The sequence below is a fragment of the Nicotiana tabacum genome, chromosome 1, assembly GCF_000715075.1.
Source record: "Nicotiana tabacum cultivar K326 chromosome 1, ASM71507v2, whole genome shotgun sequence".
In the NCBI taxonomy this organism is placed as follows: Eukaryota; Viridiplantae; Streptophyta; class Magnoliopsida; order Solanales; family Solanaceae; genus Nicotiana; species Nicotiana tabacum.
Genome location: NC_134080.1, coordinates 175,901,527 through 176,045,705, shown reverse-complemented (window position 1 = coordinate 176,045,705; position 144,179 = coordinate 175,901,527).

The window sequence follows — 144,179 nt, the reverse complement described above, 5'->3', positions numbered from 1 at the left end:
GTTCGACCACCAACGTATAGATACTCATCACCATGCCTATACGTCGGACACATCACATAACAAGTAGCAAATATACTCAACTCCTATTCCCTCAAGCTAGGGTAGACCAAACACTTACCTCGAACTTCCACGACCAACTCAAGCCTTTGCCTCGCGAATTCGTGCCCGAAATTCCCAAATCTAGTCATAAACAATTCGATTCAGTCAATAAAAATTATAAGAATTAATTACATATGAATTTCTACATTTTCCATTAAAATCCGAAATTTAACTCAAAATTGCCCGTGGGGCCCACGTCTCAGAATCCGACGAAAGTAGCAAAATATGAACACCCATTCAATCACGAGTCCAACCATACCAAAATTATCCAATTCCAATACCATTTGGTCCTTCAAATCATCATTTTACATTTTTGAAAGGTTCCCCAATTTTCTTCCCAAATTCCATCTCAAATCACGAATTAAATGATGAATTCAGTGATAGATTCATGTACTCTAACCAAATCTAAGTTAGAATCACTTACCCCGACCAATTTCTTAAAAAACCTTCGAACAATCGCCAAAATCCGAGCTCTCTATGTCGAAATATCAAATAAAAACCCAAAACCTCGTGTACCCCTCGGATTCCGACACCGCTGACCGCACAAAAATGACCGCGGTCCGCGCAAAATCAGCGGGGTCCGCGCAGAAACGTCCGCGGTCGCGTAGGCCTTGCTCTGCAGGGACAGGCTTTAGTATTTTGGCCATCACTTTCTCTACATATATCCAAATTGCGATATCTTTACCTTTCTGGAAATTAGACACGAAGGGCTACAACTTTCATTTTTGAATCACCTCAAAATTCCTTGCGGATCAAAAGATATGAGCTTCCGAAGTAGGACCAATGACCTGCAGATTCTTCCCCTGCGCGGCCGCGCGCCCAGCACGAGAAGGAGCGCGGTCCGCGCCGCCACTGCTGCCCTCTCCACTTTTCTAAGTTCCGGGGTGTCCGTACTCGCTCAAAACTCACCCGAAACACACCCGAGGCCCCCGGGACCTCAACCAAAAGCACTAACAAGTCTGAAAACACATCACGGACTTAGTCGAGGCCTCAAATCACATCACATATCATCAAAATCACCAATTATGCATGGATTCAAGCCTAAGAACTTATTTAATTTTCAAATTTCACAACCGATGCCGAAACACATGAAAACTAGTCCGAATGAACTCAAGTTTTGCAGACAAGTCCAAAATGACATAATGAAGCTGCAGAAACTCTCAGAATTCCATTTTGACCCTTGGATCAAAATCTCACCTATCAACCGGAATTCGCCAAAATACTAACTTCGCCAATTCAAGCCTAATTCTATACCGTACCTCCAAAACCACTTCCGATCACTCTCCTAAGTCACAAATCACCTCCCGAAGCTAACGGAACCATCATAACTCATATCCGAACCCTCTAACACATAAGTCAATGTCCGGTTGACTTTTTCCAACTTAAGCCTCAAAATATTCTTTATATTTAACTCTGAATCTTCCGAAAACCAAACTCGACCTCACATGCGAGTCATAATACATATTACGAAGCTGGTCGAGATCTTAAGTTGTTGAACGAGGCATTAATTCTTAAAACGACAAGTCGGGTCGTTACAATATTTCACCTTTGCATTTTTCTGGATGCCATTTGGTTTGTGTAATGCACCGGCTACCTTTCAACGGTGTATGATGGCTATATTTACTGACATGGTGAATGACTTCTTGGAAGTGTTCATGGATGATTTAAGTGTTGTGGGTGACTCTTTTGAAGAATGTTTGGGTAATCTTGACAAAGTGTTGGCCCGATGTGAAGAGACTAATCTAGTGCTTAATTGGGAAAAGTGGCACTTTATGGTCGAGGAAGGCATTGTCCTCGGCCATAAGATCTCAAATAACGGTATCAAAGTGGGTAAAGTGAAGATCGAAGTGATTTCAAAACTCCCTCCTCCCACTTCCGTCAAAGGAGTGAGGAGCGTTTTTGGGCATGCGGGTTCTACCTAAGGTTCATCAAGGACTTCTCCAAGGTGGTGAATCCCTTGTGCAAATTGTTGGAAAAGGATGCAAAGTTTGTGTTTAATGATGAATGCATGAAAGCTTTTGAGCTTCTCAAGTATAGATTGAGTACCATTCCCATCATCACCATATCCAATTGGAGCTTGCCTTTTGAGCTCATGTGTTATGCTAGTGACGTTATGGTAGAAGCGGTCTTGGGGCAAAGGGTGAACAAGATGTTTCATCTGGTGTACTATGCAAGCACAACTATGAATGATGCCAGGTTAATTATACGGTGATGGAGAAAGAGTTGCTAGCAATTGTGTTTGCAATGGAGAAGTTTAGGCCTTATCTCATGGGTGCCAAGGTGATTGTTCACACTAATCATGCGGCACTCCGTTACTTGATGACCAAAAAGGACTTTAAAGCTAGATTGATGTGATGGGTTTTGTTGCTTCAAGAATTTGACCTAGAGATTGTTGATCGGAAAGGAAGTGAAAATCAAGTGGTGGACCACTTGTCTCACTTGGAGGAGGATGGGAGATCCAAAGATGGTCTCGAAATTAATGATGTATTCCCGGACGAACAACTCCTCACAGTTTCTTTGAATAGTATGCCTTGGTTCGCTGATGTGGCCAATTTTCTTGTGACCGACATTGTTCTGAGTGAGCTCTCTTCTAACCAAAGGAAGAAGCTTAAACGGGACAACTTGGATTATTTCTAGGATGAAGCTTATCTTTCAAGATTTGTAATGATGGTGTGATCCGGAGATGTGTTCCGAAAGAGAAGCAAATGAGTATTCTTGATGCTTGCCGTTCCTTTCCCTACGGTGGTCATCATGGTGGGGCGAGAACTGCTTCAAAGGTTCTTAGCTGTGGTCTTTATTGGCATACTCTGTATAAAGATGCTGGTGAGCTTGTCAAGAGATGTGATGAGTGTTAGAGAGTTGGTGGAATTTCCAAGAAGGATGAAATGCCTCTCACCACTATCCTTGAGGTTGACATTTTTGATGTGTGGGGCATAGACTTCATCGGGCCTTTTGTGAGTTCATATGGCAACACTTATACCCTGGTAGCCATTGATTATTTTTCCAAGTAGGTTGAGGCAGTGGCTTTGCCCAACAACGAAGCCCGGAGTGTGGTGGCGTTTCTCAGAAAAGTATCTTTACTCGGTTTGGCACTCCTTAGGCAATCATCAGTGATGGGGGTTCTCATTTCTACAATAGAGCATTTGGCACTTTGCTTGCAAAGTATGATGTCAATTACAAGGTATCAACCCCTTATCATCCTCAGGCTAGTGGGCAAGTTGAGGTCTCCAACAGGGAGATAAAGAGCATATTGTCAAAAACTATCAATGCAAATAGGACTGACTGGTCAAGAAAATTGGATGATGCTTTGTGGGCTTATAAGACTCCAATTGGCATGTCTCCATACAGGTTGGTATTTGGTAAAGCGTGCCATCTTCCGGTTGAGTTAGAGTATAAGGCCATGTGGAGTCTGAAGAGTAGGATGTTGCAGCAAATCTCCGGGTAGAGCAACTCAATGAACTTGATGAGTTTAGGTTTCATGCCTATTCCAGATCGTCCTTGTATAAGGACAAGATGAAGTACTTATATGACAAATATGTCCGGAGCAAGGAATTTAAGGAGGGTGACTTGGTTCTCTTATTCAACTCTCGGTTACGATTGTTTTCGGGAAAGCTCAAGTTAAAATGGAGTGGCCCTTTTGAAGTGGTGCATGTGACTCCATTTGGTGCTCTTGATTTGAAGATTAAAAATGGTGAAGTTTTCAGAGTTAGTAGGCACCAAATCAAACACTACCTGGGAAAATTTGATGACAGCCACGTTGTGGCTTTGATCAATTTCAAATGATGATGGTAACATGAGTCGTGCTGTGACGTTAAATCAGGCGCTTCTTGGGAGGTAACCCATGTATTTTACATTTTCTTCTTAGTGTAGGATTTGTTTTAGACTAACTGGTTATAAGATTTGTGTAGGAATTTTTGATGCAGTGCAGGACTAATACTGGAAAATTTTGCTAAGTATGCATTTGGACCGCTGACCGCGCTCAAAATTCCGCGCGGTCAGCGGAAGCTTTTTGTGGGGGCGTAATTTGGTAGCGAACGCGGACTTGAAAAGTCCAAAATGTGACCTCTCTGATGTTTCAACCGCGTTAGCGGTGGCTTTTTCGCGGTCAGCGGACCTTGCTCCGTGGCCTTGTCAACTTTTCCGCTCTCAGCGGTAATGTTGAACATGCAGCTCTTCAGAACAGCCAAAAGTGCGGACCACGATGGAATTCCACGGCCATACCAGGTAGGTCGTTGTGGGCCCTTATGGTTTTATTATAAATAAGAGGTCCCCCTCCTTTTACCCTTTTCGCAGTTTGCACTCTCAAAAGAAAAAGGCTACTGTTCATCTTCTCTAACCTGATCCCAACTGCATAATACTAATTAGAAATCCATTTCCATCACTCATCAAACAACTGGTATGCTCAAATCATCACATTGTTTTTAAATTTGTGCTTTTCTTTTCTTTTGGTTTTAACTTCTTCCTTTATCTTTAGCTAGGGTTAAGTAGTTGTTAATTAGTTGAGAAAATTCATGATGATACTATTGTGCACGGTAGTAGTTGTAACGATTCGGCCAGTCATCTCATGAGTTACCGCTCCATTCCCCAATTTCTGCTTCTTTATGCTTTGTTTATCTGTGTTATGTGGTATCGGGTTGGTCGGATCGAATCTGGAATGATTTTGGAATGGTTTGAGACACTTAGTCTCTTTTGAGGAAGCCTAAGTTGGAAAAGTCAATCAGATGTTGACTTATATGTTAGAGGGCTCAGATGTGAGTTCCGATTGTTCGGATAGCTTCGATAGGTGATTTGGGACTTAGGAGCGTGATTGAAATGAGTTTTGGAAGTTCGGAGTAGATTTAAACTTGAATTGACGAAGTTGATATTTTGGCGATTTTCGGTTGGTAGGCGAGATTTTGATATAGGGGTCGGAATGGAATTGCGAGAGTTGCAGTAGTTCCGTTGTGTCATTTGGGATGTGTGTGCAAAATTTCAGGTCATTCGAACGTGGTTTGATTGGGTTTTTGATCAAAAGCGGAATTCAGAAGATTTTGGAAACTTAGGCTTGAATCTGATGTGGTTTGGTTGATTTGACGTTGTTTGAAGTGTTTTGAAGATTGATACAAGTTTGAATAAGGTTTTAGGATATGTTGGTGCCTTTGATTGAGGTCCCGGGGGACCCGGGTGAGTTTCGAGGGGTTGAACGGATCATTTTTAAGTTAAGAAAAACTGAAGATTTTGGTTTTAGCTGTTGTAGACATTTTGGTCTTCGCGTTCGCGAGTGGACCCTCGCATTCGCGAAGGGTCAGGAAGGGAGGAGTTAGGTTTGGCCTTCGCGTTCGCGAAGAGGTGTCCCGCGTTTGTGAAGGGCTGGAATGGTAAGCATCACGTTCACGAGAGGCCTGGTCGCGTTCGCATAGGTTGGTGAAGCTGATGCATCGCGTTCACGATGGTGAAGTCTCGTTCACGAAGAAGAGTTTTGGTCAATGGAATTTTTGTGCTAAATGAATACGAGGCGTTGACCGCGTTTGCAAAGAAGGAAATTAAGACCTAGGCAGAAGGTTTAAAAGGTCGTCTTGTCCGCGAATGTGGGGTTTATTCTTCCATTGTTGGCATTTTTGGAGCTTTTTGAAGGGGATTAAAGAGGGATTCAAGGGAAATCACTTGGAGGTAAGATTCTTGGATTTAAAACTCGATTCTAATGTGAATTCCACCTAAATAATCATGGAAATTAAGCTAAAAATTGAAGAAGTAGGGTTTGAAAATTTAGACCTTTGATTGAGGATTTTAAGGACCATTTGAGGTCGGATTTAAGAACTTTTGATATGTATGAACTCGTGGGGAGATAAAGAACCTATTGATGTAAAAATTATTGAATTCCGATACGTGGTCCAGGGGTCGAGTTTTGGTAATTTCGGGATTTGTGTCGTATTTTGATTATTTTTGCTTGGGCTTCGTTCCCTTAGCATATTTTGACGTCCTCGTTCTGATTTTGGATAGATTCGACGCGAGTGGAAGCCAATTCGAGGGGCAAAGGCATCACAAGCTAGAGATTTGACCAGTTCGAGGTGAGTAATGATTATAAATGATGTTCTGAGGGTTTGAAACCCCGGTTTCACACATCGTAGTGCTATATTGAGGCGACGCACACGCTTGATGGTGAGCTTGGGGTCGTGCACTGTTGGGAATTATGACTTAGTCCGTCCTGAATGACTATTTTACCGCGTATTTGACTGAAATCTATTTGCTATCATCATGATTTGGGTTGAATGCCATATTTGGGCCTTGTGCCAACTATTTGAACCCTTCGGGGATTTTTACTGGTATTTCCTCACTGTTTTGACTTTATACTTGAACTCAGTCATGTTATATTTCACTGTTTTGTACTCAGCCATGTTTACTCTATATTAACATTTACATGATCTTTTAAATGATACTTTTGGGCTGAGAATCATGTTTTACTATTGCCCGAGTGGCTTGTGAGGATTTTGACTGAGTACGGCTGAGGGCCTATGTTGTGAGGAAACATTTGATACTGATTATAATACTGAGGGCCTGAGGTATGTACGCCACGAGGTGGCTTGATTGATATGAGGCCGAGGGCCTAGTGATAATGCCACGTGGTGGCTTGATATTGCGCTTGGGCCGTAAGGAGCCCCTCCAGGAGTCTGTACACCCCCATGAGCGCGGGTACCCATTGTGATGTGAGATTGAGCCCGAGGGGCTGGTATTGTTCTGAGTTGTTACCCGAGGGGCTGGTACTGTTCTGAGATGTTGCTCGAGGGGCAGATTTGTTGATACTGTGCCCGAGAGGCGAACCTTTTTGTGTTTATTTTTCATAATTGACTGTCAATTACCTGCTTAATTGTTGAAAAAGGCTTTTCAGGAAATTAAATTTGAGAAAGGATTTTTACCTATCTTTCACTAGTTTACTGTTTTAATAGTGGTTTTTACTACTTCATTATAGCATGCTTTTGTGCCTTACGTGATTTCCTGCTTTCAGTCTTTATTTATGATTATTACTCACTGAGTTGGAGTACTCACTTTACTCCCTGCACCTTATGTGCAGATTCAGGCATATCTGGTCCCACTCCCGAGTGTTTATCATTTCCGGCTCAAGCAGATCCGAGGAGTCTCTAGGTAGCTATTGGCGTTCACAGCCCGGAGCTCTTTCCTATCTTAGTCCTTCATGTTCTTAGTTTTATGTATTAACTCTGTAGTTATATTTGGAGTATTCCGTTTTGCTAGATGCTCATGACTAGTGACACCTCGGTATGGGGTTGTGTTGGGTTATTTTCCGCGAATTATGCTATTATCTCTTAACTTTAGATTATCTTATCATGCTTTAGATTTATTTCTTATGGTTTAACTGTTAATAATTGGATATGGGAAGTGTCGGCTGGCCTTGTCTTCACGAGCGGCGCCATCACAACCGGGTTTAGGTTTATGGTCGTGACAAGTTGGTATCAGAGCCTAGGTTAAATAGGTCTCATGAGTCATGACCAGGTTTAGTAGAGTCTCGCGAATCTGTACAGAGACGTTTTTATTTATCCTCGAGAGGCTATAGAACCTTTAGGAAAAACTTCATGTTCTTGAAATTCTTGTCATGCGAATTTGTTGATCCGAGTACTAAATTTTTGTTATTCTATTCTGTCATAGATGTTGAGGACACATGCTACCGGTCAGGATGGACGACCACCAGTACCCCCAACTGTGGCCACCAGAGGTCGAGGACACAGTCGTGGTCGCGGTAGGGGCAGAGCAGCTAGGGCAGCACCTGCGGATCCACCAGTTGCCCCAGTTCAGGATCAGGTCCCAGTTATAGACGCTCCAATAGCACCAGCTTAGACACCAGCTGTGCCAATTGTGATTTCAGGTCTTCAGGAGGCCTTGACTCATATCTTATTAGTTTGCACTAGCCTAGCTCAGGCGGTTTCAGCCACTATAGCTGCAGCTACTTCTCAGGTTGGAGGAGGCAATCAGACTCCCGCCGCTCGCACACCTGAGCAGGTTGTGCAGGGACTTCAGACGCCGGGGGCACATCCAGCCCAGCCGGTTGTAGCTGCTCAGGATTTTGTCATTCCTGCTATGCTGGAGGACGAGCAACGTAGGTTGGAGAGGTTTGGTAGACTGTAGCCTCCGACCTTCAGTGGTACAGAGGGCGAAGATGCCTAGGGTTTCTTGGATAAGTGTTAGAGGATGCTTCGTACAATAGGTATTCTGGAGACTAAAGGGGTCTCTTTCACTACTTATCAGTTTTCTGGAGCTGCCTTCACTCGGTGGGAGGCTTTTGAGAGGCCTAGGCCTGTCGGTGCAGCACCCCTTTCCTGGCAGCAGTTCTCATTTCTCTTTCTAGAGAAGTATGTGCCACAGTCCCACAGAGAAGAGCTACATAGGGAGTTTGAGGGGTTGCATCAGGGAGAGATGACTGTGATGAAGTACGAGGTGAGGTTCTCTGAGTTAGCTCGTCATGCTATTTGGATGGCTTCGACAGATAGAGAGAGGATTAGGAGGTTTGTTGATGGCCTCACTTATTATCTCCGTATTCTCATGACCAGGGAGAGGGTGATTGGTGCTACCTTTGAGGAAGTTGTAGGCATTGCTAGGGAGATTGAGTTTGCTCATCGCTAAGAGCATGAGGAGAAGGAGGCCAAGAGGCCTCGAGGATCTGGTAGTTATAGTGGTACTCCTTCGAGAGGTCAGTTTTAGTATGGCAGAGGCCTTCCATTCAGGCATGCTCAACCAGCTCGCCCAGGTTATCGTGGGGCGTCATCGGGTCATGGTTCTCACAGTTCTCATCAGGGTCAGTCATCACTTAGTGCCCTTCCAGCTTAGAATTCGTCCCGTGCTCCATCAGTTCAGGGCTTTTCTAAGCCGAGTGCATCTGCTAGTCACTCTGGTGCGAGGGGTTCCCTTCAGTCCCCTTCTCCAACACATGGGAGTTGTGATGAGTGTGGTGAGATGGGTCATATGTGGAGGTAGTGCCCTCGTCATCTTGCGAGCTCATCTTAGTAGAGGGGTCAGTCATCGGCTTCAGCGCCAATTACTTCACCACCACCCGCCCAGCCAGCTAGGGGTGGAGGTCAGTTAGCTAGGGGTCTCCCTAGAGGGGGAGGTCGATCAGGTGGCGGTCAAGCCCGTTTCTATGCACTTCCAGGCAGACCCAATGCTATTGCTTCAGATGCTGTTATTACAGGTATTGTTTCAATCTGCCACAGAGATGCCTCTGTATTATTTGATATGGTTCTACCTTTTCTTATGTGTCATCATACTTTTCTCATTATTTGGGTACGCCCCATGAGTTTCTTGCTTCACCTGTTCATGTATCTACCCCAGTGGGTGATACTATTGTTGTAGACCATGTGTACCAGTCGTGTGTGGTGACTATTAGGGGTCTGGAAACCCCGTGTGGATATTTTATTATTGTCTATGGTGGATTTCGATGTCATTTTGGGCATGGATTGGCCATCTCCGTGTCGTGCTATTCTGGACTGTCATGCTAAGACCGTCACATTGGCTATACCGAGTGTGCCACGGATCGAGTGGCGAGGTGTGACTGATTATGTTCCCAATAAAGTGATCTCATTCTTGAAAGCCCAGCTATGGTTGAGAAGGGTTGTCTTACGTATCTAGCCTTTGTGAGGGATGTCGGTGCTGAGACACCCAATATTGATTCTATTCCAGTTGTGAGGGATTTTCCCAATGTGTTTCCTGCAGACCTGCCGGGCATGCCACCGGACATGGATATAGATTTTGGTATTGACCTGGTGCCGGCACTCAGCCCATTTATATTCCGCCGTATTGTATGGCACCAGCCGAGTTGAAGGAATTAAAGTAGCAGCTTTAGTTCCTTGATAAAGGGTTCATTCGGCCTAGTGTGTCACTTTAGGGTGCACCGGTTCTATTTGTGAAGAAGAATGATGGCGCTATGAGGATGTGCATTGATTATAGGCAATTGAACAAGGTAATGATTAAGAACAAGTATCTTTTGCCTCACATTGATGATTTATTCGATCATCTTCAGGGAGCGAGAGTGTTCTCCTAGATTGATCTCCGTTCAGCTTATCACCGGTTGAAGACCAAGGACTCGGATATTCTTAAGACAGCTTTCAGGACCCGATATGGTCATTATGAGTTCTTGGTGATGTCTTTTGGGCTGACCAATGCCCCAGCAACGTTGATGCATTTGATGAACAGTGTGTTCCGTCCTTATCTTGACTCATTTGTCATAGTCTTCATTGATGATATTCTGGTGTATTCGCGTAGTCAGGAGGAGCACGCGGAGCATTTGATAGTTGTGTTGCAGAGATTGAGGGAGGAGAAGCTTTATGCAAAATTCTCCAAGTGTGAGTTTTGGCTCAGTTTAATGGCTTTCTTGGGGCATATGGTGTCCAGTGAGGGTATTCAGGTTGATCCGAAGAAGATAGAGGTGGTTCAGAGTTGGCCTAGACCGTCCTCAGCCACAAAGATTCGCAGTTTTCTTGGTTTGGCGGGTTATTATCGCCGTTTTGTTCAAGGATTCTCATTTATCGCATCTCCCTTGATCAAGTTGACTCAGAAGGGTGCTTCATTTGTATGGTCGGACGAGTGTGAGGAGAGCTTTCAGAAGCTCAAGACAGCTTTGACCACAGCTTCAATGTTAGTTTTGCCATCAGCTTCAGGTTCATATACCATGTATTGTGATGCTTCGAGAGTTGGTATTGGTTGTGTATTGATGTAGGAGGGTAGAGTTATTGCTTATGCTTCTCGTCAGTTGAAGCCTCATGAGAAGAACTACCCCGTTCATGATTTAGAGTTGGCTGCCATAGTTCACGTGTTGAAGATTTGGAGACATTACTTGTATGGTGTGTCTTGTGAGGTGTTTACTGATCATCGTAGCCTCCATCACTTGTTAAAATAGAAGGATCTTAATTTGAGACAGCGGAGATGGTTGGAGTTGATTAAGGATTATGATATCACTATATTGTACCATCCAGGAAAGGCCAATGTGGTGGCCGATGGTTTGAGCCGAAAGGTAGTGAGTTTGGGGAGTTTGGCATATATTCCAGTTGGGGAGAGACCTCTTACAGTTGATGTTCAGGCCTTGGCCAATCGGTTCGTGAGGTTAGATATTTCGGAGCCCAGTCAGGTGTTGGCTTGTGTGGTTTCTCGGTCTTCCTTATATGATCACATCAGAGAGTGCCAGTATGATGATCCGCATTTCCTTGTCCTTATGGACAGAGTTCAGGATGATGATGCCAAAGATGTGACCATTGGTGATGATAGGGTGTTGAGGATGCAGGGACGGATTTGTGTGCCCAATGTGGATGGGCTTCGGGAGTTGATTCTGGAGGAGGCCCATAGCTCGCGGTATTCCATTCATTCGGGTGCCACAAAGATGTATCAAGATTTCAGGAAACACTATTGGTGGAGGAGAATGAAGAAAGACATTGTGGGATTTGTATCTCAGTGTCTCAATTGTCAGTAGGTGAAATATGAGCATCAGAGGCTGGGTGGCTTGCTTCAACGGATAGATATTCTAGAGTGGAAGTGGGAAAGGATCACTATGGACTTTGTAGTTGGACTTCCACGGACTTTGAGGAAGTTTGATGCTATTTGGGTGATTATGGATCGGCTGACCAAGTCCACACACTTCATTCATGTGTGTACTACCTATTCTTCAGAGCGGTTGGAAGAGATCTATATTCGGGAGATTGTTCGTTTGTATGGTGTCCCAGTCTCCATCATTTCAGATAGGGGCACTCAGTTTACTTCGCAGTTTTGGAGGTCTGTGCAGCGAGAGTTGGGTACTCAGGTTGAGTTGAACACAACTTTTCACCCTCAGACAGACGAGCAGTCCGAGCGAACTATTCAGATATTGGAGGACATGTTGCGTGCTTGTGTCATTGATTTTGGAGGGTCATGGGATCAGTTTCTACCGTTTGTAGAGTTTGCTTATATCAACAACTATCAGTCGAGTATTCAGATGGCTCCAGATGAGGCTTTGTATAGGAGGCGGTGTAGATCTCTCGTTGATTGGTTCGAGCCCCATAAGGCTAGGCTATTGGGGACATACTTCGTGCAGGATGCCTTAGAAAAGGTAAAGGTGATTCAGGAGAGGCTTCGTACAGCGCAGTCGATGCAAAAGAGTTATGCTAACAGGAAGGTTTGAGATGTGTCCTACATGGTTGGTGAAAAGGTTATGTTGAAGGTTTCACTCATGAAGGGTGTTATGAGATTTGGGAAGAAAGGGAGATTGAGTCCGCGGTTCATTGGGCCTTTTGAGGTGCTTCGGAGGATTGGGGAGGTGGCTTATGAGCTTGCTTTGCCACCCAGCTTGTCGAGTGTGCATCCAATATTTCATGTTTCTATGCTCCGGAAGTATATTAGAGATCCGTCTCATGTTTTGGATTTCAGCACGGTTCAGTTGGATGATGATTTGACTTATGATGTGGAGCCAGTAGCTATTTTGGATCGCCAGGTTCGAAAGTTGAGGTAAAAGGATATAGCTTCAGTGAAACTGCAGTAGAGAGGTCGTCCCGTGGAGGAGGCTACCTGGGAGACCGAACGGAAGATGCGGAGTAGATATCCTCACATGTTTGAGGCTTCAGGTATGTTTCTTGACTCGTTCGAGGACGAACATTTGTTTAAGTTGGGGAGGATGTGACGACCTGGCTAGTCGTCTCATGAGTTACCACTCTGTTTCCCCCATTTTTGCTTTGTATGCTTTGTTTATCTGTGTTATGTGGTATTGGGTTGGTCGGATTGATTCCGGAATGATTTTGGTAAGGTTGGAGACACTTAGTCTCTTTTGAGGAAGCCTAAGTTGGAAAATTCAACCGGATGTTGACTTATGTGTTAGAGGGCTCGGATATGAGTTTCGATGGTTCAGATAGCTTCGGGAGGTGATTTGGGACTTAGGAGAGTGATCGAAATGAGTTTTGGAGGTTTGGAGTAGATTTAGGCTTGAATGGGCGAAGTTGATATTTTTGCAATTTCTGGTTGGTAGGTGAGATTTTGATATAGGGATCCAAATGGAATTCCGAGAGTTGCAGTAGTTCCGTTGTGTCATTTGGGATGTGTGTGCAAAATTTCAGGTCATTCAGACGTGGTTTGGTTGGGTTTTTGATCAAAAGCGGAATTCGAAAGATTCTGGAAACTTAGGCTTGAATCCGATGTGTTTTGGTTGATTTGATGTTGTTTGAGGTGTTTTGAAGATTGGTAAAAGTTTGAATAGGGTTTTAGGATATGTTGGTGCCTTTGGTTGAGGTCCCGGGGGCCTCGGGTGAGTTTCGAGGGGTTGAACGGATCATTTTTAAGTTAAGAAAGCTGCAGATTTTGGTTTCACTGTTGTAGGCATTTTGGTCTTCGCGTTCGCGAGTGGACCCTCGCATTCGCAAAGGGTCAGGAAGGGAGGCATCAAGTTTGGCCTTCGCGTTCGCGTTTGCAAAGGGCCGGAATGGTAAGCATCGCATTCGCGAGAGGCCTGGTCGCGTTCGCGTAGGTTAGTAAAGCAGAGGCATCACATTCACGATGGTGAGGTCGCATTCGCGAAGAAGAGTTTTGCTCAACGAAATTTTTGTGCTTCGTGAAACGAGACGTTGACCGCGTTCGCGAAGAAGGAAATTAAGACCTGGGCAGAAGGTTTATAAGGTCGTCTTGTCTGCGAATGTGAGGTTTATTTCTTCCATTGTTGGTCGTTTATTGGAGCTTTTTGAAGAGGATTGAAGAGGGATTCAAGCGGAATCACTTGAAGGTAAGATTCTTGGACTTAAAACTCGATTCTAATGTGAATTCCACCTAAATAATCATGAAAATTAAACAAAAAATTGAAGAACTAGGGCTTGGAAATTTAGACCTTTGATTGAGGATTTGAAGGACCATTTGAAGTCGGATTTAAGAACTTTTGGTATGTATGAACTCGTGGGGAGATAAGGAACCTATTGATGTAAAAATTATTGAATTCCGAGACGTGGACCCGGGGGTCGGGTTTTGGTAATTTTGGGATTTGTGTCGTATTTTGATTATTTTTGCTTGGGCTTCGTTCCCTTAGCATATTTTGACGTCCTCGTTCTGATTTTGGACAGATTCGACGTGAGTGGAGGCCGATTCGAAGGGCAAAGGCATCGCGAGCTAGAGATTTGACCGGTTCGGGGTGAGTAATGATTGTAAATGATGTTCTGAGGGTTTGAAACCCTAGATTTTCACATCGTAACGCTATATTGAGGTGACACACATGCTTGATGATGAGTGTGGGGTCATGCACTGTTGGGAATTGTGACTTAGTACGTCCCGAATGACTATTTTACCGTGTATTTGACTGAAATCTATTTGCTATCATCATGATTTGGGATGAATGCCATATTTTGGCCTTGTACCAACTATTTGAACCCTTCAGGGATTTTTACTAGTATTTCCTCACTGTTTTGACTTTATACTGAACCCAGTCATGTTATATTTCACTATTTTCATACTCAGCCATGTTTACTCTATTTTAACACTTACATGATCTTTTAAATGATATTTTTGGGCTGAGAATCATGTTTTACTATTGCCCGAGTGGCTTGTGAGGATTTTGACTGAATAAGGCCGATGACCTATGTTGTGAGGAAATATTTGATAATGATTATGAGGCCGAGGGCCTGAGGTATGTACGCCACAAGGTGGCTATATTGATATGAGGCCGAGGGCCTAGTGATTATGCCACGAGGTGGCTTGATATTGCGCTTGGGCCGTAAGGGTCCCCTCTAGGAGTTTGTACACCCCCAATGAGTGCGGGTACCCATTGTGATGTGAGATTGAGCTCGAGGGATAGGTATTGTTCTGAGATGTTGCCCGAGGGGCGATCCTTTATGTGTTTATTTTCATAATTGACTGTCAATTAACTCCTTAATTGTTGAAAAAGGCTTTTCAGGAAGTTAAATTTGAGTTAAAGGATTTTTACCTATCTTTCACTGGTTTACTGTTTTAAAATGGGTTTTTTGCTACTTCATTATATCATGCTTTTGTGCCTTACATGATTTTCTGCTTTCAGTCTTTATTTATGATTATTACTCACTGAGTTGGAGTACTCACTTTACTCCCTACACCCTGTGTGCAAATTCAGACGTATCTAGTCCCACTCCCGAGTGCTGATCATTTCCGGCTCAGGCAGATCCGAGGAGTCTTTAGGCTGTTGGTGTTTGCAGCCCCGAAGCTCTTCCCTATCTTAGTCCTTCATGTTCTTAGTTTTCTGTATTAAACTCTGTAGTTATATTTGGAGTATTCCATTTTGCTAGATGCTCATGACTAGTGACACCCTGGTATCGGGCAGTGTTAGGTTATTTTCCGCGAATTATGCTATTATCTCTTAACTTTGGATTCTCTTATCATGCTTTAGATTTATTTCTTATGGTTTAACTGCTAATAATTGAATATGGAAAGTGTCAGCTGGCCTTGTCTTCACGAGAGGCACCATCACAACCGGGTTTGGGTTTAGGATCGTGATAGTAGGGGTTGGTGATGTTCATGATACTGGTTACTGACTACAAAAGTGAAACCCTAGGTCTAGGAAAGTCAAAAATGTCCGTCTGGTCGTAGAATTCCGCGAACATCGGTCCAAATTGCATTGTCCGCATTCATGATGTGTAAGAGTTGAATGATTGGTTTTTCGCGATCAGCGGTGGAAATTTCGCTGTCAGCGGCCTGATTTTGGCGACCGCGCTTTCTTTTCCATGGATAACAGATTCTAAGTTTAGAGAAGTGCAAAATTGAGTCTGCGGCCGTGTTTATTTTTTTGCAGACAGCGGTGCAGCTTTCACGGTTGCGCCTAAAATTCCGCTCTCAGTGGTACCTTAGATTCAGAGACTAGGTAGTCTGATCCCTAGTCTTTAGCAGCCACGACCCTTTTTCCACTGTCAGCGTTACCCATTCCGTTGCCGCTCTCCTTTTTTTCTGATGTCAGCGAATCTATGCTTGTGAAACACTGTCAACTTTTCATCTGTTTTTCTTTGATGATTCTTTTGACAACAATACTAATGATCTTTCATTGATTTTCTCTGGAGACAATGGTGTGATTTAGAGGAACCGATGCTGCACAAAAAGGGAGGGCTGAATCATCCTGAGGCAGGGGAAGAGGAGGACAAGGAAGAACCAAGTTGCCACTAGCGGTCCAGAAATTGATTGGGAAATTGCAGAAAAGAATCAAAGCTGCGGACAGAGCCGCATCCCATTCTGAGGGTAATGAGTATGTCCCTTCCTGGGAAGTTTCAGAAGGAGACTCAGTGCCAACACACATTCCCACAGACTTCCAAGGGAGGTTTCAGTTGAGAGACGAGCCTACACCCCTTACTTCTCCTATTTCTTCTAAGTCATCCGATGGCTCAGAGGAAAGTAGTGAGTCTTCAGCATCAGCGTTTCCTCCAGCGTCTCCACCTAGACAGGACCCTATTGATGTAGATGCTAAGGTCCCTGACAACGGGAGGGTGGTAACACCCAGAAAGGAGGGCTGGAGAGAACAAGGAACCCGATGGTATGGCAAGAAAGATTTGTGAGTGAAAATACCTACCACAAGTTTTGAGAATGGTGGCCTCAGAGCTCACTTACACATGAGAGAGTTTTCATTGAGCGAGATCTGCTACCGCACAACCCTAATATCAAGAGGCAATTCAATTAGAGAGTGAGGTGGTAGTTCTTCACCAGCAACCTACCTGATGTCAATGAACACTTGGTCAAGGCGTTTTACGCCAATATCGCCCACATCAAAAAGGGCACATTTTTTACCAAAGTTCGGAACAAGAAGATTAAGTTTGATGGCAAGACGTTTAATGATTATGCTGGGTTCAATGACGAGGATGAGTCCTTATATCTAGAGAAGGTGGCTATGGATGAGTTAGCCCGCCCGTGGCTGGCATCAATGATTGTTCTACCGGGGACTACTCCAGCTTGGCTAACACCCGGGGTCCCAATCTATAGTAACACTTTGAGCTTTTAGGCGAAGGGTTGGGAAACGTTTGTGTGCAGCTGGTTAGACCCCACTACACATGACAGTGATATGCAGGTCTCCCGGGCTATTATAGTGGGGGCCATCATGGCGGGGTACCCAATCAATGTCGGGAATATTATGTCCAAGGTGATCACCAGAGTGGTTAACAAGAATGAGAGCTCTTATCATTTCCCGAACTTCCTCCCCATATATCTGGAGGATCAGTAAGTCTAAGGAAGGGACTTTGACACTAAGGTGAAACCAAAGAGACCATTCTCCTAGTACAACCTTCAGGGTTCAGACAACCCCAAGTCCAAGGGCAAAGCCTCCACGTCCACCAGCAAGTCTGAAGAGCCAGGGGTGGTGGTGGCCACTGGTTTCGAGCCTCCCACTACCATACCACATCCTCCCTCTGGACCATCTACTTCAATGCCCTCTTCGGTGCCTTCTTCATCAGCATACCCTCTGACTGTACTACTCTATCCAGCATCAACAACTGGATGCAGGTAGCTACATCAAAGTTGTTTGTCCTATCTAGCACAATGGCAGCTCAGTTAGCTCCGGTACAACCGTAGGTGCCTGCTTCAATAGAGGAATCACTTAAGTAGCTTCTGGACAACCAGAAGCTGATTATGGCCACTTTGGAGGCACAGGGAAAGGCAATCACGACCTGAGCAAACAAACAAAGAAAATGAAGAAGACTCGGGCTTCCAAGGAGTCGATAAAGCCGCTGAGGAAGGAGGTGGAAAAGATTAGATCAGCTGGCGACATACCATTAGACCTACTATTGGAGGAGCTAGCTCCAGCAGCTCAGGAAGCATTGGCACCAGAGTAGGAGGCTGACAGGTAGCCCGTGAGGAGAGGGGTTATTCCCCAGACTGATGACTTGGAGATTGAGCTGGAAGACCCCGAGGGAGGTGACCCAGGCCAACCACAGGACCCAGGCCAACCACAAAACCCAGCTAGTGACCCCGTGCAGACAGAGGAACCATAGGGAGTTTTCTTTACTCTCTAACCCTCCTTTTATCTTATTTTTGATTTTACATTGAGGACAATGCTAGTTTTTATTTGGGTGGTGGGGGTGGGGGGTGGTCCTATTTTGATTTGGTGACTAGAATGTAATTATGATACTTATTTTTCTTTATCATTATTTTTCACTTTTGGTATGTATATAACTTTACCATTTATTTTTCACTTTTCATTATTTTTCAATTTCGTTATGTATATAAAGTTACCTTTCCATGTATATATTCATTCCTCTTTTATGTATATTCATCTCAATCCCATATCGTACATATTCAGTTTACTTTCTGTATTTTACTTTATAACGTCTTTTGCAATTTTCCTTAATAGCATAGCTTCTTATTTTCATTTAGTAGTTTCTTTTTCAATTTTTAGTTTCTTACTTTTACAAGTTTTCGTGATCAATAAGCCCTTGGTTTTCGTAATGCCATGGTTCTTTCCAAAGGTAGAATTTGTATGAACCGGGTGGCTCTTCCCGATGATAGATGGCATGACAACCTTCTTAAGGGTTGAGTCCGTTTTCTTTATGCTTTTGTGTAAATAGTAGTAATGAATAAAAGTGTATAAGGCAAAGCTTCACTTAGGCCTAACACATTTACCTTTGACCTTATGATTAGAAACAAGTTGATTTGAAAAAAATGGTGCTAGTTTTGACCTTTCGACTCTTGTGTTGACTAAACAATCATCGAGTGGTTTTTCAGGACAATTTGTGTTTCTCAATCTTAGCTAAGGTTGTTGTGGGCCCTCGAATCTATTCTCTTTAGAAATCCAATAGCTTGTCAGGTGAGGTATTGATTTGCAAGTCCAAGTCATGTGCCAATAAGTCTAGATCTTGTCCTAAATGTTTGTCTAGGCAAAATTCTAAGTGTAGCTCGACTTGAGAAATGATTGTAGGCTCTCTTTGATCCAAATTGAAACTTAAAAGCATCCATAGCCCACCAAATATGATATCCCTTGTCAACCCCATTGAGCCGAAGCCCTTGTTCTTTCAATAACCATGGTACAAGCCTTTATCCGTCCTAAAATGACCCTCTCTTGGCACCCGATCTTTTTTTAGCACAATTGGCAAAAGTATAAGTTTGGGGGGGGGGGAGAGACGAGGAATGAAAAAGTGATAAAAGGTACAAAATGAAGAAAAGGGAAGGCAAAAGAAAAAAAAGAAAATCCAAAAAGTCAAAAAGAAAGTAAATAATATAGAAAAATGAAGGGATTCAATAAAAGCAATGATGAAAGGCTTAGAATGATTAGAAAGGAGAAAAATGATTATCATGAACAAGAAAGACTGACAGTGTGTCTCTCTAATCCCCTAAGGAAGAGAAAAATGACTCAAAGAGTCGAGAAAGTGTAAGCCGAAATGAGAAAATGAATTGCTTTAGGAAAGATGAAACCTTCATAGACCGATATATCCTACCTTGAAATAAAAGCCTTCATTACATTCCCGCAAAATCCCTATATGATTTCTAATTGAGTGAGCTTACATTAGTGATGATTCACATGAGAGGCAAGCTTTTGGTATTTAGAGCCGGACTTGTGACCTTCTTTTGAGAGAGATGAGTGTATTTTTCCACAATCCTTGTTCTAAGTACTACAATCTAAAGTGAGATTTGTTTATGGAGAGTAAAGGAGAAAGAGTTTGGATTCCACAGCGACCTACGTAATAGAGCGAACTTCCTTGATGAGTTAAGTCAACTCTTGATGCTCTTGTGTCGCACTAGAGCCATGGTGCTAAAAAGGTTGTGTGTTGTTGATAATACATTTGTGCTGAGGGTAATTGTTAGTCCCAATTGATTCTTGCTGAAGTCACCTTAGAACAGCTGAAATTCTTCTTTCTTTTACCTTTTGGAGGTGGAAATTACTTTGTTTGCTTGAGGACAAGCAAAAGCTTAAGTTTGGGGGAGTTGATAACTACGGATTCTAGCCTATCTTATGCTCTCTTTTGCCTAGGTTTTGGATAGAAAATGTGTAAAAGTATTCCCGAAAAGTGACTTATTGTGCTTGTTTGCAGGGTTTGATCAAAATGAAGCAAGAAAGTCATAACCAGCTCATAAAGGAGTTAAATCTGCACAAGTTCAAAGCTGAGCTAAAAGCACTAACAACGAAGGAAAAGAACGGCCGCGGAAGGTCCACACTGAAGCGGCTACAATTACGCCGTCAGTGGAATTGAGATTCAGAGAAAGCATTTTTGGGATACAACAGATACCGCTGACCACGCTGAAATAGCATGGCAGTGGAATACTTGATACGGCTGCTGTACAAACTCCACCGAGGGTGAAATAAAGATTAAGAGACCTGGATATCTGAGCTAAAATAAAGAGCGCGGTACGCAAACATTTTATGCGGCCGCAGTTGAAAACAACGCTGAGGCGGTATCTTTTACGCTCCCAGCAAAATCAAGCCCAGTCCCAGTCCAAAATGGAAGAAACATGGTCCGCGCTTGTTTTTTCACATCCGCAAAAGTCCAAGCATTGAGGCGCTCAGTATTACGCTGACAGCGGAACCTCCATAGGGGTATTTTTCTCCAGTAATTTCAGTTGTATATAAATAGATCTTTTTCACATATTTAGGTCATCTTTTGTATTAAGGAGCTCGTAAAGAGCTGTATTTTACCACTTTGGGTAATTTTAGAGTAGCTATAGCTTAATTTCTTAGATTTTATTTTTAATCAACTTTTATGGCTTATATTTCATCTCCATCTTTGATTTCTACCTTGATTACGAGTAGCTAAAACCATTAGCTAGGGTTGTGTCCCAACCCTAGTGTCGGTATTTAATGGGTCTTCAATTTTTGGGGCTTAATTTTTTATGGGTTAGTAATATTTAGCTTGATTCTTGCTTTAATTGTATAATTGGTGGTTGCAAATACCGATTCATGCCTTTATGACTTAGACTCTTCTTGAGTAAGAGGGACTAAGCCTAGGAAAATTAGACTAAAAAGGAATTGGGTTGCATTCAAGAGATTGATAGCCCCAATTAAAGGGTTAAACCTAGAGATAGTAATACCTGACTTGACCCAATCTTACTTGTATTGTTTGAACACCCAATTGGGCTTGAGAAAGCCAATTAGGGCAAAGTTACTCAAACTACTGAGAGGCATAGAGTGAGTAATTTTGTGTAATGGTTATATCATGACCCCAAATATAACAAGCTTGTCCTAATTTTTAGATCCCATTAGATACTCACCTAGGTGTATCAAAACATGGTTAGAAGTCCAATTAAAAGCAACAACGTTTGTTTAAACACGTTCGAGGACGAATGTTTGTTTAAGAGGGGGAGAATGTAACAAACTAGCCATCTCTTTTGAGTATTTTATCCCCGTTCCCCCATTTACTGATTTTCCAATGCTCAATTATTGTTATGTAACTTTCTGGGGTAGTTGGTTTGGTTCTAGGAATGTTTTAGAATAAATTGAGACACCTAGTCTCAAGGATGGAAGCTTAAGTTGAAAAGGTTAACCGGATGTTGACTTATGTGTAAACGACCCCGGAATAGAGTTTTGATTATTTCAATACCTCCGTATGGTAATTTTGGACTTAGGAGTGTGTCCGGATATTTATTTGGAAGTCTATTGTTGAATTTGGCTTGAACCTGCGAAAGTTGGAAAATTAGAAGTTTGACTTAGAGTTGACTTTGTAGTTATCGGGCTCGGATTTTGGTTCCGAAAATTTTATCTGGTCCGTTATGTCATTTATAAATTATGTGTAAAGTTTGAGGTCAATCGGACTTGATTTCATAGGTTTCGGCATCGAAGGTAGAAGCTGAAATTCGTTAGTTTTCATTAGACTTGAATTGTGGTGCGATTCGTTATTTCGATATTATTAAAGGCAATTTGAGGTTTCAAGCAAGTTTGTATGATATTTTGGGACTTGTTAGTATATTTGGTTGGGGGTCTCATGGGGCTCGGGTGAGTTTTGGATAAGTCTGGATTGTGCCACGCTCTTATTTGATATTTTGGCGTCATTTCTTTTGGCATAAAGGGTACCACATTGTGTAAATGACCTTTGATTTGTTATTCGATTGAACCATCATATCCATATCATAATTACGGAACCATAGCAACACGAATCGTCATATTCTGAGGTCGTTTGAGAGAGTTATTATCACGCCCCAAACTTGGGTGGGCGTGGCTGGCACTCGGTGCCGCACTGGCCCGAGCAAACCACTCTGCAATTTTTTTTGTAACTATCATGGGCCAACATGGACACAACTTATAATATAACTATAAAAGGGCAACACTATATCATTGAACCATTTTTCTTAAAACATAAATACATATGGGCCGTCAATGCCTCTGACATACTGTACAAAATGAACCTTTGTCTACAAAGCCTCTAAGATTATTTGACATCAAATGGGACAGGGTACCGACCTACCCATAATTCTGTAGCAAAATTATGACGCGATGACTCATAGACTCTACTGCACTCCGAATGAGGTGGATCCTTACCGATCCTTCGCTAAATACCAATCTCGTCTACTATGAGAGCTCGTCAAACTGATTATCTATACCTGCAGGCATGAATGCAGTGTCCCCAACAAAAGGACATCAGTATGAATAATGTACTGAGTATGTAAGGCAGAAATGAAACATAAGCATAATTCAACATTAATTAAAGACATATAAGAATCAACTTGAATCTCTGAAGTGCCACCGTATATGCGTACTTATTATACTTATATATATATATATATATATATATATATATATATATAATGCTTCTATTTGAGACTATTATCCATATCGTATGATGAATGACTGCCCAACTTATCAGTGGTAACTGCTCGACCGATCGTAGCACGGTGGTAAATGCATGACTGCCCAATCGGCCGTAGCTCGGTGGTAAATGTGTAACTGCCCAACCAGCCATAGCTCGGTGGTAAATGCATGACTGTCCGACCGGTGATAAATAATGATACATAACTGCCCAACCGGTGGTAACTGCCCGGCTGGCCGCACCACGGTGGTAAATGCATGAAGATGCATGTACATGTATCACTATATTATAAAGATTAACATCTCTATCATATAGCTCATTGAGGACTTAGGAATATTCTTAAACATACTTGAACATCACTTTACAAGAATGAATAGCATAGACATCCTTAACTGCTAAAAGTAGAACCACTTATGGAATAACATTTCGTTTACGTATCGTTGCTTGGATCATGCCAAAAGAAAGAAGGAATAGTCTTAACATACCTGAGTCAAGTCTCTTGACAATCCCTCTAACACACGTTAATTGCGATGTAACATGTAACGACGAGATGGAAATAGGGAACAATCCGTATGATATTCTTGAGAAAAATTGCACCGTACTTCCTTATAATTGCCAAATCCCGTTGCTATTACCTTGTGAAATCTCGTATGAATTTGACGTAGCTTCATCCTTAACTTAGCAAATATAAGCATTCCTCTTTAAAGCTTAGGAATAAGATTATTACCTAGGAAAGAAATGTTTGCTTACTACAATCAAGGAAAATAGTTATGGACGTAAGATTTGGCTTTCTTGATAACAATCTTTAGCCAAATAAGATAAAGTAGGTATTACTTCAAATTGCCACCTTTTCAAAGTGACTTAAGATTCATCAAATATAACATATATTGCTACCACGTTAAAGTTCAAGATTTATCAAAAATATTTTAGATAATTACCAATTACCCGCATAATTAAGAATTATCTCAAATTTCTTAAAATAGTACTCACTTTTAACACACTTTATACATCTTACTATCATGGTCATATGGTACCATATAAAATCAATACATACACTATTGTTTCATTAAAACATTCATGTAAAAATATATATATTTTATCAACTTCTAATTTTCCTAATCTCATATAAAGAGTACAAATTTTCGTATGCTTAATTCTTAAAATGGTAAAAAGATAACCTTCTTTTCTTGTGAAAAAATAATTTTTATTTTTACAATAAAGAAAATCTCCTTTATAAACTTTCTCATATTATTAGTATAATTTACCATATCCAAAAATAGTAATAACGGTAACTATCCAAAATTATACTTATAAAACTTTTATTAAATACTCTACTTAAAAAAAATACCACACTAACATAATATCTAACGGTATCAAGGTTGTTAAACTTACAGGGTCTTATAATAACATAGTCACAAATCATCTAAAATCTCTTGAATAGTCTTAATCCCTTCAACCTCATATGGATTACTATGACTTATCCTAATATTAAAGTACAAAATGTAACATCCTTCCCCCCATTAGAACATTCGCCCTCGAATGTTAACTCTTAGAGATTTACAAATTTTTTACTAGGGTCTCCTATGTAAATTAAACTAAAACCGAGACTATATCTGAAGTCTCAACTATTCACAGGCTTTCGTACTTGAGTATGTCGTATCTTCTTCACCTTTACCTTACTTACCTTTCAATTTCGTATTGTATCTTCAGTTTCTTTCATAACCTCCCTTTAATATAGGTGGAAATTATACCTAAAGCTCTATTGTAATACCTGTACCATTGGTGAATACAAAATCTGGCAAAAGCTTCATACTGACTTCTTACGACTCAGCTCTATGGCACAATCTGGAAATAAAAGAAGAGTAACATTTCCTAAATGCCCTATAGGCAATCAATTATAAATGTGGCGCGCAACACACCCATAAGTGAGACTCTACTAGGCACGGCTTTGTAGACTTCCTAGGACACAACCCGCTCTGATACCACTTTGTCACACCCCAAACCTGGGTGGGCATGGCTGGCACTCGGTGCTGGACTGGCCCAAGCGAACCACTCTTCAACTCTTGTTTTTGTAACTATCATGGGCCAACATGGCCACAACTCAAAATGTATAACTACAAGTGGGCATCACTGTATCACTGAACCATTTTTCTAAAAACATGAATACATATGGTCCGTCAAAGCCTATGACATACTGTACAAAATGAACCTCTGTATACAAAGCCTCTAAGATTATTTGACACAAAATGGGATAAGGTACTGGCCTACCCATACGTCTGTAGCAAAATTCTGATGCGATGACTCATAGACTCGGCTGCACTCCGAATGAGGTGGAGCCTTACCGATCCTTCGCTGAATGCCAATTTTGTCTACTACGAGAGCTCATAAAACTGATTATCTATACCTGTAGCATAAATGCAGTGTCCCCAACAAATGGACATCAGTACGAATAATGTACTGAGTATGTAAGGCAGAACTAAAACATAACCATAATTCAACATTAATTAAAGACTTATAAGAATCAACCTGAATCTCTTAAGTGCCACCGTATATGCATACTTATTGTACTTACTTATATATAATGCTTCTCTTTGAGACTAGTATCCATATGTATTATGCATGACTACTAACTGATCAGTGGTAACTACCTGACCGGCCGTAGCGCGGTGGTAAATGCATGACTGCCCGACCGGCCGTAACTCGATGGTAAATGTGTAACTGCCCAACGGTGGTAAATGCATGACTGCCAATTGTCATGCCCCAAACCTGGGGAGGCGTGGCTGGCACCCGATCCCGTAGTGGCCCGAGCGAACCATTCTACAACTCATTATTTCTGTGACCATCGTGGGCCAACATGGCCAGAACTCGTAATGTATAACTCTTAGGTGGGTAACACTGTATCACTGAACCATTTTTCTTAAAACATGAATACATATGGCCCGTTAAGGCCTCTGACATACTGTACAAAATGAACCTCTGCCTACAAAGCCTCTAAGATTATTTGAGATCAAATGGGATGGGGTACCGGCCTACCCATAAGTCTGTAGAAAAATTCTGACGCGATGAATCATAGACTCGGCTGCACTCCGAATAAGGTGGAGCCTTACCGATCCTTCGCTGAATGCCAATGTCGTCTACTATGAGAGCTCATCAAACTGATTATCTGTACATGCAGGCATGAATGCAACATCCCTAACAAAAGGATATCAGTACGAATAATGTACTGAGTATATAAGGCAGAACTGAAACATAACCATAATTCAACATTAATTAAAGACATATAAGAATCAACCTGAATCTCTGAAATGCCACCGTATATGCGTACTTATTATACTTACATATATATAATGCTTCTCTTTGAGACTATTATCCATATGTATGATGCATGACTGCCCAATTGATCAATGGCAACTGCTCGACCAACCGTAGCATGGTGGTAAATGCAAGACTGCCTGACCGACCGTAGCTTGGTGGTAAATATGTAACTGCACAACCGGTCGTAGCTCGATGGTAAATGCATGACTGCTGATTGTCACTCCCCAAACCTGGGGAGGCATGGCTGGCAACTGGTGTCGTACTGGCCCGAACGAACCATTCTACAACTCATTCTTTCTGTGACCATCGTGGGCCAACATGGTCAGTGATACACTACAACTCATTTTTCTGTGAATTTCATAATTTTTTGAAATTCAGATGGAGCATTTTTCAAACCAAAGGGCATAACATTCCATTCATATTGACCCATTGGCACATTGACAACAGTTTTATATCTATCTGATTCAGATATCTGAATTTGCAAATAACCTGATTCTAAATCAAATTTGAAAAATATAATGATTTTCTAAACTTCTGTTAGATTTTTGGGACATAACATTAAGAAGGGTAGGATTATTCCTATTAGTAGAGGTATTGAATTTGCTTCTAAGTTCCTTGATATAATTACGGATAAAACCCAGCTTCAGAGATTTCTAGGAAGCTTAAATTATATTTCTCCTTTTATAGACCTTGCTAAAGATACTGCTCTTCTTTATGAAAGATTAAAGAAGACCCCTAAAGCTTGGACTGACAATCATACTGAAGCAGTCAAGAGAATTAAACAAAAGGTTATTAACCTTCCCTGTTTGACTCTCGCTAATACCACCTGGGCAAAAGGTTGTGGAAACTGATGCCTCTGATATTGGTTATGGCGGGATATTAAAATAATGTTCTCCAGTAGATAAACAAGAATATCTTGTTCAGTTTTATTCTGGGAAATGGAATGACTCCCAGAAGAATTATGCGACTGTAGCTAAAGAAATTCTTGCTATTGTCAAATGTGTTATGAAATTTCAGACTGATTTATATAATCAAAAATTTCTGATTAAAACTGATTGCCTAGCAGCAAAGTTTATTTTTAATAAAGATTTTAAACATGATGTTTCTAAACAAATGTTTGCAAGGTGGCAAGCTTTATTAGCCCCTTTTGATTTCGAAATTATATACAAAAAAGGGTCTGATAATACCCTTCCTGATTTTCTTACAAGAGAATATTTGAACTAATAGTTCTCCATTTGTTTCTACAGATTATGAGTCCTGTATACAGACCTCCTCGGCAACAAGGAAGAGGAAGGGCATCTACTAATAATAGAGAGAGTAATACTCTTGCCCAAATCGGAAATCAAAGGCTAATAGCCGCTAATCTGACACAAGGTAATACCGAACATCCGTTATACAAGAAATTCATGGATTTTATACAATCCAAGAAAGTTGAAGGTACATCATCTAATGTACCAACCTATTCCTCAGTTATATCAGAGGATAGTAATGAAAAATTTGAGTTTTATACTCAAAAAGAAACAAAAGAGTTAATAATTCTTTTGGAACAATCCGACCTTAAATGAAAGGATAACCCTTGGCAAATAATGGCCAGGTATTTTGATACAATGTCATACACTACTTCTGCTTATAATTATAGTATGCACTATGAGATTATACTCTCAACGACAAGATCTGCTGAAATTCAGTACTTTTATCTTGCAAATGCCAGAAAAACTTATAGTTTTTCGAAGATCATTATTAAAAAGGTTATACCTTCTGATGAATGCGGTATCAGTACCCTCAAGGATCGTGAATATACACATCCTAACTAAAAATTTCCAGTCAAATTTAATTATTGGGACTATGTAGAGAGTTTTAATAAAACTTTTCTTTATAAAATTCCTAATAGGAAACATTCTTGGTTTATTAAACTCTGTCCTAATATGTTTGGACAACAAATTCCAAATTGGTTCTTCAAATGGTGGAAGTTATACGGTCCATCATCAGAAATACTTCTAAGTCTATTTAAAAGCTTATATTCTCAATGGATAGATATATCTCCCAAAATTATTTAACTACAAAAGGATAATATCTTTTATGAGGGCATTGCTGCCATGTACTTTTTCATAGAATTTTCTATCCCGTGGATAATGAAATGGGATGTACAAGTTGGTTATACTAGTGAAGGAATTCCCTCTTTGAATAGAATCTTTTATCATAAGTTTTGGACAAAATCATTCCAGTCCAACCAGCAAGGGAAGTTATATGGTGAAGAGTTAATCCAACAAATACAAGCTAAAATAGAGGTCTATGTCAAATTAGACAGAACACAGGTTGCAAAGGAAACTCAAGTCCTTTTGAAATGATCCCAAAGAGGCTCCAAATGAAGAAATGGGCTATATCGAAGAAAGAAATCCTTGCTTCGTACTTCGAAGAAATAAAAAAGGATCTTGCAAGAAATTTTGAAACAACAATCAGAGATGATATCTCTATGGCCTCCAATGGAAGAATTTCAAATGAAGAAGTATGTATAGCAGGTGAAGCGCAGAGCCCCTCGGACACAGAAATCAATATTGAAGAAATTGATGATTTCCTTGCAAAGCTGAAGTAAAATGCCGAAGAATCTTCGGAGAAAAACGACAAAGGGAAAAGCAAAGTCTGAATTATTGAAGGCCTAATCAGATAAATTATTGGGGTAATAAAGACAACTTTAATAAAGTAAAGGGTCCCTCCATTATTGAAGGGAATCTGCTTTTATAAAGCAATTTGTCTGTTTGTAATTATAGGACTTTATCTTTTTATCTTGTCGGCCACACCTGTAATTATTTTGTCGTCCAGTTCTACTTTTTAGTTTTGTTTGTTTGTAGGCTGATCCATTATATAAGGATCATTTTCCATTCTTTAGAGGCAGGCATTAGCCAAAGCATTAGCTCTGCCTTCTCTTTAGTCTCTCGCTCTACTTGTAAAGAACGCCTTCTGTAATATTTTCCATTTTGAAATAAAATAAAAAAGGTCGCTTGGCCACAACTAAGGGTCTCTGGTCTGGTACTGTTCTTCTCCTTCCCTCTTCCATTTTTGCAGTACTGTTAGCCTAAATGATAGGCTAAACAAGTAAGTGTTAAACTTGGTTCTCGAAGGTTATTTACTATACACGTTTGGTAGTTAGGAGTTTACTGTGTCAACCCGATGGGGTTTTGATTAACAACTATATAGACCAGGCAATTACTAGTCTCGATAGTAAAGGTGCTAGAGGTGGGGATAGAGGTGCTAGAGGTGGAGGTAGAGGTCCTAGAGGTGGAGCTCAGGCCGCTAGGGGTGGAGGCCAACCAGCTGCAGGCTATCCCAGGGAGGTAGTTTAGGGTGCTGGGGCCCAGCCCCAATGTTATTCTCTCCTAGCCAAGCCCAAGGCTGAGGCTTCATATGCAGTTATTACAAGTACGGTTCTGGTTTGTGATAGAGATGCTTTAGTGTTATTTGATCCAGGGTCTACCTACTCGTATGTGACATCTTATTTTGCACCGTATCTGGTCATGCCTAGTGATTCGTTGAGTATTTCTATTTATGTGTCTACACTAGTGGGTGATTCTATTGTGGTAGATCGAGTCCATCGCTCTTGTGTAGTTGTGATTGGGGGTCTTGAGACTCGTGTGGATTTGTTGCTTCTAGATTTGGTTGACTTCGATGTTATATTGGGGATGGACTGGTTATCACCTTACCATGCTATCTTGGACTGTCATGCCAAGACTGTGACCTTAGATTTACCGGGTATGCCTCGTTTAGAGTGGAGGGGAACTCCTGGTCATTCAACCCGTAGCGTTATTTCTTATGTGAAGGCTCGGCGTATGGTCGAGAAGGGGTGCTTGGCCTATTTAGCTTATGTTCGTGATTCTAGTGTAGGGGTTCCCTCTATTGACTTTGTGCCCGTTGTTCGTGAGTTTCCTGAGGTATTCCCTTCAGACCTGCCGGGTATGCCGCCCGACAAGGATATTGACTTTTGCATTGATTTGGCTTTGGGCACTCAACCCATTTCTATCTCGCTGTACCGTATGGCCCCGCCTGAGTTGAAAGAGTTGAAGGAGCAGTTGCAAGACTTGCTTGAGAAGGGCTTCATTAGGCCTAGTGTTTTGCCTTGTGGTGCGCCAGTGTTGTTTGTTAAGAAGAAGGACGGATCGATGAGAATGTGTATTGATTACCGGCAGCTGAACAAGGTTACAATCAAGAATAAGTATCCATTGCTGAGGATTGATGATTTGTTTGATCAGCTTCAGGGTGCCAAGGTATTTTCAATGATTGATTTGAGATCTGGCTACCATCCGTTGAGAATTAGGGCATATGATATCCCTAAGACAGCTTTCCGCACTCAGTATGGGCATTATGAGTTCTTGGTTATGTCATTCGGGTTGACAAATGCCCCAGTAACTTTTATGGATTTGATGAACCGAGTGTTCAGGCCTTATTTGGACTCGTTCGTGATAGTCTTCATTGATGATATATTGATATATTCCCGCAGCCAGGAGGAGCACGAGCAGCATCTCAGAGTGGTTCTTCAGACTCTGAAGGATAGTCAGTTATATGCTAAGTTCTCGAAGTGTGAGTTCTGGTTGAGTTCAGTTGCATTCCTGAGTCATGTTGTATCAATAGAGGGCATTCAGGTTGATCCGAAGAAGATTGAGGCAATCAAGAACTAGTCTAGACCATCATCAGCTTTAGAGATTCGGAGTTTCTTGGCATTGGTAGGCTACTACCGTCGGTTCGTGGATGTGTTCTTATCTATTGCAACTAGGTTGACCCAGAAGGGTGCCTAGTTCAGATGGTCAGACGAGTGTGAGGCGAGTTTTCAGAAGCTCAAGACAGCTCTGACTACGACATCGGTGTTAGTTTTGCCCCCAGGTTCAGGGCCTTGCACAGTTTATTGTGATGCTTCCCGTATTAGGCTTGGTACAATGTTGATGCAGGATGGCAAGGTCATTGCCTATGCTTCGAGGCAGTTGAAGATTCATGAGAAAAACTATCTGGTCCATGATTTAGAGTTGGCAGCCATTGTTCACGCATTGAAGATTTGGAGGCATTATCTGTATGGCGTGGCATGTGAGGTGTTCACTGATCATAAGAGTCTTCAGTATTTGTTCAAGCAAAAGGAGTTGAATTTGAGGCAGAGGAGATGGTTGAAGTTGTTGAAGGATTATGATATCACTATCTTATATCACCCGGGAAAGGCCAATGTGGTGGCCGATTCTCTGAGTAGAAAGTAAGCCAGCATGGGCAGTCTTGCTTATATTCTGGTCGGTGAGAGGCCGCTTGCGTTGGATGTTCAGGATTTGGCTAATCGATTTGTGAGATTGGATATCTCTGAGCCTAGCCGAGTATTAGCTTGAACGGTCGCTTGTTCTTCATTATTGGAGCGTAACCATGATCGGCAGTTTAATGATCCCCATTTGTGTATCCTTAGAGACACGGCTTAGCGTGGAGGTGCTAAGTAGGTTACCTTAGGTGATGATGGAGTTTTGAGATTGCAGGGTCGTGTTTGTGTGCCTAATGTGGATGGGCTTCGAGAGTTGATTTTAGAGGAGGCCCATAGCTCCCGGTACTCTATTCATCCAGGCACCGCGAAGATGTATCAAGATTTGCGGCAACATTATTGGTGGCGTAGAATGAAGAAAGATATCGTTGCATATGTGGCTCGATGTTTGAATTGTCAGCAGGTTAGAGGCCTGGTGGTTTGTTTCAGAGGATTGAGCTTCCTGAGTGGAAGTGGGAGTGGATTACTATGGACTTCGTTGTTAGACTCCCGCAGACTCTGAAGAAGTTCAATGCAGTTTGGGTCATTATTGATAGGCTGACCAAGTCAGCACATTTCATTCTTGTGGCAGTCTTCTATTCATCCAAGAGGTTAGCTGAGATTTATATCCGGGAGATTGTTCGTCTTGATGGTGTGCCGGTATCTATCATTTCGAACCAAGGTACGCAGTTTACCTCGTGCTTCTGGAAAGTAGTTCAGCGAGAGTTGGGCACCCAGGTTGAGTTGAGCACAACATTTCATCCTCAGATGGACGGGCAGTCAGAGCGGACTATTCAGATATTGGAGGATATGCTCCGAGCTTGTGTTATTGACTTTGGAGGCTCGTGGGATCAGTTCTTGCCTTTAGCAGAGTTAGCCCACAACAACAGCTACCAGTCGAGTATCCAGATGGATCCTTATGAGGCTTTGTATGGTAGGCGATGTCGATCTCTGGTTGGGTGGTTTGAGCTAGGAGAAGCTCGGTTGTAAGGTACTGATCTGGTTCAGGAGGCCTTGGACAAGGTCAGGATCATTCAGGATAGGCTTCGTACAACTCAATCTAGGCAGAAGAGTTATGTAGACCGCAAGGTTCGAGATGTGGCTTTTATGGTTGGTGAGCGAGTATTGCTCCGAGTGTCGCCTATGAAGGGCGTGATAAGATTCGGGAAGAAGGGAAAGCTTAGCCCTAGGTTCATTGGTCCATTTGAGATTCTTGATCGAGTGGGAGAGGTGGCTTATAGACTTGCATTGCCTCCTAGCTTATCAGCCGTACATCCAGTATTTCATGTGTCCATGTTTTCAAAGTATCACGACGATCCATCCCACGTGTTAGATTTTAGCACTGTCCGGTTGGAGAAGAACTTGTCTTATGAGAAGGAGCCAGTGGCTATTCTAGACCGACAGGTTCGACAGTTGAGGTCAAAGAGTTTTCCTTCGGTTCGTGTTCAGTGGAGAGGTCAGCCTCCTAAGGCATCGACCTGGGAGTCCGAGTCCGATATGCGTAGCCGTTATCCTCATCTTTTCCCCGACTCAGGTACTTCCTTCTTCTGTCCGTTCGAGGAAGAACGGTTGTTTTAGAGGCGTAGAATGTGACGACCCAAAGGGTCATCACTTGCTTTCAGTTGATTTCTGTGTCTCTGAGGCCTTGAAAACCTCATTAGAGTCGCCTCGATTTGCGTGCGCAGTCCGGGCGCATAGCCAAAAAGTTTAAATATGAAACTCTGTGAAAAAATGCTAAGTTTTGATGTTAAAATGAATAAATTTGACTTCGGTCAACACTTTGGGTAAACGGACCCGGATCCGTGATTCGACGGTCCTGGAGGGTCCGTTGGAAAATATGGGACTTGGGCGTATGCTCGGAATTGAATTCTGAGGTCCCAAGTCCGAGAAATGAATTTTTAAGTTAAATGGTTTTCAGAAATTGTTTAAGGAAATTTGAAATGAAAACTGATTAGAAAGCAATGTTATCGGGCCCGTATTTTGGTTCTGGCGCCAGGTACTGGTCTTATATATGACTTGAGCCATTCCTGTGAAATTTGGTTGAAAACGGACGTCGTTTGACGCGATCCGGACCTTAATTGAGAAATTTGATGTTTAAAAGAGTTTTGAGAAATATCATTGATCTCGAGGTTTAATTCGATGCTCGTGATGTTATTTTGGCAATTTGATTACACGAATATGTCCATATGATGTTTTTGAAGCTATGTGTATACTTGTGTTGGAGTTTCGAGGGCTCGGTTGAGTTTCGAGTAGGTTCCGGGATGCCTTAGGCTTAGAAAGTCAGGTGTTGTAGGTTCAGGAAGCTACAGTCTCTGAACACTCTAGTGCGGTCCGTGAGAAATCACGTGCGACTGCGGAGGGGCCAGCGCGGCCGCGGTTGCCTTTGTGCGGTCCGCGGTGGAGGCTGTGCGGCCGCAGTCGGCCTTGTGTGGTCCGCACATGGTGCTGAACTGCAGGTCTTCAGGTACGCTAGTGAGGTCGCGGTCCATTTGATGCGGTCCGCACTAGGGGTCTTAGAGGGGTATAAATAAATGGCAATTTCAGTTATTTTTCACTTTTCAAAACCCAAAAACATAAGAGACGATTTTTCAAACAACCTTTCTTCTCTAAAACGTTGGTAAGTGATTTCTAACTCATTTTCTTCACTCCTTAACATCTTTTAACATGATTTCAACTTCAAATCAAAGATTTTTATGGGGGAAATTGGGTGTTTTGGGTAGAACTTAGGTTTTTCTAAAATTGGGGATTTGGACCTCAATTTGAGGTCTGATTTCAAAAAAAATTATATATTTGGATTCGTGGGGGAATGGGTAATCGGGTTTTGGTCTGAACCTCGGGTTTCGACCACATGGGACCGGGGGTGATTTTTGACCTTTGGGTAAAACTTTAGAAAACTCATTTTTCACGCATTGGGGTTGATTCATTTAGCACTTATTGATGTAATTAAGTAACTTGTGATTATATTCGAGCAGATTGGTGGTGGAATCGAGGAGTAACTATAATTGAGACTTGAGTGGTGTTCAAGGCATTGAGGTAAGTGTTTGGTCTAACCCTAACTTGAGGGATTATGATTTGAGTCATATTTGCTACTTGCTTCTTGTTGAGTACGACGTATAGGCATGGTGACGAGTATCTATACGTTGGTGTCAAGCATGACCGTGGGTCATAAATTGAAAGTTGTTGTGTTCTTGAATGACTCCTTGCATGCTTTAATTAATGATCATCTATGATTGAGCATTTCCATTAATTGAACTGAGTACCAGCTAAGTGACATTGGTTATAGCTGATTCTCCCTTGCCGGGATGACTATTTCGATATTGTTGTTCCCTTGCCGGAAATTATTATACTTCTTTTGTTCCCTTGTCGGAAAGTTATTATATTACTCATGTTCCCTTGCCGGGATTTCTTGTAATTGTGTGATGAACTGTGAAATAGGAGCGGGTAGTACGCCTACCACAAGATATTATGAAATGGGAGCAGGTGGTACGCCTACCACAAGATATTATGAAATGGGAGTGGGTGGTACGCCTACCACAAGATAATGAAATGGGAGCGGGTGATACGCCTACCACAAGATATTATGAAATGGGAGCAGGTGGTACGCCTACCACAAGATATTATGAAATGGGAGCGGGTGGTACACCTACCACAAGATATTATGAAATGGGAGCGGGTGGTACGCCTACCATAAGATATGATGAAATGGGAGCGGGTGATACGCCTACCACAAGATGTGAGAAATGGGAGCGGGTTGCACCCATGCAACAAGATGGAAACTGAAAGTGAAAGTTGTCTTTACTTTTCTTTATCTGTGTTAGAAGTTATATTGTTAGCTTCCTGGTTATTTCTTGTTATTTTGTTTTGTCAGCTATCCCCGAAGCATGTTCCCCTTCCCCAACTTTAATTGCTTATTACATGTTACTTTTCCGCCATATGTTATATAACTGCACAGGTTTATGTGGAGTCTGGTCCTAGCCTCGTCACTACTTCGCCGGGGTTAGGCTAGGCACTTACCAGCACATGGGGTCGGTTGTGCTGATACTACACTCTACACTGTGTGCAGATCCCGGAGCAGCTTTCGGACAGTAGTTGGAGGGCTTCCTTCAGTCCACTCGGAGACCCAAGGTAGACCTGCATGCGTCCGTAGGCCCTGCCGTCTCCCTTTATCTCTCTTTCCTGTTTCATTTTTCATACTTCAGAAACGATGTGCTGCTTTTTTTTCTTCAGACCTTGTATGTAGTAACTCTTAGACAGTCTGTGATACTGTGACACCAGATTTTGGGGTAATTAAAGTTTAAAAGTGTCACGACCCCAACCCCGGTCATGATGGCGTCCAACACACTGCTAGGCAAGCCCGACCATTCAACAACATTATCCCAAATTCTTATTCAGATTATAGATAAATATCACAGAGAATTTACTAAGTCATTTCATTCAAGTGTATAATTAATAATAAAATCTACGGAAGTTCAATTAAAATACCACACCATAGCCCAACAAAATACGATGTCATGAATATGAGCCTCTAATACAGAATATCCACCTATTACAAGTCTGTCTAGGAAAAATACGGAATAAAAGATAGAGATAGATGAGAGAGATCAAGGCTGCGAACGCCATGCAGCTACCTCGATACTCCCGGATACTGCTGCTCAGCTAAACAAATCCTCACTCAGCCTGTAGTGTACCTGGATCTGCATACAAGGTGCAGGGAGTAATGTGCTCCGACCCAGTGAGTAATAAACATAAATAAAAGCTGAGAATAAGAAATCATGGAAAAATACAAAGTAAGCTATAACTGGCAGTTTAGAATAACAAATAGTGAAGCAACAAACCAATTAAGTCAGAGTACCAAATACTGAGACAAGTATAACAGATAAAAATAAATACATGAGTGCAATGCAATGCATATGATGGTACACTCTAGTACCCACTGCGGCGTGCAGCCCGAGCCATACATTTATTTATCGTCGACGACGCTCACTGGGGGTGTGTGCAGACTCCGGAGGGGCTCCTACAGCCCAAGCGCAATATCAAGCCATCTCATGACATCAAATCTAGGCCCTCGACCTCATATCAATCTCAGTATGATCACCCAGGCTCTCGGCCTCAATATCAATGTAATCAACCAGGCTCTCGGCCTTAATATCAATGTAATCAACCAGGCTCTCGACCTCAATATCAATATAACACTGCTGCGGCACGCAACCCGATCCATGCTCAGTCCAGAAATCATCATAAGCCCCTTGGGCATTTGTAAACCAGTAGTTCTCAGCCCGAAATATCATTTAAAAATATCATTTAAGTTTTCAAATCTTAGAAATATGGATGAGTTTGCAAAACAGTATTTAAAACCTTGGACTGAGGTCAAATGATATGCAAAATATGCGAAAGCAGTGATATCAATCCCTGAAGGATTCAAATAATTGGCAAGAAGCCTACAATTGGAAACATGACTGAGGATATAAATTCTTTAGCATAATAAGTGAGGAAAACCAGTCAAAAAACCCCTAAGGGTTCTACAGGTCGGCACAAGGCCCCAAGCATGGAAACAAGCCCAATTCACAATAATAAAGTATACGTCTCAACCAAAAATGTAGAAAAATATCTCTCGGGACGGACCAAGTCACAATCCCCAACGGTGCTCTACCCCCCGCCCGCTATCCGGCGTGCAAGTCACCTCAATATAGCATTACGATGTGAAATTCTGGGGTTTCAAACCCTCACGACATCATTTACATCAATTACTCACCTCGATCCGGTCCAAAATCTAGCCCGCGATGCCTCACCCGCACGAATCGACCTCCGGATGCTCCAAATCTAGCCACAATCAGTACATAATCATTAAAATATGCTAAGGGAGCGAAGCCCACTCGAAAGTATCCAATTTAACATCAAAATCCCGAAAATGGTCAAACCCAGCCCCGAGCCCACGCTTCGGAATTCGACGAAACTTACAAAATCCGACAACCCATTCAACCACGAGTCCAACCATACCAAAATTACTAAATTCCGATAACAATTCGGCCTCCAAATCTAGAATTTTCGTTTTTGAAAAGTTTACAAATTTTCTCCAATTTCTTCCATTTGATTCACTAATTCTTGATGAAAATAACCATGAAATCATTAAATATAATCACTTTTGGATATAGAACACTTACCCCAATCCATATGGTGAAAATCGCTTCGAAAATCGCTTCAATCCGAGCTCCATAACTCCAAAAATGAGAAAACTCTCGGACTGCCCGAATCATACACTGTCCAGAAATTTTCGCGGTTACTTTTCACGCATTTTACTGTTCATGGGTACCGTTCACGGTACTGTTCATGGGTACTGTATATGGGGTACTATTCATATGTACTGTACACGGGTATTGTACACGGATACTGTTCACGCATGTGCGGTTACTGCTCACACGTGCGAAAAATGTAGAAACTGCCCAGAAAATTGTAGCAGCTTTTCGTTTCACTAAAAAGGCTCTAACTCCATCATACGAACTCAGAATTCGATGATTCTTATTCCTATGAGTCACAAATAATAATACGAACATAGCCCTTCAGTCGAAACTCAATTCGGAGCTCATTTGCTCAGTTCAATACCCATTTCGCTCGTTAAACAATTAACTCATGTTTCGTGTCAAAAACCCAATCGTGACTTGATTAAATTAGACCAAACTTTCCAGATCACTCCTATAATTCATTATTTAAATTCTTGAAATCTCGAAATAAAATTTCGATCTCTAGAACTAAAAATGGACCTTTGGATCATTACATGCTTATGCTCAAACGACAAAAATCTTCCAAAAACTCTTCCAAAACTTATCCGAGCCTCATGGGACCCCGACCAAACATGCCAACATAATTCATAACATTATTCAAACCTCTTCCAATCATCAAAACACCTCAAACAACATCAAATTACCCAAAACTCATCGAATTCAAGCCTAATTTTCTAAAAACTTCCGAAATACACTTTCGATCAAAAACCCGACCAAACCACGTCCGAATGACCTGAAATTTTGCACACATATCCCAAATCACCTAACGAAGCTACATCAACTCTCGGAATTCCATTCCGACTCTCGGATCAAAATCTCACCTATCAACCGGAATTCGCCAAAATACTAACTTCGCCAATTCAAGCCAAATCCTTCCACGGACTTCCAAAATGCATTCCGATCGCGCTCCTAAGTCATAAATCATCCGCTAAAGCTAACCGAATCATCGGGATTTAAATCCGAGCCCTCTAACACATAAGTCAATATCCGGTTGACTTTTCCAAAACAAACCTTCCTTAAAGAGACTAAGTGTCTCATTTCCTACTAAAACCAATCCAAATCAACTCGTTCACACCCAACACTGATAATGAAGCATAAAGAAATAGTAAATGGGGGAAACTGGGCGGTAACTCACGAGACGACGGGTCGGGTCATCACATCCTCCCCAACTTAAACAAACATTCGTCCTCGAGCATACCCATAGTTGTCCTAGACCCTTTCGCCCAAGCTTGGTACATTTTAGCCATCTGCTGTTTCACTTACACATTTCTTCCCTCATTGTATTAACGTCCATTTCTTCCATCTCTTTCGATGGATCGACAATACTGGTTTTCGGTTCCTGGTCGACCATATTCAGCCTGTCTTTCGATCGGGTGTTGTAGGAGTGAGTTGCCAGAGTGCCAGTCAACTAACCACCTATCTGAACTTAATATATCAAACAAACAACCTTGTTAGGGATTAGGCTTTAACAAATTGGCAATCACACATTGGGCATGAATGCACCTAAACAATTAACCGTCTCTATTATGTATTTGATCGGTTGCATGCGTCATCCCGGCCTTTTCTTTCTTTTAATTGCAAACATCCCCTTTTCTTTTCTTTTCTTTCCTTTCCTTTAGTTCTGGCCTCTGTTCTCTCTTTGTTTTTACTCTCTCTTATTTTCTTTTTTTCTTTCTTGTTTTTCCGCTCTTTCCTTTTCTTTACTCTCTTGTTTTTCCTCTTATTTTCTATCCCTCTTTTCCTCTTCTTTTCTTTTTTTTTGGTTGCGGTCGAATCCTTTGGAGATTGCCTATGTATCATGACCCTGCATGAATCAGACCAAGCGTAGTTCTTGTGGATAAGTGTAAAATAAAGTAAAAACATTTGGGATTTTCATTTTTCATATAAAAACGCTATTACAAAGACTGAAACTAACAAACTCGAAAGAAACTAATAGACTCGAGATACAGACTCAAAAAGAAACAACCCACATGCTCTGATAACAGAAATACAGACTCCAAAACAACTGGCAGACTTTAACGGAAAGAAAAGACAAACTCAAGAAATCACGAATACATCAATGCCTCAATTGTCCCTGGGACCCGCGTGCATCATTCGGCCTTATTGCGGGCCGACTTGCTAAATCCTCCTGAAGGAGGTAGAGATCTTCCATTACCCAGAGAACAAAAATCATCACAGTGGCGAAGAATATAGATCTCGTCATATCCTCACAGCTACTGCACTTCATTGAGATATAGTTGGCAACCCTTTTGACTCGCTCTCTTATGACGCCCTTCTCTTGCAACAAACTCCCAATTTGTTCTGTTCTGGCTTCCAAAGTTCGTTCGGCTACCTGGTTCTGCTCTTGGAGTTGTTGCAAGTCCCTTTCTAGCCGTGTCATTAAGGCATAACAATGTTCTTTTTCAGCCTTAAAATTTTTGGCTTCTTTAGCCAACTCACCCTCGAGGTTACTGATTGCCTTTTCCCAACCTGTGACCCCTCTTTCATATCTTTCTTTGGCGGGCCTCTCGGGCTTTGGCTCGTTGTTTACATAAGACATTTCCTCAAACCAAGCAGCATAATTTGGATCTACTTCCCCCCTTGGAGATGTCTGGTACCCGGGTGCCGTTTTTGAGATACCAGCAGCTATTCCAATCCTATTGAACTACAGCCTCAGGCAATGCGGCTTCTGGATGCAACTCTATGACCTGGATGCTTAGATCTTCTTCTTCAGGCACAATCTGATACCTCCCCAATTGCCTCAAGACCCTCTGCGGTGCATATGGCTGAATACTCCTTACGCCCATTATCCTCAGGTATCCTTTGGTAGCAGTCATATAGATGGCTTCTGTCATCGGGAGCCATCCTATAGTCCACTCAACCTGACCTGCGTCAAGAGATTTCAAATGAGAAACCCATGCTTCAAGTCCTTCTGGTGTGTTGTAATCTTTTATCCTCTCCTCGTAACTAATGATGAAGTTGTTTGGGCTTAAACCGTAACTCATGAATCTGGGATGATGGCGAAGATGCTCGATCAACCACATTTGCAGAATGATACTATAACCCTCAAAAAACTGAGCCCCTGCTTTGCATACAGTCAATACATGATAGATATCTGCTAGCACCAACGGGGCAAGTGTATGATCTTCCTTGGTAGTGATGATTTGTGCAATTCTAGCCATACGAATATCCACCGTTCCTTTCTCATTTGAAAAAACCAGGATCCCCAAGAATGCCACAATAAATGTGAACCGACGATGAATTTGCCAAAGGCCCTTGTTTTGTTTGTTGCTCAGGCCCTTTTCATGCATTTCAAAACCAGAGGAATGCCCGAACCTGAAGTACAAGAAATGGAAAGCACAACACCCGTTGCTCACACTTTCCTTATTTGTCTGTTTACTAATATTCAAGAGGTCAAAGAACTTGTGCACCGATGGAGTCCTTGGAAATATGAGTTGTTGCTTCCTCAAGTCCCGGCCGAATTCAACGTACCCGGCTATCTCCTCCAAAGTAGGGGTGATCTTGAAATCTGAGAAACGAAAGACATTATGGACAGGATCCCAGAACATTACCAAAGCTTTGATCAGATCTTCCCGTGGTTTGATTTCATAGATGTCTATAAGAGAACCCAAGTGCTTTTTCACCCATTTCTGACCATCTTCATCTAGATCATTCCACCACATAAGCAAGTGTAGCCGAGCCTATTCCCTGACCACTTCTGGCGGTTCTTGGATGGTACTCATAGTTCCTGTGGAGGATTAAGGTTAGGGTTTGAATCGAGTTGATCCTTTTGTAAACAGATTTTCGAAGAAGAAAAGAAAAAGAACAAATAAAAGAAGAGAAGGACCATAATCTCTTCCCCTGTATGCCAACTTTAGCCAAATGGCTGTTTTCTCAAATACGACCCCTTCCCACTTTCACGCGAATTTTGAGGCCGGGGGAATTATTTTATGACCCCTCACAAGCTTGTCCATTCTTTTACGAAAACAACCTTTCGACATATGAAAAATACTTTGAGGCTACCTTGGCAAGAACGGTTTAAGATATAGCCGAAGCTGGATCGGCTTATTTTGACCAAAATCAATATTGCATTCATTCGATCACCGAATCTCTTTTCTTCTTTTTCTTTTCTCTTATTTTCAAAAATAAGGCCAAACCTTATGTAGGTTGCCTACGTATCCCACATCCGATGAGAATCAGAACCTTTGTAGTTCGGTCAGTTTTAACACATTTGAAGGAACACAGTGTTTGACTCTTTTAAAAATAACCCTTTTTTGTTTTTTGTTTTTTTTTTGAAAAATTTTGGGCAGAGTTTCAGGACGCTTTTAAAATACCGGGATGTTTTAGAATCGGGTTTTATTTCCTTCCCTATATCACTCTTGGTTTTCCCCTTTTTCCTCTTTATTTTCCCTAGCCGGTCAGCATGCAAGCTAAAACAAATAAATGTTCACATAGCACATAGAATGCATCAGGATGGTCTATTATTTCGGGCACACCTGTCCTAGACGGACCCAACCCCTGTGTTGAGTCCCCTAAGTCAAATGCACATGATGCAAACAAACGTTCCTATTAGGGATCCGGCATGGAGCTATGCTTTTCTAGGTTTACCTCATGAGGTTTTGGTCTAGACTTGGGGTACCCGAGCGGACAACTGGGGTCGAAGAGGGGGCGACGTACTGGGAGCACTGAAGTCTACCCGGCCTTGTCGCTTGCCCAACCTCGTTCTATTTGGTAGAATTTCAATAGAAAAAGTGGGCTACGCGAACGTATGCACCATTTCCAGAAGACTCAGATGAAGTTATATATAATTCAAAAAATATTAAAGCGGTAAGCATTTAGCACGAAAGATTCACGGAATACAGTAATATCAACAATAAGTAAAGCCAAGAAAAATCATATTAACAAGCTCGAATTCTGAACCCTGAACCAGAGATTCTGGGTTCGATCCCCAGCAGAGTCGCCAGAGCTGTCACACCTCCTTTTTTCTACCTCCCGTAAAAGGGTGTATGTAAAGAAGTTTTTTCAATTAAAGGACAATCGAAACAGGATCTATTTATTAAAATTCAGAGTCGCCACTTGGGAGATTTATGGTGTCCCAAGTCATCGATTTAGAATCCCGAATCGAGGAAAGATTGACTCTGCTTAACAGTCCGCAAACCAAAAATTTGAGTAAGAAATTCTGTTAACCTGAGAGAAGGTGTTAGGCACTCCCGAGTTCTGTGGTTCTAGCACGGTCGCTTTGATCATACTTGGCTTGACTAAATTGTCTAATTACTGATTTTAGAACCTATGTGCATTTACCTGTTACCGTTTCTAAATTAAGAAAATTGTCTTGAAACGGGTCACGCGTACGTGTACCCATTTGTTTGGCGCGTCAAAAATCATGTCACGCGAACGTGTCCACAATTAATAACACTTTATTATTATAAAAAGAGAAAGGTTTGGCCAAAGTTGCGCGTGTCTAAAGCAAACTACGAACATTTGTCATTTTGTATGATTAAATGGTAGACGGCGCACCTCAGACTATATGAGCTAATTTAATTAATAACCTACGAAAACCCATTTTTATTATTAAGAAGGTTTGTTCGAAGTTGCGCGAATGCATACTCCGAATTGGTTTTTAGAATTGTAATCATGTCATGCGAACGTGTACACAATCACAATTGTATTTTAAACGGCCCTAAAGGTTTCTCTACGAATATTTGTTATTTTACATCTACATTGTTAAATTAACACAAGAGCCATTTGTTACTAAGTGTCTAACTATGGCTTGTCTCAAATCTATTTGGCGGAATCCAGTTAATTAAGCACTAATGGAATTTGAACCCTTACTATCGAATGAGTGACTTAATCCGAGCTCGTTCGACTACAAGGCTGTCACCAAAATAACACTCATTCAATTAATAAGAGATCCCAAATAAGACAGGTCCAATTACTTAAGTGGCGCGTCCGTTCAGGATTAAAGAGGAACAAATGGGCTCTAATCATGAGCCCACAAAAACTGTGAATATAAGCCATCCCCCTTTTGTCTCAACATGGGTTCGAAATCCAAACCATAAGGCAAAGTAGAATTTTTTTAAAACAAACTGATGCAAGGCCAATCAAGACCCGAGATCATGGACATCAGACCATCACATTCAAACAAATCAGCCGTTCAACTAATTCAACAAAAAGCAATTACACGAGACCCTACAACTGATTAAACCATTTCAATAACAAATTACACCTCATGAGACTGCTAAGTAAGTGAATCTGAACTTGAACAATTGACTCATATTTAATATGTTTACAGATAATCAAGGTAATTCTATATACATCTCAGACCCTGAAGTGACGAGCCGAAACATTTTCTTGTCCAATACACTATAAAACTGAATACGAAACATTTTTCTTGATGTCTAAGTACATCAAGCCTGTCGTGACAGTTCAAATAAATTACGCGGCAAAAGAAGCTTTCATATAGTCTACATTACTCGATTTGCATGGTTGATGGTAAAGCACAACTACTGATTCGACTAAACAAATAGTTCATCAAGCTTCTATGATAGTCCAGGATCAAATTCAGGGATAGGAGTTCAACATGCCCAAAACCAAAATTTAGCTATGAGACATTTGATAGAAAATGGAGTCACCCACCAATTACAAACAAATTTAACTCTCAGAAGGATACTATCAGCAACCAGCAGAATACAATGCACTATATGATTCCAATATAAGGCAATTAAAACAAAATAAAGCTAAATCTATGAGCAAACAATGGTGACATTATGCTCAAATTTCTAGATTTTCATTTCATCTTTGAATCAGGCCTCACATTAGATAGAACTGAGAGATCATGTACCTGGGAATAAGGGGAAAGCAAGAAGGAGTAACGATCAGTAGGCAGTAGCAACAGAACAAAATCCCAAACTCAGTAGCAGTAGTAAGCTCAAAAATGACCAATGAAACCAGCCTTGGACCCAACTTTAAACCAGCAGAAATAACCACTGATACCCAGCAATCAAAAAAAAGAACAACCAAAATTTGAACCAAACTTTTGAAACCAACCAAGCTCAAACCATTTTAGCCCTCGATTGTTCAAAGATCATTTCAGAAGTGAGAGCTTCAAGAATTACTGAAAAAACTTTCAATGGAACAGTGATTTTTTTTCCAGTTGTTCTAATTTCTCCTGTATTTTCAGCCTTTTTGGTCTCTCTAAGGTGTAAAAACACTGTCTTGAATGAGAAGAAGGCTTCCTTTTAAAGGCTGAGGGTCTGCTGTGTGCCTTCCAAGGCAAGCCAGTTAGATTTTTCCCAAAATACCCTCATAGGGCATCTTTTAAAACTGATTTTTGGACAACTGTCCATTTCCTTAAGATATTTTCAATTTACAGCCTGTTTTCCCTAACCATTTTGGGTAGCTGTCCATTTAGGAAGCTTCCCATCAGTTATTAAAGATTCTTCAAGTTGAAACAATCTCCAAAATTACCCCCTAAAGTTCCCCATTATTCACTTACTCCCCTTAAATTCTGAATGCTCACAATCACAATAACAGTAAACAAATGGGCTGACACTTTCAAACAAATTGAAATTCAAAACAACTATTGAAATTATGAGAAAACTAGCTTGAATATCCTTCACACATAAACGTGAATTCAGAAAATGTTCTTGAAACAAGAATTAATGCGAACGATGAACTATACTTGACTAATCTTAATGCTTCAGTTCCAAAATTAATTCACAAATGTGAAATGAAACCTAGCGGAAAGAAGAAAATCTCATGAATTGAAACCAAATTAAACTCAAACCTTACGAAGCCGATTGTCATTGACAATTACGCAAACAAGCTAACTAACTAACTTACAACCAGAACATAATGCAATTAGGCAAGAAACGAAAATTCTGAAGGACGAAAACTAGAAAAATAAACAACCAAGCAAACAAACAGAAGAGATCAAAAGGAAACCAATCGACGCAAAGGAAATTCTCCCAAACCTGCTTCGGCGAGACCTGCATGAACTCGAACAACCTTGGAGAAGAAAGTGAACCTTTGACGGTCATTAATCGGTTTTCCTTAACAAAAGATAAACGATTAATGACAGTTTTGGGTTCACTTGTCCTTGCTAAGCAAGAAAGGAACCCAAGGAGAGACTTGGCTATCCGGACCTCTGCTCTACCACTGACGGACCATTTTGAAATGAAACAAACATGTATTTGAGGCAGGAAGGAGATGAGGGGTTGCATGGTGTGATTTTGGGTGGATCTGGGAATTTTTAGGCTTTTAGGCGCTAACCTCAGATCTGAGATTCGAGGCGATGGAGGGGGATTTGAGAGGAACTATTTGGAGATTTGGGATGGGGAGGTGGAAGGGAGTTCATGGTGTTAATTCGGTGGCGATTGGACGCCGGTGCCGCCACCGGACGATGGGGAATTCTGGGGTGGCTACTAGGGTATGGGGGGCAGGTTTCTGAAGTTGGGGATGTTGGGACGATGAACTGAGGGGGGGGGGGGGTGTGCCTTCGGACATATATATACTCCCTAAGCTTAAGTTCCGAGCCGTTCGATCAAGTGGAGATCAACGACTCAGATCGACACTGATCAAAATGACGTCGTTTCGTTTGAGGGGGAATCCGGATCGGGTCAGGCGGGTTTGGGCTGGAATTGTATATATCTGGGGGGGCAATTGGGCTGAAGGAGATTTAATGGCCCAAATCCGAATTTCCCTTTATTTTTGAATCTTTTTTCTTTTCCAATTTCCAAATTTCTTTTCTTTTCAAAATTCGAAATAAAACCTAAATTAATTATTAAAACTAATATTATCCTATCAAATTGAACTAATTAAACTCTAAAAATAATTACCATAACTAATTACATACCACATTAAAGAAAGCTAACAAAATTCGAGAAATTAAAATTAAAGTGTAAAAATGAACTATTTTTGTGATTTTTCCATTTTATAAAACACTAAATTACTAATTATTTCAAACATGCAAAAAATTAAATCCTAAATGTAAATGCAACATATTTTGTATTTTTCATTAATTAACAAACGAAATGCACAGACAAAAATGCAAATAATTAACAGCAAATACAACAAAATCCACAAAATTGCAAATAATGAAACGAAATTACTTTGTTTTGAATTTATGGAAGTATTTCATGTAGGGCAAAAATCACATGCTCACAGTGGATTCACAGCAGAGAGCAAATGAGTAGGACTGCTTTGAAGCACACTACTGATCAGAACTGCCCTAGCACCAATTGATAAGAGTTTCCCTTTCCATGTTTGGAGTTTATCCAACACCTTGGTGATTAAACCCTCATAGTAATCCATTCTCCTCCTTGAATAAAATATAGGGCAACCAAGGTAAATGAATGGGAAATCATTTCTCCCTATTCCAGTAATACCTTGAATATTCCTCACAACCTCATCACTTGTTGAATGGTGGACATATGTAGCAGATTTTGACTTATTGATCACTTGGCCTGAAGCTGCTTCATAAGCATTCAACACCTCCATTATTAGTCTCAAAGAGGTTGCATCTGAGGATGAGAATATAATTGTATCATCGACATATGCAAGATGGTTAATCTTGGGACTCCACTTAGGCAAACCAAATCTACAAAAAGTACAAGTTTTGATGTAATGTGTTGAGGCCCCTTGACATTGCCTCTGCAGCCAAAATAATAAAGTAGGTGATAAAGGATCCCCTTGCTTCACTCCTCTAGAAGACTTGAAAAAACCATGTGGTTGACCATTAACAAGAACTGAGTACCAATTGTTTGACACTATACCAAATATCCAACCAATAAATCTTCCAGAAAACTCCATCTTCCTTAGAACCTTTGTGAGAAAAAGCCAAGAAAGTCTATCATAAGCCTTCATCATGTCCAGCTTTATTACTACATTAGGGCCTGCTTTGGTTCTCAATCTTATGTTAGTGATAATTTCCTGAGTGAGCATCACATTTTCTACTATACTCCTTCCCTTAACAAATCCAGCTTGTTCATCAAAAATTACATTAGGAAGAATATCAACCAATCTGTCATGAATAACCCTCGAGATAATTTTATTTGAAAAATTACTCAGGCTAATTGGTCTTAAATCAGAAAAAGCCTGTACATCCTTTTTCTTAGGCAATAAGACTAAATTTGTGTGAGTCACAAATTTAGGTAGTTCCTGGCCACAGAAGAAAGCTTTGACCATCTGTAGCACGTCTTCTCCAATTATTTCCCAACAAGCATGGAAGAAGTTACCATTGAATCCATCAGGTCCACTTGCATTGTCCCCATTCAACCCAAACACTGCCTTTTTTACTTCCTCCATTGTAGGCTGCCTTGTTAGTTCACAGTTCTGCATCTCATTCATCATCAGAGGTACATGATCAAGAATCCTAAAATCAGTAGGAACACTGGATTCATGAAATTGCTGCTGGAAAAAATGTACAGCTTCCTCTGCCATAACTGTTTGATCCTCTAACCAATTACCATTTCTATCTTGAATTCTCTTAAGCTGTAACTTCCTTCTTTTGCCATTCACATGAGCATGGAACAATTTAGTATTTCGATCTCCATCTTTAAACCAAGCCATAATCGCTTTTTGTTTCCAAAAATCTTCTTCTAATGCCCACACTCGAATTAATTCAGCCTGCACTCTTTGGAGCGTTTCACGATATTGAACTGTTGGATTTAGTTCAAATTGAGTCTCATGTACCTTCACTACTTCTTCCAAACTAGATAATCTTTGGAATATATCCCCAAAAGTATCCTTGCTCCATATAGAAAAAGCCCTCTTTACTTTTTTTATCTTGTGATTAAACAAAATAAATGGACTCACGTGAAAATCTGCATGCCAGTTTTCCTTAACAACATCCATGAATGTGTCATGCTTAATCCATAAATTCATAAATCTGAAAGCTCTCATGATTGATTGAGTTCTTGGATTATATTTGAGATGCATGGGACTGTGGTCTTAGCCAATCTTAGATAGGTGAGTGATCTCCAATCCTGGCCAAAACTACTGCAATTCCATGCTACCCAAGCATCTGTCAAGCCTTTTAAAAATACAGTCATCTTCATCTCTACCATTCCACCATGTGAAAATGCTTCCTTTAAAACAAAAATAAAAAAGATTGCACGTATTAATACAGTGCCTGAAAACATCTATCTCATTGATATATACTGGAAGGCCACCGAATTTTTCTTCTTCATCCCATATCACATTAAAGTCTCCACCAACAAGCCAAGGTAAAGACATATCAGTAGCCAAAGAGTATAATGTGTCCCACATTTCAATTCTTTCAATTGCATTACATTTAGCATAGATCATGGTAATTACAAATTCTTTATGATCATCAGTATCAGTCATCCTCAGAGTGATCTGTTGTTCCATGTTGAATAGGATATCAAAGTCATATTTTTGATCTATGAAAATCCAAGTTTTGTTAGAAACATTAACCACTACTTGTTCGAAGCCAATCTTTCTCCTATACTGGTCTACAGTTCTAGTCTGTTGCATTGGCTCCATCAAGGCAATGAAATCAAAGTGGTTCTGTCTATCCATTGTGATTACCCTTTCAAAGGCTTGCATTTATAGACCTAATATTCCAAATGAGAGCATTCATTATCAGTTAATTAATTTGGATATGGTTCTCCTTGTTTGAACTCCTGTTACTTGCACGATAGAAGTGTCTCTTGGTTGTTTTTTCTTCCCTCTTCCTGCTGATTTCCCAGTATCAATTTGTCTCGGAGAGATGTCACCTTGCCTAGCTACATTGATGAAATTTTGGGTAGCAAATTCTGCATCCATGTCTTTCCCTTTATTCCCCTTCAGTTGCTCTTCTTCTGCATTATCTTGTGCAAATAACTGGTTATGGATTGGTTTAGGAATCAAGTTCTTAGAAATGGTTTTCTTTTGTATCGCATCAGTTATGACCCTTGGATTAGCTTTTTGTAATATGGAAGTTGTTCCATCTCCTGGGGTCACATAGGTTACAAGCTGCTGTATTTCTGATTCTTTCTGATTTTCCTCAGGTTGTTGCTGCATCACTTTAGCACTGTTTCCTCCTGCATCCCCCGGGTCCCCTGTATCTGTAGTCTCTGCTGGAGTCTCAGTTATATATGCAGGGTTCAGATATGGTTAGGAATGGAGTGTGGATTGAGGTTATTTAGTTGTTCAGTTGGAGGAGGTCGATTAATGGTACCCTCATTTGAACTTTTTCCTTCAATTCTATCATTTTTACCATTTACACCTTGTTCCTCCATATCTGGATCTTTGTCTTGTACTCTTTCACATTTTCATATCCTTCAAAAAATTCTCATTCATCCGATTCTTCCTCTTGTTGTTGATCCTATAGTCTACCTCCAGTATAGTTCACTCACTCCTTCAAACTTTCTTGCTCAGGAATCATACTTATGTCTAGGGATTGAGATGGGATTTCTCTGCATGACTGGTTTGTATTAACATTTGGGATTGAGAAGGTTCTTTTTACACCTTGAGTTGTAGAATTAACTCTGTCTGCAGCTGCATTAGCTGAACTTCCTTCCGCTTTAGGATAGGCTCCACTACCTTTCTTTGATGATGCTACTCCAGTTGACTTTGGAGTAAAGACTGCAGCTACTGGATTTAATTCCTTGTGGACATTAGAGTTCTGCCGAGTATCATTGTTAATGATAGCTAATTGATTGCCTTGATCGTTTTCTTCTTCTAATTGTAGAGCTGCGAATTTGTTTGATGTGTGAAATTATTGACATGCATCTACTGGATCAATGTGCCTTTTCCAATTATCATTGTTATGCTGAATATTGCCATTAGCTGACACTATCTCCTGTACTGTAACAACATTTTTTTGTGAACTATTCCCAGATTCTTGTACCTGCTGCACAAAATCTTGGTTGACTGGGACTAATTCCATCCCTGTAGCTGTTTGATTTGTATATTTTCTATGACGATTGGCTCTTACCTCCTTCCATTGTACCGTAGGTGGATTCACATTATCTACTGAATTCAAGTTACCTACAATTTTCCCACTTGTTAAAATCATCAGAGGTTGATTATGATTCACATGGTTCTGTTCCTTGTTATTTTATGCAGGCTGGTTGCTTTGATGATAGGGTGACAATTCCGGATGAATTCTCCAGCATTCAAGACTATCATGCCCTTGTAATATACATTCCTTACAGTACTTAGTCATCATATCATACTTAATATTTACCCATTCAGTCCTTATTTCCCCCGAAGTTTCACTAACAATGTCCATTCTAACATTTTTAGGGTGGGCAGCTAACAAGTCGACCAAGACTTTGACCCTAGCACAACTAGGTCTAGTCTTTTTGATAGTAGCAATATCCAAGTGTAAAGGTTACCCAACAGCTGAAGCAAGAGAAAAAATATACTCCTTCACAAAGTATGTAGGTAATAAACCTGGAAAAGAGATCCAAGCCATAGCCATTGGAGTTTCCTCTCCTGCCTTAAACTTCACATCATAAATGAGAGGTCGAATTTGATATTCATGGCCATTCTTATCCTTGACATATTCAGTTCCTTTCGATGTAAAATCAACGTAGTCTGCCACAAGGTCATACATATAAGAATATGTCTGTCTCGCAGAAGTGCAATATTGCATTAACCTTTTAAACCACATTGAGATGGAACAATGCGACGAATCTCATTTAAATTTGGCCAACCATATGCAAACTTTCCCACCACAGCATATTGGAGATCCTCAAGCACATTCATTCTCTCAACTTCTTCCTCCGTAAATTTAACAACAGGTTGACCATTTTGTATTGCTTCTTGTCGCACAGTGATAGGATCAACAATAGATTGTTTAGCATTTACTACTGCATTAATCACAGTTGGTTTCAATATGTTCGAGTAGTCTAATTTCTTGGATATTTGTATGTTATTATTTTGAGTAGAAGGGGAAGCTTGGGGAGGATGACTAGCCATAGAATAAGGTTGGCCTTCGGAGGTGGAGGCCATTAACGACCTCAATGGAGCACGAACCAGAACTTTCCAAATTGGAGGAGCTACAACTTGTTCAGTTCTTCAGCAATCCTTCAGTAGCTTTGTCACCAGAATAACTATGACAATAAATGCAATAGCTTTTGCTAATTCGATGCTACAGTAGTTCAGAAAAGTGTTTTAAAATCTGTTGTTGATTTTAGCTTCAAACCTGTGAATCACGATAAAAATAAATTATCCAAGTTGTTCTTCAACCATCTAGCTTCATGTTACAGTAAGCATAAACTTGCAAGGACAGCGACATTGAAGTTGGCTAGAGAGAACTCGATGCTACAGTGACTCTTAAAAACAATTTTAAGATCTATTGCGTTTGGCTCTAGATTTTAGGATAAAACCAAAAGAAGATTGTTCACAAAGGAAAGGGTTTGTTTTGAGACTAATATTGTGATGTTATTGTTGATTGCACAGTTATGTGCTATGTTGGTTCCAGTTTGAGGCACACTGGTGAATCAGTTATGGCTTACGGAGACTGAGATCGAGGATGTCTCGAGTAAAGGAAAAATTTTGATAGAGGTTATGTCATACTTTATAGGTGTATGGGAATTTCAGAGTGTCTTGAGCTGTTGTGGTAATGGATGCTCGGTGCATAGAGCAGAAAGTGGCTTGGTTGTTCTAGGATGAGATTACACCATGTAGTATCAGAGTGCTATTGAGACATGGGTGGTTCTGTTCATTTGATCAGGCTAATTGCAGTTTGAATAGAGTGAATGACTCTCGAGAATGGTTCTAATGTGTTCAAGATTATACATGTAACAATTGGGTATTTTAAAGTTGTACCTGTGGTTAGAAACTAATTTTTCATTGGAAGATCTCGAGACTTGTGGTATCATCTTTATAAATTATGAAATTCTATGTATCAGTACCAGGAAGGTAAAGGTAACAGATTTAGATTTGCAGGAAGTATCTTCAGAGCAAAGTACTTTGATCGTGGTGCTCGTGAGAATATCTGAGAAAGTATTCAACGGTTTATGAGACTTAGACGGTGTGGCTTTATGCTTGGGTCCCATGTGGTAAGTCTGAGTTGAGGAATTGTGATGTTATAGCAATAATGAGTATCAAGTTGAAGGTAAATTAGAAGGAAATTCGAATATATGAGATAGCTTGGTAGTAGGCCGTGTTGGCATGGTAAGGATACGATTAGTTCTTTGGATGTTTGCAAGATAATGAGTTTCTATAGGTGTTTCTCGGCAATTCTCTTGGGTTTTAGTGATCTACGTAGCTCGGTTGAGTTAGAAGGATTCAGTCCTAGCAGGTCAGGTTTGTGCAAGGGGAACTCGGAGAGTTCTTGATGGTTTCGACCTCGGTTGGAAATGTATATTTTCTATGAGCATGAGGAGCATGGTATGTATAGTGATTTTCTTCTAGATTGGAACAATGGAAGTTCTTGGTTGGTTGAGTACATAGTTGTTTATGGCTCGAAAGAGATACAAGGTTCTTGTGGTTATTCTAGAATGGTATGGTTTATGCGGTATGTTGTGTAGGAGTGAGATTGGCATGTGTAAGGTCACGAGAGATTTGAAAGGAAGGTCATAAATTCTTAGGCAGCACGGGCCGTTCAGATAAATTGAAGAAATGAGCTTTAGATGATTTGAGAAATGATCTTTAGATGATTAAGGAAATGGTAATGCTAATTGAGGTGATTGGACGAGGGTATATGATTCAGAGAGAGGCAATGTGATTAAGTTGATAGTACTCTAGTAGTATTGCAACACTTCTTGTCAGATCGGCTGCTGATATTCGAGTTTGCTTGGCACCACAAAAGAATCTTAGAGTATCTCTCGTGGAATGATTGAGTATTAGAGGTGAGTTATATATATGCGAGTGGTGGAATTAGGATCAGATATGGTACTTTGTGTGTTTTATGGACTTGGAGACTGGAAGTTCTCATACGCAGGTTATCTCGTGGTTGTGGATGGAAAAATGTGGGTAAGTTAGATGTTAGTATGTGCTATGATTCAGTCATTGTGAACCTTCGAAGGATCATTTATCTGTTGTGGGTAACTAGAGTTGATGTGTGGTCCATTGGTAGACCTATATGGATATGTGTCTGGCATCGAGACGGCCTTGTTGACTTTGAGTTGTTGTAGGCGAGGGATGTGTTGATTCGGTTGTTATTGAGCTTATTGGTAATCTGGGGAGATCTATGAGTTACCTTTCTGTGTTGCGAGACGTTATGATTTGTTGATTATAGGAACCTATGGTGCAGTTCTATCGGGGTTTCATAGAGGAATTCGAGCGGGAAGAGTGATTGGGTGTTGCTCGGTGAATGGCGTATCAGTTATGTCTTTTCGGGTTTGCGTGGTGTATGTTATTTGTTTCGCCGTGGGTGTAATGGTTTGCTTTGGTTCCAGACATCAAATTGTGCGTGGTTGTCAATTTCGAGCGTAGTGACTTGAGGTGTCTCATGTGGAGCAGTGCTTCAATAGGATCCACATTGCAGCGAAGCTATGTGGGATGTGACCTTGCGGGTTAGATTCGTGTGTTCTATTCTATGATGTGAGACGGGTTCTCAGCCTTGTGTTGTGGTGGTGCTAGTGAGCTTGAGGTACAACTCTTTCATTTGAGTCATTTTCATTATTTGATTATGTTCGGACCGTTGCTTATTGGTGTCGTATTATGCTAGTTGTGGCTTAGGCCTCTATTGATGTGTCATGTCACCGGAGTGGTGTGTTGGATTAGAGGAGATCCTTGGGATCATCAATGAATACGAACAGATTCGATTTTAGCATGTTGGAAGGTTAATATCGAGGTTCATCTCGGGAATTTGCTATGGTATTTGTCAGAGGAGAAGAGGCTTCATGAATGGTTGATCTGAGAAATGGTTATGGCCTTTCATTGGCAGTATATGAAAGTGTTGGAATAAAACTTTAGTGGATAAAAGGTTTTCTACCAATATTCAGTTGTTGTGTGCAGCTGCTGTGAATGGGAGTTATCGCTACATGTGCTTGAGAGATGTGGTATATCATATAATTACACCTGAGGTTGCAAGCATGGGTTATTACAGCTGGTTCGGGCGTATTCAGAGTATAGATGTGGGGTTGTGATCGTATTGATGGTTTCAGAAGTGGAAATGTAGTTCTATGGTTTATGGCTGGATTGGGATTGTGTAATTTTAGTTACAAGGTGTTATCGGACCTATGTGAGATAGGGTGACGTGGGATCACCCCTGGGTATGTGCATGGTAAGGTTATTCAGCGATTGGTTGGCTTTTGGAACAAATCTGGGCACATTTGAGGATGAACGTATGTTTAAGTGGGGGAGGATGCAACGACCCGACCGGTTGTTTTGAGCTTTTGCACTTGATCTCCAGTTCTCAGGCATGACTTGCCCCGTGTAATGTATTATGACTTATGTAGATCATTGGTTTTGGTTTGCAGGAAAATCAGAATGAATTTGAAAGAACAGTCTCAAATGAAAGCTTTGAAATTGAAAGGTTTGACCAAGAGTTGACTTATTTGTATACGAGCTTGGCACGGAATTTTATGATTTGGGTAGCTTTGTTGGGTGATTTTTGACTTAGGAGTGTGATCGAAATGGGTTTTTGAGATCCGGAGTAGAATTAGGCTTGAATTGGCGAAGTTGATATTTTGGCGGATTCCGGTTGATAGGCGATATTTTAATCCGGGGTCGGAATGGAATTCCGAGAGTTGTAGTAGCTTTGTTATGTCATTTGGGAGGTGTGTTCAAAATTTCAGGTCATTCGGACATGTTTTGGTTGGGTTTTTGATCGAAAACGTATTTCGGAAGATTTTTCAAAAATTAGGCTTGAATCCGATATGTTTTGAGTAATTTGATGTTGTTTGAGGTGCTTTGATGATTGGAACAAGTTTGAATAAGGTATTGGGTCATGTTGGTGCTTTTGGTTGAGGTCCCGGGGCCCTCGGGATGAATTCAGATAGTTAATGGGAAGATTGCTGCTTCTGGTATTTCCGCACCTGCGGTTTGGGGACCGCAGGTGCGGCATCACATGTGCGAAGGAATTTCCGCAGATGCGGATTTGTTGAGAGTCAGAAACCGCAGATGCGGAATAGGATCTGTAGCTGCGGACCCGCAGATGCATCAGTGTACCGCAGATGCAATTTTGGCTCGTCAAGTGGATCGCGTAGATGCGGAGAAAAGGACCGCAGAAGCAGTGCCGCAGGAGCGGTGGTGGGATCGCAGATGCGAAAACCCGTGGGCAGAATGTTTTAAGTTATTTCATCCGCAATTTTGGGTCATTTTTACTCCATAGTTGGTCTTTTTGAGATCTTTTTGAAGAAAATCGAAGAGGGATTCAAGGAGAAACGTTTGGAGGTAAGATTTTCGAACCTAAAACTCGAGTCTATTGTGAAATCCACCTAGAAAATCATGGAAACTTAAGCTAAAAATGGAAGAACTAGGGCTTGGGATTTTGAATCTTTGATTGGGGATTTGGAGGACCATTTGGGGTCGGATTTGAGAACTTTTGATATGTATGAACTCGTGGGGTGATAAGGAATCTAATGATGTGAAATTTTCTGAGTTTTGAGGAGTGGGCCCGGGGCTCGGGTTTTGCTAATTTCGGTATTTTTGATTGTTTTCGCTTGGGCTTTGCTCCCTTAGCATATTGTATGTATTGTGATGTATTCGTGTGTTCTGATTTTGGATAGATTCGACATGCGTGGAGGCCAATTTGAAGGGCAAAGGCATCGCGAGCTAGAGATTTCGCCGGTTCAAGGTAACAGGGATTGTAAATGCTGTTCTGAGGGTTTGAAACCCCGGATTACACATCGTTGTGTTACTTTGAGGTGACGCACACGCTAGATGACCAGCATGGAGTTATGCACCGTTGGGGAATGTGACTTGGTCCGCCCCGTACGACTGTTAAGTCGCGTATTTCATTTGAACTTTTATGATTGATATTATATATTTGGGCTGTATGCCATGCTTGGTGCCTTGTGCCGACCTGCTGAGACCCTTAGGGGCACTTTCACTATTTTTCCTCACTCTATTTGTTTTGAAAGCATATCCTCAGTCATATTTTACCTGTTTATTGTTTAAATCTGGTTTATCACTTTATTTCTTAAAAATATGAAAACTGTTTGGGCTGAGTTCCCTGTATTACTGATGGTCCGAGTGATCGTGAGGTTAATGAATGAGAGAGGCAGAGGGCCTGGTTGTGAGGATTATATAGTTATGGATCGGGCTGCACGATGCAGCAATATATATAGATCGGGCTGCACGCCGCAACGATACTTATATGGATCGGGCTGCACGATGCAGCAATATATATAGATCGGGCTGCACGCCGCAACGATACTTATATGGATCGGGCTGCACGCCGCAACGATATACATATTGGATCGGGGTGCGTGCCGTAGCGATATAGCGCTTGGGATGTAGGAGCCCCTCCAGAGTATGCACATCCCCAGTGAGCGCCGTCGACGATATATATGGATCGAGCTGCACGCCGCAGCGATATGTTGGATCGGGCTGCACGCCGCAGCGATATAGCGCTTGGTTGTAAGAGCCCCTCCGGAGTCTGCACACCCCTAGTGAGCCCCGTCGACGATCTATATGGATCAGGTTGTGCGCCGCAGCGGTTACTATATGGTACCTATTGAGTGTGAGTGCTAAGTGTGAGCGTTGATTAGTAAGAGTTGAGTCACGAGTGACTGAGAGGCTTGCCCGAGGGGCGATAGATATATACATGCATATGAGTGATGCTTTGCCTGAGGGGCTTGTTTAAGAACTTATTGATTTTTTTCACTCCTCTTTAAAAATGAGTTTCTATCGAATATGTTGATTATTGACTGTTTTCACTCATCTTTATATTGAGCCTCTATCGAAAGTGTTGAACAAATGTTTTAATACAACTTTCATTTAAGCTAGGGTTTATGAGATGTTCAGAATTTAATCACAGATTTGGCTTTGTTATTTCCACTGAGATTTTCATGTTATGAGGAGTTTATGATTCCTGTTTTTTGCCCGAGGGTCTGTTTACGAACTACGTTTTGCCCGAAGGGCTGATTATGGTTTTCATCTCTTTTATTATAAATGGTATTGAACCCTTACTGAAACTGTCGGAAAGCATTTTCACCTATATAAATGATTTTTACCAAAAGGCTGGATTTTAAATAAGACGATCGACTCGTATTCTGAATTAGCAGTCTGTGTGTTTATTGAGTTATCATGAATGTGGATTCATTGTTTCCTACTGCTCAGTCTTTATTTACTCTTATTACTTACTGGGTTAGAGTACTCACATTACTCCCTACACCTCGTGTGCAGATTCAGGTATTCAGAACCCGGTAGCGGGTATTGATTGCTCAGACGCGGAGTCATCAAAGTTAACAAGGTGGTTGCATGACGTTTGCAACACTACTTCTTCATCTCATTTCCATTTTTGTACTTAGTACATTGGACTATTTTTGTTGTATTCAGATCTTGGTAGATGCTCATGACTAGTGCCACCCCGATGTCAGGCTTGTGTAATTATTTCGCATTTTTTTTTTAAATGTTTATTATGAGATTAATGGTTTATAGATGGTATAAAAACCACTTTTAAATGGAAAATGGTTGATTTGGGAATTGTATCAGCTGGCCTTTTCTTCATGAGAGGCACCATCACGACCGGGTCTGGTTTGGGTCGTGACAAATACCGACGACGAGCCTACAAATAGAAGGGGTTATTTACAAGTAGAGCGAGAGACTAAAGAGAAGGCAAAGCTAATACTTTGGCTAACGTCTGCCTCTAAAGAATGGAAAATGATCCTTATATAATGGATCAGCCTACAAACAAACAAAACTAAAAAGTAGAACTAGCCGACAAAATAATTACAAGTATGGCCGACAAGATAAAAAGATAAAGTCCTATAATTACAAACAGACAAATTGCTTTATAAAAGTAGATTCTCTTCAATAATGGAGAGACCCTTTACTTTATTAAAGTTGTCTTTATTACCCCAATAATTTATCTGATGGGGCCTTCAATAATTCAGACTTTGCTTTTCCCTTTATCGTTTTTCTCCGAAGATTCTTCGGCATTTTCCTTTAGCTTTGTAAGGAAATCTTCAATTTCTTCAGTATTATTTCTGTATCCGAGGGGCTCTGCGCTTCACCTGCTACACATAATTCTTCATTTGAAGTGCTTCCAATGGAGGCCATTGAGATATCATCTCTGACTGTTGTTTCAAAATTTCTTGCTAGATCCTTTTTTATTTCTTCGAAGTACGAAGCAAGGATCTCTTTCTTCGATATAGATCCTTTCTTCATTTGGAGCCTCTTTGTGATCATTTCAAAAGGTCTTAATTTTTCCTCTGCAACCTGTGTTATGTCTAATAAATTCTTTTTATTAGGAATAGGATATCTAATTCATTTTAACACCTTATTAAGGGGCTTGTAATTAATAACTAATCTAGGAACTCCTCGTTCCTGTTCAGCATGCTTATTAACATAAAAAGCAGTACAAGACCATTTGGACTTTGATGGTCTAATTAAACCCTTTTGCTGTAAGGAATCAATTTTCTTTTTGCATAACTCCAAATACTCAGAGTTCATCTGACAAGGTCGAGCCTTGGTAGGTATATTATCCTCAGAAAAGTCTTCTTCATAAGGAAGACTTATAGTAGGCTTTTTTCTACTCCAAAATTGATTCGGATGGTCACCACAAATTGAAGTAGAAAATTGATTTTTGAGAAAATTATTTTCTTCTACTTAGGATTTTTTAAATCATGTTAAATCGTAATGTAACAAATTTCATTTTTCAAAAATTCAATTTGATTGACTTTTAAAGAAATATTATTAGAAATAATCTCATTTAAAAATCTTTGAACTGGCTTAGTTATAAACTCAAAAGTGATACTCTTACCATTGTAAGTACCAGTAAAACTTTTTGTCTCCCAAAATAAAAAGGCATTAATTTAATAAAAAATGGGACACCAAGTATTACATCCCTATCAATGTGGTTTACCAAAACAAAACTTTCAGGAATGCATGTATCCTGTTGGCAAATATAAGCCCTAAGTAATTTATATGAAATACACATTGCACCACCACTAACAATTTTTAAATGGTGAGTGATTTTATGAAAATATATGGAGGGTATTACTCTTTCTTATACACAATTTAAATTTGCTCCACTATCAAATAAAGCAACAAACTCTTTTTTGAAATTGTAGTCAATTAAAAGAGTTATTTTTATTAAAAACTTTTGGGCGATAAAATATTGCAGTTTTTCTAAAAATTCATCTTCAGGAAAATCCATTGCTGCCAATAAAGTATTAGCATTTGTTTCTTCTGAAGAACTAGCAATATTGTCTATCTCAGTAATCTTAACACTGGGATCTGTATTAATCACCACAAACTTTTCTAAACTGAAAATCCTTTCATCTAAGGCTACATTTGAAGCCTTTAATTCCTAGATTTCTTTCTTGAGATAATTTATCTCAATGCTTAAATCTTGGACAGTAGCAAGCCTTTCAGGCAGAGACTTGTTTTTCACCATTTTTCTGATTTCAGACATGGTGTAAGGTCCTTTTTGAGATGGAATATCTTCCACCTCTGTTCCTACTTCTGCACTAGTAGGAATCTTATCTATTAGTTGGGATCTTAATTTAGTGTCTTTAATGACCCTTAAATGATCAATCAAATTTTTGTTAGATAGAACATTGATTTTCAAGTCTCTAAATTGGGTGTAAATATTAAAAAGTTCATCGTCGGTATTACAACGATGATTTGAGCATTGTCCCTTATTACTGAACTCTTGCTCTTCTTCAGAAGATGAAGTATAACTTTCTTCATGAAGGACCCTTAGGTCTTCACTTGTTGATGAAGAACCTTCATCAGTGTCAGATATTTCTGAAGAAGAATTTAAAAGAATCTTACATAAAGAATCTTTGATATGATCATCTAAATCAAGTTCCTAGATCTTGTCCTTGATTTTACAATCCTTAGCATAATGGCCTACTCTACCACATTTATAACATGCCTGAGGGTTTTTGGATTTAATAAAACCCTTTCTGGCTTTATGAAAAGCCTTTCTTCTTTGGGTTTTTTCCTGCCGTTTCTCCGGCGAACCCTTTTTCCTTTTGAAATCCTTTTTATGGGATTTCTTCCTCTTGGAAGGTATATCAATGACGAACTGTTCACAGAATTGACCTAATTGTTGTCTCTTAGTGTGACGATGTTTCTTAATTTATTGGTTTAGCTTGATCTCATTACACAAAGCTAAACCTTCCTGAGTGCATACACTAAATAGTTTATCATATGAGTAATTATTATAATCAATACTCATTACTATGCCTCTAAGAACCTTTTGAATCCTTTCAGCAAATAAAGGATGGAGTCCATCTATGAATTTGGACTTCCAATGAGTATTATTACTCTCTGGTAATTCCATCACTCTGGATAAGAAAACATCTTTATACCATCGGAAAGATGTGAGGGTTTTACACCTCAAATTCTGGAGCATCGTTCTAATGGTCTCACTATTATCAGACCATCTTCTAGAAAAGTGTTCGATGATATTCATGACTAAAAAATAGTCTGAGTTTTGAACAGTCTTATCGTCTTCAGTCTTGGTTGCATTCATTATTTGAAAACGTTGTTCATGAGTGAGATAATTATCCCACCATCCTTTCAGCTGACTAGTAAATCCGGCAATAATCATTTCTACAATTACCATATCTATATTTTTATTAACTTTACAGATAGTACTGTACATAAGCATTCTATGTACTGTCGTATAGATCTGTCTTTCAGCAAGACCATCTATATTCCACTCATAGATATCAGACCCACTATAACCCTGGTGGTAGTGGTCATTGTCCTGTTCTTCGAGAACCAAGTTTAACACTTACCTGTTTAGTCTATCATTTAGGCTAACAGTACTGCAAAAAAATGGAAGAGGGAAGGAGAAGAACAGTACTAGACCAGAGACTCTTAGTTGTGGCCAAGCGACCTTTTTGATTTTATTTCAAAATGAAAAATATTACAGAAGGGGTTCTTTACAAGTAGAGCGAGAGACTAAAGAGAAGGCAGAGCTAATACTTTGGCTAACGCTTGCCTCTAAAGAATGGAAATGATCCTTATATAATGTATTAGCCTACAAACAAACAAAAACTAAAACGTAGAACTAGCCGACAAAATAATTACATTTGTGGCCGACAAGATAAAAAGATAAAGTCCTATAATTACAAATAGACAAATTGCTTTATAGAAGCAGATTCCCTTCAATAATTAGGGACCCTTTACTTTATTAAAGTTGTATTTATTACCCAATAATTTATCTGATGGGGCCTTCAATAATTCAGACTTTGCTTTTCCCTTTGTCGTTTTTCTCCGAAGATTCTTCGGCATTTTCCTTCAGCTTTGCAAGGAAATCTTCAATTTCTTCAATATTGATTTCTGTGTCCGAGGGGCTCTGCCCTTCACCTGCTACACATACTTCTTCATTTGAAGTGCTTCCAATGGAGCCTATAGAGATATCATCTCTGATTGTTGTTTCAAAATTTCTTGCTAGATCCTTTTTTGTTTCTTCGAAGTACGAAGCAAGGATCTCTTTCTTCGATATAGCCCCTTTCTTCATTTGGAGCCTCTTTGTGATCATTTCAAAAGGACTTAATTTTTCCTCTGCAACCTGTGTTCTGTTTAATTTGACATAGGCCTATATTTTAGCCTGTATTTGTTGGATTAACTCTTCACCATATAACTTCCCTTGCTGGTTGGACTAGAGTAATTTTGTCCAAATCTTATGATAAAAGATTCTATTCAAACAGGGAGTTCCTTCACTGGTATAACCAACTTGTACATCCCATTTCATTATCCACGGGATAGAAAATTCTATGAAAAAGTACATGGCAGCAATGCCCTCATAAAAGATATTATCCTTTTGTAGTGAAATAATTTTGGGAGATATATCTACCCATTGAGAATATAAGCTTTTAAATAGACTTGGAAGTATTTCTAATGATGGACCATATAACTTTCACCATTTGAAGAACCAATTTGGAATTTGTTGTCCGAACATATTAGGACAGAGTTTAATAAACCAAGAATGTTTCCTATTAGGATTTTCATAAAGGAAAGTTTTATTAAAACTCTCTACATAGTCCCAATAATTAAATTTGACCGATTTTTTTTTGTTAGGATGTGTATATTCACGATCCTTGAGGGTACTGATACCCCATTCATCAGAAGGTATAACCTTTTTAATAATGATCTTTGAAAAACTATAAGTTTTTCTGGTATTAGCAGGATAAAAGTGCTGAATTTCAGCAGATCCTGTTGTTGACAGTATAATCTCATAGTGCATCCTGTATTTATAAGCAGAAGTAGCGTATGACACTGTATCAAAATACCTGGCCATTATTTGCCAAGGGTTATCCTTCCATTTAAGGTCAGATTGTTCCAAAAGAATTATTAACTCTTTTGTTACTTTTTGAGTATAAAACTCAAAATTTTCATTACTATCCCCTGATGTAAGTGAGGAATAGGTTGGTACTTAGATGATGTACCTTCATCTTTCTTGTATTGTATAAAATCCATGAATACCTTGTATAATGGATGTTCGGTATTACTGTGTGTCAGATTAGCGGCTATTAGCCTTTGATTTCCAATTTGGGCGAGAGTATTACTCTCTCTATTATTAGTAGATGCCCTTCCTCTTCCTCATTGCCGAGGAGGTGTGTATACAGGACTCATAATCTGTAGAGACAAAAGGAGAACTATTAGTTCAAATATTCTCTTGTAAGAAAATTAGGAAGGGTATTATCAGACCCTTTTTGTATATAATTTCCAAATCAAAAGGGGTTAATAAAGCTTGCCACCTTGCAAACATTTGTTTAGAAACATCATGTTTAAAATCTTTATTAAAGATAAACTTTGTTGCTTGGCAATCAGTTTTAATCAGAAATTTTTGATTATATAAATCAGCCTGAAATTTAATAACACATTTTACAATAGCAAGAATTTCTTTAGCTACAGTCGCATAATTCTTCTGGGAGTCATTTTATTTACCAGAATAAAACTGAACAATATATTCTTATTTATCTACTGGAGAACGTTGTTTTAATATCCCGCCATAACCAATACCAGAGGCATCAGTTTCCACAACCTTTGCCCATGTGGGATTGGCGAGAGTCAAACAGGGAAGGTTATTAACCTTTTGTTTAATTCTCTTGACTGCTTCAGTATGACTGTCAGTCCAAGCTTTAGGGTTCTTCTTTAATCTTTCATAAAGAAGAGTAGTATCTTTAGCAAGGTCCTTTATAAAAGGAGAAATATAATTTAAGTTTTCTAGAAATCTCTGAAGCTGGGTTTTATCCATAATTATATCAGGGAACTTAGAAGCAAATTCAATACTTTTACAAATAGGAATAATCCTACCCTTCTCAATGTTACGTCCCAATTATCTAACAGAAGTTTGGAAAATCATCATTTTTGGTTTTGATATAAGTAAATCATTTTGAATAATAGTCTTTTTGAACAAATCTAAATGTCTGACATGAGATTCTATATTTTTTGAAAATACTAGAATATCGTCAATATAAACAATTATGAAGTACGTATAAGGAAGGAAAATATCATTCATTATTTTTTGAAATTCAGAGGGAGCATTTTTCAAACCAAAGGGCATAACATTCCATTCATATTGACCCATTGGCACATTGAAAGCAGTTTTATATCTATGTGATTCAGATATCTGAATTTGCAAATAACCTGATTTTAAATCAAATTTGGAAATTATAATGGCATCATGTAATCTATCTAATAAATCCTTTTTATTATGAATAGGATATTTAATCATTTTTAACACCTTATTAAGGGGTTTGTAATTAATAACTAATCTAGGAACTCCTCATTCCTGTTCAGCATGCTTATTAACATAAAAAGCAATACAAGACCATTTGGACTTTGAGGGTCTAATTAAACCCTTTTGCTGTAAGGAATCAATTTCCTTTTTGCAAAACTCCAAATACTCAGAGTTCATCTTACAAGGTCGAGCCTTGGTAGGGATATTATCCTCAGAAAAGTCTTCTTCATAAGGAAGACTTATAATATGCTTTTTTCTACTCCCAAATTGATTCGGATGGTCACCACTAATAGAACTAGAAAATTGGTTTTTGAAAAAATTAATTTTTTCTACTAACTTAGGATTTTTTAAATCTTGTTCAATCGTAATGGAGCAAATTTAATTTTTCAAAAATTCAATTTGATTGAATTTTGAAGAAATATTATTAGAAATAATCTCATTTAAAAATCTTTGAACAGGCTCAATTATAAACTCAAAAGTGATACTCTTACCATTGTAATTACCAATAAAACTTTTTGTATCCCAATATAAAAAGGCATTAATTTAATAAAAAATGGGACACCAAGTATTACATCCCTTTCAATGTCTTTTACCAAAATAAAACTTTCAGGAATGCATGTATCCTATTGGCAAATATAAGCCCTAGGTAATTTATATGAAATACCCATTGCACCACCACTAGCATTTTTTAAACGGTGAGTGGTTTTATGAAAATATCTGGAGGGTATTACTCCTTCTTTTACACAATTTAAATCTGCTCCACTATCAGATAAAACAACAAACTCTTTTTTGAAATTGTAGTCCATTAAAAGAGTTATTTTTTGTCACGACCCAAATCCCGGTCGTGATGGCGCCCAACACACTACTAGGCAAACCCGACCATTATTCAACACTTAACCCAATTTATCAAAAATAGTGGAAAGAAATATCAATTAAGCAAGATTAAAGTACTGAAGATTTTAACAAAATACACAATATAATCTCACTAGGACCCGGTGTCACGAATCTGAGCCTCTAGAATACAGAATATCATCCTAATACATGGTATATCAAAAGTCTGATAATGCAGAAATAAAGAGATAGGATAGGAGGGAGAAGATCAATGGCTGCGAACGCCATGCAGCTACCTCGATACTCCCAGAGGCTGGATCTGCTAATCAACTGGATCTACTGAGCCTGAGACTACCCGGGATCTACACACAAGGTGCATGGAGTAAAGTGAGTACTCCGACCCAGTGAGTAATAAAAGTAACTACAGTCCGAAGATAAGAAAATCCAGTAAATACACAAAGTAAGCTAAAATCCAAATATACAGCAACATATGGAACTGAGCAGCTAAACACCAGTATAAATACAAATACATGAATGCAATGCATATGATGGTATATTCCAGTACCTACTACGGCGTGCAGCCAGAGCCATCCATATTTATTTATCGTCGACGTCGCTCACTGGGGGTGTGTACAGACTCCGGAGGGGCTCCTACAACCCAAGCGCAAAATCTTGGTCAGTCATTGTTACCTGACCGGTCAGCCATTGTTACCTGACCAATTTATATCATACAGTGCCATTGTTACCAATGTTCAAGTATATCATCCAGTGTCATTGTTACCACTATTTCAAGTATATCACACAGTGTCATTGTTACCACTGTTTCAAGTATATCACGCAGTGTCATTGTTACCACTGTTTCAAGTCAATTTATAATCAGTCCAAAAAATAATATAATAAGCCCCTTGGGCATTTACAAAACAGAAGTTCCCAGCCCGGAATACATTTAAAAATATCATTTAAGTTTTCAACACTTAGAATTATGGCTGGGTTTGCAAAACAGCATTTAAAACCTTGGACTGAAATTAAATGATAAGCAAATCATGCTAAGCAGTAATATCAATCCTCGAAGGATTTTACAAATCGGCACAAGGCCCCAAACATGGCATCAAGCCCAGTAATATCAATGAAGTATGTGTATCAATCACCAGTATAGTATAAACATCACACGGGATGGACCAAGTCACAATCCCCAATAGTATCCGACCCCGCACTCGCCATGGAGTGCGTGTCACGCCTCAATATAGCGTTACGATGTGAAAGTCTGGGGTTTCAAACCCTCAAAACGACATTTACATCTATTACTCACCTCAAGATGGCCAAAAGTCTACTCCGCGATGCCCTTTCCTTTCGAATCGACCTCCTCGCGCGTCCAATCTTGCCAAAACCACAAGGAATATATTACAATAGGATAAGGGAATATAACCCAATCGAAAAGACTCGAAAAATATCGAAAATCACGAAATTTGCAAAACCCGAGCCCCGGGCCTACTTCTCGAAAAATTACGAAAGTCACATCACCGGATTCCTCATCTCGCCACGAGTCCGTACATATAAAATTTACCAAAATCGGAGTTCATTTGACCCCTCAATTCACCAAATCTTATTTTCAAATCTTTAGGCCTAAATCCTCAATTTTTCTACAATTTTCATGCTCAAATCCATACATAATTGATGTACTTAACTCAAAATAGGTGTGAATAACTTACCTTCACATTGATGATGAAAATTCCATCTTGAAGCTCCCTAAAAATCGTCTATACTTTGAAGAAATGAAGAAAAGTGAGCTAAATCCGTGTATAAAAGAATCTGCATGTGCTTCGTCGAGTTGTACCTTGCACTTGTGCTATACAAGTTGTACATCCTATTAAAATTGTTCCTTGTCGGACACCTTCTGTTTAAACACCCATAACGTCTTGTATAAATATCCAAATGACAAACGGTTTAGAAATTTAGAAACTAGACTCAAATATCTTTAATTTGATAGGTTTTACACCATATAACTCTTTATATATCCCGAGATATGAGCTTCTAAAGTGCATCGTACATTCTGCCGAAACTCCAGCAGCCCTTTTCGATCCGTCGTAACTTTCTGAGGTGATATCTAAATCGCGAATGGTTTAACTTTCCGAAAACTAGAATGTATGGGCTACAACTTTCGTGTTTTGCACCTTTTCTGATTTCTTATATATTACAAGATATGAGCTTCCAAACTGGACTACTCGCACCTAAAATTTTCTGGGCACAGCAGAATTTTCTGCAATTTTCTGCAATTTTTCCTAAGTCCGAAATTACTCCGAGACACCTCCGAAACACTCCCGAGCCCTCGGGTCTCCAAACCAAATATGAACACTGACTCTAAAACATCACACGAACTTGCTCGAGCGATCAAATCGCCAAAATAACATCAAAATCAATGATTTGAGCCTTAAATCCAAGAATTCTTTCAAATTTCATAAACTTTCAAATTTTCCAATTTAAGGCCGAAACCCGTCAAACAACGTCCGTTTGTAACCAAACTTTACAGGAAGCGCTTAACCAACATATATGACCTGTACCGGGCGTCGGAACCAAAATACGAGCCCGATACCATTACTTTCTGATCAAATTTCATTTTCATTTTCCTTAAACATTTTCAGAAAACAATTTCACGAAAAAATTCATTTCTCGGGCCTGGGACCTCGGAATTCGATTCCGGAAACACGTTCAACTCCCATATTTTTATGTGGACCTTCCGAGACCGAAAAATCACGGGTCCGGGTCTGTTTACCAAAAATGTAGACCAAAGTCAACTTTAACAATATTAAATATCAAAATTTTTCAAATTTTTCCCATAATTCATATATTTCAACACAAAGATATTCCGGACACACTCCTAAGTCCCAAATAACCTAACGAAGCTATCCAAATCATAAAATTCACATTTCGAATTCGATATCAAAATTTCCACTTCCGGCCAATTTTTCTCAAAAACCTTCAATTTTCCATATTTAGCCGAACGACTCCAAAATGACCTACGGACCTCCGAATTCACTTCTGATCACGCTCCCAAATCCAGAATCACCATATGGAGCTACTCCCAGTCTAGGAATCCCAAACATACATCAATAACACTGAAATGCATTTTAAACCAAACCGATGCAATTTCTTCTAAAAGGCTATCGTCCACAATAGGCGCCAAAACGCTCCAGGGTTATCCAAAACCCAATCCGGGCATACGCCCAAGTCCGAAATGATCATACGACCTTCTAGAACCTTCGGATCCCAATTCCGAGGTCGTTTACTAAAAATTCCAATCCTAGTTCATTTCTTCAATTTTAAGCTTTCAAAATGAGAATTTCCATTTAGATTTGACTCCAAACTTCATGAATTTTAATTCTGACCATACACACAAGTCAATATACCTGAGATGAAGCTGCTCATGGCCTCAAACTGTTGAATGACGCGCCGGAGCTCAAAACGACCGGTCGGGTCGTTACAATCTCCCCCACTTAAACATACGTTCGTCCTCGAACGCGCTGAGAACTACACTGAAGTAGTCTGAAATCACTTGTTTAACACATCATGCACCTTCCCATGCTACCACTACTCCGTTGAGCACATTAGCTCGATAATTTTGTAGATATACTTATTTATTCAAGCAAATAAGCCATTAGGCCCAATTCCAACATCCTGAATTTCCCTACCAAGCCTGTTTCCATCATACGACCACCATATCAATCTCCACACGCTGTACCCAAACATGACTGCATAACTTTGCTGAATTCACACTTTGCATCACTTTACTCATAGAACCACAATAACATTCTTTAAACATAATAGTCGAAATTCCACGAATCTGATGCTCCCATTGCATCTCATGATCTACGCAGGTCCTTTTTTTTTCAACACCGATACGACTGAAGAGATTTGCCGAAATTCACAACCAACTGCTGAATCAACAATTCATTGGATCTACACTCCTGACAAGTTCCATTACCTTGTCCCAAACCAAAGAATGATCTTTGCTCTATAATATACTTCATATAATCAGTTTGCACTGACCCCAAATCTAGTAACCTCGTCTCACCCAGTACGAACTGCTCAGGCAATAAGCCACTTCAGACATAATCAAAAATCCCACAAGACACCACAATGTGCCAGTATGCTATCAATTCGAACGCGATACAAAAGGAAGGCGAACTCTAGAAGGAACTACTCAACTCGCACACTAACATAGACTTCCTCAGAAAACAGGGAAACAGAACACACAAAATCAAATATGGGCACTGAACTGAACATCACACAGTTGCGGCGTGCAACCCAATCCAAACAACATACCCATGGCGGTGTTCCGCCCGATCCACATATAGAACTCACATAAGGAGATATACGTCGAGCTGAATAGCTCATCACATCAAAATACCGAACATCGGTCATAAACACACTAAGGTGCATAATATCATTCCCAAGGAAACATATAGCGCTATAGGCTACAAACTCAAGCACAATTGAGGTGCGATACATGATCTAAGTCTTATCCTGCTCATATAACATCACCGCTGAGCGGAACCTCAACACATAAGGAATTTACTAAGCCGTCTCACAACTCATACGGTGCAATATATCTTTACATGAATTAACTGACCACGAAATAAGACTACGACTATCCTTCCATAAAGAGCGCATTGCTGAAATAAACACAACTGGCCTAACGTAAGGCTCACTTCCAAATTTAAATCTATCCACTGACCTCAAGTCGATCCTGATCGTGCCAAGCTAGGCCAATAATCTTTCACAGGTCCATAACCCAATAAACAGAGTGCCCTCCAGGCATAAATTCTCAAATGGATGATATTACCAAAATCCTCATACTTGGTTTAAATTTCTAATTAATCAAGTGACTACATGTCACACTTATACAATATTCCTGTGGGACAAGCTCCCACCATCTTCCGAAATAATTAACGGGTCTGCACATCCAAACCACCGGCTGCACTAACGCTGAAAAACGATCAAGAATCCCTAACCAGGATGCAAAGCCTTTCTCACAAAACACCGACCTCAGGTGATACTGACGTCAATACCCATCTTACTCAAAACACTGAAACTCATATACTGCTCATCCGAGATCGTGACATCACAGTCATTGACCAAACTGCAACCTTGGTCCTTACTTCAAATTCCATGCCACTCACTGCACCTCACGTGCCAATATACGATAGACGCAATTTCCATCACAACTTTGGAACAGTCGATAGGCTAATACTTCATCACATAAGACTTTCCATTTAACTCACTTCAGAAGAACTATAGCAGCATACAGGCGAATCCTCATAATCGTCGAATATGCCAATCTCTAAGTAGTTGTCCGAGCCACCATAACACTTTCTGGGACCCGCCTACTCATAATAGGCCCTAACAAAAGAATGTTTCAGAATAACATCAATCACTGCGGCCGACAAGCCTCACATGCATAACTCGATCACGCTGAACGAACCGATCACTAACACCAGTATACCAACTCAACTATGGCTAATCAATCTACTTCCTTCCAATTTATCCTTGATTGCCTTAGAAATAATAATATCTCCCTTTAACACCTAACTTATTTCAACCAAACTCACCCCGAGTGACCTTAAATCACGAGACCATGCTGTCTCAAATACCATGACCATTTCATGTCTCTCAAATGCTACACCGCAAGTCAAAACATCATAGAACATTATGTGCCTTTCTTCATAAGCTGCTTCAAAAGCTTGACTCTTAACCGTACTTATAGACTCAAAATCATTAGGCACCACACTTTACCTCTTGAATTAACTAGGACCGCAGCTCTGACTTGGCCCCGAATGCAACCAACTCTACTGAATTTTATAGCATATGAATACCCTCTCGATAAAGCACCTAGAGGGATCACTTCCCTCGAAGCCTGCACCTATACGATGCATAAATCATGAATCTTCCCTCAAGTCTGAACATGAGCCAATAAGGCTAACCATAGCATGCATCCAACAATTCATTTACTCAAATTACCACTCATGGTCCTTTTCCGTAGCTGCAATAACCCACCAATACGCCAATAACCAGAATTCACGCAGGTAATAAACCGTGCAATCAGCTAATCAACAGCAAGCTCCCCAACTTGGCTCGAAGCCATAGATCACAACACATATACTCTATTGCTGTCGTAATATCATGGTGAGATTAAACTCACTCCATCATAAGCTCGTGGAAACACGAATCATCTAGAATTTTAACTCTTCTGCAATTCTTGCATATACTCACACAACAACTAAGCCCACTTACTAAGTCCTAAATTTTTCAAAAATTTCGACAGAGCCTCCTTTGTAATTGGTCCTATCCACCTGCCAGAGAATTACCAAAACTATCCTAACAACACATCTACAACTTGACAAAGTATCACAATGCATATCAATTACATAAATCTAAATTGATACATGGACATGCGTTGCACCTATTTGAATCATAACACATATAAAATACCCTTCAACCCTCTATTATTGGGCTATTCAACCAAGTAGTAACATATTCTTCCTTTAATATTTTCGACCTTCAAGGTGGTCTCCTTGACTCAACGATTTCGTCATAATACATTTACGGAAGCGATCTCAGCTCCCAGACTTATCTAACTAGGAGACACAAAAAATATTCTTCACGCGCCCATAACTCGGGCTACTCAACAAATCACAATAAGAAACAAATCACTTAACAGTTCATCTACTATCCAGTAGGCTACTTCGCCACTACCAAGTCGTACAAATACACCTCGCAACACTAACATACTCATCACATGGATATCCAACCGCCATTCCGGCTAACAAGGACAATAATGAACATATGAGTTCAAAACACTTGCTCACAAAATCAGCACCTCGGTGCTCAAGCCATTGGCAAAGATTTGGCCTCAAGTTCTCCTGACTGGTCTAACTTCAAACTCACAGAGATTACACCTCGCCCCTCGATCGAGGAATCAAAAGCCATCGAGACACATTTGATACTGAGCGCCCGTTGGTGCATACGATCACGCGGAAGGAATTTCAAAAGTTTCTTTTCAAGCTGAATCGAGGACGCACGATAAGAATTCAAGAATGTGAAGTTTTCCTAAAGGTTCTGCAGCCTCCCGAGGATAAGTACAGACGTCGCCGTACCGATCCGCGAGAATCTACTAAACTGGCTCATGACTCATGAGACCAAGTAACCTAGGCTCTGATACCAACTTGTAGCGACACAAATCCCGGTCGTGATGGCGCCGAACACACTACTAGGCAAGCCCGACCATTATTCAACACTTAACCCAATTTATCAAAAATAGCGGAAAGAAATATCAATTAAGCAAGATTAAAGTACTGAAGATTTTAACAAAATACACAATATAATCTCACTTGGACCCGGTGTCACGAATCTGAGCCTCTAGAATACAGAATATCATCATAATACATGGTATATCCAAAGTCTGATAATGCGGAAATAAAGAGATAGGATAGGAGGGAGAAGATCAATGGCTGCGAACGTCGTGCAACTACTTCGATACTCCCAGAGGTTGGATCTACTGATCAACTAGATCTACTGAGCCTGAGACTGCCCTGGATCTGCACACAAGGTGCAGGGAGTAAAGTAAGTACTCCGACCCAGTGAGTAATAAAAGTAACTACAGTCCGAAGATAAAAAAATCCAGTAAATACACAAAGTAAGCTAAAATCCAAATATACAACAACATATGGAACTGAGCAGCTAAACACCAGTATAAATACAAATACATGAATGCAATGCAATGCATATGATGGTACATTCCAGTACCCACTGCGGCGTGCAGCCCGAGCCATCCATATTTATTTATCGTCGACGACGCTCACTGGGGGTGTGTACAGACTCCGGAGGGGCTCCTACAGCCCAAGCACAATATCTTGGTCAGTCATTGTTACCTGACCGATCAGCCATTGTTATCTGACCAATTTATATCATACAGTGCCATTGTTACCACTGTTCAAGTATATCATCCAGTGTCATTGTTACCACTATTTCAAGTATATCACACAGTGTCATTGTTACCACTATTTCAAGTATATCACACAGTGTCATTGTTACCACTGTTTCAAGTATATCACACAGTGTCATTGTTACCACTATTTCAAGTATATCACACAGTGTCATTGTTACCACTGTTTCAAGTCACTTTATAATCAGTCCAGAAAATAATATAATAAGCCCCTTGGGCATTTACAAAACAGAAGTTCCCAGCCCGGAATACATTTAAAAATATCATTTAAGTTTTCAACACTTAGAATTATGGCTGAGTTTGCAAAACAGCATTTAAAACCTTGGACTGAAATTAAATGATATGCAAATCATGCTAAGCAGTAATATCAATCCTCAAAGGATTTTACAAATCGGCACAAGGCCCCAAATATGGCATCAAGCCCAGTAATATCAATGAAGTATGTGTATCAAATACCAGTATAGTATAAACATCACACGGGATGGACCAAGTCACAATCCCCAAGAGTATCCGTCCCCGCACTCGCCATGGAGTGTGTGTCACACCTCAATATAGCGTTACGATGTGAAAGTCCGGGGTTTCAAACCCTCAGAACAGCATTTACATCTATTACTCACCTCAAGATGGCCAAAAGTCTACTCCGCGATGCCCTTTCCTTTCGAATCGACCTCCTCGCGCGTTGAATCTTTCCAAAACCACAAGGAATATATTATAATAGGCTAAGGGAATATAACCCAATCGAAAAGACTCGAAAAATATCGAAAATCACGAAATTTGCAAAATCCGAGCCCCAGGCCCACTTCTCGAAAAATTATGAAAGTCACATCACCGGATTCCTCGTCTCGCCACGAGTCCGTTTATATAAAATTTACCAAAATCGGAGTTCATTTGACCCCTCAATTCACCAAATCTTTTTTTCAAATCCCTAAGCCTAAATCCTCAATTTTTGTACAATTTTCATGCTCAAATCCATACATAATTGATGTACTTAACTCAAAATAGGTGGGGATAACTTACCTTCACATTGATGATGAAAATCCCCTCTTGAAGCTCCCCAAAAATCGTCCATACTCTGAAGAAATGAAGAAAAGAGAGCTAAATCCGTGTATAAAAGAATCTGCCAGTGCTTCGTCGAGTTGTACCTTGCACTTGTGCTATACAAGTTGTACATCCTATTAAAATTGTTCCTTGTCCGACACCTTCTGTTTAAACACCCATAACGTCTTGTATAAATATCCAAATGACAAACGGTTTAAATATTTACAAACTAGATTCAAATATCTTTAATTTGATAGGTTGTACACCATATAACTCTTTATATATACCGAGATATGAGCTTCTAAATTGCATCATAAATTCTGCAGAAATTGCTCTAGCAGCCCTTTGCGATCCATCGTAACTTTCCGAGATGATGTCCAAATCGTGAATGGTTTAACTTTCCGAAAATTAGAATGTATGGTCTACAACTTTCGTGTTTTGCAATTTTTCCAATTTCTTATAGATTACAAGATATGAGCTTCCAAACTGGACTACTCGCACCTAAAATTTTCTGGGCACAGCAGAATTTTCTGCAATTTTCTGCAATTTTTCCTAAGTTCGAAATCACTTCGAGACACCTCCGAAACACTCCCGAGCCCTCGGGACTCCATACCAAATATGAACACTGACTCTAAAACATCACACGAACTTGCTCGAACGATCAAATCGCCAAAATAACATCAAAATCAATGATTTGAGCCTTAAATCCAAGAATTCTTTCAAATTTCATGAACTTTCAAATTTTCCATTTTAAGGCCGAAACCCGTCAAACAACGTCCGTTTGTAACCAAACTTTACAGGAAGCACTTAACCAACATATATGACCTGTACCGGGCATCGGAACCAAAATACGAGCCCGATACCATTACTTTCTGATCAAATTTCATTTTCATTTTCCTTAAACATTTTCAGAAAACAATTTCATGAACAAATTCATTTCTCGGGCCTGGGACCTCGGAATTCGATTCCGGAAACACGTTCAACTCCCATATTTTTCTATGGACCTTTCGAGACCGAAAATTCACGGGTCCGGGTCCGTTTACCAAAAATGTAGACCAAAGTCAACTTTAACAATATTAAATATCAAAATTTTTCAAATTTTTCCCATAATTCATATATTTCAACACAAAGATATTCCGGACACACTCCTAAGTCCCAAATAACCTAACGAAGCTATCCAAACCATAAAATTCGCATTTCGAATCCGATATCAAAATTTCCACTTCTGGCCAAATTTTCTCAAAAACCTTCAATTTTCCATCTTTAGCCGAACGGCTCCAAAATGACCTACGGACCTCCGAATTCACTTCCGATCGTGCTCCCAAATCCAGAATCACCATACGGAGCTACTCCCAGTCTCGGAATCCCAAACGGACATCAATAACACTGAAATGCATTTTAAACCAAACTGATGCAATTTCTTCTAAAATGCTATCGCCCACAATGTCACACCTCCTTTTTGCGCGCCCGCCCCGGAGGGTAAATGCGTGAGGGAGTTTTTCCAATTTAAGTGACAATATTCAAAATGGGATTATTTATTTAATTCAGAGTCGCCACTTGGGAAAGGTTTGGCTTTTGGTGTCCCAAGTCACCGGTTTATCTTGAATCCCAAATCGAGGAAATTTTCGACTTTCCAAATGAAGTATGCGAACCAGAAATTCTAAGTAAGGAATTCTGTTGACCCGAGGGAAGGTGTTAGGCACCCCCGAATCCCGTGGTTCTAGCACGGTCGCTTAAATTGTTATAATGGCTAAATATCTGATTTAAATACATGTTATGACTTATGTGCTTTTATTAAGTTTAAAACGCTTTTATTATTATTATTATTATTTTTTATAGAATTGCAACGTCGTGAAAACGCATCTCGAACCAAGTCACAATCAATGCACCCGTGGTTGTTAATACATTCCGACTCCGTTGAGATTTTGAATTTGGGTCACATAAATGCGCACCCGAATTTAAGAAGGTATTTTGATTAAAATCGCGCCTAAAGAGTCTAGCGCGTCATTATCTTTGGGGAAGGCAGTAAAATTCACTAAACAATCCATCCCGAATTCTAAGTATTTTATTACGGCCAATTATTGAGGGCCCCGCAATTTGCATTTTTTATTCGGCGAGGCTCATCTCATTTTTTGAAAGGGTAAACCTACAGCGACTATATTTTTCTATTATGTTAGTCTCTAAAAATGAAGGAAAATATACGCTAATTAAATTAACATGCTTGACCAGCTCCGGCCTCTTATTAATTATCAGATTAATTATTTATGAGGCGAGGAATTATTTCATGCCTTATTTCATTAGCTAACATGCTTTTAATTTGATAAAGAAAATTGCATACAAGATTAATAAAATGCTAAACTCACGCTAAACATTCTTCAAGTTGAATTTAAACTAACTCATTTAAACGAGACTAATGGAATTAATTACTAGAAGATGCTACTAATGGGATTCGAACCTTATCCTATAAACTGCCTAACGGAGTCCGATAAAGTTAAAGACTCAAAAGATTAATGCTACGTTGCATTCGGCAAGGTTAAAAGCCACCCGCCCTATATGTACAAAGCATGATTGGAGATGAAGTCTAATTATCAATATACTAACTACTTGTACATTCCACTAATTACATAGCTATATCATGTATACTACTAAACAAACTACATATCACAGTATTAAACAAACTAAGTTTCAATTAAGTACATGACCTCATGCATTTTCCGTTGACTTACAACCTTAAAGAATCATACAATCTATTAACACTTTATAAGACTTATAGTTACAAAACCCAGCGATTAAAAATTCTTCGCTTCTTTCATTTCATACTCATTGTTACTGCTACATCAGTGTGAAATTCGAATGTGTACCTGGATGTTGAAACAACAAGAAGAAGGAGAAAGTAGAAAAAATCAGCAGCAGCAAAGAAATGGCAGCAGCAACAACAGTAGTAACGAACCAACAACAATACTAATTCCAAACCAGAAACAACACTCCAACAAAACCCGAAATGATTTGTAAACCCAAAAGCAAAAATCAACACCCAAAAGACTCAACTGAACTTTGAATTATACCAAAACTGGACCAATAGAACTCAGAAGAAGTTCCAGCAAATTGAAATCAAACTGGAATGTCAACTTCAACTACTAATCTCGAAAATGAATAGAAAAATTCAATGGAAGAGTCTCTCTGTTGTTTTGGATGTAAACTCTTTTAAAAACAAACTCTTTTAAGTCTCAAATGATGTCCCTATTCTATCTCCTTTTCTGATTCTTTATGTTGCTGAAAACTAAAGGGAGATCGATTTTTATGGAGGTTTTTGATGGCTGAAAACTGTCTAAAACCCCTCTCCTCTCTTTCTGATTGTTCTTGTTGCTCAAATTACAGGGAAATAGATTTTAGAGAGGCTTTTGAAGCACTGAAACTTTTGAGTTTTTCCAGCCCCCTCCCTCTTTTCTAATTCCCTCCTCCTTTTATCCTTATAGAAAGGAAGAAAACCCCCTTTAAAGACAGGCTGCCCAGGGCTTAAAATAAGCCTTAAAGGCTGTCATCTCCACTTAGGGTTGTCTAGGCATGGGGTTTCTTCTACTTTAAACTACTGAACTTTAAAAATGCAGTGGATATCCTACTGTACAGCAGGTTCCACTACTATTCTCATGTGCATTTTCAACTTTTTATCATCAAGCCCATGTTGTTACTGATTTCCAGCTGCTAAAGGTGCTTAACATATCATCAATCCCACTATTGGTCAATTAACTTCATTAGTTTAATTAATATTTTAGTACCTTACTGTCAGCTCACCTGCCTTTAAGCAATTCAGAACCTTTAAAACCCCAGAATACCCTTGAAACTCCTGTGATTTATTGTATTACCCTTAAGCTTAGAGGTTTGAGGTTATAGTCTATATAAACTTACACTAAACACTGATTTCAGGTTGAACTATCAGATTACTACAGCTATATCCAATTCTCAACTTAGGTTCAAACACATCATAACACAGAAGGGGTGTTAATCAAATGACATGAGTTGGTCATATTGGGAACCAATCCGGACCAACTCAAAACCAAACTTGATCAACAAAGAGTTGATAATGCAAACTAAGGAATGGGGCAGTGTCAATCAGGTCTTAGCACAGACAAGAGAAACATGCAAGTAATTACACTGACATGAGCAAACTCATGCTTCTCTAGTTTTTCAAATGATTTTAGTTAACGACATCTATATAATCGACTATACGAGCTATAATAGATAGCAAACAATTGATAAACAAGCTAGACAAACTAGGTTACCACGAGGCTTCAGTGACTTTAGACATAACATGGAAACTATATGAACTAACTATTCGACGATTCTGAGGAGGTTAAACACATAACTCACAACAGGTACAATTAACAAACAAACAGAAGGATCAAATAAAAAGGTCTTATGAAGACAAGAAGAATTAATTAAGAAAAGAAAAAATCATATAATCTAAACTAAACGCATAAAGAGATACAAACAAAATCACTAACAGAACAGAAGGAAAGGAAAGATTACCTTGGAAGCTTAAGAAAAAAGAAGACCCAGACTCGAACTGGACTTGACTTCTTTGAGGTCGAACGGACTTCAATCGAAATGTTCTCAACTGAGAACAACTCGATTGAGGTCTATTAGACACCAACTCCTCTTTTAATTGAACAAACCCCCATGATCTTGAGTTCTAGGGTTCATACAGGCCGATTTGGGGCTCGAAGGGTTCTACCTAGATTCGAACGGAACCACCATTGATTAGGGTATGAGGGAGGTCAGGGGAGCAACTGGTGTGAATTTGGGGTCGGTTGGTGTAGGTTGAGGTTTGGTTCGAATCTTCAAATGAAGATTCGAGAATCTAGGAATTGATTCGAGCCAAAAGGTTTGTGGATACGGATTCAGGGTGGTTGAGTGGTCCTAGGATGTTAAGATGGTGGCCGGCGGCGTTGATGTCGCCGGGTTTCAAACCGAAGGGGACTAAGGCTGCTAGGGTTTAAACCTAGGTCCATCTTTGAATGAGAGAGACGGAGGAACAGTGAGAGAAAGGGGGGTGCTTGGTTTGGGGGCTGGGGTAGGCTTTAGATTTATATATAGGGTGGGTGGTTTGATCCTGACCATCGGATGAAGTGTGGTTGACGGACAGGATCTTTCATTTAGGGGGAGCGACGACGTTTGGTCCCAGAGGGGACTGGGTCGGTTTTTGACGGGAATGGGTCGGGCTAATGAGGCGTGTTGGGGACCGTAGGATTGAACAAAAATGGACGGCTTCGATTGAAACTCCTATACGGCGTCGTTTGGTTTTAAAATGGGTGTTGAATTGGACCGTTAGATATGTTTGATCAACGGTCCAGATCCGATAGGCCTTAAACGACTTCGTTTGGTGAGGCCATAGAGACCAGGGAACCGGACTGGGTCATGAAATGATTTGGGCCTGATTTTTGGTCTCAAATTTGAGCCCAAATCCGGATTTTCTCCAATTTAAACTCTTTTCTTTTCCTTCTTTTAATTTCTAATTTAAACAAAATTCCTAACTAAGTTGTAAAATCAAAATAAAACTTATACAAATATTGATTACTACTTAAACAACAATTATCACCCACATTAAACATTTAAATAAAATAAAATCACTTAATGACAACAAATAGAATAAAAGATACATATTTTTTGTGATTTTCCCTTAAAACCAAATTATGGTTTGATTAATTCCTAATAGTAGAACGATATCCTAAACTTACACGCGACATATATTTTTTAATATTTTTATTTGACAAAACTAAAACAATCACGGATAAAATAACTACCAAAAAATGCCACGTAAATTCCAAAGAATTGTACAACAAAACCATTTGTTTTTATTTTTCGATTTCTTTTGGAGCAATTGTCGCGTAGACAAAAATCACGTGCTCACACACAATAGGCGCCAAAACACTCCCGGGTTATCCAAAACCCGATCCGGGCATACGCCCAATTCCGAAATCATCATACGACCTGCTGGAACCTTCGGATCCTAATTCTGAGGTCGTTTACTCAAAATTCCAATCCTAGTTTTAGATTTGACTCCAACCTTCCTGAATTTTAATTCTGACCATACACACAAGTCAATATACCTGAGATGAAGCTGCTCATGGCCTCAAACTGCTGAATGACGCGCCGGAGCTCAAAACGACCGGTCGGGTCGTTACATTTTTATTAAAAACTTTTGGGTGATAAAATATTGAGTTTTTCTAAATATTCATCTTCAGGAAAATCCATTACTGCCAGTAAAGTATTAGGAGTTTCTCTTCTGAAGAACTAGCAATATTGTCTATCTCAGTAATCTTAACACTGGGATCTGTATTAATCACCACAGACTTTTCTAATTTGAAAATCCTTTAATCTAAGGCTACATTTGAAGCCTTTAATTCCGAGATATATTTCTTGAGATAATTTATCTCAATACTTAAATCTTGGACAGTAGCAAGCCTTTCAGGCTGAGACTTGTTTTTCACCATTTTTCTAATTTAAGACATGGTGTAAGGTCCTTTTTGAGATGGAATATCTTCCACCTCTGTTCTTACTTTTGCACTAGTAGGAATCTTATCTATTAGTTGCGACTTTAATTCAAGGTTTTTAATAACCCTTAAAAGATCAATCAAATTTTCATTCTATAGAACATTGATCTTCAAGTATCTAAATTGGGAGTAAATATTAAAAAGTTCATCATCGGTATTACAACGATGATTTGAGCATTGTCCCTTATTACAGAACTCTTGATCTTCTTCAGAAGATGAAGTATAAATTTCTTCATGAAAGACCCTTAGGTCTTCACTTGTTGATGAAGAACCTTCATCAGTGTCAGATATTTCTGGAGAAGAATTTAAAAGAATATTACATAAAGAATCTTTGAAATGATCATCTGAATCAAGTTCCTTGATCTTGTCCTTGATTTTACAATCTTTAGCATAATGGCCTACTCTACCACATTTATAACAGGCCTGAGGGTTTTTGGATTTAATAAAACCCTTTCTGGCTTTATGAAAAACCATTTTTCTTTGGGTCTTTTTGTAACGACCCAACCGATGGTTTTGAACTTTTGCACTTCGCTCGCCAGTTCTCGGGCATGACTTGCCCTGTGTGATGTATTATGACTTATGTTAATCATTGGTTTTGGTTTTTAGGGTAATCGTAATGAAATTGGAATAATAGTTCCCAGTTTAAAGCTTAAAATTTGAAAGGATTGACCAAGGATTTGACTTGATTTTATATGATCTCAGATCGGGACTTTTATGATTTAGTTATCTCCGTTAGGTGATTTGGGACTTAGGAGCGTGATCGGAATGCATTTTGGAAGTCCGTGGAAGGTTTAGGCAATAGAAATCCGCCCCTCGGGCACAATATCAATCACTTAGAACAGTACCAGCCCCTCGAGCTCACTCTTAGTACAATATCAGCCCCTCAGGCTCACTCTCAGTACAGTATCAGCCCCTCGAGCTCACTCTCAGTACAATATCAGCCCCTCGGGCTCACTCTCAAATTATGATGGGTACCCTCGCTTACTGTGGATGTGTAGACTCCGGAGGGGCCCCTTACGGCCCAAGCTCTATATCAAGCCACCTTGTGGCGTCATCTCTCGGCACTCGGCCTCACATCACTCAAGCCACCTCGTGGCATATAAAGTATCTCAGGCCCCCGGCCTCATATCACTTAGTGTATCCTTATATCTGGCCCCCGACCGCAGTCAGTCAGAAAATCATCACAAGCCCCTCGGGCATTAGTAAAATAGTAGTTCTCAGCCCAAAACATCATTTAGAAATATCATTTAAGTTTTCAAATCTGAGTAAAAGTGGCTGAGTTTGTAAATAGTAGATATCAACAGGACTGAGTTCAATTAATAAGTTAAAATAGTGAGGAAACAGTGATAAAAATCCCCGAAGGGTTCAAATAGTTGGCACGAAGCCCAAATATGGCAATCAGCCCAAACCATGATGATAACAAACATGTTTCAGTCAAATACGCGGTAAAATCATCAATCGGGACAGACCAAGTCACAATCCCCAATAGTTAATGACCCCCCGCTCATCATCAAGCGCGTGTCTCACCTCAATATAGCACTACGATGTGCAATCCGGGGTTTCAAACCCTCAGAGTATCATTTACAATCATTACTCACTTCGAACCGACTAATTCTCTAGATCGTGATGACTTTTCCCCTCGAATTGGCCTCCACGCGCGTCGAGTCTATCCAAAATCAGAACGAATACGTCACAATTTGCTAAGGGAACAAAGCCCAATCGAAAACAATCAAATTACCACAAAATTCCAGAAATTGGGCAAACCCGATCCCCGGGTCCACATCTCAAAATTTGACAAAATTCACAAAACTAGAATCCTTATACTCTCACGAGTCTATCCATACGAAAATTATCCAATTCCAATACCATTTGGTCCTTCAAATCATCATTTTACATTTTTTGAAAGATTTCACAATTCTCTTCCCAAATTCCATCCCAAATCACGAATTAAATGATGAATTCAATGATATATTCATGTACTCTAGCCAAATATGAGTAAGAATCACTTACCCCGATCAATTTCTTAAAAAATCTTCGAACAATCGCCAAAATCCGAGCTCTCTATGTCAAAATATCAAAGAAAACCCAAAACCTCGTATTTATAGAGTACTCCACAGATTTTCACCTCCGCGGGTCGCAGAAAATCGACCGCGGTCCGCACAAAAATGACCCGGCCGCACAGGCTTCCTCTACAGTGACAGACTTTAGTAGTTTGGCTATAACATTCGCTACAGATGTCCGAATTGTGATATCTTTACCTTTCTGGAAACTAGACACGAAGGCCTACAAATATTATTTTTGAATCATCTTACAATTCATTGTAGATCAAAAGATATGAGCTTCCGAAGTAGGACCAGCGGAATGTTATTCACCGCGGCCGCACACCATTTTGTGCGGTCCACACAACACCTATACCGCGGCCGCACTTCATTTTGTGTCGTTCGCACAACACATACCACAACCGCACTTTTTTTTGTGCAGACCGCGCGGGTGAGTTCTGAGGCCTGCAACCCTTTTGGACCTGCTACAGCTATGATTTTTGGCCTAAAACATCCCAGAACTTACCCGGAACTTCAAACCAATTGTACCAACACATCCCATGAAATCGTTCAAACTTGTTCAAAACTTTGGAACGCTCACAACAACATCGATCACCAATTTAACATAGGATTCAAGATTAAGAACTCCAAGAACTCTTAAATTATGCTTTCGATCAAAAAGTCTATCAAATCTCGTCCGAATGACCTGAAATTTTGCACACACCTCCCAAATGACACAACGAAGCTAGTACAACTCTTGGGATTTCATTCCGACCTCTATATCAAAATCTCACCTATCAACCGGAAAATGCCGAAATCTCAATTTTGCCAATTCAAGCCTAAACCTTCCAAATTCATTCTGATTAACCTGAAACCCAACACCAACGATTTACATAAGTCATAATACACCACACGGGGCAAATCATGCCCGAGAACTGGCGTGCGAAGTGCAAAAGCTTAAAACGACCGGTCGGGTCGTTACATCCTCCTCCACTTAAATATATGTTCGTCCTCGAACGTGCCCAGAGTTGTTCCAAAAACCAACCAATTGCTGAATAACCTCACCATGCACAAACTCGGGGTTGATCCCACATCACCCTATCTCACATAGGTTCGATAACACAATATAACCGAAATTTCACAATCCATCCTAGTCCATAAACTATAGAACCACATTTCCTCTTCTAAAATCATCAACACGATCAAAATCTCACATTTATACTATGAATAAGTCTGAACAAGTTGTAACAAACCATATATGCTATCTCCGGTGCAATCACATGATATACCACATAACTCAACATTTATAGTGATAACTTCTAACCACAACAACTACACACAACATCCGCATAACGATAGAAAAACTCTTATCAACTAAAGTCTCATCCCAACACTTTCATATACTGCCAATGATCACTAAAAAATGAGGAAAGCCATAACCATTTCGCAGAGCAACCATTCGTGAAGCCACTCCTTCCTTGGCAAATACCATAGCAAATTTCCGAACTGAAGCTCGATACTATCCTTCCAACATGCTGAAATCGCATCCGTTCATATTTATTAATGATCCCCAATGACCTCGTCTAATCCAACACATTACTCTGATCACATGACACATCCATACAGACCTAAGCCACAACTTGCACAATACACGCATCAATACGCAACAGTCCGAACATACTCAAATCATGAAAATGACTCAAATGAAAGAGCTGAACCTCAAGTTTACTAGTACTACCACAACACAAGACTGAGAACCCGTCTCACCTCATAGGAACAAAACACACGAATCTAACCTGCAAGGTCATACCTTTACATAACTTCGTTGCGATGTGCGATCCTATCCATTAATGCTCCACATTAGCCACCTTAGTCACATTGCTCAAAATCGACAACCACGCACAATTCGATGTCTGGAACCAAAGCAAACCATCATACCCACGGTGAAGCAAATAACATACACCACACTAACCCGAAAGGACATAACTAATATGCCATTCACCGAGCAACACCCAATCACTCTTCCCGCTCGACTTCCACTATGATACCCCAATAGAACCGCACCCTAGGTGCCTATAACCAACAAATCACAACACCTATCTTAGCAATGCAATTCAGAGCCACCCAAGACGACTCAAGTTAGAACACACATCCACATTGGCCTGCCAATGAACTCCTCATCAAGGAAATCTTGAGGCTATTCCTTTAGTTCCTCTAACTCTGTCAGTGCCATACAATATGGTGCCCGACATCAAATTAATAACGAAATCAATATCCTTGCTCGGCCATAAGAAACACATCCAAAAAGTCCCTCACCACCGGAACTAAATCAATGGTAGGAGCCTCTACACTGACATTCATCACCAAAGCCCAAATAAGAAAGACAATCCTTCCCAGCCGTCCAATGGGTCTTTGAAATATAAAACCACTCAACTAGGGTAATCTTACGGACCTCGCCACTTAATCCATGGCATTTTCGGCATAGTAAGCAGTACCGCCATAGGGCAATAGCCAAGAATGACACAACACGGAGACAACTAGTCTGAACCCAATATCCCATCCAAAATCTAACATGCCAAGAAAAAATGATCTGCTCGGGTCTCCAAATCCCTATAGTCACTAAACAGTGCCGATACACTCACAACCACCACATAGCCTGAATGTGAGAACTTCCCGTCTCCAACTCCATATGGCCCATGAATCAACATATCTGGTCCCAATTCTTCTGTCTGAATACATACCACACCTCAAATAACCAATCATTCCATGAGAGAAAATCTAGAATTCCACTATGCCACCAAGCAAACTCGAATATCAGCAGTCGATCTAACAAGAAAATGCCGCAATACTACCGAAGTATCATCAACTTAATCACATTGCCCTTTCTGAAACATATGCCCTCGTCAAATCACCCCAAATTAGCAATACCATTCCCTTAATCATCTGAAGACCCTTTCTCTAATTATTTGAAGCTCGTTCCTCTAATTATCTGAAACTGCCCGCCGCCTAAGAGTTGTGACCTTCCTTTCAGAACCGAATCACAACCTTAAACACGCGATTCTCAATCCTTCACAACATACTGCATAACCTGTGCCATCTTAGGATATCCATGAGAACTTCATATCCCTTCCAAACCACAAGCAACCATGCGTTCCACTAGCCAAAAATTCCCCATTGATCCCATCTAGAAGAGAACCACTATACATCCCATGCTCCTCACGCCAATAGGAAAAATATACCTCTCTAACTGTGGTGGAAACCATCTAGAACTCCCCGAATTCCTTTTGCACGACACTAACTCATCAGGACTGAATCCTTCTAACTCAAACGAGCTATGCATGTCACTAAAACTCAAAAGAATTGCCGCGAACCACCTGCAGAGACTCGTTACCTCGAAAACACCCAAGGAAATAATCATATCCTTACCATAACGATCTCGCCTACTACCACCCTATCCCATCTATTCGAGTTTTCCTCTGATCTACCATTAGCTTGACACTTTTTCTTGCTACAACGCCACAATTCCTCAACCCAGACTCACCACACGAGTCCCAAGCATGAAACCACACTGTCTAAGGCTCATAAGCCACTGAGTACTCTCCTAAATGTTTTCAAAAGCACCACGTTCAAATACCTACCGCTGAAGGGACTTCCTGCGAATCTGGAACCATTACCTTCCTAATACTGATATATAGAATCCCATAGTTAACGTAGAAAGTACCACAAATCTTGACATTTTCCAAATGAAAACTCAGTTCCTCGCCACATATACAACTTTAAAATACCCAATTGCTACATGTAAAATCTTGAACACATTAGAACCATTCTCGAGAGTCATTCACTCTATTCAAACTGTAATTAGTCTGATCAAATGAACCGAACAACCCGTGCCTCATTGGCACTCCGACACCGCAGAATGTAACCTCATCCCAATAAAACCAAGCAACTTCCTGCTCTATGCACTGAGCCTTCTTGCCAATAACAACTCAAGACATCCCGTGATTCTCACACACCTATGAAGCATAATATAATCTTCGTCAAGATTTTCCTTTACTCGAGCCATCCTCCATCTCAATTTCCGCAAGCCATAACTGATTCACCAGCACCCCTCAAACTGGAACCAACATAGCACCTAACCGCGCAATTGCCTAATCAATAGCATGCTCCCCCACTTGGCTCGAAGCCATAGATAAGCACACACTCAATAACTCATAACGAATATACTCTATTGATGCCATGCTACTATAGTGAGATTAAACTCAAATCTTTTATATGCCTATGAAAAAGGAGATCATCTAGAATTTTAGCTATTCTGCAAATCTCGCATTCCACTCTCTAAGCGACCTAATTTAAATTGCAACACATATCCTTCACTCGCAAATAGGATCTTCTAACAGACACATAAGGATCGTACAACCTCAGAACATTTCGCAGGAGACAACCCATCTGCTTTGTCTCTAACTAACATTTCTGTATACCTTCCACCGTCATAAACTTTACGCAGTCACTTAGTCTTCCAAGGTCTGAACTCATACCGCAACATGAAATTTATTTCACTCACCACTGGGAAACATGAAAAGATCCTTCACATGCCCATAACTCGGGGCTATACCTCGAATCAAGATGGAATTCAAGCACATAATAGTTCTTCTATCCTCTAGCAGACCTTATCGTCGCTTCCAAATCATGTGGATACATCTCGCTGTACCAACATACTCATCACATAGTTATCCAGCTATCACTTCCACTAGTAGGGACAATACCGAACATATACGTTCAAAATTACTTGGTCACACAATCAGCACCTCGGTGCTCAAGCTATAGGCAAAGTTCCGGCCTCAAGTCCTCTAGACTGGCCCAACATCAACTTACAGATATCACATCTCGCCCCTTGATCAGGTGATCACAAGCCATTGATGCACATCTGATACTGAGCGTTCAAGCGCGCATACGAACACGTGGAAAAGTTACATTTCAAACTGAATCAAGGACACATGATTAGAATTCAAAAATGTGAAGTTTTCCTAAAGGTTCTGCATCCTCTCGAGGATAAATACAGATGTCTCCATATCGATCCGCGAGACTCTACTAAACCTGCTCATGACTCGTGACACCTATATAACCTAGGCTCTAATACCAACTTGTCACGACCCTAATCCCCGGACCCGGTCGTGATGGCGCCTCTCGTAAAGACAAGGCTAGCCAGTCCAATATAGTACACTTCTTTAAGAAGTTAATTACCATGAAACAATTTAAAGCATGATTTAATAGCAATAATTCACAGAAATATAGATAGCAATAGAAGAAACCATCTCGACACGGCCCAAACTGGGGTGTCACAAGTCATAAGCAACTAATGATCCTGCTACGAGTCTACTAGGTACGATGTCTGGTACAATAGTTTGAAAGACATAGAATTAATAAGATAAAGGGAGGCACAGGGGGTGCGGACGCAACAGCTACCTCGTAGTCTCCGAAACACCGCTTGGATTGGGAGGTTCAACACTCAGGAGCGGGATCTGCTATACCTAAATCTGCACACAGGGGTGCAAGAAGTAAAGAGAGTACTCCAACTCAGTGAGTAACAAATATAAATAATGGCTGAAAGCAAGAAAACACGTGAAAACACAAAGCAATCTATATCAACGCAGTAAAATCACTTAAAACAGTAAATTAGTGAAATATCAAGTAAACTTCCTTTTTCAACCAGTAAAAACAAGTAATTTGGCAGGTAATTAACAAATAGAAATCCGCCCCTCGGGTACATTATCAATCACTTAGAACAGTATCAGCCTCTCGGGCTCACTCTCAGTACAATATCAGCCCCTCGGGCTTACTCAGTACAATATCAGCCCTTCGGGCTCACTCTCAGTACAATATCAGCCCCTCAGGCTCACTCTCAGATCATGATGGGTACCCGCGCTCATTGTGGGTGTGCAGTCTCCGAAGGGGCCGCTTACGGCCCAAGCGCTATATCAAGCCACCTTATGGCATCATCTCTCGGCACTCGGCCTCACATCACTTAAGCCACCTTGTGGCATATAAAGTATTCCAGGCCCTCGGCCGCATATCACTCAGTGTATCCTCACATATGCCCTTGGCTGCACTTAGTCAGAAAATCATCACAAGCCCCTCGGGCATTAGTAAAATAGTAGTTCTCAGCCCAAAACATCATTTAGAAAAATCATTTAAGTTTTCAAATCTGATTAAAAGTGGTTGAGTTTGTAAACAGTAGATATCAACAGGACTGAGTTCAAATAATAAGTCAAAACAGTGATAAAAATCCCCGAAGGGTTCAAATAGTTGGCACGAAGCCCAAATAGGGCAATCAGCCCAAACCATGATGATAACAAACAAGTTTCAGTCAAATACACGGTAAAATCATCAATCGAGACGGACCAAGTCACAATCCCCAATAGTAAACGACCCTGCGCTCATCATCAAGCGCGTGTCTCACCTCAATATAGCACAACGATGTGCAATCCGGGGTTTCAACATCTCAGAGTATCATTTACAATCATTACTCACCTCAAACCAGCTAATTCTCTAGCTCGTGACGCCTTTGCCCCTTGAATTGGCCTCCACGTGCGTCGAATCTATCCAAATTCAGAATGAATACATCACAATATGCTAAGGGAACAAAGCCCAAGCGAAAACAATCGAATTACCACAAAATTCCAGAAATTGGTCAAACCCGACCCCCGATCCCACAACTCGGAATTTGACAAAATTCACAAAACTAGAATCCTTATACTCTCACGAGTCTATCCATACAAACATTATCCAATTCTGATACCATTTGGTCCTTCAAATCATCATTTTACATTTTTTGAAAGATTTCACAATTTTCTACCCAAATTCCATCTCAAATCACGAATTAAATGATGAATTCAATGATAGATTCATGTACTCTAGCCAAATCTGAGTTAGAATCACTTACCCCGATGATTTTCTTGAAAAACCTTTGAAACATCGCCAAAATCCGAGCTCTTTAGGTCATAATATCAAATAAAATCCAAAACCTCTTATTTATAGAGTACCCCACAGATTTTACCTCCGCGAGCCGCACAAAATCGACCGCGGTCCGCACAAAAACGACTGCGGCCGCACATGCTTCCTCTGCAGTGATATGCTTTAGTATTTTGGCCATAACGTACGCTACAGATGTTCAAATTCCAATATCTTTACCTTTCTAGAAATTAGACACGAAGGGCTACAACCTTAGTTGTTGAATTATCTCAAAATTCCTTGTAGATAAAAAGATATGAGCTTCCAAAATAGGATCAGCGGAATGTTCTTCACCGTGGCCGCATACCATTTTGTGCGCTCCGCACAGCACATACCGCGACCGAACTTCTTTTTGTGCGGACCGCGCGGGTGAGTTCCGCGGCCTGCAACCCTTCTGGACCTGCTACAACTATGATTTTAGGCCTAAAACATCCCGGAACTTTCCTGGAACTCTCGGAACTTCAAACCAATTGTACCAACACATCCCATGACATCGTTCAAACTTGTTAAAAACTTCCGAACGCTCACAACAACATCGATCACCAATTTAACATAGTATTCAAGACTAAGAACTCCAAGAAATCTTAAATTATGTTTTCTATCAAAAAGTCTATCAAATCTTGTCCGAATGACCTGAAATTTTGCGCACACATCCCAAATGACACAACGAAGCTACTACAACTCTTGGGATTTCATTCCGACCTCTATATCAAAATCTCACCTATCAATTGGAAAATGCCGAAATCTCAATTTCGCCAATTCAAGCCTAAACCTTCCAAATTCATTTTTATTAACCTGAACCCAACACCAACGATTTACATAAGTCATAATACACCACACAGGGCAAATCATGCCCAAGAACTGGCGAGCGAAGTGCAAAAGCTCAAAACGACCTGTCGGGTCATTATATCCTCCCCCACTTAAACATATGTTCATCCTCGAACGTGCCCAGAGTTGTTCCAAAAACCAACCAATTGCTGAATAACCTCACCATGCACATACCCGGGGGTGATACCATGTCACCCTATCTCACATAGGTTCGATAACACAATATAACTGAAATTTCACAATCCATCCTAGTCCATAAACCATAGAACCACATTTCCTCTTCTAAAATCATCAACACGATCAGAATCTCACATTAATACTGTGAATAAGTCTGAACAAGCTGTAACAAACCATATATGCTATCTTCGGTGCAATCACATGATATACCACATAACTCAACACTTGTATTGATAACTTCTAACCACAACAGCTACACACAACATCCGCATACCGATAGAAAAACTCTTATCAACTAAAGTCTCATCCCAACACTTTCATATACTGCCAATGATCACTAAGACACACGGTAATCCATAACCATTTCCCAAATCAACCATTCAAAAAGCCACTCCTTCCTCGGGAAATACCACAACAAATTTCTGAACCGAAGCTCGATACTATCCTTCCAACATGCTGAAATTGCATCTGTTTGTACTTATTAATGAGCCCCAACGATCTCCTCTAATCCAACACATTACTCTGATGACATGACACATCCATACAGACCTAAGCCACAACTTGCACAATACACACATCAATACGCAACTGTCCGAACATACTCAAATCATGAAAATGACTCAAATGAAAGAGCTGAACCTCAAGTTCACGAGTACCATCACAACACAAGACTGAGAACCCGTCTCACCTCATAAGAACAGAACACACGAATCTAACTTGCAAGGTCATTCCTCCACATAACTTCGTTGCGATGTGCGATCTTATCCAATATTGCTCCACTTGAGCCACCTTAGTCACATTGCTCGAAATCGACAACCACGCACAATTTGATATCTGGAACCAAAGCAAATCATCATACCCACGGTGAAGTAAATAACATACACCACACCATTCATCGAGCAACACCCAATCACTCTTCACGCTCGACTTCCACTATGATACCCCAATAGAACCGCACCCTAGGTGCCTATAACCAACAAATCACAACATCTCTCTCAGCAATGCAATTCAGAGCCACCCAAGCCGACTCAAGTTAGAACACGCATCCACATTGGCCTGCCAATGAACTTCTCATCAAGGAAATCCTGAGGCTGTTCCTTCAGTTCCTCTAACTCTGCCGGTGCCATACAATGCGGTGCCCGGCATCAAATTAATAACGAAATCAATATCCTTGCTCGGCCATAAGAAACACATCCGAAAATTCCTTCACCACCGGAACTAAATAAATGGTAGGAGCCTCTACATTTACATCCATCACGAAAGCCCAAATAAGAAATACAATCCTTCCTAACCATCCCCTAGGTCTTTGAAATATTAAACCACTCCACTAGGGCATAATCTTACGGACCTCACAACTCAATCCGTGGCATTTTCGGCATAGCCAGCAGTGCTGCCTTAGCGCAATAGCCCATAATGACACAATACGGAGACAACCAGTTTGAACCCAATATCCCATCCAAAATCTAACATGCCAAGCACAAAAGATCTGCTAGGGTATCCAAATCCCGATAGTTACTAAGCAGTGCCGATACACACGACTCACAATCACCACATAGCTTGAATGTGAGAACTTCCCGACTCTAAGTCTATATGGCACATGACTTAACACACCCGATCCCAATCCCGTCGTCCGAATGCATACCACGCCTCAAATACCCAATCATTCCACGAAAGATACTATAGAATTCCTCTATGCCACCAAGCAAACTCGAATATCAACAGTCGATCTAACAAGAAAATGCCGCAATACTACCGAAGTATCATCAACTTAATCACATAGCCCTTTCTGAAACATATGCCCTTGTCAAATCACCCCAAATTAGCAATACCAATCCCTTAATCATCCGAAGACCCTTTCTCTAATTATCTGAAGCTCGTTCTTCTAATTATCTGAAACTGCCCGCTGCCTAAGAGTTGTGACCTTCCTTTCAGAACCGAACCGCAACCTTACAAACGCGATTCTCAATCCTTCACAACATACCCCATAACCCGCACCATCCTAGGATAACCATGAGAACTTCATATCCCTTCCGAACCACAAGCAACTGTGCATTCCACTAGCTAAGAATTCCCCATTGATCCCATCTAGAAGAGAACCACTACACATCCCATGCTCCTCGCGCCAATAGGAAAAATATACCTCTCTAACTGTGGTAGAAACCATATAGAACTCCCAGAATTCCTTTTGCACGACACTAACTCATCAGGACTAAATCCTTCTAACTCAACCGAGCTACGCATGTCACTAAAACCCAAAAGAATTGCTGCGAAACACCTGCAAAGACTCTTTACCTCAAAAACTCCCAAGGAACTAATCATATCCTTACCATATCGATCTGGCCTACTACCATGCTATCCCATCTATTCCAGTTTCCCTCTGATCTACCGTTAGCTTGACATTTCTTCTTGCTACAATGCCACAATTCCTCAACCCAAACTCACCACGCGAGTCCCAAGCATGAAACCACATTGTCTAAGGCTCATAAGACACTGAGTACTCTCTTAAATGTTTTCAAAAGCACCACGTTCAAAATACCTACCCCCAAAGAGACTTCCTACGAATCTGGAACCATTACCTTCCTAATATTGATATATAGAATCCCATAGTTAATGTAGAAAGTGCCACAAGTCTTAACATTTTCCAAATGAAAACTCAGTTCCTAACCACATATACAACTTTAAAATACCCAATTGCTACATGTAGAATCTTGAACACGTTAGAAACATTCTCGAGAGTCATTCACTCTATTCAAACTGCAATTAGTCTGATCAAATGAACCGAACAAACCGTGCCTCATTGGCACTCCGATACCGCAGAATAAAACCTCATCCCAATACAGCCAAGCAACTTCCTGCTCAATGCACCGAGCCTTCTTGCCAATAACAACTCAAGACAACCCGTGATTCTCACATACCGATGAAGCATAATATAATATTCATCAAAATTTTCCTTTACTCAAGTCATCCTGTCTCAATTTCCGCAAGCCATAACTGATTCACCAGCATGCCTCAAGCTGGAACCAATATAGCACCTAACCGTGCAGTCGCCTAATCAATAGTAGGCTCCCCCACTTGGCTCGAAGCCATAGATCAGCACACACTCAATAACTCATAACGCATATACTTTATTGATGCCATGATACTATATTGACATTAAACACAAATCTTTTATAATCCTGTAAAAACACAGATCATCTAAAATTTTAACTCTTCTGCAAATCTTGCATTCCATTCTCGCAACAGTTTCACCCACTCTCTAAGAGACCCAATTTAAATTGCAACACATATCCTTCACTCGCAAATAAGATCTTCTAACAAACACATAAGGATCGTACAACCTCAGAACATTTCGCGGGAGACAACCCACATGCTTTGCCTCTAACTAACATTTCTGTATACCTTCCACCATCATAAACTGTACGCAGTCACTTAGTCTTCCTGAGTATGAACTTATACCGCAACATGAAATTTATTTCACTCGCAACTGGGAAACATGAAAAGATCCTTCACATGCCCATAACTCGGTGCTATACCTCGAATCAAGATGGAATTCAAGCAACTAATAGTTCTTCTATCCTTTAGCAGACCTTCTCATCACTTCCAAATCATGTGGATACATCTCACAGTACCAACATTCTCATCACATAGTTATCTAGCCGCCACTTCCACTAGTAGGGACAATACCGAACATATACGTTCAAAAATACTTGGTCACACAATCAGCACCTCGGTGCTCAAGCTATAGGCAAAGTTCCGGCCTCAAGTCCTCTAGACTGGCCCAACATCAACTTACAGATATCACATCTCGCCCCTTGATCAGGTGATCACAAGCCATTGATGCACATCTGATACTGAGCGTTCAAGCGCGCATACGAACACGTGGAAGGAATTCAAAGAGTTACATTTTAAGTTAAATCAATGACGCACGATTAGAATTCAAAAATGTGAGGTTTTCCTAAAGGTTCTACAACCTCTCGAGGATAAATACAGACGTCTCCGTACCGATCCACGAGACTCTACTAAACCTGCTCATGACTCGTGAGGCCTATGTAACCTAGGCTCTGATACCAACTTGTCACAACCCTAATCCTCGAACCCGGTCATAATGGTGCCTCTCGTGAAGACAAGGCCAGCCATTCCAACATAGTACACTTCCTTAAGCAGTTAATTACCATAAAACAATTTAAATAATGATTTAATAGCAATAATTTGCGGAAATATAGATAACAATAGAAGAAACCATCCCGATGCGGCCCAAACCAGGGTGTCACAAGACATGAGCAACTAATGATCTTGATACGAGTATACTAGGTACGATGTATGGTACAATAGTTTGAAAGACATTGAATTAATAAGATAAAGGGAGGCACGGGGGCTGTGGATGCCAACAACTACCTCGTAGTCTCCGAAACACTGCCTGGACTGGGAGGAACAGCAATCAGGAGCGGGATCTGCTATGACTGAATCTGCATACAAGGGTACAAGGAGTAAAGTGAGTACTCCAACTCAGTGAGTAACAAATATAAATAATGGCTGAAAGCAAGAAAACACATGAAAACACAAAGCAATCTATCCCAAAGCAGTAAAATCACATAAAATAGTAAATCAGTGAAATATCAAGTAAACTTCCTTTTCAACCAGTAAAAACAAGTAATTTGGCAGGTAATTGCCCCTCGGGCACAGTATCAATCACTCAGAACAGTATCAGCCCCTCGGGATCACTCTCAGAACAGTACCAGCCCCTCGTGCTCATTCTCAGTACAATATCAGCCCATCGGGCTCACTCTTATATCCTAATGGGTACCCGCGCTCACTGGGGGTGTGCAGACTCTGGAGGGGCCCCTTACGGCCCAAGCGTTATATCAAGCCACCTCGTGGCATCATCTCTCGGCACTCGACCTCGCATCACTCAAGCCACCTCACGGCATATAAAGTATCTCAGGCCCTCGACCTCAGATCACTCAGTGTATCCTCACATCTAGCCCTCGGCCGCACTCAGTCAGAAAATCATCACAAGACCCTCGGGCATTAGTAAAATAGTAGTTCTCAGCCCAAAACATCATTTAGAAATATCATTTAAGTTTTCAAATCTGAGTAAAAGTGGCTGAGTTTGTAAACAGTAGATATCAACAGGACTGAGTTCAAATAATAAGTCAAAATAGTGAGAAAACAGTGATAAAATTCCCGAAGGGTTCAAATAGTTGGCACGAAGCCTAAATATGGCAATCAACCCAAACCATGATAATAACAAACAAGTCTCAGTCAAATACGCGGTAAAATCATCAATCGGGATGGACCAAGTCACAATCCCCATTAGTGAACGACCCCGCGCTCATCATCAAGCGCGTGTCTCACCTCAATATAGCACTATGATGTGCAATTTGGGGTTTCAAATCCTCAGAGTATCATTTACAATCATTACTCACCTTGAACCGGCTATTTCTTTAGCTCGCGACGCCTTTGCCCCTCGAATTGGCCTCCACGCGCGTCGAATCTATCCAAATTCAGAACGAATACGTCACAATATGCTAAGGGAACAAAGCCCAAGCGAAAACAATCGAATTACAACAAAATTCGAGAAATTGGTCAAACCCGACCCCTGGGCCCACATCTCAAAATTTAACCAAATTCACAAAACTAGAATCCTTATACTCTCACGAGTCTATCCAAACAAAAATTATCCAATTCCAATACCATTTGGTCCTTCAAATAATCATTTTACATTTTTTGAAAGATTTCACAATTTTCTTCCCAAATTCCATCCCAAATCACGAATTAAATGATGAATTCAATGATAGATTCATGTACTCTAGCCAAATCTGAGTTAGAATCATTTACCGCGATGAATTTCTTGAAAAACCTTCGAAAAATCGCCAAAATCCGAGCTCTCTAGGTCAAAATATCAAATAAAATCCAAAACCTCGTATTTATTTAGTACCCCACAGATTTCCACCTCCGCGAGCCGCACAAAATCGATCGTTGTCCGCACAAAACCAGTGCCGAAATCTCAATTTCGCTAATTCAAGCCTAAACCTTTCAAATTCACTCTGATTAACTTGAAACCCAACACCAATGTCACGACCCAAATTCCCCCCCCCCCGCCCAATCGGGAGTCGTGATGGCGCCTACTGTCAGAGCTAGGCAAGCCAACCTTAACATACCTTTTTTAACTAACTTTCAACAAGATAATAATAAAATAATAAATTCAAGCGGAAGTCTTAATTTAATAATAAATGAACGAAAATGCGGAAAAAAAAAATTAACATCATCCTCTACCCAAGATTTAGTGTCACAATACTCACGGACTGCTATAAGATACTACAAATAAGAGTTTGAAAGAAAATACATAAGGAGTCTGCTTCGATACAATGAAAACAAACAGGAATGAAATAGATGAGACTCAGGGCCCACGCACGCTAGCGAACTACCTAGGAGTCTCTGGACTGAAGGCACGCTCCCAATCTACTGCTACTGCGGTCCGTAAGCTACTCCCGAATTTGTACACAAAAAGGGCACAAAAGTGTAGCATCAGCACAACCGACCCCATGTGCTGGTAAGTGCCTGGCCTAACCCCAGCGAGGTAGTGACAAGGCTAGACCAGACCTACCACAATTAACCTGTACAAATATATGTGCAACAACGGAAAGATATACAGAATTTAAACAGATAATAGGGAGGGGACATGCTGTGGGGTGTAACCATTTGGATATAAGACCAACAAATAGAGATATGGAAACTGAATAATTAACATCTATGAAAGAGAGCAAGTGAATCAACAACTGCACGGCACCAGCCTTCGTGCTTTTACTCTCAATTCTCACCAAAACTGTCAAATATAGTGCACGACATCACCCTTCGTGCTTTTCCTCACATAACTCTCACATCAAGGCACGGAATGACCCTTCGTGCTCAAATAATTAGAGACATGGCATGGAAAGACCCTTCATGCATAATTATCAAATCATGGCACGGAAATATCCTTCGTGCATAATTATCAAAACATGGCACGGAAAGTCCGTTCGTGCATAATTATCAAAACATGGCACGGAAAGACCCTTCGTGCATAATTATCAAAACATGGCACGGAAAGACCCTTTGTGCATAATCGCTCTTCCTCACCCAATCAACAGTCACAACCAATCGGGGAAGGGAATATACAACAAGATTAAAAATCCCGGCAAGGGAGAACAAATCAACAATAAGTCCCGGCAAGGAAAAAAAAATACCACATTTCCTTCTTTAACTCATCTGCTTCTCAACTATCACTTCATAATTATATTAGCAAGTAATTAGCTCAACTGTTTCACATCTTTCGAATTTAAAAGCAACTACGACTCACGGTCATGCTAGACTCCGGTGCATAGATAACCGTCACCATGCCTATACACCGTACTCCACAGTTAACACGTAGCAAATAACATCCAAATCCTAGTCCCTCAAGCCAAAGTTAGAACAAACACTTACCTCGAGTGCTCCAAACTCAACTCACGCTTCTAGTATAGCTTTACCTCTTGATTCCACCACCAATCCGCTCAAATCTAGTCAAAAGTTACTTAATCACATTAATAATTACTAAATGAATCACTCCCCCAGCATGAAAATAAATTTTACAAGGTTTTCCCCAAAGTGGTCAAAAATACCCCCAGACCCACGTGGTCGAAACTCGAGGTTCGGACCAAAACCCGGTTACCCATTCCCCCATGAATCCAAATATATGAGTTGTTTTGAAATCGGACCCCAAATTGAGGTCCAACTCCTCAATTTGTAGAAAACCTAGCTTCTACCCAAAACACCCAATTTCACCCATGAAAATCTTTGATTTGACGTTGAAATCATGTTAAAAGATGTTAAGAAATGAAGAAAATGAGTTAGAAATCACTTACCAATTGTTTTGAAGAAGAAAAGTTGTTTAGAAAATCGCCTCTTAGGTTTTGGGTTTTTGAAAAGTGAAAAATGACTGAGATTTTCCAGACTTGTATACCTTTCTGAGGACCTGGCACGGACCGCACAAGAATGTGTTGCGGCCGTGCCGAGTGGGAGAAAAATTGGGGCTTCTCTGAACCCTTCCAGCGCGGACCGCACTGTTTTGGTGCGCGGCCGCGCTGGTTAACCTGAACCCTAGCCCTCAGACTCAGCCACGCGGACCGCACAGAAAGGCATCGCAGCCGCGCGGCACCAGCACGGACCGCGCGGAAATGACCGCGGCCGCGCTGGTGTCTGCAACACCTGAACCTACATTTTCTTAAGTCCAAGATCTCCCTGGCCCCATTCAAAACTCACCCTAGCCCTCGGGGCTCCAAACCAAACATGCACACAACCTTAAAAACATCTTACGGACTTACTCGTGCGATCAAATCACCAAAATAACATCATATACATAGGGTCAAGCCTCAAACACATAATTTTCTTTCAACTTTCATAAAAACTCAAATTCCCCATTTTAAGTCCGAAACACGTCATATGACGTTCGTTTTTAGCCAAACTTTACAGATAGTGCTTAAAACATATTTAAGACTCGTACCGGGCTTCGGAACCAAAATACGAGCCCGATACAACAGTTTTCTGATCAATTTTCTTCTTCATTTTCCTTAATTAATTTCAGAAAACAATTTCACACAAAAATTCATTTCTTGGTCTTGGGACCTCGGAATTTAATTCCGGGTACACGCCAAAGTCCCATATTTTTCTACGGACCCTCCGGGACCGTCGAATCACAGGTCCAGGTACGTTTACCCAAAATGTTGACCGATGTCAATATTATGCGTATTAAATATCAAAATTCATCAAATTTCTTGCAACATTCGCATATTTCAACATAAAAGCTTTTCGGCTTCGCGCCCAGACTGCGCACGCAATATCGAGGCAACTAAAAGCGAGGTTTTCAAGGCCTAGGAAGCACGGAACAAGGAAGAATTACGGTGATGACCCCTTTGGGTCGTCACATTCTCCACCTCTAAAACAACCGTTCGTCCTCGAACAGACAAAAGAAAGAAGTACCTGAGTCGGGAAATAAATGAGGATAACGACCCCGCATGTCGGACTCGGACTCCCAGGTCGATGCCTCAGGAGGCTGGCCTCTCCACCGAACACGCACCGAAGGAAAACTCTTCGACCTCAACTGTCGAACCTGCCGGTCAAGAATAGCCACCGGCTCCTCTTCGTATGACAGATCTTTGTCCAATTGGACAGTGCTGAAATCTAACACGTGCGATGGATCTCCGCGATACTTCCGAAGCATAGATACATGAAACACGGGATGCACAGCTGACAAGCTAGGTGGCAAGGCAAGTCTATAAGCCACCTCTCCCACATGATCAAGAATCTCAAATGGACCGATAAACCTAGGGCTGAGCTTGCCTTTCTTCCCAAATCTCATCACGCCCTTCATAGGCGATACACGGAGCAATACCCGCTCACCAACCATGAAAGCAACATCTCTGACCTTGCGGTCTGCATGACTCTTCTGTCTGGACTGAGCTGTACGAAGCCTATCCTGAATAATCCTGACCTTGTCCAAGGCTTCCTGAACCAGATCCATACCCAATAATCGAGCCTCTCCCGGCTCAAACCATCCAACTGGAGACCGACATCGCCTACCATACAAAACCTCATACGGAGCCATCTGAATGCTGGACTGGTAGCTGTTGTTGTAGGCGAACTCTGCTAAAGGCAAAAACTGGTCCCACAAGCCTCCAAAATCAATGACACAAGCTCGGAGCATGTCCTCAAGGATCTGAATAGTCCTCTCGAACTGACCGTCCGTCTGGGGATGAAATGTTGTACTCAACTCAACCTGGGTGCCCAACTCTCGCTGAACCAAACTGCGTACCCCGATCCGAAATGATAGATAACGGCACCACATAAAGGCGAACAATCTCCCTGATATAAATCTCGGCTAACCTTTCAGACGAATAGGTGGCTACAACAGGAACAAAATGCGCCGACTTGGTCAGCCTATCAACAATAACCCAAACCGCATCAAACTTCTTCCGAGTCATCGGAAGTCCAGTAACAAAATCCATAGTAATCCTCTCCCACTTCCACTCGGGAAGCTCAATCCTCTGAAATAAACCACCGGGCCTCAGATGTTCGTACTTAACCTGCTGACATTCTCATCGAACCGACGGTAGTAACCTGCTAACCCCAGGAAACTCCGAATCTCCGTAGCTGAAGTTGGTCGAGGCCAGCTCTTGACTGCCTCTATCTTCTTAGGGTCTATCTGAATACTTGATGCTGATACGACATGACCCAGGAATGCGACCGAACTCAACCAAAACTCGCACTTTGAGAACTTAGCATACAACTGACTATCCTTCAGGGTCTGAAGAACCACTCTGAGGTGCTGCTCATGCTCCTCCTGACTGCGGGAGTATATCAGAATATCGTCAATGAAAACAATCACGAACAAATCCAGATAGGGCCTGAACACTAGGTTCATCAATTCCATAAATGTTGTTGGGGCATTGGTCAACCCAAAGACCAAAAACTCATAGTGCCCATACCGAGTGCGAAATGTCGTCTTAAGGACATCAGACGCCCTAATCTTTAGCTGGTGGTAGCCAGATCTCAAATCTATCTTTGAAAACACTCTCGCACCCTGAAGCTGGTCGAATAAATCATCAATCCTCGGCAGTGGATACTTATTCTTAATTGTAACCTTGTTCAATTACCGCTAATCGATGCACATTCTCATCGAACCATCCTTTTTCTTAACAAACAACATCGGCGCACCCCAAGGCGAAACACTGGGTCTAATGAAACCCTTATCAAGCAAGTCCTGAAGCTGCTCTTTCAACTCTTTCAACTCTGGCGGGGCCATGCGATATGGCGGAATGGAAATAGGTTGAGTGCCCGGGGCCAAATCATTATAAAAGTCGATATCCCTATCGGGCGGCATACCCGACAAGTCTGAAGGGAAAACCTCAGGAAACTCCCGAACAACGGGCACAAAATCAATAGAAGGGGCCTCCGCGCTAGAATCACGAACATACGCCAAGTAGGCCAAACATCCCTTCTCAACCATACGTCGAGCTTTCACATACGAGATAGCACTGCGGGTACAATGACCAGAAGTCCCTCTCCAATCTAAACGGGGTAAATCCGGTAAGGCTAAGGTCACAATCTTGGAATGGCAATCCAAGATAGCATGGTACGGGGATAACAAATCCATCCCTAATATAACGTCGAAGTCGACCATGTCCAAAAGCAACAAATCAACACGGGTCTCAAGACCCTCAAACACTACGATACAAGAACGATGAAATTGGTCGACCACAATAGAATCACCCACCGGTGTTGACACATAAACAGGAATACTCAACGAGTCACTAGGCATAACCAAATAGGGTGCAAAATAGGACGACACATATGAATACATAGATCCCTGGTCAAATAACACAGAAGCACCCCTACCACAGACCAGAATAGTACCTGTAATCACAACATCTGATGACTCGGCCTCTAGCCTGGCCGGTAAAGCATAACAACGGGGCTGGGCCCCACCTCCCTGAATCATATCCCTGGGACGATCTGCTGCTGGCTGACCCCTACCTCTAGCGGTCTGAGCTCCACCTCTAAGACCTCTACCTCCACCTCTATGTCCTCTACCCCCGCTTCTAGCTGGCTGGGCAGGCTGTGGGGCAACTGGTGCCTGGATCATCGGGCGAGGACCCTGCTGTTGAGAACTACCCAAGGCTCGGGGGCAAAACCTGACAATATGACTCGGGTCACCACAACCATAACATGCCCTCGGCTATTGGGACTGCTGGCCCTGTCGATCTGTATGTCCTCCCCTGAAGCTCTGAAGTGGCGGTGCACTGATGGGGGCTGGTGGTGTGCTAAAGGTTTGCTGATCTGAATAATACTGGTGAGGACCACCACCGCCTGGAGTACCATGAGAAACCTGAAGTGCCGACTGGAAGGGCCTCTAAGGATGGCCTCTACCATAAGAATCCCTACCTCCAGACGAGGTACCACTGAATCTACCAGAATGACGGGGCCTCTTATCAGACCTATGACTACCTCCCTGAGCAAGTGCCATCTCTATCCGGCGGGCACCATCTGCCACCTCCTAAAATGAAATCTCACTACCGGCACTCATGGCCATCTGAACACGGATCGGCTAGGCCAACCCATCAATAAACCTCCGCACCCTCTCTCTATCGGTGGGGAGTATCACAATGGAATGACGAGCAAGATCAATGAACCGGGTCTCATACTGGGTGACCGTCATAGGACCCTGTTGGAGATGCTCAAACTGCCTGCGAAGAGCATCTCACTGAGTAACTGGAAGAAACTTCCCCAGAAATAACTCTGAAAACTGATCCCAGGTCAATGATGGCGACCCTGCTGGCCTGGCTAAACAGAAATCCCTCCACCAAGTCTTGGCGGATCCTACCAGGCGAAAAGTGGCGAAGTCGACCCCATTGGTCTCTACAATGCCCATAGTCCGTAGAACCTCATGACAGCTGAATATGAAATCCTGAGCATCCTCTGAGGGAGTGCCACTATATGTAGTTGTGAAGAGCTTGGTGAAACGATCAAGCCTCCACAAAGCATCCGCGTACATAGCCGCACCATCACTGGACTGAGCCGCAATACCTGGCTGGGCTGCCATAGCTGGCTGAACTACCACGGCTAGCTGAATTGCTGGAACCTGAGCCTGAGGAGCTACCGGCTCTAGAGTATGAGTATCGGGAGTCTGAACTCCTCCCCTAGCCTGAGATGTGGCTGGAGCTACGGGAAGCAGACCCGCCCTAGAAATGCCCTCCATAAAGCCTACCAGTCGGACCAAAGCATCCTGAAGCACTGAAGTGGCTATGAAACCCTCTGGGACCTGAGCTGGGCCCACCGGAGCTGCTGGAGCTGGAACCCCTTCGTCGTAGTCAACATGAGGCTCCACCTCTGGGATTGCCGCTCGGGGCTGAGCTCTGCCCCGGCCTCGGCCTCTGGCACGGCCTCGCCCTCTGCCCCTAATAGGAGCTGCTGCGCGGTAGAAGAGGAAGCACGTGTTCTCGCCATCTGCGAAAGAACGGAGTGGAAAAACAATCAGTACTTGAGAAATAGAATCGCACGACAAGAATGAACAAGGTGAAGTTTTCCTAACTCGGTAGCCTCTGCGGGATAAATACAAACGTCTCTGTACCGATCCCTCAGACTCTACTAAGCTTGTACGTAAGTTGTGAGACCTAAGTAACCTAGCGCTCTGAAACCAACTTGTCACGACCCAAATTCCCCCCCACCCCATCAGGAGTCGTGATGGCGCCTACTGTCGGAGCTAGGCAAGCCAACCTTAACATACCTTTTTAGCTAACTTTCAACAAGATATTAATAAAACAATAAATTCAAGCGGAAGTCTTAATTTAATAATAAATGAACGAAAATGCGGAAAAAAAATTAACATCATCCTCTACCCAAGATTTAGTGTCATAATACTCACGGACAACTATAAGATACTACAAATAAGAGTTTGAAAGAAAATACATAAGGAGTCTGCTTCGATACAATGAAAACAAACAGGAATGAAATAGATGAGACTCAGGGCCCACGCACGCCAGCGAACTACCTAGGAGTCTCTGGACTGAAGGCACGCTCCCAATCTACTGCTACTGTGGTCCGTAAGCTACTCCCAAATCTGTGCACAAGAAGGGCAAAGAAGTGTAGCATCAGCACAACCGACCCCATTTCCTGGTAATTGCCTGGCCTAACCCCGGCGAGGTAGTGACGAGGCTAGACCGGACCAACCACAATTAACCTTTACAGATAAATGTGCAACAACGGAAAGATATACAGAATTTAAATAGATAATAGGGAGGGGACATGCTGTGGGGTGTAACCATTTGGATATAAGACCAACGAATAGAGAGATAGAAACTGAATAATTAACATCTATGAAAGAGAGCAAGTGAATCAACAACTGCACGGCACCAACCTTCGTGCTTTTACTCTCAATTCTCACCAAAACTGTCAAATATAGTGCACGACATCACCCTTCGTGCTTTTCCTCACATAACTCTCACATCAAGGCACGTAATGACCCTTCGTGCTCAAATAATTAGAGACATGGCACGGAAAGACCCTTCATGCATAATTATCAAATCATGGCACGGAAAGATGACTGAGATTTTCCGGAATTGTATACCTTTCTGAGGACCTGGCACGGACCGCACAAGAATGTGTTGCGGTCGCGCCGAGTGGGAGAAAAATTGGGGCTTCTCTGAACCCTTTCAGCGCGGACCGCGCGGAAATGACCGCGGCCGCGCTGGTTATCCTGAACCCTAGCCCTTAGACTCAGCCACGCGGACCGCAAAGAAAGGCATCGCAGCCGCGCGGCACCAGCGCGGACCGCGCGGAAATGACCGCGGCCGCGCTGGTGTCTGCAACACCTAAACCTGCATTTTCTTAAGTCCAAGACCTCCCGGGCCCCATTCAAAACTCACCCTAGCCCTCGGGGCTCCAAACCAAACATGCACACAACCTTAAAAACATCTTACGGACTTACTCGTGCGATCAAATCGCCAAAATAACATCATATACATAGGGTCAAGCCTCAAACACATAATTTTCTTTCAACTTTCATAAAAACTCAAATTCCCCATTTTAAGTCCGAAACACGTCATATGACGTTCGTTTTTAGCCAAACTTTACAGATAGTGCTTAAAACATATTTAAGACTCGTACCGGGCTTCGGAACCAAAATACGAGCCCGATACAACAGTTTTCTGATCAATTTTCTTCTTCATCTTCCTTAATTAATTTCAGAAAACAATTTCACACAAAAATTCATTTCTCGGGCTTGGGACCTCAGAATTTAATTCCGGGTACACGCCCAAGTCCCATATTTTTCTACGGACCCTCTGGGACCGTCGAATCACAGGTCCGGGTCCGTTTACCCAAAATGTTGACCGATGTCAATATTATGCGTATTAAATATCAAAATTCATCAAATTTCTCGCAACATTCGCATATTTCAACATAAAAGCTTTCCGGCTTCGTGCCCGGACTGCGCACGCAATATCGAGGCAACTAAAAGCGAGGTTTTCAAGGCCTCGGAAGCACAGAACAAGGAAGAATTACGGTGATGACCCCTTTGGGTCGTCACAACCAACGATTTAAATAAGTCATAATACACCACACAGGGCAAATCATGCCCGAGAACTGGAGTAAAGTGCAAAAGCTCAAAACGACCGGTCGGGTCGTTATATTTATCACCCAAAAGTTTTTAATAAAAATAACTCTTTTAATTGACTACAATTTCAAAAAGAGTTTGTTGCTTTATTTGATAGTGGAGCATATTTAAATTGGGTAAAATAAGGAGTAATACCCTCCAGATATTTTCATAAAACCACTCACCGTTTAAACAATGCTAGTGGTGGTGCAATGGGTATTTCATATAAATTACCTAGGGCTTATATTTGTCAACAGGATATACGCATTCCTGAAAGTTTTGTTTTGGTAAAAGACATTGATAGGGATTTAATACTTGGTGTCCCATTTTTTATTAAATTAATTCCTTTTTTATATTGCGATACAAAAAGTTTTACTGGTACTTACAATGGTAAGAGTATCACTTTTGAGTTTATAACTGAGCCAGTTCAAAGATTTTTAAATGAGATTATTTCTAATAATATTTCTTCAAATGTCAATCAAATTGAATTTTTGAAAAATGAAATTTGTTCCATTACGATTGAACAGGATTTAAAAAATCCTAAGTTAGTAGAAAAAAATTAATTTTCTCAAAAATCAATTTTCTACTTCTATTTGTGGTGACCATCCGAATCAATTTTTGAGTAGAAAAAGCATATTATAAGTCTTCCTTATGAAGAAGACTTTTCTGAGGATAATATCCCTACTAAGGCTCGACCTTGTCAGATGAACTCTGAGTATTTGGAGTTATGCAAAAAGGAAATTGATTCCTTACAGCAAAAGGGTTTAATTAGACCCTCAAAGTCCAAATGGTCTTGTACTGCTTTTTATGTTAATAAGAATGTTGAACAGGAACGAGGAGTTCCTAGATTAGTTATTTATTACAATCCCCTTAATAAGGTGTTAAAATGGATTAGATATCCTATTCCTAATAAAAAGGATTTATTAGATAGATTACATGATGCCATTATATTTTCCAAATTTGATTAAAAATCAGGTTATTGGCAAATTTAGATATCTGAATCAGGTAGATATAAAACTGCTTTCAATGTGCCAATGGGTCAATATGAATGGAATGTTATGCCCTTTGGTTTGAAAAATGCTTCCTCTGAATTTCAAAAAATTATGAATGATATTTTCTTTCCTTATACGGATTTCATAATTGTTTATATTGATGATATTCTAGTATTTTCAAAAATTATAGAATCTCATTTCAAACATTTAGATTTGTTCAAAAAGTCTATTATTCAAAATGGTTTAGTTATATCAAAACCAAATATGATGATTTTCCAAACTTCTGTTAGATTTTTGGGACATAACATTGAGAAGGGTAGGATTATTCCTATTAGTAGAAGTATTGAATTTGCTTCTAAGTTCCCTGATATAATTACGCATAAAACCTAGTTTCAGAGATTTCTAGGAAGCTTAAATTATATTTCTCCTTTTATAAAGGACCTTGCTAAAGATACTGCTCTTCTTTATGAAAGATTAAAGAAAAACCATAAAGCTTGGACTGACAGTCATACTGAAGCAGTCAAGAGAATTAAACAAAGGTTAATATTCTTCCTTGTTTGACTCTCGCCAAACCCACCTGGGCAAAGGTTGTGGAAATTGATGCCTCTGATATTGGTTATGGCGGGAAATTAAAACAATGTTCTCCAGTAGATAAACATGAATATCTTGTTCAGTTTTATTCTGGTAAATGGAATGACTCCCAGAAGAATTATGCGACTGTAGCTAAAGAAATTCTTGATTGTCAAATGTGTTATAAAATTTCAGACTGATTTATATAATCTAAAATATCTGATTAAAACTGATTGCCAAGAAGAAAAGTTTATCTTTAATAAAGATTTTAAACATGATGTTTCTAAACAAGTGTTTGCAAGGTGGCAAGCTTCATTAGCCCCTTTTGATTTCGAAATTATATACAAAAAGGGGTCTGACAATACCCTACAGTGAACCCAGACTATAATCTATTTGGTTTTCAGTCATTTTTAAAACCATTTGAAAAATCCATATCTGATGGAGTAGGTTCAAGATCTGCAATATTATTAATCTTTTCAATATTATCCCTACTGATACTGACATCATTTACTCTATTATTTTCTCTAATTTGAGATATGGATGCTCTTGATGGAAAATATACCACATAATCAATTGGAGAAATATATGAAGAGTTTGATCTAGTCAATCTAGATGATAAACTGATATTATCAGTTTGATCGGGTTCATTGAACCTGATTTTAGCAGTGCCATCTGAGGTTTGTTCTATTTCTGTGACCTTAGTATTACCAGTGTTTCGAGGGGGCAGCAGCTTCCTTTGTGACCCATTCTTTAAGGAAATCAATTTCATCCCATTTGATAGGTCTTCTGGTGGTTACTTTGGATTTACCAAAGTTGGTTTCTATAAGAATATTTTCATTTTGAAATCCATTATTTTGTACATAGGATTCAAAGTATATAACGGTTTGAAATAAATCCTATAACAGATACATATGACTTCTGTACCAGGCAAATAATCATATCCATGTAATTTAATGCTAAGTATTAAAGCATTCAAAGGATTCTCATCATTAAGGGAAATCTGCAGATTAGGATAAGCATTAAAATAAACAGGGGCATAGGCCAAACTGGTTTGCACAGTCCATATGAGAGACTTCTTTCAGTTCTGGTTCCTGCCATCTCTGAGAGCTGCTATAAAGCTTTCAGGTAAGCCTCTTAAAGTAAGTGGCTTAAAGGCGACTTGTATTAAGCCTATATGTATGAATCTATGTGAATCCCTATAAGGGGATAAATCACTTTTGGATAATAATCTAAACGTAGCATGGTCACTATCTACAGTGATAGTCTCTTCAGTAGTTTTAACTACTTGTTTTAAACCTATTCTTTCGAAGGTACCTAATTGGTATATTACCTTAGGTTTGACTAATGGGATAGTCCACTTATTAAGTAGGTCTAATTGTTGAGGTAACTCATACTCCTCTTTCCTACTGTTTTTAACAGTAGTCTTCTTCCTAATGATATTCATTAAGAAAATAGTGTTAAACTTAGCTTCTAAGGTTTTTTACTAACATGGCTCTGATACCAAGGGGATACAGGATCGCTTCCAAATGGGGCTCAGGGAAGGGATTACAAGAACACCAGTCCTGCCCAATTACCAACCTCTAGGCAAACCTTAAACCATGATGCTCCTCACAACCCTTCAATGACCACCTGCTTAAACGGATTTACGAGCACCACCGGCTAGGTTGGCCTAACCAAGGTTTACTGTCGAGACTTGTAACTGCCTGGTCTATATAGTTCTTAACCAAAACCCCATCGGGTTGACACAGTAAACTCCTAACTATCAAACATGTATAGTAAATAACCTTCGAGAACCAAGTGTAACACTTACCTGCTTAGCCTATCATTTAGGCTAACAGTACTGCAAAAATGGAAGAGGGAAGGAGAAGAACAGTACCAGACCAAAACCCTTAGTTGTGGCCAAGCGACCTTTTTGATTTTATTTCAAAATGGAAAATATTACAGAAGGGGTTCTTTACAAGTAGAGCGAGAGACTAAAGAAAAGGCAGAGCTAATACTTTGGCTAACGCCTGCCTCTAAAGAATGGAAAATGATCCTTATATAATGGATCAGCCTACAAACAAACAAAACTAAAAAGTAGAACTGGAAGACAAAATAATTACAGGTGTGGCTGACAAGATAAAAAGATAAAGTCCTATAATTCCAAATAGACAAATTGCTTTATAAAAGTAGATTCCCTTCAATAATGGAGGGACCCTTTACTTTATTAAAGTTGTCTTTATTACCCCAATAATTTATCTGATGGGGCCTTCAATAATTCAGACTTTGCTTTTCCCTTTGTCGTTTTTCTCCGAAGATTCTTCGGCATTTTCCTTTAGCTTTGCAAGGAAATCTTCAATTTCTTCAATATTGATTTCTGTGTCTGAGGGGCTCTACGCTTCACCTGCTACACATACTTCTTCATTTAAAGTGCTTCCAATGGTGGCCATAGAGATATCATCTCTGATTGTTGTTTCAAAATTTTCTTGCTAGATCCTTTTTTATTTCTTCGAAGTAAGAAGCAAGGATCTCTTTCTTCGATATAGCCCCTTTCTTCATTTGGAGCCTCTTTGTGATCATTTCAAAAGGACTTAATTTTTCCTCTGCAACCTGTGTTTTGTCAAATTTGACATAGGCCTCTTTTAAGCTTGTATTTGTTGGATTAACTCTTCACCATATAACTTCCCTTGCTGGTTGGACTGGAGTAATTTTGTCCAAAACTTATGATATATTCTATTCAAACAGGGAATTCCTTCACTGGTATAACCAACTTGTACATCCCATTTCATTATCCACGGGATAGAAAATTCTATGAAAAAGTACATGGAAGCAATGCCCTCATAAAAGATATTATCCTTCTGTAGTGAAATAATTTTGGGAGATATATCTACCCATTGAGAATATAAGCTTTTAAATAGACTTGGAAGTATTTCTAATGATGGACCGTATAAAATTATAGGGATTCACATAGATTCATACATATAGGCTTAATACAAGTCGCCTTTAAGCCACTTACTTTAAGAGGTTTACCCGGAAGCTTTATAGCAGCTCTCAGAGATGGTAGAAACAAGAACTGGAAGAAGTCTCTCATAGGGACTGTGCAAACCAGTTTGGCCTATGGCCCTGTTTATTTTAATGCTTATCCTAATCTGCAGATTTCTCTTAATGATGAGAATTCTTTGAATGCTTTAATACTTAGCATTAAATTACATAAATATGATTATTTGCCTCGTACAGAAGTCATATGTATCTATTATAGGATTTATTTCAAACCGTTATATACTTTGAAACCTATGTGCAAAATAATGGATTTCAAAAATGAAACTATTCTTATAGAAACCAAGTTTGGTAAATCCAATGTAACAACCAGAAGACCTATCAAATGGGTTGAAATTGATTTTCCTAAAGAATGGGTCATAGAGGAAGTTGTTTCCCCTCGAAACACTGGTAATAATGAGGTATCATAAATAGAACAAATCTCAGATGGCAATGTTAAAATCAGGTTTAATGAACCCGGTCAAACTGATAATATCAGTTTATCATCTATATTAACTAGATCAAACTCTTTGTATATTTCTCAAATTATTATGTGGTAGATTTTCCATCAAGAGCATCCATATCTCAAATTAGAGAAAATAATAGAGTAAATGATGTCAGTATCAGTAGGGATAATATTGTCAAGATTAATAATATTGCAGATCTTGAACCTACTCCATCCGATATGGATTTTCAAATGGATTTAAAAATGATTGAAAACCAAATAGATTTTAGCCCGGGTTCACCGACAAGAAAAATGATTTTAGAAGTATTTTTAAAACCTAGATGGGCTGTTTTCAGAAAATGCATGAAAACATGACTCCCAAATTGGTACAATTTATTAGACATGACTTTTATACAGACATTAGCAAGAAAAATAAAATTATTGCTTTTGTTCCATGATTTATGTCTAAGCATATTTATAACTATATTTCTGTGTTAGAAAGAGATTAGACACTCACAAATGGAAATATTGTTAATTCTATTTTCCACCCCAACAATCTTTTCATATAGGGGAAAAAGATAAAATTATTTACTGCACTACTTTTTCAAAAATATTTGAAAATGATGTTGCTACAATAACTGCAAAGAACCGGAATACTATGCTTACTCAGAACAATTATACTAATATGTATGTGAGTATTCTGGGTGAACAGGTTATTAAGATCCATGAGAAATTGGACAAGCTTATAGCTGAGGTCCAAAAAATCCAATAGAAGGATACTAAAGGTAAAGAGAAAATCGCTACTGCAAGTATCCAACCACCTCCTGAGGTAAAAGACTTTAAATTGAAAAGTCTGGATGACCTAAGTCTAGAAAATATTGAAGAACTTCTTGTTAAGAAGCTAGCTGAATTTAGAGCTAGTCCTCTAAGTCTAGAGCATGCATCTACTAGCAGTCTGAAAGTAGATGACGAGATTAATAAAATCTCTGAAAAGTATGCTCGAAAACCATACCAAAGAATGTTTTACTATCCAAGACCAACTCCTCAAGATGTCCAAATAGAAGAATAAGACAATGACCACTACCACCAGGGTTATAGTGGGTCAGATATCTATGAGTGGAATATAGATGGTCTTTCTAAAAGACAGATCTATACGACAGTGCTTATGTACAATACTATCTATAAAGTTAATAAAAATACAGATAGGGCAATTGCAGAAATGATTATTGCCGGATTTACTGGACAGTTGAAAGGATGGTGGGTTAATTATCTTACTCATAACCAACGTTTTCAAATAATGAACGCAACCAAGACTGAAGACGATAAGACTGTTAAAAACTCAGTCTATTCTTTAGTCATGAATATCATCGAACACTTTTCTGGAAGATGGTCTGATAATAGTGAGACCATTAGAACGATGCTCCAGAATTTGAGGTGTAAAACCCTCACATCTTTCCGATGGTATAAAGATGTTTTCTTATCTAGAGTGATGGATTTACCAGAGAGTAATAGTACGCATTGGAAGTCCAAATTCATAGATGGACTCCCTCCTTTATTTGTTGAATGGATTCGAAAGGTTTTTAGAGGCACAAGAATGAGTATTGATTATAATAATTACTCATATGGTAAACTATTTAGTGTATGCACTTGGGAAGATTTAGCTCTGTGTAATGAGATCAAGCTAAACCAACAAATTAAGAAACATCGTCTCACTAAGAGACATCAATTAGGTTAATTCTGTGAACAATTCACCATTGATATACCTTCCAAGAAAAAGAAATCCCACAAAAAGGATTTCAAAAGGAAAAAAGGTTCGCTGAAGAAACGGCAAGAAAAGTGTCACGGCCCTAACCCCAAACCCGGTCGTGATGGCGCCTCTCGTGAAGACAAGGCCAGCCAGACCAACACAGTACACTTCTTTAAGCAGTTAATTACCATAAAACAGATTAAAGCATGATTTAATAGCAATAATTCGCGGAAATATAGATAGCAATAGAAGAACCATCCCGACACAGCTTAAATCGGGGTATCACAAGTCACGAGAATCTTTTAGAGTATAAGTACAACTACAAGGTTTGAAATATACAAAACATGACTGATGAGCAAAAGGGAGAAAAGCAGTGTTGCGAACGCTGACAACCACCTTGCTAAACTCCGGTAACTCTACCACCGATTAGCCAAAACCCGCTACCGGGTATATAAATACCTGCATCTGCACACAAGGTGCAGGGAGTAAAGTGAGTACTCCAACTTAGTGAGTAATAAAGGTAAATAACAACTGAGTAATAAGGAATCACGTACTGCAAATAAACATGCTGTATAGAAGTAATGTAAAACCTTTGAGAAAAGCAATGAAGCTACGAAATCTTTAGAAACATCTTAGCTTAGTTTAAAACATCTTTTGAAAATGACTTTTTCAACAGTTACACAAATGAATGCAAAATAGTTAGTGTCGATAAGCACAGAACATCCACCCCTCGGGCACAAATACCACAGTATAATAGGTAAAATGACAAGTAAATGTGAAAGATGAACACATAAAGGTTCGCCCCTCTGGAAATCTCTCAGAATAGTACCAGCCCCTTGGGCTCACTCTCAAAACAGTACCAGCCCCTCCGGCTCACTCTCAGAATAGTATCAGCCCCTCAGGCTCACTCTCAGAACAATATCAGCCCCTCGTGCTCAGTCTCATATCACAATGGGTACTTGCGCTCACTGTGGGTGTGCAGACTCCAGAGGGGCCCCTTACGGACCAAGCGCTATATCAAGCCACCTCGTGGCATCATCTCTCGGCACTCGGCCTCACATCACTCAAGCCACCTCGTGGCATATAAAAGTATCTCAGGCCCTCGGCCTCATATCACTCAGCATATCCTCACATATGGCCCTCAACCTCACTCAGTCCAAAAATCATCACAAGCCCCTCGTGCATCAGTAAAACAGTTGTTCTCAGCCCAAAACATCATTTAGAAATATCGTTTAAGTGTCAAAACTGAGTAAGAGTGGCTGAGTTATAAAACAGTGGAAAAACAGCAGGACTGAGTTCAAGTAATAAGTCAGAACAGTGAGGAAATAGTGATAAAAATCCCCGAAGGGTTCAAATAATTGGCACGAAGCCCAAATATGGCAATCAGCCCAAATCATGATGCTAACATTCAGGTTTCAGCCAAATAGGCAGTAAAATCATCAAACGGGATGGACCAAGTCACAATCCCCAATATTAAACGACCCCACGCTCAGCGCGTGTCTCACCACAATATAGCACTACGATGTGCAATCCGGGGTTTCAAACCCTCAGGACATCATTTGCAATCATTACTCACCTCGAACTGGCTACAACTCTAGCTCGCAACACCTTTGCCCCTTGAATCGGCCTCCACGCGTGTTGAATCTATCCAAAATCAGAACGAATACGTCACAATACGCTAAGGGACAAAGCCCAAGCGAAAACAATCGAAAAATATCAAAAATCTCGAATTTAGCAAAACCCGAGCCCCGAGCCCACTTCTCGAAACTCAGAAATTTTCACATCAATAGGTTCCTTACCGTCCCACGAGTTCATACATAGCAAAAGTTCTCAAATTCGACCCAAAATGGTCCTCCAAATCCCAAATCAAAAGTCCAATTTTCTCAAGACCTAGCTCTTCAATTTTAGGCTTAATTCCATGAATTTCTAGGTGGATTTCGCAATAATAATCGAGTATTGAGTTCAAAAATCTTACCTCTAGGTGATTCCCCTTGAATCTCTCTTCTATTTCCTTCAACAAGCTCTCAAAATAATCAACAATGGGGGAAATGAGCCCCCAAATCGCGGATAAAATGACTTAAAACATTCTGCCCAGGTCTGACCCTTCCTTCTTCGCGATCGCGGTCAACACCTCACGATCGCGATGCAGAAATTTGCATTGACCAATAAATACCATATGCGAATGCGACATTCCAGATGCGAACGCGATGCCCATTCCACTTAAACCTTCGCGAACGCGGAAGCCTTCACGCGAACGCGTTGAATAAAATCGCCTTGGACCAATCTGACTCCAATCCTTCTTCGCGATCGCGTAACCCACTCGCGAACGCGATGAGATCCCCTCTCTAGCCTTTGTGAACGCGGACTACACCCTCGCGAACACGTAGCTCACAGAACTCAGCCCTTCGCGAATGCGAAGGCCAAAATACCTGCAACTACTGGGCTGATTTTCTGCAATTCCTGAAACTCAAAAATGGTCCGATTGACCACCCGAAACTCACTCGAGGCCCCCAGGACCTCAAACAAAAGCACCAACACATTCTAAAACCTTATTCAAACTTGTTCCAATCATAAAAACACCTCAAACAACATCAAATCACCCAAAACTCATCGAATTCAAGCCTAAGTTTTCCAAAAATTTCCAGAATACGATTTCGATCAAAAACTCAACCAAACCACGTCCGAATGACCTGAAATTTTACACACACATCCCAAATGACACAACGAAGCTACTACAGCTATCAGAATTTCATTCCAACCTCTATATCAAAATCTCACCTATCGACCGGAAAACACCGAAATCTCAATTTCGCCAATTCAAGCCTAAACCTTCTACGGACTTCCAAAATGCATACCGATCACGCTCCTAAGTTCCAAATAACCTAATGGAGCTAACTAAATAATAAAAGTCCCGATCCGAGATCATATATAGGCAAGTCAAATCTTGGTCAAACCTTTCAAATTTTAAGCTTTAAACTGGGAACTATTCTTCCAATTTCATTCCGATTACCCTGAAAACCAAAACCATTGATTAACATAAGTCATAATATATTACACGGGGGAAGTCATCCTCGAGAACTGGCGAGCGAAGTGCAAAAGCTCAAAACCACCGGTCGGGTCGTTACATCCTCCCCCACTTAAACATACATTCGTCCTCAAACGTGCCCAGAGTTGTTCCAAAAGCCAATCAATCGCTGAATAACCTTACCATGCATATACTCGGGGGTGATACAACGTTACCCTATCTCATATAGGTTCGATAACACATTGAAACTGAAATTACACAACCCCATCTAGCCCATAAACCATAGAATCACATTTTCACTTCTGAAATCATCAATACGATCAAAACCTCACACCTATACCCCTGAATAGGCCCGAACCAGCTGTAATAACCCATGCCTGCGACCTCAAGTGCAATTATCTGATATACCACATAACTCAAGCACATGCAGCGGTAACTTCCATTCACATCAGCTGCACACAATGCCCGAATACCGGTAGAAAACCTCTTATCAACTAAAGTTTCATTCCCATACTTTTATATGTACTGCAAATGATAACTAAAACACGCAGTGAGCCATAACCATTTCTCAGATCAACCATTCATGAAGCCACTTCTCCTTTGGCAAATACCATAGCATATTTCCGAGCCGAACCTCGATATTATCCTTCCAACATGCTGAAATTGAATCCGTTTGTATCCATTAATAATCCCAACAATCTCATCTATTCTAACATACTACTCTGGTGACATGACACATCAATACAGGCCTAAGCCACTACTTGCGCAATACGCGAACCAATAAGCAACAGTCCGAACATACTTAAATCATGAAAATGACTCAAATGAAAGAGCTATACCTTAAGCTCACCAGAACCACCTCAACACTAGGCTGAAAACTCGCCTCACATCATAGAGATAGAACATACAAATCTAACCCGCAAGGTCATATCTCCACATAGCTTCGCTGCAATACACGATCCTACCCAAACACTGCTCCACATGAAACACCTCAAGTCACTGTGCTAGAAATTGACAACCACACACAATTTGATGTCTGGAACCAAAGCAATTCATTACACCCACGGTGAAACAAGTAACATATACCACGCAAACCCGATAGGGCATAATACGCCATTCACCGAGTAACACCCAATTACTCTTCCCGCTCGACTTCGACTATGACCCCCAATAGAACCGGACCATGTGTGCCCATAACCAACAAATCATAACATCTCGCAACATAGAAAGGCAACTCATAGATCTCCCCGGATCACCAATAGACTCAATAACAATCGAATCGACACATCCCTCAACAATGCAATTCGGAGCCAACCAAGCTAACTCAAGTTAGAACACACATCCACATCAAGGAAACTCTTTATCAAGGAAATCCTGAAGTTGTTCCTTCCACTACTATAACTCCTGCCGGTGCCATACGATACGGTGCCCGACACCAAATCAATACCGAAATCGACAACCCTGCCCAGCGACATGCCCAGCCACAAGAAACACATCCGAAAAGTCCCTCACCACCGGAACTGAATCAACATAAGGAGCCTCAGCACTGACACTCATCATAAGAGCCCAAGTAAGAAAGACAAATACTTCCTAGCTATCCGTTGGGTCTTCGAAATATAAAATCTCTCCAATAAGACATAATCCGTCAAACATCGCCACTCAATCTGTGGCGTTTTTTTTGGTATGGCCAACAGCGTCGCCTTAGCGCAATAGTCTAGAATAACACAACACGGTGACAACCAGTCTGAGCCCAATATCACATCCAACATCTAATATACCAATCAACAAAAGATCCGCTCGGGTCTCCAAACCCTGATAGTCACTAAGCAGTGCTGATACACACGATCTACAACCACAACATAGCCTGAATATGGGAACTTCCATCTCCAAATCCACACGGCACATGAATCACCATTCTCGATCCTAATTTCACCGTCCAAATACATGCCACACCTTTAATACCCAATCATATCTTGAGAGATACTCTAAAATTCTTCTGTCCCACCAAGAAACTCGAATATCAGCAGCCGATCTAGCCATAAAGTGCCGCAATACTACCGAAGTGCCATCAACTTAAATCACATTGCCCTTTTTCTGAAACATCTACCCTCGTCAAATTAGTTCCAATTAGCAATACAATTTCCTTAATCATCTGAGGCTACCCGCTGCTTAGGAGTTTCATGAACTTCCTTTTAGAACTGAACTGCATCCTTACACACGCAAGTCTCGATCCTCCACAACAAACCGCATATACCATACCATCCTAGGATAACATGAGAACTTTATCTCCCTTCCAAGCCACAGACATATACGTATTCGACTAGTCACGAACATTCCATTGGTCTCATCTAGAAGGAAATCAGTATACATCCCACGCTCCGCACGCCCATAGAAAATATACATCCCCAAACCGCGGTAAAAACCATCAAGAACTCTCCGAGTTCCCTTTGCACAAATCAAACCTGCCTGGACTGAATCCTTCTGACTCGACCAAGCTAAGCAAGCCATCAAAACTTAAGAGCATTGCTGCAAAATACCTGCAAGAACCCATTACCTCGAACACGCACACAGAATTGATCATATCCTTACCCTACCGGTCTGGTCTACTATCAAGCGACTCCATCTATCGAAATTTCCTTCTGATTCATCTTCAATTAGATATTCCCTCCTATTGTAGCACCACAATACCTCAACCCAGTCTTACCACACGAGAACCAAGTATAAAACAACATTGTCTAAGACCCATAATCCGTTGAATACTCTCTCAAATATTCCCAGAAACACCACATACCAGAATACTTTACTCCGAAGAGCTTCCTGCGAATCTAACTCCGTTACCTTTACTTTCTTGATACTGATACATAGAATCCCCTAAGTAACATAGAAATACCACAAGGCTTGACCTCTTCCAATGAAAACTTAGTTTCTAACCGCATATACAACTCTAAAATACTCGATTGCTCCCTGTCGAATCTTGAACACATTTGAACCATTCTCGAGAGTCATTCACTCTTATTCAAGCTGCAATTTACTTGACCCAACGAACAGAACCACCTGTGCCTTATTGGCACTCCGACACCGCAAAATAAAATCCTCATCCCAATACAACCAAGCAACTTCCTGCTCTATGCACCGAGCATTCTTTACCAACAACAGCTCAAGACATGCCATGATTCTCTTACCCTCCGAAGCATAATATAACCTTTGTCAAAATCTTTCCTTTACTCGAGCCCTCCTCGGTCTCAATTTCCGCAAGCCATAACTGATTTACCCGCACGCCTCAAACTGGAACCAACATAGCACCTAACCGTGCAATCAATTACTCACTGTAGACTCCCCCACTTGGCTCAAAGCCATAGATTGAAATACACTCAATAACTCATAATACATATACTCTATTGATGCCACAATACCATAGTGACATTAAACTCAGATCCTTTGCAAGCTTATGAAAATACAGATCATCTAGTACTTTAAATCTTTGGCAAATCTCGCACTCATTCTCGCAACAGTTAAGCCCACTCTCTTAAGCGACCCAAAATTGAAATTTCAACACAGACATTTCACTTGCATATGAGATCTTCTAATAGTCACAAAAGGATCGCACAGCCTCAGAACACTTTGCAGGAGATAACCCACCTGCTTTGCCTTCAATTAACATTTTTGTATACCTTCCACCTTCATAAACTGTACGCAGTCACTTAGTCTTCCTGAGTCTGAACTCATAATGCAACATGAAATTTACTTCACTCTCAATTGGGAAACATGAAAAGGTGCTTCATGCGCCCATAACTCGGGGCTATACCTCGAATCAAGATGGGATTCCAGCACGTAATAGTTCTTCTATCTTTCAGCAGGACTTCCTCGTCACTTCCAAGTCATATAGATACATCTCGCAGTACCAACATACTCATCACATAGTTATCCAGCCGTCACTTCCACTAATAGGGACAATACCAAACATATAAATTCAAAAGACTTGCTCACACAATCAGCACCTCGGTGCTCAAGCCATAGGCAAAGATCTAGCCTCAAGTTCTCCAGACTGGCCCAACATCCAACTCACAAGGATCACATCTTGCCCCTCGATTAGGGAATCACAAGCCATCAAGGCATATCTGATACTGAGCGCTCATGCGCGCATGCGAACGCATGGAAGGAATTTCAAGAGTTACTTTTCAAGTTGAATAAAGGACACACTATAAGAATTCAAGAATGTGAAGTTTTTTCCTAAAGGTTCTACAGCCTCTCGAGGATAAATACAGACGTCTCCGTACCGATCCGCGAGACTCTACTAAACTTGCTCATGACTCGTGAGACCTATGTAACCTAGGCTCTGATACCAACTTGTCACGACCCTAACCCCGAACTCGGTCGTGATGATGCCTCTCATGAAGACAGGGCCAGCTAGACCAGCACAGTACACTTCTTTAAGCAGTTAATTACCATATAACAGTTTAAAGCATGATTTAATAGCAATAATTTGTTGAAATATAGATAACAATAGAGGAACCATCCCGACACAGCCCAAACCGGGGTGTCACAAGTCACGAGCATCTATTAGAGTATAAGTACAACTACAAGGTCTAAAATATACAAAACAGGACTGATGAGCAAAAGGGAGAAAAGCGGTGATGCGAACGCTGGCATCCACCTTGCTAAACTCCGATAACTCTGCCACCGATTAGCCAAAAACCGCTACCAGGTGTATAAATACCTGCATCTACACACAAGGTGGAAGGAGTAAAGTGAGTACTCCAACTTAGTGAGTAATAAAGGTAAATAACAACTGAGTAATAAGAAATCACGTAATGCAAATCAACATGCAGTATAAAAGTAGTGTAAAACCTTTGAGAAAAACAATGAAGCTGTGAAATCTTTAGAAACATCTTAGCTCAGTTTAAAACCTCTTTTGAAAATGACTTTTTCAACAGTTACACAAATGAATGCAAAACAGTTAGTGCCGATAAGCACATAACATCCGCCCCTCGGGCACAAATACCACAGTATAACAGGTAAAATGACAAGTAAATGTGAAAGATGAACACATAAAGGTTCGCCCCTCGGGCTCACTCTGAGAACCGTACCAGCCTCTCGGGCTCACTCTCAGAACAGTATTAGCCCCCCGGGCTCACTCTCAGAACAATATCATCCCCTCGGCTCACTCTCAGAACAATATCAGTCCCTCGGGCTCACTCTCAGATCACAATGGGTACCTACGCTCACTGTGAGTGTGCAAACTCCGGAGGGGCCCCTTACAGCCCAAGCGCTATATCAATCCACCTCGTTGCATCATCTCTCGGCACTCGGCCTCACATCACTCAGCACTCAGCGTCGCATCACTCAAGCCACCTCGTGGCGTATAAAAGAGTCTCAGGCCCTAGGCCTCATATCACTCAGCATATCCTCACAAGCCCGTCGAGCATCAGTAAAACAGTAGTTCTCAGCCCAAATCATCATTTAGAAATATCGTTTAAGTCTCAAAACTGAGTAAGAGTGGCTGAGTTATACAATAGTGGAAAAATAGCAGGACTGGGTTCAAGTAATAAGTCAAAACAGTGAGGAAATAGTGATAAAAAATCCCGAAGGGTTCAAATAATTGGCACGAAGCCCAAATATGGGAATCAGCCCAAATCATGATGCTAACAAACAAGTTTCAGTCAAATGCGTAGTAAAATCATCAATCGGGACAGACCAATTCACAATCCCTAATAGTAAACGACCACATACTCATCATCAGCGCGTGTCTCACCTCAATATAGCACTACGATGTGCAATCTCAGGTTTCAAACCCTCAAGACATCATTTACAATCATTACTCACCTTGAACAGACTACAACTCTAGCTCGCGATGCCTTTGCCCCTTGAATCGGCCTCCACGCGCGTCAAATCTATAAAAATCAGAACGAATACGTCACAATATGCTAAGGGAACAAAGCCCAAGCGAAAACAATCGAAAAATATCAAAAATCCCGAAATTAGCAAAACCCGAGCCCCGGGGACACTTCTCGAAACTCAGATATTTTCACATCAACGGGTTCCTTACCCTCCCATGAGTTCATACATGCCAAAAGTTCTCAAATCAGACCCCAAATGGTCCTCCAAATCCCAAATCAAAAGTCCAATTTTCTCAAGCCCTAACTCTTCAATTTTAGGCTTAGTTCCATGAATTTCTAGGTGGATTTCAGGTATTGAGTTCAATCTTACCTCTAGGTGATTCCCGTTGAATCACTCTTCAATTTCCTTCAACAAGCTCTCAAAATGATCAACAATGGGGGAACTGAGCCCCAAAATCGCGGATGAAATGAGTTAAAACATTCTGCCCAGGTCTGACCCTACTTTCTTCGCGATCATGGTCTACACCTAACGATCGCGATGCACAAATTTGCGTTGACCAATAATTACCTTACACGAACGCGAAATTCTAGATGCGAACATGATGCCCATTCCACTTAAACCTTCGCGAACGCAGAAGCCTTCACGCGAACGCATTGAATAAAATCGCCTTGGACCAATCTGACTCTAATCCTTCTTCGCGATCGCGTAACCCACTCGCGAACTGGATGAGATCCCCTCTCTAGCCTTCGCGAACGTGGCCTAGACCCTCGCAAACTCGTAGCTCATAGAACTCAGCCCTTCGCGAATGCGAGCTTCCAAAACTCAAAAATAGTCCGATTAACCACCCGAAACTCACCCGAGGCCCCCGGTACCTCAACCAAAAGCACCAACACTTTCTAAAACCTTATTCAAACTTGTCCCAATAATCAAAACACCTCAAACAACATCAAATTACCCAAAACGCATCGAATTCAAGCATAAGTTTTCCAAAAACTTCTGAAATATGCTTTCGATTAAAAACCCAACCAAACCATGTCCGAATGACCTGAAATTTTACATACACATCCCAAATGACGCAATGAAGCTACTGTAACTGTCGGAATTTCATTCCGATCTCTATATCAAAATCTCACCTATCGACCGAAAAATGCCAAAATCTCAATTTCGCCAATTCTTTGTTAATTACCTGCCAAATTACTTGTTTTTACTGGTTGAAAAAGGAAGTTTACTTGATATTTCACTGATTTATTGTTTTAAATGATTTTACTGCTTCAGTATAGATTGCTTTGTGTTTTCACGTGTTTTCTTGCTTTCATCCATTGTTTATATTTGTTACTCACTAAGTTGGAGTACTCACTTTACTCCCTGCACCCCTGTGTGCAGATTTGGGCATAGCAAATCCCACTCCTGAGTGCTGATCCTCCCAGTCCAGGCGGTGTTTCGGAGACTACGAGGTAGCTGTTGGCGTCCGCAGCCCCCGTGCCTACCTTTATCTTATTAATTCTACGTCTTTCAAACTATTGTACCAGACATCGCACCTAGTAGACTCGTATCAAGATCATTAGTTGCTCATGACTTATGATACCCTAGTTTGGGCCGTGTCGGGATAGTTTTTTCTATTGTTATCTATATTTCTTAGAATTATTGCTATTAAATCATGCTTTAAACTGTTTTATGGTAATTAATTGCTTAAAGAAGTGTACTGTGTTGGACAGGCTGGCCTTGTCTTCACGAGAGGCGCCATCATGACCATGTTCGGGGATTAGGGTTGTGATAATAAAATATTGCAGTTTTTCTAAAAATTTATCTTCAGGAAAATCCATTACTGTCGATAAAGTATTAGCAGTTTTTTTCTTCTGAAGAACTAGCAATACTGCCTATCTCAGTAATCTTGACACTGGGATCTGTATTAATCACCATAGACTTTTCTAATCTAAAAATCCTTTCATCTAAGGCTACATTTGAAGCCTTTAATTCCGAGATTTCTTTCTTGAGATAATTTATCTCAATACTTAAATCTTGGACAGTAGCAAGCCTTTCAGGCTGAGACTTGTTTTCACCATTTTACTGATTTCAGACATGGTGTAAGGTCCTTTTTGAGATGGAATATCTTCCACCTCTGTTCCTACTTCTGCACTAGTAAGAATCTTATCTATTAGTTGGGACCTTAATTCAGGATCTTTAATAACCCTTAAAAGATCAATCAAGTTTTCGTTAGATAGAACATTGATCTTCAAGTCTCTAAATTGGGAGTAAATATTAAAATGTTCATCGTCAGTATTACAACAATGATTTGAGCATTGTCCCTTATTAAAGAACTCTTGCTTTTCTTCAGAAGATGAAGTATAACTTTATTCATGAAGGACCCTTAGGTCTTCACTTGTTGATGAAGAACCTTCATTAGTGTCAGATATTTCTGCAGAAGAATTTAAAATAATCTTACATAAAGAATCTTTGATATGATTATCTAAATCAAGTTCCTTGATCTTGTCCTTGATTTTACAATCCTTAGCGTAATGGCCTACTCTACCATATTAATAACTGGCATGAGGGTTTTTGGATTTAATAAAACCCTTTCTGGCTTTATGAAAAGCCTTTCTTCTTTGGGTCTTTTCCTGCCGTTTCTCCGGCGAACCCTTTTTCCTTTTGAAATCCTTTTTAAGGGATTTCTTCTTCTTGGAAGGTATATCAATGGCAAACTATTCACAGAGTTCACCTAATTACTGTCTCTCAGTGAGACGATGTTTCTTAATTTGTTGGTTTAGCTTGATCTCATTACACGGAGCTAAACATTCCTGAGTGCATACACTAAATAGTTTACCATATGAGTAATTCCTGTGCCTCTAAGAACCTTTCGAATCCTTTCAGCAAATAAAGGAGGGAGTCCATCTATGAATTTGGACTTCCAATGAGTACTATTACTTTCTGGTTGACACGATCCCAAACCGGACCCGGTCGTGATGGAGCCTCTCATGAAGACAAGGCCAGCCGACACAATTCCCAAATCAACCATTTTCCACTTAAAAGTGGTTTTTATACCATTTATAAACCATTAATCTCATAATAAACATTTAAAAGAAAAATGTGGAATAATTACACAAGCCCAACATCGGGGTGTAACTAGTCATGAGTATCTACCAAGGTCTGAATATAACAAAATCAGTCAAGTGTACTACGTACAGAAATGGAAATGAGATGAAGAAGCAGTGCTGCGAACGTCAAGCAGCCACCTTGCTAACTCTGATGACTCCGCGTCTGAGCAATCAATACCCTCTACCAGGTTCTGAAGTACCTGAATATGCACATGAGGTGCAGAGAGTAATGTGAGTACTCCAACCCAGTAAGTAATAATAGTAAATAAAGAATGAGCAGTAGGAAACAATGAATCCACATTCATGATAACTCAATAAGCACAGAGGTTGCTAATTCAGAATACGAGTTGATCGTCTTATTTAAAATCCAGCCTTTTGGTAAAAATCATTTAATCATGTGAAAATGCTTTCCAACAGTTTCAGTAGGGGTCAATATCATTTATAATAGAAGAGATAAAAACCATAATCGGCCCCTCGGGCAAAACATAGTTCGTAAACATCCCCTCGGGCAAACAAATAGGAATCATAAACTCCTCATAACATGAAAATCTCAGTGGAAATAACAAAGCCAAATCAATGATTAAATTCTGAACATCTCATAAACCCCATCTTGAATGAAAGTTGTTTTAAAACATTTGTTCAACACTTTCGACAGAGACACAATATAAAGATGAGTGTAAACAGTCAATAATCAACATATTCAATAGAAACTCATTTTTAAAGAGGAGTGAAAAATCAATAAGTTCATAAACAGACCCCTCAGGCAAAGCATCACTCATATGCATGTATATATCTGTCGCCCCTCAGGCAAGCCTCTCAGTCACTCGTGACTCAACTCTTACTAATCAACAATCACACTTAGCACTCACACTCAATAGGTACCATATAGTAACAACTGCGGCGCGTAGCCTAATCCATATTTATAGTCGACTGCGCTCACTGGGGGTGTGCAGACTCCGGAGGGGCTCCTTTCAGCCTAAGCGCTATAATCCGCACGGACAACTCACGTGCTGCACGGAAAACTCACGTGCCATAATATCAATATCGCTGCGGCGTGCAGCCCGATCCATAACTATATAATCCTCACAACCAGGCTCTCGGCCTCTCTCAGTCATTAACCTCACAATCAAACTCTCGGTCTATCTCAGTCATCAACCTAACGATCACTCGGACCATCAGTAAAACAGGGAACTCAGCCCAAATAGTTTTCATACTTTTAAGAAATAAAGTGATAAACCAGATTTAAACAATAAACAGGTAAAACACGACTCAGGACAAAACAAATAGAGTGAGGAAAAATAATGGAACTGTACCTAAGGGTCTCAGCAGGTCGGCACAAGGCCTCAAACATGGCATACAACCCAAAATATAATAACATCAAACAATTAACTATCAATTACGCATTAAAATAATCGTTCGGAATGGACTAAGTCACAATCCCCAGCGGTGCTCTAACCCATGCTCATCATCTAGCGTGTAAGTCACCTCAACATAGCACAACGATGTGTAATCCGGTGTTTCAAACCCTCAGAACAACATTTACAATCATTACTTACTTCGAACCGGCAAAATCTCTAGCTCGCAACGCCTTTGCCCCTCAAATTGGCCTCCAGCCGCGTCGAATCTATCCAAAATCAGAACAAATGCATCACAATATGCTAAGGGAACAAAGCCCAAGCGAAAACAATCAATATCGGGCACAAATCTTGAAATTACCAAAACCCGAGCCCCAGGCCCACTTCTAGAAACTCAGAAATTTTTACATCAACGGGTTCCTTATCCTCCCACGAGTTCATACATACCAAAAGTTCTCAAATCCGACCCCAAATGGTTTTTCAAATCCCAAATCAAAGTTCAAAATCCCAATCCCTAGTTCTTCCATTTTTAGCTTAAGTTCCAAGAACTTCTAGGTTGATTTCACAATAAAATCAAGTTTTAGTTTCAAAATATCTTGCCTTCAATCGGGTCTCCTTGAATCCCTCTTTAATTTCCTTCACAAAGCTTTCAAAATGATCAACAATGGGGGAAATAAGCCCAAAAATCGTGGATGAAGTGACTTAAAACATTCTGCCCATGTCTGACCCTTCCTTCTTCGCGAACGCGGTCAATGCCTCGCGTTCGCGAAGAACAAACCTACGTTGACCAACTTTTTCCCTACGCGAACACATCACATCAATCGCGAACGCGATGCTTCTGCCTTCTACACCTTCACGAACACGACAACCTTACGCGAACGCGATGAACAAAATGCCTTGGACCCCAATTTACTCTACGCGATCGCGAGTGCGTTCTCGCGAATGCGATGCACTGCTTCACATCCTTTCGCGAATGCGAAGCACCTCTCGCGAACGTGAAGGCTTAATTCTAACCTTACTCAAATCCTTCTGCACAAACGCGAGGCTCCACTCGCTAGCGCGAAGAGATAATTCTCTTCAACAGCTGAGCAGATTTTTCTGCAACTTTCAAACTCCAAAATGGTCCGATTGACCACCCAAAACTCACCCGAGGCCCCGGGAAAGCTAGGAGGGGACATGCTATCGGGGAGTAACAGATAAAAATGAAATATCAGAAATAAACAGAAGAAACTCCGGTTCCTATATATATATATATATATATATATATATATATATATATAGTGGACGGCGTGCCACACGATCCCATAATATCATATATAAGTGGACGGCATGCCACACGATCCCAATTTTCATATACCACGTGGTAGGCATACCACTCATTCCCATTTCATCTTTATCACAGTACGCAATATGTCACCGGCAACGGAGGCCAATAACCAATAATCACTCTAATTTGTGGTAGGCGTACCACTCGATCCTACGCCTACCACAAATTAGAGTGATTATTGGTTATTGGCCTCCGTTACCGGTGACATATTGCGCACTGTGATAAAGATGAAATGGGAACGAGTGGTATGCCTACCACGTGGTATATGAAAATTGGGATCGTGTGGCACGCCGTCCACTTATATATGATATTATGGGATCGTGTGGCACGCCGTCCACTATATATATATATATATATATATATATATATATATATATATATATATATATATATATATATATATATATATATATATATATATATATATATATATATATATATATATATATATATATATATATATATATATATATATATATATATATATATATATATATATATATATATATATATATATATATATATATATATATATATATATATATATATATATATATATATATATATATATATATATATATATATATATATATATATATATCACTACTTCGTCGGGGTTAAGCCAAGCACTTACCAGCACATAAGGTCGGTTGTGTTGATGCTACACTCTGTGCATTTTTGTGCACAGATCATGGAGCAGCTTACGGACCACAGCTGTAGGACTTCTGGGAGGTATTTTCAGTCCAGGGACTCTCGAGGTAGCCTAGCTGGCGTTCGCAGGCCGAAGTCCCTTTCCATGTTTTTCGTTTGTTCATCTTGTATCCGACAAACAGGACGTATTTCCTTTCAGACGTTGTTTGTATTATTCTGTAGTAGTCCGTGGGCTAGTGACACCAGACCTTGGGTAGTGATGTGTATTAAACTTCCGCACTTTTGGTTTTCAGTTGCTTTAGATTTAAAGTCTTCCGCTTAAATTTTGTCTCATTTATTATATTGTTTGAAAGAAAGCAGGAAAGGTGTTTTAAATATTTGTCTTGCCTAGCTCCGATAGTAGGCGCCATCACGACACTCGATGGTGGAAAATCCGGGTCGTGACAGTTACCGGGATAAAATAAAGTGCCACTAGGAAGGCAGTCAAAATATCAGTTCAGAATCAACCCTACAAGCACAAGGGCACGGAGGTAAGCAACCACAGATGATGATAGGCAAGGAAGAACATCAAAAGGTCCGTAATAAGCTCACAGCTTTACGAGATTCAAGGGTTCTCCCTAAGTACTACAATAAAAGACTAGCTGAGGAAATAAGGAAGAAGGCTTCAACCTAAGCACAATGACCTAAAGAGGAAATGGTTGTGTAACAACAGTCTCACAACAATATTGTAAGCACTCCAAGAGAAAGTGGCATCGATCGTGGCTATGAACGAGAAGAAGAAAAAAAATCAAATCAAAAGGTGATATTCAAGATCATATGGGTCGTACAGAATTCTAATATGTGTGGACACTAAGATAAGCCAAGTACTCTTGCAACAAGTGGCAGAACGACCAGAAAAAGTAATAGCTTGTGTTTAAAGAAAACTGAGAAGGAACAAAAGGAATTATTCAATCAATGATCCAAAGTTAGCTCCACTTAATAGTTCGGAGTATTATCCATACAGCATATATGTTGACAATCATACAGCCGTAGAAGACCCCGGTATAAGTTAAAAGAAAGAATTGAGCCCATCACATAAACAAAGGATTAAAGTGTTAGAAGATTTTATCCTAGATATTCCATAACGTCCATGAAGGTCTAAAGTAATAACTAATACCATGAGCCGCAGATCGGAAGATAGCTTAAGCCTACATAAAGGTTGATCAGAGGAAAGAGGAACCTAAAGAGATACATCAAGTAAGTGAATGAGGAGTTTGATTATTGGACCCAAAAAATTATGGACATTGTGATTGAGAACATTGCAGAGTCACTCTTAATATAAGAGGTACGAAAGAGACAATACAATAGCCATATTTTATAATGGCTCTACGATAAAGCCAGTTAGAAAAATACCAGCCTCATAAGAAGCAAATATAAAGCTCTTATCAAATCATATAAAAAGGTGCAAGTATTATAATAGAAGTTCTAGTTGTGGATGTGAATTATACCTATATGGAAGGGACGTCATGAAAGAGATCGAAGATGTGAAGTGAGATTTTAAGGTAAATAAGGTAAAGGTGAATAATGTATGTGATACTTAAATGTAGAAGGTTGTGAATAGATTCATACTTCGGATAGAAGGCTAGAAGTGCGAGGATTAGCATCCAGGAATGATACCGGCATCGTCAGTGGCATGTCTTCCCGCCTATGGTTTCTAGGTATCGAGAAGTCTAATTAAGAGATTAAAGAAAATTGAGAAACGATGTGATGTCTTGCTTGATTTTCTATAATAACACAATGAAATCTATGGTGCAAGCAAGTTGAAGGAAGGTTACGAGTAGTATAAATGGAAATGTGTAAATCGCAAGCTAAAGTATGGTAGAGTGACTAGGGCTTAGGAAGACATGAGTAAGGATAAGAAAGGGCGAGTGAGAAGGTGACGATAATGGATAAATCCTAGGGATTAAGCCCATTAAAATAAGAAGAGCTGATAGTTTCTCTAAATTATACAAAGCTTAGTATAGCCTGAATGAACTCAAAGAAGTCTAAGACTAATGGCATTTAGAAGAAATGGAATGCTACCCTGGTAGTAGAATGAGGGTGTAATTTCCATAAATGAAGGATGACATTTGGGCCTTCGATTGAGTAATGATTTGATGAATTGTACAAGATTAAAATACCCTCATAAGGAGAATCACATTGGGATGCTATGGAATATGGTTATTGAAGTATAGTATCACCCCTTGGTGGATTAGGCAAGCCACTTCAGATATTCCCTGATGAGACGTAAGCCCTAGTGACAATATTGTAAATAAAAAATGGATGGATAAAAGTTACAAAGGATGAGATGAGATTAGGCCATCAGTCTTAAGATGGATAGTAATGAAGAAGTGTTAAAGGACTTAGCTTTATGCATATAGGATAAGCAACGAGAGTAACCTGGAGTTCGGTAGCAGACCTCAATAACGATAAATCGAAGTAAGAGTTATGGTATAGGATAGCCTACTTAGATGTAGTAAAGATAATGATGCCCATAGGGACAACTTGTCATAATTTTGTATATATTCACAATGTGAGGCCTAGAGATTGGATAAAAGATGGAGGAAAGAGGAGAGAAGAGTCGCATAGGCGCACTTACAAGGTTAGAATAATACAGGCTGCATGACAGAAGGTAGCAACAATTACAAGATTAGAAGGATTCCGACCACAAGTCGTGACGTGAGAAAGAGGCCTAAAGGGAGGAATGCCCTGGCCTTTGGAGTTATTCGCCAAGTAGTTGCCTAGATGGAAAGAAAAGTACTAAAGTATTCGGAAGACATAAGTTATGAAAATGATAAGTGCATCAGTAAACATTCGAGGACGAATGTTCCATAGGGGGGAATAATGTTATACCCCATGTTTTCGTACATGGAAGTACGCCATAAGTAATTTGATATAAGTTCGGAAATGAGATGTTACATTTTGCATTTTTCGCACGTTAAAGTTTTGTCGTAAGTTAAGCGACATAAGTTCGGGAATGAGATTATTTTGGGATTATAAGTATTACATTATCTCAAACAAGTTATAAGTAAATTTGTGAAACTGAGAGGGTAAGCAAATCGAAGAAAGTGAATTTCGTCGAAGTTTGACATTTTGGAATAAAATACGACCCGAGCTACAACACCCTGTATTTATGGACTAGTGCTGTACAAGGTACCACATGGCAATGATAGTAAGATGTATAAGGTATGTTAAAAGTAAGTAATATTATATATAATTTGAGATAATTCTTAGTTATGTGGGTAATTGGTTAATTATTGGTTTAATGGGAGATTAACCATGTAATTGAGGACTTCTGGATAATTAATAGGCGGGGACAAAGCCCCCCACGTGGCAGCCCATGAAGTGATTAAAAATAGCCACTAAGTGACTCATATGATATGTATCAAGGTGTCATATTATTAGAACACCTAACAAGGAATTCATTATTAAAATAATTAAGGTGGCCCTTAAATAAACTACTAAACCTCTCTTTGTACTAACTATTAGATTGAAGAACAAAAGGTGGCCGTGAAATCCATTACTACTAGAATCATTCTACTATCAAAGCAATAATCATGATTTGTATCCATGTCACTCTTTCTGGAAAAATTCAACTCTTGACATTAGGAGTGTGAAGAGAATGACTGAAGCACTTATTCCACTGCTCCAATTATCTAAATCACCAAGGATTGTCAACGTCTCTTCCTCCATGGAAGGCTAAAGAGAGATTTCATACGTGATTTACAATGGTCGGAGTTGTAATGTTAGATTTTGCGATTTTAAGGGAATATAGTGTAAACCCTCTTAAAAATATCACACAGATTTTTTTCTACTCTAGGTATGTTAAGGCTAAGCCCTTATTTCATTTTGCATGATTTCATCATTACACAAGTTTGATAACGAGGCATAAAGAAAAATTCATATCCCAGAATTTAAGTATATTTTGCTAGTTTCGCAAGTTACGTATATTCTCCTAGTTTTGTAAGTTACATTATTCTCCTTATCGGGACTTTATATTCAATTGAGTATTTTCTTATTCCAGTCAAGAGACCAGAGAGTTTATATATACAGTATTAATGTATTTTCATTACCATCAAGCTATAATCGATGGGCAAGCCCTTATTGGGCAACCTCTGATCAGATGGTAAGTTATATACTGAGCCTACTGTGGCCGAGCGCCTATGAGTAAGCGCAGCATGGCCGAGATATAGAGCCTTGTATGGACGAGCACCTATGAGCGAGTCTACTACGACAGAGCAATTATATATATACCGAGCCTTAAAAGGTCAGACATCTATTTTACCTACTATAATGAGATAGTTGAGTCAGTATCAGCAGGTAAGCATATCTTCAGATTATCTTTGACTCCTAGTTGCTCTCAGTTATTATATTATCAGTTCAGTTTCAACTTCCAGTATATTGCCTTGCATACTCGGTACATTATTTCGTACTGACAACCCTTTTCTGGGGGTGCTGCATTTCATGCGTGCAGGTTCAGACAGACAGATGGGTATACCTCCTCATTAGGTGTTGCCCGAGTTCAGCTTGATCGGTAAGCTCTATGCCTTTCGGAGTTGCCGGGTCTAGAACCTTATGTACATCTTGTATATATATGTATATATGTTATGAGTAGGTCGGGGAGCTGTTCCGATCATAGTATATCCATCAATAGAGGCTTGTAGAAATATCCGGTCAGTTAGTATAGTATGTTGGGCTTGTAGGCCTTGTATGTATATTTGGTTGGTTTGTCAGCTACAATAATTATGACGACCTTGTTGGCCCTACTTTATATTGATATTTAGTTGGCATTCGTAGTTGTCTTGCAATGTGGCCCATGGCCAAATTATGATATCATACGCTCAGACTCCCTTAGTTACACATTGATACGCAAGCATAGGTGAGGCACTAGCTACTGGTCTCGCCCACAGGTTCGGGGCGTGACAGAATTACAGGATGATCCACCTATCAAATTAAATATATATGAGTTTAGTTTCTAATTCATTAATTCATTTGTCAATACGATATCATTGTAGATAGATATTTGCATTTTTGCGAGACTGCCCAGGCAACCCCTATGGGACCCACTTGGCGGTGGCCGACCTTCACCTATTCTTATCTCTTTTTTGGGATGAAATTTGTTCATTTTTAGACCTCCTTACTTCCAAACACTCTCCAATCCTCCCAAACACTTCCCCTTAGGCTCCAAACAAATTCCAAGAAGATACACCATAATCTAACATCAAAGTTAGCCAAAGGTGAAGAATAACCCCTCTATGCTATTGCGGTGTGAATAAGGATGATGGTGAGCTAAGTTAAGCTTAGGGTTCAAATTTTATATGCAGACTAATGTATGTTTAACATCCTTTTGGTGGTCTTTAAGGTTAATTACATGTTGATTGTGGCGTTGGAGTGAAATATTACAAGATGGCACTTGAAAGGGGAAGGGATGTTGTTATCTTTTGTTGGGTTATTTTAAGGCTCTCTCTTGACTTGAAGACACTTTAGGAGGTATTTATATTTTGTTCTTTCATGTTCTTAAGTTTATCTTGATGTTGATTAAGTTAAATGGATGGACTAGACATGAACTGATGGACCAAGTCACAATCCCCAGTAGTGAAAGACCCCACTCTCATCATCCAGCGCGTATAATAAAGTTACTAATTGAGGATAGTTGGAGTTGTGGATTGTTTTCTTTGTTATAAATATATGGTACAAGGATGGAATCATAGATAAATGAATTCATTATCATGTTAATGATACTATTAAGTTAATGTAAGAATTCTATAAGGGGTGATATCAGGTATACGGATTTCAATCAAAGTTTTCCGCTCGTCGTGAAGTAGTTGTAATTTGTTGTTATATGGTGTTTTGTTATTGATACTTAAATGTTTCCAGATTGCTCTAGCTGTTGTTGTTGGTATATGGTATTGGAGGAGGCCTTTGTTACATGGGAGATTCTACCAAATTTACTGAGACGAGCTACTAGCTTAAGTTACGGACTTAGTCTTTACTCAATACTGATTTTGGATCTCCTTATGCTATGGTAGATTGAATTGAGTTATTTGAAGAGTTGCTTGGAAGGTATTAAGGACTCAACGGGTTTAACGTATGTTATGACATGATTCATATGATACAAACGAAACGAGAAAACGTGCAATTTTTACAAATGACTATATTCATAGAAGTATTAGGGGTGCCTATGTTCTTGATTCCCCACGTGTCCTATTATTATATCGTTTGTTCATGGGTCTCATAAAATATATATGTTGATAAAGTTTATTTCATGATATTAACCGAAGGAATATTGATTTTATGACATTCTGAGAGATCTTATCGACTTACTTCCTGTAACGACCCCAATTTCCCACCGTAGGATGTTATGATAGAACCTTGTCACGCCCCAAGTTCGGGAGGCGCGACCGGTGCTCAACCAAGTGAACCTGGCCGAGCAAGCCTTCTGGACACTTCCTACTCATCTCACTTACGCTCGAGAGAATATGTGATTTCAATAATTAGACAATAGGAGATCATACAAGTACTTTACTAAGCCATTTCATTAATTACATCATTGTCGAGCTGTCAAAATACATACACCCTACTATTTAGTGAAACGACAATCCAAACACAACATCATCCTTTGACTTCCCAACACCCATATACAACTGACATAATGTCTACGGAGCCTCTAAGTAGATACAAAAGAAAGTACTACAAAAGTGCCTGCAACATACCTCAAAACATGGCAATCATATAAGCAAAAGATGTATTACATGACCCCGGGAAGGAATGGGGCTCACCTAGACTGCTGGGAAGATGTAGGCAAGCACCTCTAGCTGCGATCAACACTGTCGGCTATGGAACCACCTACATGTATTAAAAGATGTAGCACCCCGACAAAAGGGGAGTTACTGTAGAATAGTACTAGTATGTAAAGATAATCACCAATCTTAATAGAACGAACAATGAAACAAAAAGAAACATTAGGAAAGGATCACATAATTTCCAGATAAGTTCTCATCTTACTTAGGTTTGATAATCTCAGTGCCATGTGCCACAATCCATAATACCACCATGTTCCTACTTGGAGTCCGATCTCGACCCGACTGGCTAGGTCATCTCATTTAAGACATCATCCATTTCCATAATTTCAATCAATCAATTCAGCACAATTACCACCATGTGTGAGGCCTCACGGCCCGATCAGCTAGGCCATCTCACTTGAGACAGCATCTTTCAATCGTTCATCTCAATTCATATTTCCTTTCAATATTTCATTACATGGCACGTGTAACCTCATATATCCCATCGTTCTTGTCCTTCGTCCACATTTCACAATTCAAGTTCCCTTTTAACACGTTCAGCAACATCATCATAGCAACAATAAGGCCTATCATGTAAGGCACGGTCACACGCAAGAGAAAAGCTCGGAAATTCTAAACATACAGAGACTTCACATATGAATTGGCACAAAAACCTTTATTCATTTTCTTGACATGAGTTCTTAACCTTACTCACACATATTCTACTATGTTAAGCATACTCACATAGGAAGATCAGACATGATAAATAGTTAGACAATCATTGACCATGAATCTATCAACACAACACAATAGGGCAAACGATTCTAGCACGATCAATTTATGGACTTACACCAATTTCATGGATGCCAGGGGTTCGATTCTAAGAAGAAGGGGTTTATCCATACATACCTCAACAGAGATTTCCATAATACTTTAAAGGGGGGGGGGTTTCCGGAATTAGCAACTTCAATCTATTTTAGCAATATCACAAAATGGGGCCCAAAAATAGGAGAATGATGTGCAATTCTAGCTCACTAAAGCATTCTACCAAACATTATGTGTGCATTGTTTTTCAAGACTCTTTTTGTGTAAAATTATATCATCTCACACCCCAATCTTTAACATTTTTAGCTCAGAATCTCCCTATATCCTTTTATCATACATGCATGCAAGATAATAACCCCAATACCCACAAACTTTCTTGATAATTACCCATATTTAGCTAAAATTCAAAATTAAGGGTTAGGGTGTAGAATCTTACCTCAAAGATGAAAATCTAGTGTGTTTTTACTTGTTAATTTTCAAAGACTTGTGTAATAATTGAAGGATGCTTTAATAAAGATCACTTTCTCACTCTAGGGCTCCCTCTCTCACTCTATTACATCAGATTTTTGCTAAAAAATGACCTATTGCGTGTATTTAATGAAGTTTGGTTGGGTTATAAAGATAGAAGAATGGATAGTCCAAGATTCCTGACCGGGCTACAGACCTGGCATCGCTATCTTAAAGCCTTGTCTAGCCTGGCTTTATCCAGGCCTCACCAGCTTAAATCCTGGTCTAGCCTGACTTTATCTAGGACTCACCAACTTAAAGACTGGTCTAGCCTGGCTTTATCCAGGCATCACCAGCTTAAAGCTTGGTCCAGCCTGGCTTTAGCCTGGCTAAAGCCTGGTCTTTCCATGATGAAAAAAATTCAACTCCCTAACGCATTATTCAATCCAAAACTCCGAAAATACAATATATTATCCTACCCACCACAAAACCTTAATTTACATAGTGATGTTTTCCGGGGCCTTACATTCTCCCCCGCTTGGGATCATTCGTCCTCGAATGAGAAGTAGAGTCTGCCCCTAGCACATAACATAGCTTATCTCTTCTTTCGTACAACTAAATCTCCCACATTTTTACTAACTCTCAAATTTTCTAAAAATTTTGGTAGAGCTTTCTTTGTAATTGGGTCTATCCACCTGTTAAAGAATCCAAGAAACCAATCCTAACAACATATACATAACACGGTGATATAACATAACTCAAGACAACACCGATAGTAGCCTCATAACCAATCATATAACCAAAGGAACACCTCTATCATTAACTGCACAAATGATACAAAATGCATAGGCGACAGTTTCACAGAAAGATTGCATAGCTATTCAAACAAATAAGGGTACTTCTTCTTCATTTCTTCCTCGGCCTCCCAAGTGGACTCCTCAACCTGCTGGTATCGCCATAACACTTTTACAGAGGCAATTTCTTTGATTCTTAGCTTTCGGACTTGCCTATCAAGAATAGAAACTATAATTCCTTCATATGACAGTTCTTCAATAACATCTATAGTCTCAACTGGCACAATAGCCGACGGATCTCCAACTACCTTCTTCAACAAAGACACATGGAATACTGGGTGCACTAATGACATCTCATATGGTAGCTCGAGCTTGTACGCCACCTAACTGATTCTCTAAATGATTCTATATGGACTGACATACCTCAGACTCAATTTCTCCTTTCTTTCCAAACCGCATTATGCCCTTTATGGGGGAAACCTTCAAGAATACCCAATCATCTTCTTTGAACTCCAAGTCCCTACGACGAACATCCGAATAGGTCTTCTGATGACTCTAAGCAGTTTTCAATCGTTCCTTTATGATCTTAACCTTATCCGTAGCCTGATGCATGAGGTCTGGTCCTATCAATTTGGCTTCCCCAATCTCGAACCACCCAATGGGAGATCTACATCTCATACCATATAAAGCATCGAACAGTGCCATCTGAATAATAGCATGATAATTGTTGTTGTAGGCAATTTCTACGAGCGGTAAATGATTATCCCAGCTACCCTTGAAGTCAAAAACACAAGCGCACAACATATCCTTAAATGCCTGAATAGTCCACTTTGCTTGCCCGTCGGTACGTGGATGAAAGGTTGTACTAAGATTCACCTGATTACCCAAACCTTGCTGAAATGTCTTCCAAAAATTAGCCGTGAATTTTGCCTCTTGATGAGAAATGATAGAAACTGGGGTGCCATGCAACCTCACTATTTCCTTGATATAAAACTGAGCATATTGTTCTGCTATGTCGGTAGATTTATCGGGAAAAAATTGTGTTTATTTTGTGAGTCGATCCACAATTACCCAAATTGAGCCAAACTTGCGCAGAGTGCGTGGTAGTCCTACCACAAAGTCCATATTAATCATTTCCTACTTCCACATTGGAATTTCTATGTTCGGCCTTCATTTGCTGACAGTTTGGATATTTTGCCACAAAGTCCGCTACACTCCTCTTCATGTCATTCCACCAATACACTTCCTTAAGATCATGATATATCTTTGTAGAACCTGGGTGCACGAAATATGTATAAGTGTGAGCCTCGGTCATTATTCTCTCTCGAAGTCCATCTATATTTAGAAAACATAACGCCCTTGGTACCATAACATACCATCATCCATGCCCAAAGAAAAACAAACTGAGGTCTTATGTCTATGAATCCCCTCATTCAACTGTACCAACAATAGATCGTCATATTGATTTTCTTTGACTTCCACAACAAGCGATGATTCAACCTTATTTTGCACAATTACCCCTCCTTCACTAGAATCCGCAAGACGAACTCCCAAACTAGCCAACCGATGAACCTCACTTGCCAATCAGCCTTTGATGTGCCTCAAAGTGAGCCAAACTACCCATAGATCTTCGTCTAAGAGCATCCGCCACGACATTGGCTTTTCTCGGGTGATATAGAATATTGATGTCGTAACCTTTGAGTAAATCCAACTATCGTCTCTTCCTCAAATTAAATTCCTTATGTTTGAAAGTATATTGAAGGCTCTTATGGTCCGTGGCTATATCCACATGGATCGTATACCGACAATGGCGCCAAATCTTTAATGCAAATACCACTGCTACAAGTTCTAAGTAATGTGCTGCATAGTTATTTACATGATTCTTGAGTTGCCTAGAGGCATAAACTATCATCTTAACATGTTGCATCATTAATGAACATCTTTATCACATTTATCTTACATAAGACCTCCCACTAATTGAGTTATACAATAATTTCTCTGATATGGTTACAATCTCATGTGAATACCTGTAACTAACTCTTCCAAATTCTCAACAAAAAACATTACTGAATGAGTTTTTTTTTCACAGGACCTTTTGTCTCAAAAGAATAGCACCTACTAACTTGCGCACATACCCTGATAACATCAACCTGCACGACATTGCATCAAATGTAAGGTAACATTGTTCTTCGACTTTTCTTAGCCAACCTCTTTTCCCCTATGTGCCTTATAGAATTCAAGAAACCGCACTAATTCCCTTGTGAACATTCTCATGATCCCTCTTACGGTTAAACACCTCCCAAAACACATATCAACACCTTTGTTAAACACCTTCCAAAACACATATCAACACCCTTTATATATATACAATTCAGGAAGAGTCACTGGCCCGAACAGGGCATTCTCTGAAACTTGAGATCCTCCTCAATTCTTCAACAACGACTTTTGGTTTTACTCTTAAGTGTAAGACTTAGTCCACCTGCTTCCATCCTCGATGAGTAACTCACCTTATTCCCCGTATTGTAGCGACCAATAGAGTTCCCTGATATTGCAGCTTAAGAGTTACCATGTTAAACATGTCTGGTCCGTAACAAGTGTTCATCCTCTTTCAATCTATTTCGAACCTTTCATTTGCCCTTTGGGTAGATTGTGTTGTCTTTCCCTTTTTTATCGCCCTTTGGCCAGGACAATATGCTGGTACCATATTTTCTTTCTAACTCGAACATTCATTCCCATTCTATTTTGCTCATAGTGCATAGCTGATAGCCTTATTTTGCCATACACTTGTCTGCCTCCCATGATATTGTAATATCATTGTGCCTGGTTTAATGAGTTTATCATACCATAACTTCACCACCAGTAGTATCACTTTCCATTTTATGTAGACATGAACTCTCTCTAGATCCTTTAGTTAATATTCAGTGTCACCCAAGTCAGTTGCATTACGGTTAGTCCTTTATAACTTTTATTAACACTTATGCTCTAGGCGAGTCCACCATTCTGATACAAGATATTTTATGATAACCATGACCATCTCAATTTATAGGTTTTCTCCCCATTTTTTCCCGCCTCATTCTCCCTAGCTAGTAAATAGCCATGCACTCTTCGATATGTTATGCGGTCTTTTCCCTTAGTTGGTATTTCATCCTGCTCACCTCTTAACTCTTGTTGGTATATCTGTGAGAAAGTGTGTTCATCCGCATATCACTTAACACTTCTTTGCTTGTAAGATTCTTTAGAGGCTCTCTATCAAGCCCAAATACCCTCTTGGGTTATTATAGCATCGCATTTATTTCTCCCACTCGTTCCGCCTTTCTTAACGCCTTGGAACATTGGTTAAATCGCAAATCTATGATTAACCCATTCTAAAAACTCGCAACCTTCCACATTTGACCTATAACACTTCCTTAGGTTCCATTGTTCCTAACCCTCTAACAAGTATAAAATCCCTTTACCATGTATGAAGAATTTACCTTCCTTAACCTTCCACCTTTTTGGGGGTACAAGTGGTCTATCATTAGCATATCCTTTCAGAGAATCAAGTTATCCATTATCACTTTTCTAGACTGCGCATGTCTTCAACAAAATATTCAAATATCATAGCTACATGGTCTTACTCTTTTTTTATTGTATTTAAGTGGCCTCACTATGGCCCTTCCTCCCCCACTTGGGGCGAATGTCCCAGATTTTGATACAAGTCTTGAATTTAGCAACTTCAGGGACATATGTCTCATGTCTCTATCCCTCATATATATGTTTGACTACTATGGAGATTTAAATCACCATGGTATTAACCTCATAAGTTCTCTGCTCTTATTCAGCCACACGAGCTTGGGATTCCAATTCCTCATGTCAATATCCTTTAAGAGTGTAATATCACTTCGTACACTTCTGGATTTTTATAAAGTTCGTAGTACAGGGTTGTTCTCATCGTGAGTTCAATTGACTCTCCTTTCATAAATTCTTGTCTCCTAGGAGAGACTTGCACTCTCATCATTAATCTCCTGGTCATGCCTCCCATATATCACGTGCTTATATAACCAATGTTTTTTCACACCTTATGATCATTTACATACTTCCCACTCTACCCACATGTGCTATTCAAGCTTACATATCACTTATCAATTCAGTGTTTCTTTGGAGGTGGTAATCATTTTAAACACTTTTCTGGAATAAATTATGCTCATGGTACAATGTACTTATCCTATATGCCCATACCATTCATTCAACAAGATACATGTGCCATCTCCTTAATATTGATGCCTTTTCCCATTGGTCATGTCATATGACAACATTACTTGAAATAGACGAAAGAGCGTTTAAACTTACCTTGAATCTCAACGCACGAGTTAGAATACAATCTTATAGTCAAGCTTTATTGCACGATCTGGAGTGTTGAAGAAGGGTCACATTCCTAAATGTCCATGTAGCCTCCAACTTATATATGTGGTTGACAACACACCGATAAGAAGGACTCTACTAGACATGGCTCCGAGACATCCTAGGACATTTTAAAACCTTAGGCTCTATACAAAGTTTGTCATGCCCCATGTTCGGGAGGTGCGACCGGTGCTCAATCGAGTGAACCCGACCGAGCAAGCCTGCTGGACGCTTCCTACCCATCTCACTTATGTTTGAGAGAATACATGATTTCATTAATTAGACAATAAGAGATCATACAAGTACATTACTAAGCCATTTCATTATTACATCGTTGTTGATCTGTCAAAATACATATACCCTACTATTTAGTGAAACGATAATCCAAACACAACATCATCCTTTGATTTCCCAATACCCATATACAACCCACATAATGTCTATGGAGCCTCTAAGTAGATACAAAAGAAAGTACTACAAAAGTGCCGGTAACAAGGCCTCAGCTATACCTCAAAACGTGGCAATAATATAAGCAAAAGATGTATTACAGGACCTCGGGAAGGAATGGGGCTCACCAAGACTGCTAGGAAGATGAAGGCAAACACCTCTAGCTGCGATCAACACTATCGGCTATGGAACCACCTACATCCATTAAAAGATGTAGCGCCCCCGGCAAAAGGGGAGTTAGTACTGTGAAATAGTACTAGTATGTAAAGCTAAACACCAATCTTAATAAATGAACAATGAAACAAAAAGAAATCAAGAAGGGAGGCCATCATGATATACAATAAGAGCTTCAACACATATCAAAACATCAGGCAAGGATCACATAATTTCCGGATAAGTTCCCATCTTATTTAGGTTTGATAATCTCAGTGCCATGTGCCACAATCCACAATACCACTATGTTCCTACACGGAGTCCGATCTCGACCCGACCGGCTGTGTCATCGCTTTTGAGACATCATCCATTTCCATAATTTCAATCAATCAATTCAGCCCAATTACCACCATGTGTGCGGCATGGTGTCCGATCAAGGCCCGATCGGCTAGGCCATCTCACTTGAGACATCATCCTTTCAATCGTTCATCTCTATTCACATTTCCTTTCAATCTTTCATTACATGGCACGTGTAACCTCGTATATCACATCGTTCTTGGCCTTATGCCGTATTTCACAATTCAATTTCCCTTTTTACACGTTCAACAACATCATCATAGCAACAATAAGGCCTATCATGTAAGGCATGTTCATATGCAAGGGAAAAGCTCGGAAATTCTAAATATACAGAGACTTCACATATGAATTGGCACAAAAACCCTTATTCAATTTCTTGACATGAGTTCTTAACCTTCCTCACACATATTCTACTCTGTCAAACATACTCACATAAGAAGATCAGACATGATAAGCAGTTAGACAATCATTGAACAGGAATCTATCAATATAACACAATATGGCAAACAATTCTAGCATGATCAATTTAGCGACTTGCACCAATTTCACGGATGCTAGGGGTTCGATTCTAAGAAGAAGGGGGTTTAGCCATACATACCTCAATAGAGCTTTCCATAATACTTTAAAGGGGGGTTTCTGGAATTAGCAACTTCAATCTATTTTAGCAATATCACAAAATGGGTTCAAAAAATAGGAGAATGATGTGCAATTCTAGCTCACTAAAGCACTCTACCAAACATTATGTGTGCATTGTGTTTCAAAACTCTTTTTGTGTAAAATTATATCATCTCACATCCCAATCTTTAACATTTTTAGCTCACAATCTCCCTATACCCTTTTATCATACTTGCATGCAAGATAATAACTCCAATACCCACAAACTTTCTTGATAATTACCCATATTTAGCAAAAATTCAAAATTTAGGGTTATTGTGTAGAATATTACCTCAAGGATGAAAATCTAGTGTGTTTTTCCTTGTTAATCTTCAAAGATTTGTGTAGGAATTGAAGGATACTTTAATGAATATCACTTTCTCACTCTAGGGCTCCCTCTCTCACTCTATAACATCAGATTTTTTCTCAAAAATGACCCATTGCATGTATCTAATGAAGTTGGGTCGGGTTATAAAGATAGAAGAATAGATAGTCCAAGATTCCGGATCGGGCTACAAACCTGACATCGCTAGCTTAAAGCCTGGTCTAGCCTGGCTTTATCCAGGAGTCACCTCCTTAAATCCTGGTCTAGCCTGGCTTTATCTAGGCCTCACCAGTTTAAAGCCTGGTCTAGCCTGGCTTTATCCAGGCCTCGCCAGCTTAAAGCCTGGTCTAACGATCCAAACTGATGGGCCGCGACGGGTACCCGGTACCTTACTCAATCGAGTACCAACGTGCCGTATCTTTCTTATTACATCATCATATACACGTGGTATACGGGCCTAATAGGCCAACATGATCATTTATAAAATCAAAAATAGGCCGACAAGGCCGCACAATTTTTCACATACACGAAATGTGTCTACAAGCCTCTAAGATTACATAAATGTCATAAAGGTCGGGACACAGTCCCGCCATACCAAACAATACACGTCTAAATCATACTAAACAAACAAGCAACTCCGAAGCAAATGGAGCGCACCAACATCTTCCGCTGAGCTGATAGCCTACTTGGAGGGCTCTCGGCCTGTCTATCCGGACTTGCTGGCATGAAATGCAGCGTCCCCAGGCAAAAGGGACGTCAATACAAAAAATGTACCGATTATGTAAGGCACATAAATAAGTACATAACATACATGGAAGAATATAGAGTAATTGACTCAACCTGTAAGTCTGGATATCTCTGTAAATTATGAAATACTTTTAGTGTCATGCATATGCGTATGAATTTCATGTTATGCATAGGTACATGTTTCATAACATCAT